This window comes from Terrapene carolina, unplaced genomic scaffold, assembly GCF_002925995.2.
Source record: "Terrapene carolina triunguis isolate 2854851 unplaced genomic scaffold, T_m_triunguis-2.0 Scaffold93, whole genome shotgun sequence".
Lineage (NCBI taxonomy): Eukaryota > Metazoa > Chordata > Testudines > Emydidae > Terrapene > Terrapene triunguis.
In genome coordinates this window covers 14,969,202-15,076,717 of record NW_020664444.1, presented here as the reverse complement: position 1 = coordinate 15,076,717, position 107,516 = coordinate 14,969,202, and the positions used below count along the sequence as shown (strand labels likewise).

The following is a 107,516-nucleotide window of genomic DNA, read 5'->3' as shown; positions in this document are numbered from 1 at the left end:
GGTTTTGGCTGCTTGGGGCGGCCAAAACCCTGGAGCCGGCCCTGCCTAAGGATTAATCTGCTTGTCTGTATAAATATATATTTCTTATAAATTTGAGTATTTGGTGTAATAGGCTTATAGATTTATATTAAAAGTAAGTTTGGTTGTAATGCAAGAGACCTACAGGCCAAAACCCTGTATGTGAAGCTAAGGCAAAGGTAGCACATTTTGGGACCCTTACCCAGAAAAGTAATAATAGACAAAACACCCACACAGATGTCTAGAGACCTTTTGCCTAAACCAATGAATAATGGAAGATGGCAAAGGGGATTTTTCAAAGTGGTATGACAAATGTAACAAGTACACCACAAATGCGTACTTACCTGTCATCCATACACACATACATACTAGTCTATGGGGTAAGTGTACCCTAACATTTCTGTGGGGGAAGGATGAAATTTGGGCATAAGAGGAAGGATTTCCAACTAATGCCCTATAAAAAGGCGAGGCAGCTTGCCATTAGGCAGGCAATCTACCCACCTATCTGCTCCTGTCTACTCTTCATTGCCTCCACCTTCAATTACGTATCGATGCTACCCATCTACGACGGCTATTAACTATTAATAGGCCGTACTTTATTTCTTTTCAGACTGTAAGTTTAAGGTAACTAGACTAAGCTTGCATTTATTTCAGTTCAAACTTAATAGGTTAAGCCAGAGAATAAACAGCTCTGCATTTAGCTTCTGCTGCCAGAGGTGTGAAAATGTCCAAGGCGTTGCCGCTGTATCTGCCAACACCAGGTTATTAAAACAGTGTGAGTATTAACCCCGTTTGAGCTCATAAATATTGTATTATCATATGTATCTTTAGAATAACATTAATACAAGTGTAACTCTGTAATTCTAACAGTTTTACTATTTGCTTACTATTTCATTGATTTTAATAAAAGGTCTTTATGACTATATCTGTCTCAGTGTAAGCTTCCTGTCAGACCCCCGAAGTTCCTTTTATAAACTCTGTGAAGCCTGATTCAGGACGAACTTTATCTTCTGATCAAACAAATTGGCGAGCCAAAACCCATACTAATTAATACCCATAATAATAATTATTAATATTATCAATTAATTAAATAAAATTAAATTAAGTGGATAAATTAAATCAACACTACTAACACACCCCAAATCAGGCTACAGTTGGCTAGCCCCAGGCCTTCCACTCCTTAATTGGTGAGCATGTGCAATAGCAGTAAATACAAAAACTTTTTTCACTTCTGGTATCATGTGAAGAGCTGTGTAATCCAGGAGCTATTTGTTATGCATAACATCAATAACTTTATTGGTCCTACTAATTTATGAACAAGGTTATATATTTTTATGTGCCAGTATATTGAGCCTTTTATATTATCTACTTGTGTTCACATATCTACAGCTATATCTTTTATACATAACTCATGTAATATAGGGTCAGTAAATAAGTGTATAAGTTAGGTATGCAATAATATACCTAACCTATTTCAAATGCTGATCCTCATTTCTATGTTTGAGTTAGCGTCTAGGCTGTTCGGGACATGGACTATGTCTTCCCCTATACTTGTACAACACTGAACACTTTCAAGATGCTCACTATTCTTTCTACCCCACATTCTGGCTTATCTTGCACTCCTATGTACTGGGAGGAGGATGGGAGAAGGAATGGGGGAAGCTGTGATTAAAAGGAGCAAATGTTCAGAACCATGACCCTTTGGGGACATGTTCCAGATCTCAGAGGTGGACAAAACCATGAGTCAGAAGGGAGTGGAGTGGTAAATAGAACAGAAAAAGGACATGGTTACAGGAAATGTGGGTATGACATGCCCATTGGCCAGAGCTTTGCATGATGAGCACTCAAAATGTCAGAATTCCTACATGCTCATCACTCATCACTTATTCCAGCCACAAGCAGGAGTGTGCAGTTTATCTGGGCCCTCTGTGCAGCCTCCACCCCAGCTAGCCTGTGGAAATGGGAAACATGGAACCAGTCTTTGGCTGAAGCAGCTCAGGGCTCTGTGGCAGCCTTTGGCAGGAGTCACTAGGGTACAGACAGTGACTCCTGTCATAGGCGCCGACTTTTACTTTTCCCCGGTGGTGCTCTACCCCCGCTCTGCCCCAAGGCCACGCCCCCCACTCCGCCCCTTCCCCCAAGGCCCCGCCTTTGCTTTGCCTCTTCCTGCCCCTGCTCCACCCCCTCTGCCAAGGCCCCACTCTCACTTCACTTCTTCCCACCCCCAAGCCACCTATCAGCTGTTTGGTGGCATCCCCAATCAACTGTTTGGTGGCACCCAGATTAGCTGATCAGGTGTGCTGCCAAACAGCTGTGGCTGGTGGGTGCTGAGTACCCACTATTTTTTTTCCATGGGTGCTTCAGCCCCAGAGTACCCATGGAGTTGACGCCTATGCCTCCTGCCCTTGGCATTCATCTGTGATGTTCTGGAGGGCTCCCTATGTTATCATGGCCTCTGCCTCAGAATCCTCATCTGCTGTGGTGAGGGATCAAGTAACTGAATGAGGGCTGGGACCCTTATTGTGGCTGTCAGGGCCGGCTCTAAATTTTTTGCCACCCCAAGCAAAAAAAAAAAACAACAACAAAAAACAAGCACCACCCCGCCGTAACAACCCCCCCGAGCGCCGCCCCTCCAAAACAACCCCCCCGAGCGCCGCCCCGCCGAAACAAAAACAAAACCCCCTGAGCGCCACCCCGCCGAACCAAAACAAAAACAAAAACAAACCCGAGCGCCGCCCCACCAAAACAAAACAAAACAAAAAAACCCGAGCGCTGCCCCACCACTCCAATATTGGCCGCCCCTTAGGAGGTTCCGCCCCAAGCACGTGCTTGTTCGGCTGGTGCCTGGAGCCGGCCCTGGTGGCTGTTTCCTCCTCAGAGGATCTGCCTATCCAAGGAATCTTGGCTGGAGTGCAGAATAGGTCAGAATGCAGGCTCTTTATTGCCAAGTCTGTGTTTATCAGCTGGAGCAAAGCACTTTGAACAGAGAACATCTGTATAAACCCACCCCCTGTTATGGGACCAGCTACTGTTGAGCACTGTTGACAGGGAGGGCAGCTCTAGCAACTATTCTCACAGTTACAGCTGCAACATCTACATTCAAATGCCAGGCAGAGGGAACTCAAAACAAGATTCACTGCTGGCCTTGCTTGTGCACAGAGGTCAATGGGGGAGATCGGTGAAGGCCGCGAGGCTAACAGCTACATGGGAATTTAACATGAAGTGAAGTGTTAATTTCCTTGGCATAAATAACATTTTCTGTTAATGTACGTTCAATGATTCAGCATTTCCAAGACACATCACTGACTAAAATAAAGTGTGTGGAGGTTTGTGAGGGATGGAGACTATATTTGGATCTAAAATAAAAGGCAGCCATCAATGTGTGGGATGGCTAAGACGTACGATTCTACTAAGCAGAGGGGACAGGTGTTAGCCCTGCTTCTAAAATATCAGCTCAGCAGTAAACTGGGCAGCAGAAGCCAGCCATGTTTAATCCATACATCGGTGGCCATTAGGAAATGGGAATGTTAATTGCCATTCTCTCTCTGTGCCAGAACCAAGTACCTGGATTTCTAATTGAGAGCAATGGCTGAAAAGGCTGATCCGGCACAATTGAGCACCTTGGTTACCTTAAAATGAGAATGTCTTTCTTTACGAACTGCTTCTTGTAACCAGGGCCGGCTCCAGGGTTTTGGCCGCCCCAAGCAGCCAAACAAAAAACAAAACAAAAAAGCCGCGATTGCGATCTGCGGCGGCAATTCGGCGGGAGGTCCTTCGCTCCGAGCAGGAGTGCGGGACCATCCGCCGAATTGCTGCCGAACAGCTGGACGTGCCGCCCCTTTCCGAAGTGGCCGCCCCAAGCACCTGCTTGGTAAGCTGGTGCCTGGAGCCGGCCCTGCCTGTAACATCACACTATAGATTGCACTTGTGATATAGCTTTATAAACTGTTAAGATAACCACGCCCCTCTTTACACAAGGTTGATTTAGAAGTTGTCATTTTGTTGGGCAGCTTTCGAGCCACCTGCTGAAGGCATGTATACATATCACAAGCAAAAAATCATATCATATTTTGATATGACTTTATCACAAGGGTTTAATAGACTGAAAACAGCTTTTAATGGTGACACTCTTAATCCACCTCTGCTTTATTTAGCCTAAAGGGAAGTTTCAAGAGGAAGTGTTTTTACCCTTTCCGATACAACTTCTTGGCATATATAGGTCATCTTTCTCCAGTTACAGGGAATCCTTAAATGCAAAAAATGTTTGGATGTACAAAATCACTTGTATCTGTTCACGTGCACTCGGCAGGGAATGAATATTTCAGCAAAGTTACTTTATTGTTCATCCAGTATAATCGCTTGTGATAATTTGTAGTCAGTTTAGAAGGATTGTCATGTGGAATATATTGCATAGGCGCCCACTTCCCCTCTTTTCCATGAGTGCTCGACCCCCCCCCCCCGCTGCCCCCAGCCCCGCCCCCACTCCACCCCTTCCATGAGGCCCCACCCCTGCCCCACCTCATCCCACCCCTTCCCTGCCTCCATTCCAACCCCTTCCCCAAAGTCCCTGCCCCAACTCTGCCCCCTCCCTGCCCCTATTCCAACTCCTTCCCCAAATCCCCCCCTGACCCCGCCTCTTCCCCGCCTCCTCCCCTGAGCACTCCACGTTCCTGCTCCTCCCCCCCCTCCGGAGTGTGCAAACAGCTGTTTGGCAGCGGCCAGGAGGGAAGTGCTGGGAGGTAGGCGGAAGAGCGGGGACGCGGCGTGCTCAGGGGAGGGGGAAGAGGAGGTGGGGCGGGGGGGTTAGGGGAGCTTGGCTGCTGGTGGTGCAGAGGGGGGGAGGAGCGAGGACACAGCTCACTTGGGGAAAGGGGCAGGAAGAGGCGGGGCAGAGGTGGGGGTGGGGACTTGGGGAAAGGGATGGAGTGGGGGGCAAGGCCTGGGACAGAGTCAGGGGTCCAGCATCCCCTGGCCAGCACCAGTGTCTCCTTGAATAAAGCACACGGTGACTAGCTGGTGTGGAAATTTTTAATCAAAATTTTTCTTACACCATCTAACAATGGAAGGCAAGTGCCAACAGAAAAGAAAATACACAGATGAAAATCGAGGCTTCCAACAGGAGTGGGAGAATAAGTACTTCTTCGTTGAACGTAATGGTAAGGCCATGTGTCTTCTTTGCCAGATGTGTATCTCTCAGTTCAAATCTTCAAACTTGCAGCGTCATTTCGCTTCTAGCCATGCACATATGGATCAAGAATTCCCACAAGGTTCTGAACTCCACGCTTTAAAACTGAAAACTTTGAAAAAACAAACAGGTGTAGAAGCCCAGTTCTTCACCAGATTTGCCAACCGATCGCAGACTGTAACATTAGCTTCCTATTATGTGGCCTGGCACATAGCCCATGCGAAAAAGCCCTACTCTGAAGGAGAGCTTATAACCATGTGCCTCACGGATGTGATTTCAGTCCTGTCACCAGAGAATGAGAATCTACAGAAGAAAATGTCTGGCCTGCAGCTTTCACGCCACACAATAGAACGCAGAATCTCCAACCTGAACAGTGACATCGAATCGCAACTGCACACGCAACTTCAGCAGTGTGAGTATTTGCGCATCACTTTGGATGGGTTGTGCCATGCACAGGATAAACCTTATTATTGGTATTTGGTCACACTGTATCTGACAACTGTGTTGTAAGGGAAGAACTCATCGATATCGTGTCACTAAAGGACAGAATTCATGGACCAGATCTAAAGGAGGCGTTGATGTTGGTAGTTGCGAAAAGCCACTTGCCTTTACAGAAGCTCACTGCCATTGCAATGGACGGGGCTCCGTCCATGTGGGGATCTGCAAATGGATTAATAGGGCTTTGTAAGTCTGACGCGAGCGTTCCCGAATTTTGGACATTTCACTGTATTATTTATCGGGAGCAACTGGTATCTAAAAATCTCAAATTTGATCATGTCATGAAACCTGTCTTGCACATTGTGAATTTCATTCTCTCAAATGCACTCAAAGACAATTTCAAAATCTAATTGAAGAAGTTGCCCACCACTGGTTTAAAGGCTCTTACCTTCAGGGCCGGCTTCAGGTTTTTTGCGGCCCCAAGCAAAAAAAAAAAAAAAAAAGTGCAGCCCCCAAAGAGCCGGAATGCCGCCCCTTGAAAAGGGCCGCCCCAAGCACATGCTTGTAACGCTGGTGCCTAGAGCCGGCCCTGCTTACCTTTAACACATAAGGCCCACATAACAGTCCCCGAACAAGTCTTGATCTTCCAGGAGCTGCTTCTTCTGCTGTAAAGCCTCAGGCTTCTCAGCTGTCTGGAGAGCTCTGGAGTCTTTCTCCTGTTTGTTCAGGGTCTCTCTGAGTGCACCTGTGCAGTGAGCAGTAGCAAGTCTCATAGCCTGGGTTAACAGAGTCAGGCTCGCACCATGGCACTGAAAATAGCTGTGTAAACGTTGCAGCTTGGGTTGGAGCTCAGCTCTCAGCTCCAGGCTGAACCAGGTCTACACAGCTATTTTTAGCACCATACCACAAGCCTGAGTCTGCAGACCCAGGCTCTGAGACTCGCCACTGCTCACTGTGTAGAGCCACCCTGCCACATCTCCCTACCTGGAGAGCTTTTTGCAATCTTTCTCCTGCTTATTCAGAGTCTCGCCCAGGCTTCCCCACCTGGAAAACTTTTGCCTAGTTCAGCTCACTAAGGCTATGTCTACACTGGAGACCTTACAGTGGCACAGCTGTATCGGTGGAGTTGCGCTGCTGTAAGATCTCTCACGTAGCCACTCTGTGCTGACAGGAGAGATCGCTCCCATCAACATAATTAAATCACCTCCTACGAACAGCGGTAGCTATGTCAGCGGGAGAAGCTCTCCCACCCACATAGCACTGTGCACATTCGCACTTATGCCAGTGAAACTTATATCGCTCAGGGGTGTGGTTTTTTTACATCCCTGAGTGACATAAGTGGTAATATAGACATGGCTTAAAAGCTTCCTTTCTTCTCTAGAGCTGTTCTTTTCTCCTCAGGGGCTTTTTCTTTTTTTCAACTGAGCTCTCCTAAGCCTTTTATTAGGCCCAGGTGCTCCTTCTTTAATTACCTGTCTTCCAGCTACTTAAGCAGTTCACTGTTTCCTGGTGGACCTGGGTTGGCTCATTCCCTTCAAGTAGGTTGGGCATCTGACTCCTTTAAAGGGCCAGCCCTGTGACAGGTATATGTGGGCATGCAAATACCATTGCAGTTCTGTTGTGGCAGGAAAAAAAATTGCAGTGTGGTTGTGCTGAACTGCGTTAGCTCTAAATGTCAGGTGTGTGTGTGTCAGCACCCACTTGCACAAACATAGTTCTGTCTTCAGTGTTCATGATCTTTCTTTCTCATCACCATGGTATCAGAGCACCTTAATCTATAAGAGTCTTCAAACAGTTTGATTGCTCTGCGAACTGTTTCTGCCCCATTCAGAGAGTTAATTATTATAACTAAAAAGGACATGAAGAGGTTATACATGAACAGAGGGCTTTTGATCCTGGATGATCTTTAGACTCTGAAGGCTGCTGTGGTGATGAAAAGGAACCATTGTTTGTTTTGGATTTTTTTTTAAAGTAACTAGTTAAAATTAATAAATAAACCTTTAAAATAAGACATTTTCTATCATTGTCAAGCTGCCTTTTAAAGGAGTCAGCAGCTTGTCTCTAGAGAGTTGTTTTTTGTGTAGGGCATTAGACTTTGCTCCTTGTTTTTTATGTCTATACTAACAAATCCCCGAGACTTTTTTATTCTGCTTTAATTTTCTGCCATCATTTGAGATATTACAGTGCCCTATTGATACCTTAGATAGATACATCTGTGTTATGCATTGATATTTAAAGAATTCAGAGATGAACCCAAACAAGAATCCTGAATCCAAATGCTTTCACATCTTTGAGGTTTTAAAAATCTGGGTCCTGATCTGAATCTTGTGGCTTAAACTCACGCTATTAAAAAAACAAAATAAAACAAGCCTCCAGCCCCCAAAGGTATACACTCCCGGATATGCACTCCTTGGACATATCAGCTTGTAGTCTGCTGTCCTCTTCATTCTGAGGTCACCTTCCTGCCACTTCCATGTAGGGTGACCAGACAGCAAGTAAGAAAAATCGGGACGGGGGTGGGGGGTAATAGGAGCCTATATAAGAAAAAGCCCCAAATATTGGGACTGTCCCTATAAAATCAGGACATCTGGTCACACTACTTCCATGTAACTCCACAGTTGGCAAATTTCCTTCTGGTCCTGCATAGTTTGCCTTTGTCTTGATTCACCTCTGCTTCATACTCTTGGCTAGTTGGCAATGCAGGAATTTGAATGCTATGGAGAGCAACATTCAGGGGTGGGAAAAGGATAAACAAGATCCAAAGTCACCAGTAACTCAAGGCTTCACCCATCTCCCACAACACTTTTCCTCCCAAGTGCATTCCTTCCACTCTTGAATCCCAAGTGTGGCAGCTAAGCTCAGATAGCTTGTGGGCAGCAATCATCTGTGTTGCTGCAACTCAGCCTGCTGCTCTCAACTTCTGACTCACTGTTCCCTCTGGGTCTCCTCTGAATTTGAGACCATTTTCCATGTGAAAGCACAGTATATGCAATGGGTGTAAGCCTGAATCCTTTATTCATACTAAACTCTCATTGAAATTTGAGGGATAGAAGGATAGTCTTATGGTTAAGGCACTGGACTGGAACTCAGGTGATTTGGGCTCAATTTCTGGCTCAGCCTTGGGCAAGTCCCTTAGTGTCTTTGTGCTTCAGATTCCTCACCTGTAAAATGAAGATAATAATACTGTTATGAAACTTAATGTTTATAAAGCATGTTGAGGTCAGTGGACTGAAGGTGATATATAGAAATGGAAAATAGTTAGTCAGTGGGAGTTTCGATTAAGAAAGTACTGCTGGATAGGGCCCAGGTGCAGCAATCTTTTTGTAAGAGACTTCTTACTTCTTACTGTTGCTCTCTTTCAAACAGCCAAGACATTCGGGTTATGATCTGTGTGTTTATTATCGACTTATATCAAGAGGGGCATTAGTTTGTTAGAATATCTGCAAATCATATTATACCCTCTTTTCAAAGTTTGCCTTCCTCTGTTGATTGGATTTGTGAACTCTGTGATCAAGAGACCCATGTCTCAGGCACTGCTGCACTCACATGGACCTCCTTGCAGGATCACAGCTTGAGAGACTGTCTTTGCTGGAAGCTCACTTGGATACTTGCTTACACCAACAAGGTGTTAATTTATATAAAATTGGTTCCACTAACATTTAACATTACAATCCACCCATGGTAATTTACAGATAGATCTTTCTTTTTCCTGGAATGGGTTAATTCTGCAATCTGTTGAGGATTCTGCTGAGTCTAGGGTTGCCGCCTGTCCACTTTTCACCTGGACAGTCCGGTTTTCAGCTTGTGTGTCTGGGTGCCATTTGACAATCCTTGATGTCCAGTTTTTTTTATCTAGAGGGGAAGAGGTGGAGCAGGGGCTGGGCCTTGGGAGAAAGAGGCGGAGAATGGGTCGGGGCCTCAAGGGAAGAGGTGGAGCGAGGCGTGGCCTTGGAGGGAAGAGGCAGAGCAGGGGGAGGAACTTCGGGGGTCCAGTTACCAGCCATTAGAAAGGTGGAAACCCTAGCTGAGTCTGTGTACTCAAATAAAAATTCATAGGGCCTGATGCGGTCATGCTTATTCGGTTGAGTAGACCCAGTGGTCCAGTTCCTGAAAGGTACTGAGCACATGCTACAACCATTGCCTTCAGTGAGAGTATTGCTTGGGTAAGAACTGAATAAAAACTTCATTGTCTGATCCATTGACTTTACTGGTTCTATTAGTTTGAGTTAGGTCTCAGGATCTGGCCTACAACGTGGCAATAGTTTCTTTGCGTTCTTTTTAAAGCATTATTTGGTCTATATTAGGGCTGTCAAACAATTAAAAAAATTAATCGCGATTAATCGCACGATTATTTGTGCTGTTAAACAATAATAGAATACCATTTATTTAAATATTTTTGGATGTTTTCTACATTTTCAAATATACTGATTTCAGTTACAACACAAAATACGTGTACAGTGCTCACTTTATATTTATAACTGCATTCAAAAATAAAACAATGTAAAACTTTAGAGCCTACAAGTCTACTCAGTCCTACTTCAACCAATCACTCAGACAAACAAGTTTGGTTGCAATTTACAGGAGATAATGCTGCCTGCTTTTTGTTTACAATGTCACCTGAAAGTGAGAACAGGAGTTCGCATGGCACAGTTGTAGCCGGCGTCACAAGATATTTACGTGCCAGAGGCGCTAAAGATTCATATGTCCCTTCATGCTTCAACCACCCTGGTGACGGATTCTGCTTGATAACGATACAAAGCAGAGCAGACCGACGCATGTTCATTTTCATCATCTGAGTCAGATGCCACCAGCAGAAGGTTGATTTTCTTTTTTGATGGTTCGGGTTCTGTAGTTTCCATATCTGAGTATTGCTCTTTAAAGACTTCTGAAAGCATGCTCCACACCTCATCCCTCTCAGATTTTGGACGGCACTTCATATTCTTAAACCTTGGGTCGAGTGCTGTACCTATTTTTAGAAATCTCACATTGGTACTTTTTTGGTTTTGTCAAATCTGCTGTGAAAGTGTTCTTAAAATGAATATGTGCTGGGTCATCATCTGAGACTGCTATAACATGAAATATTTGGCAGAATGCGGGTAAAACTGAACAGGAGACATACAATTCTCCCCCAAGGAGTTCAGTCACAAATTTAATTAACGCTTTATTTTTTTAATGAGGATCATCGGCATGGAATCATGTCCTCTGGAATGGTGGTTGAAGCATGAAGGGCATACAAATGTTTAGCATATCTGGCGCGTAAATACCTCGCAACGCCGGCTACAAAAGTGCCATGCGGACACCTTTTCTCACTTTCAGGTGACATTGTAAATAAGAAGCAGGCAGCAGTATCTCCCGTAAATGTAAAAAACTTGTTTGTCTTAGTGATTGGCTGAACAAAAAGTAGGACTGAGTGGACTTGTAGGCTCTAAAGTTTTACATTGTTTTGTTTTTGAGTGCAGTTATGTAACAAAAAAAATCTACATTTGTAAGTTACACTTTCACGATAAAGAGATTGCACTACAGTACTTGTATGAGGTGAATTGAAAAGTACCATTTCTTTTATCATTTTTATAGTGCAAATATTTGTAATCAAAATTGATAATATAAAGTGAGCACTATACACTTTGTATTCTGTGTTGTAACAGAAATCAATATAACTGAAAATGTAGAAAAACATCCAAAATATTTAATAAATTTCAATTGATATTCTATTGTTTAACAGTGTGATTAATTGTGATTAATTTTTTTGAGTTAATCGCATGAATTAACTGCGATTAATCGACAGCCCTAGTCTATATACATGTCTATTTAAACAAATATTGCAATAGATACTCATTTGATTAACTAGTCTCTTACTATATTTACGCTCCTGCCATACTGTGTCTGGACTAGAATTTTCTAACTTTGCACAGAGTTCAAGTATAACATTTACTAAAAACAAATGGAAGGGGGAAACAAAAACCTTATAATACAGTATAGACATGAAAGTTAAGCAACAGAGAACAAAGACCAAGCCTCTGCGATTGTGTTGAATAAACACCTCCTGCAAGGTCATGAGTGCCCTTGGTTAAGTCAGTGGGAGTTGATGATAGTACCTTGTCATATTGAGGCGATAGGGATATAATATTTTATCTGGTCCAGTAGAGATGTGTTATATTAATTTTTACAGGCATTTCAGAAACGGATACAAATACAGATCAGAAACTGCATTAGTCAAGAAGATAATAAATACTTAAAGAAATATGCCAGTGGCTTCAGGACTATTATTTAACTTATTTTAAAATTACTGGGCACTTCTAGATTCTGCAGACTCAATTTTCAACCAACATCCAAAAATGTGTGTGCATAATTTTCGGGAGCACCTGTTTGTGTAACTATAGGGAGATATCTCTTTAAGAGACCCATTGGGAGGAGGTAGGAGTGAGTTGTGTCTGGGTCATTGTTGCTAGGCAGATTAAGCACTCCACATCCAGAAGCTTCTGGAATTGGGTGTGGTAGTTTTGGGTATGCTCCAATAGGTTCCCTGTTGTTAGGGTCAGACTCCATGAGGCAAGCAGTCAGGGCAGCTGCTTTGCAGAAGGCCATGTGTCCTGTGTGAGTTGGGAGAAGCTGAGCCCAGGAGCAGAAAGCAGGCTGTTGTCCCTAACTCTGAAGCATTTTGCAGCAGCCCCTCTAACAGGGAAGCCTGGGCAAGGGGAAATTGTGAAGGAAAAATAACTTCTATTTTAATTGTATGCTTTGAATGTTGTTTTGATTTTAGCCAAACTGTTCTAGTTAAATTATCTCAACTAGTCTGATTCACCAGCTTTTCTTTAAATGTAGTAATGGGGAAAGAGTTGTTTATATTTTGCTATTCTCAGTTTTGTATTTTCTTGTAACAGGGTTTCTGTACACATAACTGAGTGGTTAATCAGTTAGCTGACTGGCTAGCAGTGATTTCAGCAGAGGAAGAGTCTGCGTAGATTCCAATGGAAGATTCCTACAAGCAAGTGGAGGGAAGATGTTGTTTTAGACTCAGCAGACTGTGTAGATTTGGTGATCAAAGACTCTGAGATTTAGGTGAACAAAACCTAAGCTTTTAGGAACTCTCAGTTTCTTCTCACTGTATTTCTGTGGGGACTGAACTGTTCAGATTTTAATTTGTTTTCTTTATGTTTATGTGTAACTGTGACGGTAATGTCTGTGGATTATAAAATAGCCATGTCATGCTGTAAAAATTAGATTATTATTTGTTTCTTTATCATAAGATTTTATAAAGTTATTTAATTAAATTCATTTTTTTTAGTTTCTTTTGGGACTTGAATGTGAGGAGGTTGACCCTGTACAATTCTTGCTGAAAATCCTTAGAGACTGAACTCTGGGTCTCCAGCTACTTTCTATGGGAGTTGGGGTTTTTTTTCTTAAGGTACTGGAGACAGGAAATGAAGTGAACTCTAGCCCACCCAAAGGTTACATTTGCATGTGCAAAACTAGGCATTTGTGTGCTCACACAAATCAGACAGTTCAGCTCCAAAGCCAGTTTAGTGTGAGGGGGCATGCCTTTGAAGGATGGCTGAACATTAGGCCTTAAATACCAAGATTTTCTTTTGTTAGTTTTGAAGCTACTCTTCCATAGCCAATTTTTTGGGGGGGATCCATAAAACCACATTTTGTATTCTCATGCTGGCTCTGCATAGCAGTTAACTATGAAACCCTATCCCCAGAGCTGTAAAAACACCATAAAGCTACTCTAAAGCCAAAGAAATAAAAGTTGTTGTTAAACAAAGTCAGCCATGTTAACTTCAGCTCCATTTAAAATAGATGGGAAAACAATCAGTTTGTTACATTAGAAAAGACAAAAATGAGTGGAAAAAATATGTTGTTTGCAAACTTCTAAGGACGTGTTACAAACAATAGAGAGAAAAAACCCTACACTGGAGACTATTTTTATGGGGGGAAATTCCCAACATCATTCAAGCTGATGCAATATGAATGAAAAGTCTAAAAGTTAAAACAGTGATCTGGGAATAAGGAGATCCAGGGGCCACTCCCAGTTATGCCACTGATTCTCTATGTTCTGCAATTACTAATCTTTCTGGGCCTGATTCTCAGTTACTCTATGTCTCCTACCTAGCTGGAGCAGAGCTAACCCTTCTTCCAGCCCAGCTTCTCCAATTTATACCAGGGTCTAAAAAAGCCCTTGCATAGCCACTCCATCCTGCCTCATGTATAGGACTGGAGCAACTGAGAATCAGGCTCTCTCTGTCTGTTGCCTCAGCTGTAAAGTTGGAATAATAATACTTATGTACATGTCAGTGGGGTCATGAGGCTTAATTAGCAAATGTTTGTAAAGCGTTCTGAGATCCTCAGATGGAGGGTATTGGAGAAGTGGAAAATGTTTACTCAAGTAAAATAAAATATATTAAATCAATAATAAATAATGCTTTGCACTTCTATAGCAAGGTGTAATGCAAATATCTCAGATTGCTTCAGAGATATTAATTAATTTAGTCTCACAATACCCCTGTGGTGCAAGGAAGTATTATGCCCATTTTACAGATGGAGAAAGTGAGGCACAGAGCGCTCAAGGAGAGCTGGTAAAATAACCCGGCACTCATGACTCCCAGTTCTCTGCTCTAGCTGGTAGACAACACTCCTTCCAAACCAATAACATTATCAGAAGCATTTAAGAAAATCTGCCAGAAATAAAACACTACATATCCCTCAATTAATCCAATTATCTCTCTCTAAAAAAAGGTTTTTAACACCTCCCACACACAACAGCAAATTGGTGATGTTAACAGTGCATAATCAAGAAACAGGAGGCTGTGCTATTGAGTACTGTATATCCCATTCTGTGGATGAGATTTTTGTTTCATTTTAATAAACATAAATGTTTGGAAATGTTTAATTTTTAAGTGTGTTCTGGACTATTTGTCATAATACTACTCATTGTATTAGCCTAATATAGTTGCTACAAATGTCTCACTGCAGAAACATCTGTAGGTAGATTGTACAATTCCTGGTGATAGTAGGTAAGAGGGTAGATTTTTGCATCTTTGTCACTCTGATAGTTATTTTTCTGAAGGCAAAGAGCAACATGGGCAAGTGGTTAAAGCATGGGACTGGGAGTTAGATTTCCTTTATTCTACTCGTGGCTTTACTGACTCACTGTGTACTTTATTCTGACTCACAGTACCTTATTGTATCACAATTAGAAAATGGCACTGGGAAATTTTGCACTCTGACTAGTACCTCTGATGATATCCTAACATAACACCCAGGATATTGTTGTAACTTGGCATCTTACTGGTTTAAAGGCCCGATGTTCAGTTATGATAGGTGGATTGTGAAATAAATGTAACTGCTGTATCTAAGGAACACTAACTGCTTGTTGTCTCACTGCTGAAATGAGAACACCCTTATATTGTAAATTTATGAAATGGCTACAGATGTATCTATAATCCTATTGTATGTAGGCACCTAGATACTATGGCGATTGGCACATTAGACATGCCTACACCAATATGTAGTAGATGTGGTCTTTTATCACATCTGCAATGATAGTGCTATAGTCTGGATAATAATGAAAATAGAAATAGATAATAATAGAAAATGTGGACCCAACGTAAGATAGAAGGAGACAGAAGGGGCCCAATCCAGATGTCCTTGTGACACAAGAACCCCCTCCGTGCTGCTAAAGGGGTACAAGAATATCCTGATTCTGGTATGTACATTCTGGTTACCAAAGAATGTCATGCGAGGTCATAAATGAAAGCCAGGGTCACTCTGGTCAGTAACATCATTGTCAAATGTATGTACAGATACTATGTAGGAAGTTACATATCTATACTGAAAATGTTTTAAAGTCTGTGTGAAGGCAGGGTTGACAAACAGTTTTTCAGTCAGACAAAAGATGTTAATTTACATGCTGCCAAATAGACAGTTGAATAAAGCATTGTAAACCAACACAATGGATGGACATTCACATTCGAAATCAACAGGGAAGAGCACATAGATAAAACAAGCAATGGTGGGGTTATATTGTCTGTGAGTACATACAATTAACTTTGGAGATATAAGGAGAAGGCAAAAAGGATACTCCCTTATCCTGCACCTAGGAAGTAAACTGGCAGTGTGTTTATATTCATGACAATGGAATCACAATCAGCTTTGGCTGAAGATGCTGCAAAAGGCTTTGGGTGAGCTAAACTTCTTTAGACAGGAGGTTAACTTGTTAAGTTTAGTCTCTAGAAAGTGTGTTATGATTTTGTTTTATATGTAATCTTTTGTTTACATTATCCTTACACACTATTTCTTGAATCTTTGGTAATAAACTTATCCTTGTTTTCACTGTAAATATATCTAAGTGCTGTGATATTAAGCAAAGTACTGATCCTGAGTTGAATCATACAAGCTGGTGTGTACACTGTTTCCTTGGGGACAGCAGACCTGCTATTTCTGTGAGTGTTCCGTGGATATGAGGCTGGACACTACAGGGGAACACTTAAAAGGCACTTGGGGAGTAAGAGAAAAATCAGGCCCAGATATTTTAGGGTGAAAGGAACTGCTTATCCACCTAGTTCCTCTACTTCCTAAGGGTAAGAATGACTGACTAGTTTTCAACAGTTATGTCTGTGTTGTACGTAGCCTTGTAACTATTATGATTTTGTTTTCTGTGTACTGCACTGTGATTGGTCCCACTTACTGAGGGTGTTACCCACTGCAAACTTCCTCCTCAGGGATTACAGTGGTAAACTAATAATGCAAAAATCAGGTGTTCTGGTGCATCACACCTCAACCCTCTGGAACATGCCTTCTACATTACTGTCCTTTGGACATTCTCTTGTTCCTCCCTCAAGTCATGTCTCTGGGCAGAGTTCCTCTAGGCCATGTCTACTGGCTCCCTGGACGCCTTTGAGGAGCAGTGGGCGCTCTCTGCTCAGTGTCCCCCTCTGGATCCTTGATTTTTATTTGTTGCCTCCCAAAATTATATGATGCCTGGGTCTGGTGGCTCCTCCCCTTCAGATGAAGTGTGGGGGGGACTCCTGCATATCCCCAGTGCTTCAGTAGGTGCACTCTGATGGGGTGTCTACTGCACACAAGGCCTGACTAGGTTAAAAAAAAGGCCAATTAACTCGGTGACAGGCTGCATCTGGAGGAGAGTCAGGGCTGATAAGGCCTAATGGCTGATGAAACCCAGCTGGGGGAGGACCTGGGCAGCGGGAGGGATGGGACTCTACACCCACTCTTTAGAGAGGAGAGGTGTTGGTGAGAGACAAGGAGGAGTCCTAGGGGAACAGACCCTGGGATCCTGCCTGGGAATACAGACTTTGGCAAGAACATGAGAGAATGTGATGTAGCCACAGGGAGCAGAGGAGGCTCCAGTCGTAGCCTGGGGTAGGGTGGACAGGTATCTGGTTTTTTACTGTAAAGTCTGGTCAAAAAGGGGACCTGACAGTGTCCAGTTAGATCTATTGACTGGACACCCAAAGTCAGTTACTGTAGGTGGGGGAGGGGGGGAGGCACTTGGTCATCACCTGCACCATTCCCTACTCAGATTGGGCTGTCTCTTACCTGCATTGGGTGGTTGCATCTCCCAGCCCCGGCTGTGCAAGTGAGTTCCTCCTGACTGTGGGGGGAGGGAAGCAGCAAACAATGAGGGGCAGAGGGTGAAAAGAAGCAAGTGGGGGGTGGGGCCTTGGGGTGGGAGGGATGTCTTTGGGGATGTCTTTGGGGTGTGACATTCTGTACCTCCAAGCAGCACTCTGGAACCCCCATATTCACCACTGTCATATAATTATATGTTTTGTATAAAATATGCCTTGTGAGTAGGATGACCAGATAGCAAGTGTGAAAAATCATGACTGGGGATTGGGGGTAATAGGTACCTATATAAGAAAAAGCCCCAAATATCAGGACTGTCCCTATAAAATCGGGACATCTGATCACCTACCTACTTGTGAGGTATCATTTTAAAAGTCTTGATCTGTTGAACATACGTGCTATCGTTGATTATGAAGTTTTACTATGTATGTGTTATTGAAATCAGGGCCGGCTCCAGGCACCAGCCTGGCAAGCAGGTGCTTGGGGCGGCCGCTCTGGAGAGGGGCGGCACGTCCAGCTATTCGGCGGCAATTTGGCGGACGGTCCCTCACTCCCGCTCGGAGCGAAGGACCTTACGCCGAATTGCCGCCGCAGATCGTGATCGCGGCTTTTTTTTTGTCTGCTTGGGGCGGCCAAAACCCTGGAGCCGGCCCTGATTGAAATTGTGTGTGTTCCCAAAATCACAACATACCAGCCTTTCAGGTACAACAATGGAGTAGCCAGAGGCGCTGATGGTCCATTAAAGGGAAGCCACACTCCCAACAACTATCCCAGGAACTGTATACAATGGAGACTTCACAGAGAGAGTATATATAAAATGCAGGCTGCTTGATCCACGTCATAGCAAAAGATCTTTCCAGCAAGCTGGAAGAAACTATAAAAGAAGGGGAGTCACATCATGACTTGGCCTCACTCCCCCCCACAACTCAACACCTGGAAATAGGTCTGGGGGACAACGATTTTGAACTGGGGAGGTGGTCCTGGAATGGAGGAGAGTTCCAGCCTGTGTATTGAAGATCTGTGACTTGTTTGTACTATCTATCAGGGTGAGACACTGCTTGACCCAAATCCTGTTTAATTTATAAAGCTAAGACTATGAATCTGTTTTATTTCTTAGGCAATCAACTTTGATCTCTACGCTCACTACTTATAATCACTTAAAATCTATCTTTCTTAGTTAATAAATCTGTTTGATATTTTACCTAACACAGTCTGTTTAAATGGCAGGCCTGGGGAATCCGGTCCTGTCTGGTGTTCTGGCTCTGCGTACGCCGTACCGTACTGTCTTACTTTCACCTCTGGGGGTGTCTAGCTACCAGATGGGACATGTTGGTGGCACAAGCTAGGGAGCTGAGGCCCGAGCAGACAGTGGGTCCCGGCAGCCCATGCTACAGTGAGGGGTCAGGGAGCTGGGGTTCCCCAGAGGGTACTGCTCACCCCCTCCCTCCAGGGGCGCTGCTCTCACTGCCCCTTCCAGGGGGCGCTACAATCCCGCCTCCTCCCACCAATCTTCTTTGCGCACCCTCATCCTTTTAGTCCCACCTCCTAAATCTGCGGTGCTGTAGTCTTGAGTTAGCTCCGCCCCTTTGTAACGCACTAGCCAAATCCGAATCGCACACTGATTGGCGGAGCTGCTTGTCAATCCCGCGTTCGCCCCTCCTCACTTCCCTGCTCGGCGCGGGTTGGACTGCCAAACACGGATTAACACCGTCCTTTACCCTACTCCCGCCTCCGGAGCGTGAGGCTCAGGCGGATTGGTGCATAGGAATGTCAATCGTCGATTAGCTCCACCCCTCCCGGTCAGGTAGCCCGGAAGATGGCGGCGGCTGCGGGGGCCGGTTGGGTTCTGTGAGGGGAAGGGGGATTGCGGGGTCCGATGCCGGAGACCGCCGGGCCGTGGCGGAGGGGGGAAGCGGCCGCTGGGGGCGCTCGCCAGAGACCCTGAGAGCCAAGTCCCCGTGTCCGGCGTTGAACGTTGGGGCCTGGAGCGGGCGAGATGCGGTGGCGGCTCTGGGGGCGCTGCGGGGGGAGCGGGCAGCGGCGGGGGTCGCTCCTGCCCCTCGGACCCGGGCTCGGACTCAGGCTTTTGTTCCTCTTGCTGCTGCTGCTGGGAGGTGGCGAGGCGGCTCCACTTCCGCAAACAGGTGCAGGTGAGAAAGGGGTCGGAAGCGCCTCGCGTAAGGGGGTCGGGGGCCAGGGGAGCAGGGCGCGGTGGGATGAGGGGCGAGACCGGCGGGGGAGGGGGGGAGACCTACTGTGCGGGGGGGTTGGTGTGCGAGGAGAGACCTGCTGCGCGCGGGGGCTGGGGTGGTGGGAAGCAGAGACCTGCTCTGTGTGTGTGTGTGGGGGGGGAGGTGTTACGAGGGGGGAGAGACTTGGTCTGCAAGGGGGTTATAGGGGTTACGGGGAGGCGGAGAGACCTGCTGCGCGCGGGGGCTGGGGGGACTGTGGGGGAGGAGAGACCTGTTGTGTGATGGGGTTACCGGAGCGGGGAGGAGAGAGACTTGCTGTGTGAGGGGGCTGTGGTGTGTAGTGGTTCGAGGGGGCTGGCTGGGAGGGATGAGGCAGATCTGGAGGGGAGTAAGCTGGGAGGAGCAGTGAGTGGGGGTGAGACACACACCGTGGTCCTTGCTGAGGGTATTCATTGTGATTTGGGGTTGGACAGTAAGGCTGCAGTCTTGGGGGCTAGGTGATCCATGGTGGAGGTGGGAAAGCAGGATCAAGTGTATCCAGTAAATTCTCCCAATATAATTTTGGTAACATTTGTGCTATTTGGAGTCAGGGAGGAGCTGCTCTCCTTCCTTGTTCCACCTACAGGGTGTCACATTTAGCTAGGTATGTTGTTATGGTATGTGTTAAGGGTTTTATCTTCTCTGAAGCATCAGGTACTGGCTATTGACTGAGTCAGAATCCTAGATTAGATGGTCCAGTGTTCTGGTCCAGTTGGGCAAATCCTGTGCTTGTATTATTATTGAACGTTGTCTTACTTTATTTATCTAAGTCTCTGGAGCTGTTGAATTTTGTGGCTTATTCCATCTATTTCCACAGTTTTAAGTTCTTTGTGTGGCTTCTACCCCTGTGGCCCACAGCTATGAGACCTTTGCATGATTCTCTCTTTTTCTAATTTTGGGAATGAATCACTGAGACTAACATGCAGAGGGTGGAGGCGCCCTTATACAGATTTTGCCTACCCTGTTTCTGGCCAGATTAGTGTAATTTTTTACTTGCTGCTTGTAGTTTACCTTTGCCTGTCACTTTTGTTTGCTGGCTCTCAGCCTCCATTGGGTTTTCCTTCTATTTTTCTGTACACCAATTAAAAATATGGATTTGGAAAAAAACTTCTTTGTGTTGGTAGTATAATTTGGGTTTTAACATCTTGCTAGTGGTGATGGGAATGATGTAGTTTGTTTATATTATATTATATTATATATTATATTATATTATATTATGGGCTAGAAGCCCTAACTGAGCCCGGGACCCCATTATGCTTCTGTACGGTGCCTAGCACAGTAAAAATGGTCCCTGCCCCAAAGAGCTTTCAGTTGAAATAGACAATATGGTCAAAAGATGGGAGAAAGGAGTACAGCATGCAAGCAGAGATTGGGATCTGATGAACAGAGATTAAATGATTTGTCCAAGGTGCCACAAGAAGTCTGTAGCAAAGCTGGGGATTGAACTCAGTTCTCCTCTATTTTAGGCCAGAGCCATAACCACAAAACCACCCTTTCTCCTGAATTTTCATCTGAGTAAGCAATTCTAAATTGTTTATAACCATTTTTTTAGTTCTCCTCTTCAAATATTCATCTTTACATAGAAATTGGTAAATCAAATGTATATGCTTGTTAAGAATGGAATGGCAGTTTTCACACCTGTGAATTTTTTGAAGATTATCCAAATAAGATACATTCGTCAACAGGCTGTATGACTTCTACATGGCAAATTCAGTTTTGTGATTTTTCCTTCCTTAACTGGAATGCAGGGTTTGTTTTTCTAGAGTGATCTCAAAAGCAGAGGACTTTTCCTGATTACATTGGACTCATTCTCAAAGTATCTCTGCTTTGTTTTTTTGTTTAAGTTCCTCTTTACTATCAGTATTATGCAGTATATCTTACAAAGCTCGAGACTGAAAACATTAGTTTTTAGTGTTAATAACAAGCTTCATCCTCAGTCTGGAAGATTGGGACCAAAACTGAATAGATGCTATATGAGATATAGTAATAAAGATGTATTAATAATAACCTAAATATGATGTGCCATGTGCAGTGCAGGTAAAGAGATACTAATGTATAGAGCCCTTTGCTTGAGAAAAGAAGTTATTACTGAATGGAGTATTGTAACTCTGCATGAATTCAGTGTTAGACCAAAAGGTGTTGAATACTTACTAGACCAGTTGAACTCAACCTTTTTCGTACTGGGAATGCCAGGTGTCAGTAGGTCACAACCACCACTTCCCATTTTGTGACCCCCAAGTTGAGTGTTCATGTTCTGTCTCTAGAGGTAAGCATTCAAAGCAAGCCAGTGCTGATCAGTGTAGTATTCTGCAAGAGTAGAGGAATGTTCAACATGGAAAATTCTTGGCTCTTCTCTGAGCTTAACCAAATGATTGATTTTTTGCCATGAGAAAGTCAGTGAACTTTGGTGTGGAAAGGGGAGCTGCTGATGTTGCCATTTCTTTGCATAAAATAGTGGAGGTGTGCATTGGGCTTAACTCTTAATAAAGGTCAAAACTGTTAGTCTCATAGTACCTTTGTCAGTTCCACTGGCATCCTCTTTACTTCCAAAGCTTCTCAGTGTATTCACTGAACAAAGTGTTCAAATGGTTTGGTGAGTAAGAGACTGGCTTCTAGTCCCAAGGCTTCTATGAGAGTTCCTGTCATAGCTCAGGCACCGTCAGTACAGCAATACCAATCCAGCAGCAAGAGCCAATTGTTAGAAAGCTTCTCTTTTTTTTTCCTCCTGTAGCATAACCTGTCAGTGGACCAAAAAAACTGGCAGTCCTCATGTATGAGCCCTTTTCACTTGCACCGAACAAATGCTAAAAGTTGGGTAGAAGACCCATCTGTATTTTGATCCTGTTGTATTGAGAAGCTCTGTTCCCAAACATCTGCAGCCATGTCACAAATTCATCAGGTGACTGCATCATGAAGAGAAAGTGTTTTGACTGACTGACAGCAGTAGATTCCAAGACAACATTTAATGACATTTGAAACACAGTCTGCAGTGTTTCCCATGTTATGAAGATAGCAGCTTTCATTATTTGCAATGACAAAGTATGATGCTCAGGGGGCAGTCATGCTTACAAAATTGCTGCTGTTAAGTCATATAGGTTTGTAAATCTGTAACTTTTGCTTGAATAATTCAGTTGGTTTCTTTCATAAAGATGGATGATTGGTCTCCAAAGAGCTCAGTTGTCCCTCTTTTTAACCTCTGTATGCATGCCTCAGAATCCTTTGCCGGCTATTGTGACTGCTCCTTTGAAGAATTTTGGTAGCTAACAAGCATTCTGGGGTGTGTGTGTGCATGCGTGCGCTGAGCCCATGAGAGGTAAGTGAGGAAGGGGTGGGAAAAACTGCTCTGTTGCCAGACTCTCTTGAACAGTGTAGGGAACAGGCACTGTAATCAAGTTAACTTCCCTTTGAAGCTGAAGAGAAGTTGCAGATCCAAGCAAGACAGATAGACAAAAAGATTACATTGGACACGTGGCTAGAAAAAGTTGAATTCCATATTAAAAAAATGCTCCATTTTGTGGCATCATGGAAACATGCTAGATTCCATGACCACAGAACTGTAGAGTCGCCATGGCCTTGATTGAGATGAATGAGGCAGTTCATACCTCTTGGAGTTATTGTTTTTCAGGCTGTTTGGAGACTCAGACAGCCATTCCTGCATCAATTTACACTTGGCTCAGATTTTTGAGGTTATCTTCCCAGCCATAAGGGTTAAAAATACACTTTTTTTTAAACAAACCAACCAACAAAAAATGGGGAGGAAAGGGAGAAAAAAGAAGGATGGTTGTGATCCCCTGGTGATTGCAGCCCAGAGATTGAGAGCCACTGTGGTACACACAAGAAAAAGTTACATGGGAAGGGAAAGAGTGGCTGAAGAAAGCACCAGCTAAAAGTAGATTGACCAAGATCAACTTAGTTGATGCTGTGAATGTAAAAACTAAGGTAAAAATCTGGATGGTAATATGTATAATAATTGAGAGCTGGAGTGAAGGCTTAATCTTGGGTCAGGGAAAAGTAGATCTCTGATGCTTACGGATTTATCCAGTATCCCTTCAGCATAGAGAAGTCCATAGAATGAAGCATAATTGTTAGCTATACTTGGAGCATCAGTGGTTTTAAACCTGAACGCCTTAGGATGAGAGGCCTGTCTTGTAAAGGTTTTATATTTTGTGTGGCACAGAGCTAAAGGGGTTGGGGGAGAATACACTTCTGTAAAGATCTGTGTTTGCAAACAAATCTACTGCACCACCATCTGACACTTCTGCGTTAGCACCTGCTTGACTTAAGTCCAAAGTCAGACCCCTTTCCAATGTTGCCAGCTTCTACCCTCATATCTGACCTTATACTCTTAAAACTTGACTCAATCCCCTCCCCCAAAAATGAAAATAATTGAAATTAACAGGATTATGTACCTCCCATCAAACAAAATGTCTGTCGTGATTATAATGCCAGAGTCCCTGTCAAGGAATGAAAAGAAGGAACAGCAGTTCCAAAAATTAATTCTTCTCTGCTGTAAAACTTGAATAGGTGGTAGAATTTTTTCTGAGAGTGGGTGTGTCTGACTTTATATGTATGAAGAGTTATTTTGAAAATGCTAAATAAAAGAAATGTTTTGCATTTAATTCCATATGCTGTGAAGTTGACTGTCATGTTGCTTTTGCAGGAATAGGTTCCATTGTCTGGATCTGGCTCCCATGAAACTTCTGTTGGTGCTTACGAGTCCGTCTCAGTTGCCAGGTTTGCAGTTCCAGTGGAATGTAGCTGTTAAGGGTGGTCATGGTCAATAACTGGGAGATGATCTGTTATCTAGCTTAGGCCACTTTTGGAGAGGGTTTTGAATATTAGGGTGGACACATGGAAATAGATTGCATATTCAATGGAGAGTCAATGTTAAGAGCAGAGCATTGGGTGTGGTGTGTTCGTAACCACCTACATGGGACTGTTGCATTTTGTACTAGTTGGAGCTCTTTCAGGGTGTGGCTTCATTTCTAGTTAGAACTTGCAGTAATCTAGTTTGGTGATCACTGTGGCCAGATGTATGCCTCATAGGGTGAGGTATAATCTTCTAGACATCTGCAAGTGGAAGTGAGACTCTCTCTCAGTCATGGGCAGTTAGGAAGTTGAGAAGGATCATGGGGACAACTTTACAATCAGTTGACTGGTGCCCTTGATAATAATATATGTTATGGAGGAGGCAAGTCCTTAAAAGCATTTCCTTCTTAGAACTAGTGTCAGCTATGTCTTGGTTCATCTTAAGCTAGCTGCTTTTGAAGTAGGTGCTATTCAAAGGTCTTGGAAGAGCTGGGAGCCGATGGTGTTGAAATCTGCCCTTAAGAGATGTGAACTGTGTATTGGTAGAATTTCAACTTGTGTTGTCTACCCAGCTTTCTTGTAGTTGAGGAATTCTAGTTGAATCTCTTTTCTACCTCTGATGGTTGTCACTGTTATATCTAATTTAAATGGTGAAGCACTTGGAGTTAATTTCTGAGAGTCACATGCCAAATCTACCCCACTATACAAGTAACAAAATAGGATATTTAGTAATATTCAGCTAGGTGCTATAGAATTTGTATATTCTTGGAACTAAGCTGTTTAGGTGGTTAAACAGGCTTTTTGTAGCCTTTGCAGGGAAAACGAAAGAATTAGAGCCACCACTATCAAATTAGATAAGATTATACATCCTGTCATATTATGTGCTAACACATGCTTCTGTTCTTGAATGTCTTAGGGTTCACTCAACTAGGGAGGTGGTAATTTCAAGGGCATGTGTCTGCAAAATGTACTTAATCTGTGAACTGTGTGTGAAGTTTAATTCACAGCTTTATGGATCACTATTCTCATAACAACGTAGCAACAGCAGATGCTGGTTTCCAGAGGCCAGTGTTTCAATCCTTGCTCAACTGCAGCAGGATCCACATGGCCAATTAGTGAATGACAGGCGAGGGTGCTGTAGATATACACTCTGGTTTGCTGTGCAGTAAATTGTGATATAGTCAAGCCCTTTAACATCTGAGTTTCCTTTGAACTGTGGCAGATTTAAAAAGCCTGTGTGAGAGGTTCAGGTGTAACCTAATAAAAACCCCTGTATGCTGTTATATCTTTCTGCTGTTTTATGGGCACATTGAAATGAGTGAACATGTTTAGTCTCCACTTGAAATAGTTTCAGTGGTCTGAAATACATTATTTTTTCAAAATACTAACATTGTTACCACATCAGCAGAAGTCAGATAAATTGATAGTGTATTTTCTTACTGAGTACCAGTTGCTAATAGATGTTTGCAGTACAATACAAGACAAACAAGAGCTACCTGAAGCTGTATGAAGAGCGTGTTTTAATTTTCTTTACTTCCTTTTAAAAGAGATTGAACTTCAGGTTACATTCCTTCACCAGTTCCCATTAACCTGTGCTTGTTGCTTGATTGCAGTGTCTCAGAAGATGATGAATGGTGCTTTCTGAGTAGCAGACCCTAGTGTAAAACATATAAATGCTGTAATTTTAAGGACTGTTTGATTTTATTATGCAATGATATATTTTATTGTACCACTGCAGAAAAGGCAAAAAGCTGTTAAAGGCATTAACCTGAAAAAATTATTTTTGACTCAGAGTTGCTCCAGGAGAGAAAATGCAGGATGACAGGAATGGGGCGAGCAATGGAATGCGCTCCAGAGTCTGTCATTCTGAATCTAGGAAAGGCCACTGGTGGTACTGTTTTATTTTAACCTACAAATCGGGCCTTATCAAGAATATGTATTGTGACATAGTTTTAAACAGGCTAACTGGTTTAAGGTCCTAGCCTGTCATCTATATGCATTCAAAACTCATGGACTTAAGTAAGAAAATACTAGGAATGGCACCATCATGTTTCCATGTCTATGCATGCTATGGCCCTGTAGATGTTTAGGTAGCTCTTAAAATGTATTTTGTAGATTTTGTAGAGCCAATAAAGGTCTGATATGGTCCTTCTCCTGAACTGCTAACAATCTAAGAATCAAAGACTTGTGAAGAAGTCAGGTAGAATTTCCAGAATATTTCTCCATTTGAAAACAATTGCTAACATGGAAGAAAAGTCGAAGCCACTGTAGTTTCTCACCAGTATGTCTCCTGTTTGGATTTACACTTTACCCCAGAGCCATTGACATTTGCAAAACCATATAATCAATTTTACAGATACACATGAGATTGCACACTTCAAACATGTGCTCTCAGTAATACCTTGGTAAGACAGGCCCTCAAATAATACATTGTCCAGAAAGAGAGAGGCCTGATACTTATAAGTATGAAGCAATGAACTGGAAAACCAGAGAATGGCCATAGAACTACCAGGGACACCTAACTAGCATAAATATTTCAGAATAATAGAGACTACTCTGGGTCTGACTCAATATCAAAAAAAAAAAAAAAAAAAAAGCTGTTGTCCACTATCACATTAGTATTGTGATGTTAACTCTCAGTAGTAATATTGCTCACTCCCTTCATGATCCCCCCCCCCCAATTCACCTTGCTTATGGATTCTATTTGTGTTCTCCGTTGGGCCCCCCCAAGCTCCCGTTGTCCTAGTTTAATGCTAAATGTGTAGATGCATATGTGAAATAAGTGTTCCCTTCAGGTTTTTACCTTGCTCAGTGCATGTTCAGTTGATACTCTTATATTATATGACAACTTCAGGTGTAGTAGCTCCATAGTTTTGCATGGAGTGCCAGGGAACTCTGGACAGTTTTGACAGCATCAGCTAGAGCGCTACCATAATAGTGCTGTGCTGGAAGTAGATACAGCTACAAGCATAGAACCACCAGGTAAGTAGCTACTCCCAAAAGAGGGATATTAAGTCATGCAATGGGACTGCAACATAGCAAATACTAGGAAACTGCTGAAAACTTAAAATCAGATACTGCTATGAAGCCCATCCCATTTCCTAACAATTCTTTAATTCTATACCGGGGTAGGCAACCTATGGCACGTGTGCCAAAGGTGACACGTAAGCTGATTTTCAGTGGCACTCACACTGCCCAGGTCCTGGCCACCGGTCCGGGGGGCTCTGCATTTTAATTTAATTTTAAATGAAGCTTCTTAAACGTTTTAAAAACCTTATTAACTTTACAAACAACAATAGTTTAGTTATATATTATAGACTTATAGAAAGAGACCTTCTCAAAACGGTAAAATGTATTACGGCAAGCAAAACCTTAAATTAGAGTGAATAAATGAAGACTCGGCACACCACTTCTGAAAGGTTGCTGACCCCTGTTCTATATAGACACCGATAAAATCATCACCGTATTATCTGAGTGCCTTCCAGTGGTCCATTAAGTGACATGACTGACATCTGTCATGTGTGCCTTGTTCTTTCTCTTATCTTCGCCGCAATTGGAGAATTATTCAGTGTAGTGTTTTCTTTTGGTAGGGTTTTGTTGTTGTTCTTGGTCTGTTATAATTACTGTTTGTTAGAGTAAGCAGTGTTGAGCGTGCTTAGAAGACACTTGCATTGCTGTTGAAAGCCAATACTTGATATGCTGTAAAGAGAATACACTTTTGTGTGCGTAGGTGCTAAAATTGACAGATTATCTCATGCATGGAGTAGTTCATTTACTGACTACAAGACAAATATAAGGAGAGCTGGGGACCTAAGCCCATATAAATCATTTTTGAAAGGCACTGTGCACCAAAGTAACTTTCCATGCATTGAGAGTACTAAAACACAGATTGAGGCTTAGAAGAAAATAGTTTAAGTGAAGCATATGTATTTCACCTTTATGCATATTTTACACTCCAAATTATTTAATGTTGGGAATTACAGAGCTCTTCCTTCCCCCTCTCTCTGGAATTTCTGTGCTCAGCTCTCTATTCTGAGGTTGTCATCTACCACTTTTTTTCCTTCACTAGCTTCCCCAATTGATTGCTGTGGCTTCACATTCTTCCTGTGGCTTGGAAAGTATAAGTATAAGTAGTCTCTCTTTTAAGGCTGTTGTTTTGATGCTCCTTCCTAAACCAAGCAACAGAAGCAAAATGTTCAAATTCTCTATATTTATCCCAATGCATTTTCAAGGGATTATGTAAAGAGGAGACCGATATTGCCAAAGGGCTTTTGAAAAAATCTGATTTGTATATAAACATTTTTTCAAGCTTTTAGACTCAAATGCTGTTAAGATTTTCTTCTGAAAGCTACTTTGCACATTTTAAAGCCGGCATTCATAGTCTTAATGAGCCACTTTTTAATGTAAGTTGCATGGACAATGAACTTAGTATGTTAATTCAGTAGTAAACAAAGCTCATAAACATGACTTCCTTCACTCCCTGTATCCAATTCTAAAATGTGGTAAGCACAACAATAAAAGAGTAGACAGAACGTTTGGATTCACAGACATGAAGAATTAAGTTATGAGGATTTGGAAACAAGTAGCTCAGAAAACTTTATAAGTGGGTATACAGGTTTTAGCAGTTCTAGCCACCTATAACTTTTACTAATCCTGTTTCCATTGTTAAAGGGGTACTATATCCTGAGTATACTTCTTTTGCTATTAACTGCAAACTGATTGTTCAATAGACATCTATGTTTTCATTATGCACTTTCATCAGACGAATATATTTTGGTATAATCCAAGGAAAATCTATTCTAAATGTGTAAATTTTCAAATATCCCAATATCTGATGCAGTCTGAGATTGTTTCATGCCATTATTTTATTTTTCAGTGTCATAGGCCTGGTCTACACTGGGTGTGGGGGGGTGTCGATGTAAGATACGCAACTTCAGCTACAGGAATAACGTAGCTGAAGTCGACGTATCTTATTCCAACTTACCTCCCGTCCTCACGGCGCGGGATCGATGGCCGCAGCTCCCCCGTCGACTCCGCTACCGCCGCTCGCTCTGGAGGAGTTCCGGAGTCGATGGGGAGCGCGTTCGGGGATCGATATATCGATCCCCGATAAATCGATTGCTACCCGCCGATACGGCGGGTAGTCTTGTTGTAGCCATAGATGGAACCGCTGTGTTTCGTGACTTAGTACATGTCTGTCTTTAGAAGTAAATAGGAAATTCCAAAAGTCTAGGTTTGTCTCTCTTCTCCCCTCTCCCGCATTCTGTGACAGGACAGACCGTATGGTGATAGCCAGTTTGTAGTGTTGCAAGTAGTTTCCCTATGTGGTGAAAGGAGATGGTAACATTTCACATGGAAACACATTTTGGACTGTACAACCAGCCTACCTATTGAAGAAAAACCTTTCAAAGATTTGCTTGAAATAGCTGAGTGTTGCTTCCTTCACAAGGAGCATTTTAGTTGCAGTCAATCTCCAGTAAAAATCAACCTAGATTATACAGTATTGCCAAATCAAATTTTTCTGAATAGACATGTCTTTCCTAATGGTCCTACATTTTATGATTTGGTTTAAATTAGAAGGTCAAAGTAAATTTCTTCAGCTCTCCAACTAAGGTTATCTCAAATTGATTGCAGCACCTGAGAAACCACAGTAATCTTACTACTTATATCTCAGATTCAACAGAATATGAAGTAAACAATTTTCCGTGCTCTACCTAAGGTTACTGATGACAGAGTACTGGCTAACTGATTTTACAAATGAGCTGTTGAGTAACAGCCTCACCTTTTCTCTAATTATATTAACAGTACTTGTCTAACACAGATTAAAGTCTGCTTCTTAACAGTCCAGTTTGATTGCTTGAGAAATAATTTTTCAAAATTAGCAAGAGCAAAAATTCCAAACTTCATGAAAAGAATGTGTCTGATCTCCAAGAGTAAATGAATTTAATTTGTGTGTTTAGTGAATAACTGAAAAATAAAGTAGGAGTAGTAGTTTTAAATCAGCTAAATTTCTCAATTTCTTTCCACATTTAACAACTCTTTTGGAGGACTACTTTTCTTATTTATGTTTCAGATAGGCTGTTTTCCTTGATTAAAGTACTGAGATACTGTTTTTGTACCTCATTCAATATAGCTAGAATAATGTTTTCAAAATTTAACATGTTAGTTTGAACTAGGATTCATATTCTTTAAAATGTAATGAGTTATTGTTATGTGGCCTGTTTAAAAACTTCCCTCAGTTAATTTTCCTAAGGACAGAGATTTTTTTCCTTTAAAAACTTAGAATTTCTCAGCCTCATGTTAAGATACAGATGAGGATTTTAGAGTTGTCTTTTGTCTAAGGCAGTTTTGCATTAGAGAACTCCTTTTTCATGGAATTTAATATCACATGACTCTGGTGAACACCCCACCTGTATTATACAAAAAAATTTCCTGCTAAATTATAAACACTGTTTTTTTAAAAATGCCACTACAAGTAGGGTATCTTACTGGAATTTTATAGAACTGCTTTAGGCAAAAAAACAAAGTATTAAGGACCTGAGCAGGTATGTAACTTTACTCAAACAAATAGTCCCATTGAGGGCAGGGGATTTCTCATGTACTTAAAATTAAGCATGTGTATGAGTGTTTGTACAGCAAGGACTAAAATTTTATTTTCATTAAGAATGTCTTATTGGCTGGCATCAAACCTGTCACTTCAAAACAATATTGCATTTGTGTTAACAGTGCAAAGTTTTATTTAGATTTTTAGTATATTAAAAAAGTTCACAATAACTTTGTTATGCAGACAGGCCAAAATTGTACTAAAGGGTGGAATTTTTAAAAGCACCTATGTGATTTAGGTACAAGTCCCATTGAGTTTAGACTGCAAACCCTGACAGAATATAGCCTGGTCAAAGCGTTTCTTTCTTGACTTGTGGAAGTTGAATTCGTTTGGGGGAAGTGGTGTTTGCAAATAAAGCATGGACTATTTGCTTAACTATCTTGTGTTTGGGTTTGTGGTGTTTCAATGGTAAGCGTGTTAATGAGACCTGGGTTTGTCCTTTTCAGCAGATGAACATTTTAAGTGTGGAACCTCTTAGTAGTTTTTAAAAAAAAAGTCTCTGTAAAATCTGAAATTCTACTATTAAGAAACTAAAGAAACAAGTACAGAGTACATTTTTTTAAAACCTTGTTTTAGCATTAACTTTCTCTCCTTGTAAAACTATTGCCTTAGACAACAGTTGTTGACCTCAGTCACAGAAAAATATGTACTAATTAATTTTTATAAACTGTACATATTTTTGAAATAGGCTTCTCATAAATCAAAATGTCATGATTGTAATATTTGATGTCTTTTGATCAGATAGTAGGAATAAATAAAGAAATAAACTTATTACCATTAGAAAGGGTGGGATTCCAGGCCAGTCACAAGAGATAGAAACTTAAAACTGTCACTGGTTTTTGACTGAATATAGAGGATCTGATTCATTCATATGCATAATGCTGTTCTGGTGATTCAAAGAAGAGTGCCTGTTACACCGGCGCTACATCTACTTTTCGTTGCCAGAGCTGTGAAGAGCACCCTGATTGTGCTGGTAAATATAGCCCACAAAGTGTAATTTTCAGTCAGTGCTTTTGCCTGAAACACAGCTAGGTAGGAAAGAAGGAAAGTTTTGTGCAACTTCTTTTTATTAAAAGGCAGTTACTTCTAAGCGTCAAGTCGCTTTCAACCATCCTAGAGGAAATGGATTTGTGGGGAGAGAGGTCTAAGGTACACAGTAACCTACAAACAAGTATACTGATTCATCAAAGTCATTGTCAAAATTTCTTGTTTTAAACATCTGTAAACTTTACATTTTCAGTGTTATAGGTACTGTTGCTTTCAGAATTCAGAAAATTTGGTTTATGGTTGTGTGTGTGTGTAACGTCATATACTCTACCCAGCCTTATTAATTGAGGAAACTTGATTCAGAGATGTGGAATAGATTATGTGACAAATTGCTGCCATTTCTAAATTATTACAAATGAAAAATATACAGGCATTATGTAGAAGACTTTATTTGAATGCATATAATTTGTTTTGCCAACAGAGCTCTTCGCGTGCCTGGCTACATAATTCTAACCTCAAAGGCAATAGTTGAGTAACCCTAAGGTGTACTAAGATGTCTGATGTGTTCAAATAAATAGTCAATATTTACAATAGCAGTGTGCGTGTAATCTAATTAGATTAGCATGCTTAGAGCCATTTTGAGGGAATAAATCAAAGCACCAACTGCAGTTGAAGTCTCTTAACTTCTGAACTTGTTATAATTTCTGCATTAATAATATTTCATACTCTTTTATTGTCTGACTAAAAATGTTTAAACATCCTAAAATACACCAATATGATCTTTGTAAGCCATATTTTGATTAATTATGTCAACTGAATTAATTTTAAAATGTGTACAGAATAAGTGAGGGTTTTTTTTCTGTTTTAACTCACATGCTGAAGACCAAGGCAAAAATCTGTTTTACAATGAATCTGTTAAAGTTTCAACACAAACCCTGGAAAGAATATTGAAAAGGTAGAAACAGACATTTATAAGTGTTTTCTCTGTAACAAATAGTTGACCTTCAATAAGTAAAGTAATTGTGTCAGAAATAAATTCCTTTGATTGTAGCCCTACACTATTGTTTTTGTTCAGATCACTTGAACATTGTCCACAGTAATTGAAGGTTACCTTTAGGGACAATTAGTTGACTACTTTTTTCCTTTTAAGTTCTGACCCTATATCAAGATGTCATTTTGGGTGGATGTTCTTAGTCATGAAAGTGTTTCAGAGTGCATTTTGTTTCAAGGTGTAGCTTTTGATGTTAGTAAAATTTTATGGAAACGAGAGTTTTTGTGTACTTTAATTAGTACATATTTTTAAAAGACTATAGTCTTGGTTACTAGTCGACTAGGGTGGTTTTATAGATGTGAGTTTTGATCTAAATGGTATAATATAATGTTCTTAGTCTGAGGTATTCCAGCTGTCCCTCCCCAGCCCATTCCAGTATTTTTGTGTATTACAATGGTTACTTAGTATTAAAAGTGAATGGGAAGTTAATTTAGCAGTCAGTCAAGACTTCCAAATAAACATTAATATTTTCTAATTGAAAATGTGTTGTCCTGACCAAATCAGGTATTCCCTTGCTGCATATGCAAGGTCAGAACAGTCATAGAATCATTATGTATTGACGTGTTGGAGCAGAAAGGGAACGTTTACAGGGAGGCAACAAAAGGAAATGTTGAATCACTTTGTGTCGTGGAGTACTGACATTCTGCTGCAAAACACTGGCAGAACTGGTGAGTCTGCAACTGAGAAGATCCACTGGCTTTAAACCCCTTTGTTTAGGGTGACCAGACAGCAAGTGTGAAAAATCGGGACGGGGTGGGGGGTAATAGGAGTATATATAAGAAAAAGCCCCAAATATCAGGACTGTCCCTATAAAATCGGGACATCTGGTCACCCTACCTTTGTTTGGAGAAACACAGCGGGCATTGACATACTGGCTTTCTGCACTCTCCTGTTTGAGATTAATTGACAGCTCTACTTCCTATACTCCCCTAAACAACCCTTCCTCACATTTTATAAGGGTTTTCATTATGTGTACTTTGGTGCACATGCAAAGTCCTTGCCTTGCTCTGATAATTGGCCATTCATCTGCAACCTGAAAGACTATATACCTTGACATTTTGGATTGTAAAAACTTCCAGATTTATCCTTCAGATTTATGGTCAATTATGCCAACTCTCATGCTCATGTTTGTATTTCCTTAACCTTTTAAAAATGTTTTGAATAACTTGTGTTCATGAACGTGAGACAAATGACAAGGGGTAGCATTCTTGTTTGCAGTGTTGTAGCTGTGTTGGTCCATATCGTGTGAGGAAACCTGCACAGTGCTTTAAAAAGCTTAAAAGCATAACTTTGCTGGACACTAAAAATCATGGACTCAATAAAAAGACATTGGATTTATGGCTCAGTAGAACAATATGTAACTCACTAATTCTCCTTTGTCTTACGACTGTGAGGTATTAACTGCCCACTTCACCTTTAATGGTCTCTTGCAACATGTGTTAACTCATTTGCTTAACGGTCTGTTCCACCTTGTATATAGCTGTGACACTCTGAGTACCTTTCCAAGATTTTAAGAAGAGCTCTGTGTAAGCTCAAAAGCTTGTCTGTTTTACCAACAGAAGTTGGTCCAATAAAAGATTGCATCACCCACCTTATCTCTCATAAGGGCTAGCATTGGGAATAGAAAAGCAGTGTTCTGTACCAGCTTTCCCACATAACTGTCATCTTCCAGCTATAGATATTTCCTGAGCTGGTTCATTCATGATATAATTTGTGACAACTGAGAACTAATTTAAGACTTCTAAGCAAGTTTGACCTAAATTGAAATAACTTTTGCAGACCTGAATTCTATCTACTGTACACGTCCACTAACCTGGTTTTTGTATTGCCCTTCTGTTCCCCATTTGGCTCTCTCCTTTTCACTCTTGCTCTGTTTCGCAGCACCATTGGCTCCTAGCAGTCTACCATAGTCATCTCTATCATGTCTATGCTCATGATTTCCAAATCTTATGGTGTCCTATGTGCGCTTAAGACTCATCTGATATTTACTGGATGCCAGCTCAAGCTGTGTCAAAAACTGAATTAATCGTTCTCTCTTATTTTATCATTTTCAATATTTTTATTAGTCTCTCTTTCCACATGTCAGCAAGTTTGGTGTTATATTTGGCTCCTTTCTCTTGTTCCCTCTTATAAACATAACTAAATTCTGTCCCTGACGTTTAAGATGCTCTCATTCCTCTGTTCGCACTATAAACAGGGGCGGCTCCAGGCACCAGTGCAGCAAGCGCGTGCCTGGGGCGGTAAGCCGCGGGGGGCAGCCTGGCGGTCGCCGTGAGGGCGGCAGTCAGGCTGCCTTCAGTGGCATGCCTGCGGGAGGTCCGCCAGTCCCGCGGCTTCGGCGGCGGGTACGCCGAAGGCACGGGACCGGCGGACCTCCCACAGGCATGCCGCCGAATCCACGTTACCAGCAGACCTCCTGCAGGCATGCCGCCGAAGGCTGCCTGACTGCCGTGCTTGGGGCGGCAAAATACATAGAGCCGCCCCTGACTGTAAAAATCTTGTTCAGTTCTATATCTTCCACTTCATCTCTTTTTGGCCTTCCTAACACTTGAATCACCTTCAGCTTCACTACAAAATGATTGAGTGTGATTGTAATATCATGTAATGCCCAGTGGCTGAAGCAGGTTGGAGCAGTCCAGAGCACACCTTCAGGAAGTGGTGAAGTTGATGTTCAAAGGTTACTGGGTTGATTTGCCTGTGGATCTGGTAGGGTCCTAGGTGCTCGTGATCCAGCTTATGTGCAGTCTACTCATTTTGAGTTATTTGTCCGTTAGCCATACCTTCAGCCCTACTGCAAATGTAGGGCTCTCCTGCCGGCAATGGTGAGCATGGTGTTTGTATAGTGCCTTGACTGCATCTGTTTTCTTTCAGCTCTTCCTGTGTTTGGTGAATATGATGACCCAGATCTAAGGCAGTAGGAACTATGAGTGCTATGGGTAGTGTGGGCTGGGAACGGAGGTGGAAGCCATAAGTGGCAAAAAGTGGGCTCATCTTGGTCAAGGCATGGTCTGCATTGTTGTACAAGAATTGTGCATATGAAAGCAGTAAAGCCCAGTAATTTTGGTGGTAATTTGTGAAGCATTGCGGGTATTGGTCCAATACCTGGTTCAGTCTTTCTGATTGACTGTTTATTTGTGGATGGTAGGCAGTTGATGAATAGACATGCACCTCTAGTAGGTGGTATGCCTCCTGCCAAACCCAAGATATGAACGAGGGCCCCTGGTCTGAAGTGATGTAGTTTGGAAGGCCGTAGAGCAAGGGTGGGGAACCTCTTTTCTATCACGGGCCATTGACCCACAGAAAAAAATCAATCACAGGCCACACCCTAGTAAAAGCAACTTATTTTATTTTATTTTTTTAGAGAGAGAGATATAAAACGTTCAGCTCACCTGCTTTTTTAGTGTGATGACTGAGGTTGCAAATTCAGTCAGATAGCAATTTTTCACACTACAACCCTTGCAACCTGAACACCACTGTAGGCATGCGTGGGCTTGGGGACACTACTGGCTGCTCCACACTAGAGCGCTGGAAGCATGCGAGGGCTGAGGGCAAGGTATGTGCTGCCGGGCTCCAGCACCGGCCCTTGTGGGGTCATAACACAGTAGAGTGGCTGGAGGCTCCACCTTGCCCCAGCGTTGCTGTTACAGCCACTATCTTCAGCTTATCTCCTTCCTCGTCCCTGCCACTGTCTCCACCCCCCATAGCTTAATTTCATAGGTCTATTTGTTTAGAAATACTTGCTGCAGGCCGGATGAAATTAAGCAATGGGCTGGATCCGGCCCGCGGGTCGTAGGTTCCCATCCCTGCCGTAGAGGGAGAACATGTGCAATGAGGAGACTAGCAGTATCCTCAGCTGTGGGAAGATGTGCCCCATTAACAAAAGGCACTGCTTTTGTCTGATCCATTACTATCAATATGGTTTGGTGTCTCTCAGGTTCTGTTAGCTTGATGATGAAGTCCGTTGTAATACTGGCCAAAGGCCTTGAGGGGGTCTTGACAGGTATTAATACCAGAGTTTTATTCAGGTCACTTTGGTACAGCTGCAGGCATCACAAGACCTGATGGAGACCTGAACGTCAGATTGGAGCTTTGGCCACCAGAACGACCGATGTGCCATGCAAGTAGTCTTTGCTTGGTTGAAGTCTCTGGGCCAAGGGACATTGTCACAAATGCACTGTGACAAATGGGGGCTTTACTCAGGGACATAAATACACGAATGAACAAGGAGCACTTCCTCCTTTTGTGTGAGCTTATCCTGAGGTTTGGTGAGTCTCCAAGGAAATGGTGTGGTTTCAGGATGCCGGGAGGCTCCTCATAGGATCTTTTAGGATCATTGGCATGTTCCCTGTTGTGGGGCAGAGTGTCTGCCTTCCTGTTGTGGGAGCAGGGCAGTAGGTGATAGTGAAATCAAATCTTGAAAAAAGATCCAAGCATAGCTGTTGTTGGATTAGGGCTTTAGCAGCACACAAATATTCTAGATTTTTGTAATCAGTGAACATGTTAACTGTCCATCTGGCTTCTTCTAGGTCAGGGTTTCTCAGCCTGTGGGTGGGGACTCAACATTGGGTTGCCAGAATGTTTCAAAGGGTCACCTGACAGCTCCTGTGGTACATGTCCCACGTGGTTGGCTGGGGCTCACCTCCCTGCTCTATGCACTGCAACCTCTGGGGTCCCAGTGCAACTCAGGTTTGGCCCAGTAGTCATGATGACGGCAATCCGGTAGGCCAAACTTGAGTGAGTGGCCCTGCAACCCCATGAGCCGGGTCACAATTCCACTCTGACAAATTTGGTCCAGTCAGGGGAGTGGGGTCAAAACTGAGTGGCACTGCAACCCTGGAGGTTACAAGGCCTGAAGCGGAGAGCCAAGCCAAACCCAGCCAGCCGCACAGCACAGGAGCTGCCAGTGTGGGGTAAGTGCCAGGCAGGATCTCCCACCCCCCTTGGGCCAGGACCCGACCGAAACCACCCATGAGCCTCTACCCCCAGATGAGTCGTGACAGGCCACAAACATTTACAAATGGGTCCTGAACCCAGGAAGGTTGAGAACCACTGTTCTAGGTTAGTGATTCTCAATCAGGCGTACAGGTACCCCTAGGGGTACACAGAGGCCTTCCAGGGGGTACATCAACTCATCTAGATATTTGCCTAGTTTTACAATGGGCTACATAAAAAGCACTAGCGAAGTCAGTACAAACTAAAATTTCATACAATGACTTGTTTATACTGCTCTATATACTATACACTGAAATATAAGTACAGTATTTATATTCCAATTGATTTATTTTATAATTATATGGTAAAAATGAGAAAGTAAGCCATTTTTCAGTAATAGTGCCCTGTGACGCTTTTGTATTTTGATGTCTGATTTTGTAAGCAAGTAGTTTTTAAGTGAGGTGTAACGTGGGGTACGTGAGACAAATCAGACTCCTGGGAAGGGGTACATAGTCTGGAAAGGTTGTGAGCCACTGTTCTAGGTAATGCCTCCAGGTCTCGAAAGCTGCTTTGATGGCAAGTAGCTCCATGTCTGAAATCTGATAATTATGTTTAGGATGGGAGAGCACAAGGCTGAACTTTTGTCGAGGCCCTGTTTCTGTGACAGCGCTGCCTGATGATGACATTAGAGTTACCAATTTCCAGGATGAATGGCTGGCTTGGGTCAGGGTGTGTGAGGCTGGGCATGGGGATAAATGCAGTCTTCAAATGTTTGAAGCCTCTTTGGGCTTCTAGTTTCCAAGCAAACTTGGCGAGGTTCCACAGCAAAGATCTTGTAGGGGCCAGGATTCAGGAATAGTCCCGAATAAAATGTCTATAGAAATTTGCAAATCCATTGAAATGTTGAATTTCTCAAATGCTTCGTGGTGTTGCCCAATCACAGTGCTTCCACCTTTCTGATCTCCATGTGAACTCCCTTGGCAGACAGAATGTAGCCTAAGAATTTGATGGTGGGCTGATCGAAGATGTATTTCTCCGGTTTAGCATGGAGCCCATGTTGGCAAAGTTTTTCTAGAATGTTGTGCACGTGCTGGTTTTGCATAGACTGGTCTTCAGAGTAAATTGGGATGTCATCTAAGTAGGTGTTGTCACGGAGTCCCCGGGTGATGCTCTGGAACTGCTCCCCACAAAGCCAGTCAGGACTTTGGGGAGCCTCCTCTCCCATGGAGCAGACTGTCTTCAGGGCAAGAAGCTCACATGGCTTCACCTCCTGGGTCTGCCCTTGGAGCATTCAGCGTATGCCCCTCCGTGCGCTTCCCACAGCGAGTCTGCCCTGGCGGGGTCCTGGGGAAGCCAGAGGGTCCTGCACGCACCCCCAACTTTGCAGTCAGACGTGACTCTCAGCCAGCCAGTAAAACAGAGGTTTATTAGATGACAGGAACACTGTCTAAAACAGAGCTTGTAGATCCAGAGAACCGGATCCCTCAGCCGGGTCCATTCTGGGGTCCCGCGAGCCAGACACCCCAGTCTGCCCTGACTCCTAGTCCCCAGCAAGCTCCAAACTGAAACCCCCTCCAGCCCCTCCTTCTCTGCTGAGTTCCTTTCCCGGGCCAGGAGGTCACCTGACCTCTTTGTTCTCCCACACCTTTAGCATCCCCTTGCAGGGGGGAAGGGCCTGGCTGTTAGTTGCTAGGCGACAGAGGGTCGGCCAGAAACTGAGGCACCCACACAGTATTCAGAGGAAACATTAAGAACAGTCCCACTTCGTCACAGGTGTCCACACAGCAGTCTAGCATATCCCATAAGACATCATTTATTAGATGCTGAAAGGTTGTGGGTGCATTAGTAACTCTGAAAGGCATCAATAGATATTCATAATGGCCATTCTGAGTTCAAAAGTCAGTTTTCCAATGATTCCTGGACTGGATTGTAACTAGGTTGTAAGCCCCTCTGATGTCTAACTTGGTCAATACTCCAGGTGTTCTTACTTGATCCAGGAGCTCTGGGATCTGGGGTGTAGCAGGTATCACTTTCGCACTGTGATTTTTATTTAGGGCATTGTAGTCCATACATAGTCTTGGGGAGCCGTCTTTCTTTTTCAGAGAACAGAGGCCCTGGCTGGGAAGGTGGAATGCCACATAAAAATAGTCCTAATGGCAGTTAATTCAGGCTCTGACATGGGGTACATTCGCCCGAATAGAGTCTTGGTTCCAGGTTGTAAGTTAATTAGGAAGTTGTATTCCTGCTGAGGGGGTAGTGTCTGTGTTTTGTTTTTTGAATGCATCTGAAAATTCTTGGTACTTTGTGGGGAAAGTGATGGCTGACCCTAGCAGCAGAGAAGCCCACTCTGTTGCTTGAGCATCTCTCCCTGTTTTTGGAGTCTGGGCAAAGTATCCAATCTGAGGTTCTGGGGAGCCAAATTTGGAAGGTGAGAGGCAGTTGTCCTAGCAAAACTCAGAGTTAAATGTCATGATGTGCTGTTGCCAGGAGATATGCGGGTCATGTTTCACCAATTCGGGGATTCAGAGAATCAAAGGCAAATGTAGGGACTGGATCAGGCTGAATTGGAAGAGCTCATGGTGCTCCCCAACCATCACCTCCGAAACTGTAGTTTCTTGATTGACGGGACCAGAGCCGAGCAGCGAACAGTCAACTGTTTTGACTAAATCAGTGGTGGCATTTGACTGTTTGGGTAGTTGAGCCACAATAGCATCCATGAAATTGACTCTGAGGCAGGTGATAATCAGGACCTTCTAGGGGAGAAGTATCTGTTGGGAATCCTAAAGCCAGAGTTGCAAATGGAGCTGTAAGTATAGGGACAACTTCTACGTGTTGGGTGGAATGCGTGGTATGGGTTGCTGGAGGGGGTTTCCTGGGGCTTTCCTGGTATTGCCCAGGCTCAACCTCTTTATTGTGGCTTGGAGTGGTCTTTTCCCCAGGGCCATGTGGTTCAGGGACTTGGCAGATAGTTGCCACCACAGTAAAAGCACAAGTTTTCTTGCCATCGGTGTTCCCACTTGGGCTTGTGCTGAGTTCACTTGTATGGGCTTAGGTGACTGGACCTTTGCAGGGGTTGGATGTGGGGTGGAATCCCTCTTCTCTTGAGTTGCTGCTCACTATATCTTGTGTTGATTCAGATCAAAGCTCAATAAATGCATCTAGACCCACTGGAGACTCTGTGTGCAAGCTCATCTTTTATTTCCTTGCTGAGACCAAGATAGAATTGGTGTAGCTGGGCTGACTCATTCCAACCGTGTCTGCTGCTAGACATTGGAAATGAGCTGCATACATTGCAGCTGACCCTGAGGTTTGATGGAGTCTCTGTAAGGCTGCCTCTTCCGAGTGAGCCCAGTGAGGGTCAAAGAAAATTGCCATAAAGGTCCTGAGGAGGGTGTCCCAGCTAGCCAGTATGGGAAGATCTAGCTCTAGCAGAGAGGACACATACTCCAGGACCTTGCCTATTAAAAGGCTGATGATCAGTCCCACCTTTGCCTGGTCTGTCCTGTACATGTTGGGCCGTAGCAGGAAATGGATCCTGCAGTGCTTCACAAACCCTCAAAACTTGCTACAGGTCCTGTCATGGCACTCCGGTAAAGATGCCATGGGTTCAGGTTCAGAAGGCGACACTGGCCTGGGAAAGGCATGCCTGCTTGTAATTCTGTGATCTGTTCCTGAAGAGCATGGTTTTCTGCTCAAAGCTGGTCCATAGTGTCCTGTAAGATTTGGTTTTCCTGCCTGTAGGTGGGTGATCTGCTCCTGGGGGCTCAGCATCCCCTCGGGATCCTTTGATGCCATACCTATTGGGTCCATACCATTTTGGAGTAAGACGAGCTTAGGAGGAGACTGAGCAGTGTGAGCAAACTCATGCCCAGTGCCTGAAGTGGGTTAGGGGCAGTCCAGAGCTGTGCTCAAGTGGTGCATGGGTGGTCTGGTATTCAGGAGGTCAACTGCTATTAGAGGCAGTACAGAGCTATGGTCGGAGTTCTTGCGGGGGGGGGTTGTAGCTGGGAGATCTAGTTCAAAGGGCTGGGTTGGCAGGATAGGTAGGCAAGATCAGATGAGGCAGCAGGGCAACAAGGCCAGGTGGTCTAGGCAGCAACCAGCGGGCAAGAACATGTTGCTCAGCCAGCTTCCTCTTCCTGTTGGGGTCTTTATATAGTCCAGGTATCCAATGGGAATGCTGCCTGTCCAGCCAATCAGGGGTTTGGAGTATGATTCCTTTGGAACTGTAGACCCTTAGCGCTAAGGCTGCTGGTTGGGGCAGTGGCTCAGCATTACTGCCATGGCACAGAGGCTGGGGGATGTGGTTTAGATACTCAGCAGGCCTGAGTTCAAATACCAGGGTCCTGTCACAGCAGGCATCCTCTCTGAAAATCTCTTCACTGGCTTTCTGGCCTCCCAAATAAAATTCAGACTCCTTGTTCTTGCTTTGAAAGTAACCCTCAACTTAAATCTAATTACTTCCCTGATTTATTTTTATTATTGTTTACTTAGCCCCACTAGTTTCCCCTTCACACAATCCAAGCCATCTGTCTTTGTATGTCTACCTTTTTTGCCTTCTTTCATATGTGGAACTCACTCATCTAGTCAAACATGCTTCCCTTTTAAAGTCTTGTAAACTAGTTTGTTATATATGTATATAATAGCTTCATATTTCTTTTAAAAATAAATACTCTCATTCTGAAGATGTATATCTTGGCATCCTCCCAGTTAACTATATGAACATGTCTGTCTTTTCCCTGGTTCTCACGCCTTGTCCCTCCCTGTGTTATCTTAATGCAGCTCTTCTGCTTTGTTTGGTAAAATGCCATGCAAATCTGTGACTATGTACATGATAACCCAACTTCTCTATAGGCAGTATTTTTGGACATTTTTCATAGCGTCTCTACTACAAAGCAGTTGATCCTAATCAATTATACATATGCAATGCTGCAAAGGAAGGTGAAAAAACTTCTAGGTATTTGCTAATATGTCATATTTCTCCACAAGCCAAGCTTAATTCTGTGGATGTGAGCAGGAATTATCATAAGCACTTAGGGTATATCTACACTGCAATTGAATACTTGTGGCTGGCCCACGTCAACTGACCTGGGCACTAGGGGGTATAAAATTACAGTATAGGTGTTTGGGCTTAGGCCGAACCTCGGAAACCCCACAAGGGGGGTGGGTCCTGGAGCCTGGGCTCCAGCCCAGGCCCAAATGTCTATATTGCAGTTTTACAGCCCCACAAGCTCAAGTCAGCTGATGGGTTGGTAAGAGGTGTTTAACTTCAGCATGGACATATACTCTAAAATTCATTTGTATCTTACACTGCCAATCACTATTTATTGTGCATGTTTTAAAAAGTTTTAAACTTTAAGACTTAAATACATTTGTTTAAAACTGCATGTGTGTTTATTTCTAGGGGAAATAGCTGCAGCTGAAGTTTCTTCCTCTTTTGTGGCTTTGGCTGCATGTAGTTTAGTAGTCCTGGTAATACTGCTTGTGAACTGTGTTTCCTGCTGTAAAGATCCAGAGATAGACTTTAAGGTAAGCATTGAAGTTAAAAATGATACAAAAGTAATCTGGGATGGATAATGATATAACTAACGTACAAATGATTCAGAATATCACTGTACAGTGGATGTGATTTAAACATTTTTCCTCTCCTGAAATGGCCAAATTCTGCACTTGCTTACATGCTGTGCAACACCATTGAACACAAATAAGTGCAGAACTTGGCCCAGAGTGCATACTATAGCAAGTTACTTGTAATTTACTACAGTAAAAAGTTATCATAAGTGTATATATTTGCTAATAATTTTACTAGTAGTTTAATACTTTGCAAGACTGTGCTAAAGATCAGTTCTTCCTATATTGTCCTTGTTTTGTTTGTCTAATTGCCATTTTTACTTGTTGACAGGATTACAGAACTTCTGTTAAGTAAGTGATTAGAAAGTACAACCTAGCAATACCTAAACTCTGCCTAGTGGAAAAATTCTGATTAGTATTCAAATACAGCTATCTTGGTGACCTCTGTGAATTTGGAATTACTTTGAATTATTGGAAGTGAAGCTTAGGGCTCAGCTGCTTTGAGATAATGTAGATGTTTGATCAAGTTATTTACATCATCTAGGGCAACATCTTTTGAAATCTTTCTGTAATTTTTAGCATATCAGACTAGCAATGCTTCTACCTTATAACATTGTGATTAAATGAAAAAAGAATAAAGTAATTGCTACTGATGATTGTTTTTGGAAATGCAGGACCTCGGGGGAATCTTGTTTTCAAACAAAGTCCTTTTTTAAAATGGAAGTGGTTTGTTGAAAAGAATAAATTTGCTCAACTACTAGAGAACTTCAAAAGAAATTAGATCTGAATTATTTTTTTTTTAAACAAAACCACTTAAATATATTATAACACACATTGCAATTGTCTCTGGATGGGGCGTTTGTCACCCCGGAGCTAATAATTCTGATATAATCAAGTTTTCATGTTCAAATCGGATGAACTGTGAAAGAATATATTAGTCTTCCAGTTTGAAGGCAGTAAGATTCCTTGTATCGTGGTTTCCTAAAATCTTTGCTCTTGCAGGAATTTGAAGATAATTTTGATGATGAAATAGATTTTACACCACCAGCAGAAGATACCCCATCTGTTCAGTCTCCAGCAGAAGTGTTTACTCTTTCAGTTCCGACCATTGCTTTACCAGCTCCATCCCAGTTTCAGCCTCCTGCAGGTGATGTGAACCTTTTCTTACTATGAAACTGAAGATGATCCAGTGATAGTCATCTAGAATTCTAGTATCTGAAATACAGTATTCATATGTGCATCTTGTTTATACTGTATATATTACACAGATCTATTGTTTATTTACTAAAGGGTTTACTGACTGAGTCTAGGCAAATGTTTATTTGTAAATTATTTTTATTGTAGCATAAGAACTTTATGAAATCAAGAAAAAATTGTTTTTCTGTTAGATACAAAATAAAATTTATTCATATTTCTTCTCTTCAGAAATCAGCTATAAAATAGTTTTCAGAATCTAAATTTTCAAAAATTAGAGTGCATAGTAAATAGATGACTTTTTCCACTCTTAAACTAATATTAAAAAAAAAAAAAGGACTAGATGGAGATACTTAGTTTGGCCATGTATAATTTTTGCCTCTTAATAGTCCTGGTTCATGGACCAGGGTCTGTTCCCAATGAAGCTAGTAGAATTTTAGCCACTGACTTAAGTGGGAGCAAGATTGAGCTTCATTTTAGCAGATTTGGGGGGGGATCTGAAACTTGTACCTGTAACCCTGCTTGTCACACCATTAGCTTATTTTTACTGTGAACATCCTTTGCTTCAAATCTGTGAGGATGATGCTGAAAAATGGAATCAGATTAATTTTTCCCCTGTGATTAAAAAGGTTTCATGTATACTTTCCAAAAAAAAAAAAAAAAAAAAAAAAAAAAAAAAAAACACAGTAACCATATAGAAAACTGTAGTTACCTTTCATTTAATTGCAGCATCTCCAATATTATGCACAAATTACTATTTAATATAAAATATGGAATTATTATTTCCAGATGCACTTAACACTTCTGATTAATACAAAGAAATCTCTCTGGCAATATATCCATGGCCAGCTGCAAGTGTTTAGAGAGGAAACCCAAAGGAGACTTAAGTAACTATCCAGAGTTTTAAAAAGAAAACCATTAACTAAATGACTTCTAACATTTTTGCTTAAGAAATACAGTATCTTATATTTCAGCAGTATGCATGCTGAATTTTCTATATATCTGCTACCTATTAATGTGGTCTTTCCAGGTTACCAATGATTCCATGAGAATGTCTAACTTTGCCACAAGAATTTTCTCTAGGCAAATGCATGAACTGGATTGCACCTTTAAAATGCTTGGAAGCTTTGAAGTTAATAGTGAGAATTGTAAACCATAGTGATTTCAGGTGCCTTTTTACTCTCTTATCAGAAGATATCTATTTTTTTACACAACGTTTTAAAGGCCATTGATCCAGACTGTAAAGTAGACTAATACCTTTGGAGCATTTTGTATGCGGTAGGAATGGTTTAGAAATGTCTAGGAATTGTCATGCCCACTATGTATGAGCAATGATCAGTGTAATTTAAAGGTATTTGAGCCCATGTGTTAAGTCTGTAAGTACTGCAGGTACATTTGCATGATGTGCTGTGAAATGATACGCTTTTATTGTGGTTCACAAATCAGTGAACTATACATTCTATACAATAGAATATAACAGCTCCACCGGAACTGTCCTAGTCTGTCATGTCTAGAATTCACATGCTGAAGAAGGCTTAAAGATCCCTCCAAACTACAGATCAATGGTGACTGTTCTCAATTGATCAATGTCCAATTATAAGATTTCTGGGAGTTCTAGCAGTCAACCTCCCTCATCTGTGTATGTAAACCCATGCTTAAAAAATGAACTCAACTACTGCTCGCTTGAGCACTAAGCCTACTGCCATCCCCACAAGTTTACACCACCTTCAACTTTAAAAGGAAAAAGCATTTGTATACTATGTATAAAAAATCTTCCTGTTTATGCTTTTAAAAATATTACTACTAAGTCTGGCCAAAAAGTAGAAAAAAAATTAATCCTGTTCGGTGCAATTCAGTAAATATCTTTGTTAGATAGTGTTCAATCAGGCCTATTTACTGTCACTATTGCATTTGTTTTTCCTCTTTTCCCCTCCTGACTTCACTCTACTTTTTCTTTTTCTTATATTAGATCATGGGGTATTTCTTTCTGAGTTGTTTTAAGCATGTTCCTGCCATTCTCACCACCCTTCTCTTTCTCAAAGTTGTGCTGTTTGTCTGTTCCCTTATATTTTCTCACAAAACTTTTGTGCATCATATATTCCTGTTTATCTTTATTTTATCACTTACACAGTCTCATGCCCTACTGGCAGATGTCTGGCAGAAATTTCTAAGCCTTAATAGCCAAAAGACTAAACTTACTAGACACAGGCTAATACAAAAGGTGGGATTTGGGAGGGTTTATGTCCAGAGACAATAGCAGGTGAAAAGTCAGCTACTGTGAAAATCGAAAGGTGCTGGGATTTGATATTAGGGTTCTCTTTGGACCCTACTTGTGAGTCCAATCTTTATCTTTCTCCAGGTAGTAAGATTTTATACTTAAAGATGCCCTTCAATCTCCTGTGCCTTCTCCCAGTTTCCTTTTACAAGGGTGAAGAAACACTATTTGTTCCTCCTGTTACAATGAGAGGAGTCTCTGCTACTCAACGCATCTCCCAGGCTCCATTAAAAAATAATAATAAAAAATAATAAAAAAAAATCTTTCTGGTGAACAGGTCTACTGCTTTCCTTTGCTGTTGCTCTTAGTTTTCCCCAACACCAGCAGAATGAAAATAACTATCAGTTTTACTGTTTCTCATGAGATTCTGAAAATCAGCAGTGAAACCTGACAAGGCTAGTTAACTTTCATTCTTCTGCTGGTTGCAGAAGAATATGAGCGGCAATATATGCTCTGAATCTGTCTGTAGAAGAAGACAGCATTGTATCAGTTTGCCTTCCTAATATGGACTGAGTATGTCTTTGCAACCTTAAGGGCTTGAAAAATGTTTTTGTTTTGGTAAAGCTTAGCTTTAGCAGAAGCTGATGGCACTCACCTAAGCATTTTTGAGGGAACTTTTAAACCTTGTGTGGGACAACTTACTGCAGACACTCAATTCTCTCCCCCCCCCCAAAACAACAACAACAACAACAACAACAAAAACCCCAAAAATCTTAGACCTGTGAGGTTAAAGATCTAAAAAGCAGGCAGGGCCGCCCAGAGGATTCAGGAGGCCTGGGGGCAAAGCAACTTCGGGGGCCCCTTCCATAAAAAAAGTTGCAATATTATAGAATACTATATTCTCATGGGGGCCCGCCTGGGGCAAATTGCCCCACTTGCCCCCACCCCGGGGCGGCCCTGAAAGCAGGAGACTTTCTGAAAGAGGCCTGTTTTCCCTTTCTTGCCCTCATTCGTATGCCTATTTGCTGATATTTGCGTTTCCCCCTCTTTTTGTGCTTTTTGTGTTTTTTGGTCCTTGTGTCCTGGGTGTGTTTTTTTTTTTTTGTCCTGCTTATTTTTAAAAACAAAGAGTTGAGAGCTGTAAAGGAAAACTGATTAGGATTAATCAGCTGCTTCTTTAAGCTCTGCAGAGCTGACTCTTAAGCAAAACTGACTAGGATCACAAAATCTCAGCATTTGATTTAACACTCTTCTCCCCCCGCCCTTTACTTTCCCAAAAGGGGAGACTGTCTTGTCACCTCAGCAGATTGCTGCCTCTCCCCCAAGATTGTTTCCATGGCAAGGTCTACACTACAAACTGTTACTGTCATTGCTGTATTGGTTAGAATTGTGATGACGTATGTTCCCTGACTGACATAGTTGTGCTGACAAAAGCCCTTAGTTTAGACCAGTATACTGGCAAAACTGTTCATTTTCAGATATAGCATGTTTTGCTTTGGGGGTGGGGAAGGAGGGCCTGAAATAAGCTATACTGGTAAAGTGCTCCCAGTATAGACCTGGCCTACAGTGGTAAAAATGGGAGCTACCACTAGAGCAACTCATGGTAGCAGTGACAAAAGCTGTATTGTACTGTCGACAGGGCTTAGATATCTTTAACAATTCTAACTGGTAAGGAACACAGTGGTAAACACATCTGAGCCTTGTCTACCCTGCAACTTCCTGTTACCACCAGTGGTGCTGCACTGGCAGTGAATTATGGGTATATTTTTGCCAGTGTAGATAAAAGCTAAGGATTTCAGATTTCCCAGCAGTTGGCCAAGGGGGCTTTTCGTGTGAAGTACAATTTTTAAAAAAGAAAATTTCCCCTCACATAGGTAGAGGCTGCAATTAGAGCAGCTGGGTCGGTGTGTAAAGAACTGGAGCTCTGCTGGTAAGGTGGCTAATCAGGGCTTGTAAAAGCCGTGAGTATTCCATGATCTGCTGTGGGCTTGTGTTCTGCCATTTATGTGGGACTCCTGTAAACAGTGATTTAATAGATTCCATGACCATCTAATGCAGATATATTTACAGAGCTAAATGCAAACTCAGCTGTTTTGACTTTCTTGCTTTTGTTGGTTTGCAGTATATCTGGATGTGTTGAAAGCTAAAGTTTACATGTCATTCTTAACTTGCATTATTGTGCAAAGGTATTTCATTGGTCTTGGATCAGTTTCTAGTTGAATCTGTTTAAAAGCCTAAACAAGTTGAGAAGTGTCAGCTTTGGCTTTCGTTTCTGTCCTTAGGTTAGCCTTGTTTTAATACTTTGTCATTGTATATGTTTAACAATATTTTCTGCTGCTTAGCTTAATATGTGCATTGTATTGTAGTGTACTGTAATTAGTAGTGTAAGAACTAAATTTTTTTTAGCGTTTTAGGATCATGCATTATTTCATCAACAGTAGCATAGATAATTTTGGCCATTTTGAGTGGTTTGATTTGTGTCTATTTTTTGTTTTCTATAACAGAAGGATCAAAGTCTCAAGTTGCACGTCAGAGTCTAAACTATATTCAAGAAATTGGAAATGGCTGGTTTGGAAAGGTGAAAAATCCTCCTTTAATATTGTAGTTCTGCAGTTGAGATTTTATTCCAAAGTAGAGACCTATATTACCATTTAAAATATTTATCCAAAGTAATAACACGACAAGAAAATTGTCTTTAGAACTTAATTTGTACTGCTGTTTGCATGCACTTTGTTTTCCATCTCATTGCTATCTCTTTAATTCAGATGCAGTGCTGCTTAACAAAACATTACTTAAAATAGTCAGAAATTCCACTTCAGTAGACTGAGCATGTAAATCGTTGTTTTAATTTTAGCAGCTTTTTTAGAAAAAGCACTTTAACTCCAATTTTTATTTTAAAAAATATACATACATTTTTTAAAATGCAGAGGATTAATATCGCTTGTCAGAATAATTTCTTAAGTGTGGTAGCTTAATTATCAAAGCTTTGGATGTGTTAGCAAAAAAGCCAGAAAATACCCGTAGCCCCATGTTTCTCATGACTTAGTTTTTTCTTTGTGTTGTAATTGAGGTATAACAGGAAACCAGATACTTCCTCTTTAAATGTGACTGAAACTATGTAATGCAGAATTGTTTGTTTTTCAGGTCCTACTTGGGGAGATCTACTCAGGTACTAGTGTAGCGAGAGTAATAGTGAAGGAATTAAAGGCAAATGCAGGTCCCAAAGAACAAGAACAGTTTTTGAGAAATGGAGAACCTTACTAGTAAGTAGCCTCTCATACCTTGGATAACTTGAAGATAGTCCATGCTACTAATATATACGTAAACCATGGAAAGCTGTCTTGTTCAATATTATGCTTCTTTTATATGATACTCACCTCTGTTCTCCCTTTTCAGTCTGTTAATATAAAGTATATGTTGGTAGTTTAAGAAAGGAAAAATACACATTCAATATTGTCAACACTAAATTATCAAAAATTGAGTCAGACATATCCCCCTAGATCATGAGATTTTTAAATAGTGCAGTTTTGTGTTTTTATTGCCTTCCAATTTTTGAGCCTTTAAGAGTCAGGGCCGCCCAGAGGATTCAGGGGGCCTGGGGTCTTTGGCGGCAGGGGGCCCCTGCCGCCGAATTGCCGCCGAAGACCCGGCTCTTCGGCGGCGGGTTCCCCCCCCCCCACACCGTGGGTCTTCAGGGCACTTTGGCGGTGGGTCCCACAGTGGAAGGACCCGCCGCCGCCGATCTGCCACCGAAGACCTGGAGCGGAAGAAGTCCCGGGGGCCCGGGCCCCGCAAGAGTTTTCCGGGCCCCGGGCCCCGCAAGAGTTTTCCGGGGCTCCCGGAGCGAGTGAAGGACCCCGCTCCAGGGGCCCCGAAAAACTCTCGTGGGGGCCCCTGCAGGCCCTGGGGCCTGGGGCAAATTGCCCCACTTGCCCTTCCCCCCCTCCCCCCTGGGCGGCCCTGTTAAGAGTACACTTGGTTTGCATTCTTGGGCTTTTCTCTGCAGGCATGAAGGCTAGAGATTTTTTTAAATTGATGCTGAGATTTTCATGTAGTCACTTGCCTCCAGGAGCTTGAACTTTGAGAGAAAAAACAAAGATAATGAAACTTGTGATAAAATCACAAGAGTTGGCAAGGCTTTACGTACTTTATTTTTTTAACAAAACTTATTTTTAAGCAGCATCTTATCTGTTTTTAAACATTAAACAAATGTTCAATCCAATCAAAGAAGTGATTAGGTTATACAAATAGCTTTTTATCATTGTGTTTGGGTCACTTGCAATTTAACTTGGTGGTGGGAAAAAAACTAACGTGCAGTGGACATGAAGAAGCACTTGAAAAAGAAAAAACTGTTACTAACCTTACCACAACTGTTGTTCTTCAAGATGTTGCTCATGTCCATTCCACGACCTATCCTCCTGCCCCTCTTCAGAGTTAGCTGGCAAGAAGGAATGGAGAGGGTGTGGGGTCGTCGGGGTCCCTTCGACTGGTACATGAACATGGGGCATCAGAGTGTGCTAGAGCCGGCCTGATGGATACCACTGCGGGAAAAATCTCCAGGGATGGTGTGTGCGGCACACACATACCTAATCTGGAATGGACATGAGCAACACATCTTGAAGAACAAGTTACGGAAAGGTTAGTAACCATTTTTTGACATCAGCTCGGATGGTGAAGGCTTGGGATAAACAGCTCCTGGTGCTCCCATCCACTTCTAGAGTTGATGCAGTACTGATAGCAACCCAGCCCTGGAGGGAGCTGACCACGGTGAGCAGGGAAGCTCTGGTTCTGATGACTTTGCCCTGAGGTATAAGGAGAGTCTATTTGCTATCGGAGACCTACGTCTCCCTGGAGGACATGTTTGCTCTTCACTATCCACGTTCACCCCTCCTATTAGGACTATCTCTATTCTGGCACATTAATACACCAGAAGAAGAGACCATCTTGATAAGGCAGTTGTATCCATCCCACCTGCCAGCCTTGAGGCACAGCCATCGGTATTGTTGGTTCTGCTGGAGATGAGGGATCTGGCTTTCTCTTCAGATGAGTCTAAGGCCCTGCAACTGGGGTGGTTCTGTGCCAGTTGATCCATCCTACTGCTAATATTGGAGACTGTGGGAGCCTTAGGCTAGATACCCAGGATCAGTTCAGGAGTCCTATTTGCCATCACCTGGACTCTTGCAACTGGCCCTGTTGGAATACTTGGAAGGGGTAGGTGAGCTGGATTCGCTGTTTCTGGAAGCAATTTCATTGTCTTCGCTGGATGAGGTGGTTACTCCAGCTACTCCCTCTCTGCCAGATGACTTCAAACAGTATCAAAAGCTCATGTACAGGTACAGATTCAGCTTGAGAAAGTACAGGAGCCTCAGGTTAATTTACCATACACTGGGGTATAGGACAAGACTGCGTTCTCAGCTGTTTTACCACCAGTGTACTCAGGAGGCACCATGCAAGAGACAGGGTTTTATAGACCCAGGTACCCAGCTTCTGCAACATCCAATGCCACATCATATTTTAATCCTCAATCGAAGAGTTTCTGTTGATGGGACTGTTAAGACCCGTGTTCCTTTATTGATGCTGCTTTGTTTCCCTCCTCTGATATTCGGAGGCCGCCTTACCCAATTTGCTGAAAACTGGAGGGCTCTAAATACAGATGAATGAGTATCAGAGATTATTCATGGCAGCTATCTAATTGAGTTTTCTGGTACCTTCTACCCACAAACCCCCTTCCCAGTTCCTTTTCAGGGACCACTCTCATGAGGAGATTCTATTACATTAGGTGAACTTCCTTCTTCTCAGGGAAGCCATAGAAAGGGTTTTACCTCAGCATCAAGGGAAGAGGTTCTGTTCCCTTTACTTCTTGATCCCCAAGAAGAATGGGAAATGGAGCCCAATTCTTGATCTGAGACAGCTGAACAGAAGGACACATTATTTGCAGCTCTTGACATGAAGGATGCATATTTTCACATAGACATCCACCCAGCGCACGGGAGGTTCTTTGATTCCTCTTTGATTGAGAGCATTTTCAATTCAGAGGCCTCTCCTTTGGTCTAGCTACTTGCACCCAGGGTCTTTACAATGTTTTTTTTTTTTTTTCCAGTTGTGCCAGCTTGGGTGAGAAGAGAGGGATTTACAGTCTTTCCTTACCTAGACAACTGGCTTCAGATGGGCAGTTCTTACAAGGTAGTCCAGCAGGCAGCCAGTGTTCTGCTCAACCTTCTGCCTTCCCTGGGTGTCTGTATCAATCATGAAAAATGCATGTTGACCCCCATGAGTTGCATGAGTTTTATAGGGAAGACATTGGACTCGACTATAGCAAAACCATGTCTACCCCTGGAGATGTTTCTCATACATCAGGTCACTATCAAATCCAGGACATCAATCAGAACTTGCCTTTCCTTGCTTGGCCTCATGTACACATGTGATGCTGTTAGGGAGGCTTCATCCTTGCTGACTACAAGCTTGGCTTCTCTCCATGTACTCACCAGAGAAATGCAACATAAACAGCAAGGGAACAGTTCTGCTTAGAGTTTTAGACTCTCTCGTCTGGTGGACAAAACCAGAGAAGATTTGGATGGGGATCCCTTTCCTCACACAATTACTGATGCCTCCCTCTTGAGTTGGGATGCTCATGTGGGCAATCATATGGCACAAGGCATCTGGACCATATGGGAGTCCAGAATGCATGTCACATCACTAGAACTCCGGGCGGTCCACTGAGCCCGCGTTGCCTTTCTCCCACTCATCCAATCCAGACATGTCCAAATAATATCGGACAACATAAGGGTATTTTATGTAAACAAGCGGAGGGAGATCTCTTCCTCTGTGCATAAAGGCAGTCATCCTCTGGAATTGGTGCATCAGCCATCGCATAACACTATCAGCAGCATATTTACCAGGGGTGCAAAACTCCCTAGCAGAGTGCCTGAGCAGACATTTTTCCACAAATCAGAGATTCACAATTTGGTTCTTGACAATGTCTTTGCCCATTTGGGGAATGCTGACCTGGAACCTTTTTGCCTCATGGGAGAACAGGAAACTTTCTCAGTACTTCTCCAGAGCAGCCCTGGGGCAAGGGCTCCAAGGCAGATGCCCTACTGGTGTCATGGCAGGGTTGCCTGGGGTATACCTTTCCTCCCAGGCCATTGATACAAGTTCTGTGGAAGATCCACCAAGACAGAGCTTGAGTCATCCTGATTGCACCCAACTGGCCGAGACAATTTTGGTTTACGCATCTGCTTATGCTGTCAGTTCACCCACCCATGAACACCCACACACCGCTGGACCTTCTAACACAGTATAAGGGCAGGTTCAAGCTCATGGCCAGGTATTTGGATGGGCATCAGAAGTAGAGTGCTCATGTTCTAAAAGGGTGAAGTCCATCCTTAACCAAAGGCAGAAAACACTCTATGAGAAGCTGTTATTCCACAGATGGAAGCATTTCTCCTCTGTGGCTCACCAGTGTACCTTGTTTATGGAATCTGCTGGGATTCCTGCTATCTTAGAGTATCTGCTTACACTTAAGTCTTTGGGTCTTGTGCTCAGTTCTGAGTGTGCATTTAGCAGTGATCAGCGCTTTCTATCCTCTGATGGATAACCATACATATTCACTCATCCTGTCAACTAGATTTCTCAGATCCTTTCAGTTGTAGGAGCACCAGTGTTCTGTATGCTATGTGTAACCTGTATGCTCAAAAGGTCCGTTACACTTCCTCTCCCTCTCTAAATACCTGTGAAGTGGCTTTCCCCCTCCCCCTTCCCCTCCCTCCTGGAATGCTTGTAAAATGAATGGTCTGCTTGAACAGCTGGATGATCAGAAGAGCTCCCAGGTAGACAAGGTGTCTGGGACTCTCCCATGAAGGCCCTTCGCCAGGACAGCCTGGCCAGTGGTTCGCCGTTGCATTCCATCGTGCTTAGGGAAGACTTACCTTCATCGCGACGTCCATTGCTGCGCTGGGGGACACTTACCTTGAAAAATCCTGACATCTCCAGTGCCGTGCCTGTCCTGGGAGCGTGAGTATGCAAGTGTGAGTGTGACCTCCCAGCACTTCTTTTGAGCTTAGCTCTCAGTATAATAAAAGTGCTGCTTTCTGCCAAACTCTGGTGGGTCATTAGTCCTCCCTAAGCTTACTAGCTGGCCCAATTTCAGGTAACACTTTCCACCATTGAAATTCGCACCTCAGTGCGACCTCAGTTTTGTTTTATATTTGCTCACTAAGCCCCCCATTGAGTCTCTAGCCATGTGCTCTATGGCCCGTCTGTCCATGAAGTTGGCCTTTCTAATAGCCATAATGTCAGTCAGAAGACATTGGATAGGTCATTGATGTACTGCAACCACTTGAAAAAGACAGCAGTCAAAGTTAGCATTCAGAACACCTTGCTCAGAAAACTGGCCAGCTCAATCTGGGGTGCTTGTGCCCAGGTGCTTAGAACATCAGCCCTTGCCCTCTGCGACTCAAGAGCAGGGTATTGTGCTCCTGTCTGGTGTCACTTGTCTCACATGAGGCTGGTCGATGTAGAGCTTAAAAAAGCTATGTGTATTGTTACCGGGACTTTAAGTGCAACTCCATTGCCACGGCTGCCAATATTTATAACATAGCACCGCCCCATATTCGCCGTGAGGCGGCCTCTATCTTGCACCAGGTCAAGATCCGTGAGAACAGCGACTTGCCTCTGTATTCAGACCTCATCAACCACCTGCCAGTTCGCCTCTCTTATAGACTTCCTTTATGGTCACTTATGCCTCCACAGGACATGACGATGGAATCCGCTTGGCGTAATGAGTGGTCAGCAACGACAGTCGTTAATCACTCTCTCATCACTGACCCAACTAACTGCCTGTCAGGTTTTGACTTGCCAACGTACCTGTGGTCGTCCCTGAACTGGTTTCGGACAGAGCAAGGCAATGGTGCGGCCAGCATTTTCAAGTGGGGTTTCATCCCATGATGTAAATGTGGTCAACTTCAGACTATGTTGCACATCCTTGACAAGTGCCTGCTGACTTACTTTGACAGTGGACTATTGGCTCTTCACTGGCTGATGACAATGCAGTCAAATGGCTGGGCACGCTGCGCATATGCTGAGAGAGTCAGAACAGTCAGTGAGCTGGGAGCACTCATGGCAGACTCACCATATATTATCTTCTATAAAGAAAAGATCTCTTTACGACCCCACCCTAGATTCATTCCTAAAGTAGTTTCTGAGTTTCATGAGTCAAGTAATCCACTTACCGGAATTTTTTTCCAAAAGCCACCTCTCAAGTGAAGAGAGATGGCTGCATTCTCTAGATGTCCAAAGGACTTTGGCCTTTTATCTGCAAAGAACAAAGGATGTTAGATAGCTAAACTATTTGTTTACATAACAGAGTGATCAAGGGGTTAAGCTAAATTGACACAGAGACTTTCAAACTAGATCTCAGGTTGTATTACTGTTTGTTACAACTAGCTCATAGTCCCCCTCCAGAGGGGTGAGGGCTCATTCCATTAGAGGGCTAACTACCCTGGCTGCATTGCTGAGAGACATACTCCTCCGAAAGATGTGTAGGAGAGCTACTTGTAGGAATTTGCATACCTTCCTGAGATATTACGCACTGGTCCAGTCATTAACTGCAAATACAGCTGTGGGGACAGCAGTATTACAGTCGACTATCGAATCTGCATCCTCGCACCCATGCCATCTGACTGTTGGCTTATTAATTTCCCATATGTGGAATACACATAGGGACTATCGCTCAAAGAAGAAATTGAGGTTACTTACCTGTAACTGGAGGTTCTTCAAGATGTGTGGTCCCTATCTGTATTCCACTACCCCCCCCCAGCCTCATCCCTGCAGATTATTCTGAACTGCAGTAAGAATGGGAAACAGGAGTGGCGTTGGCATGCACCACCTTTATACCCTTGATTCTGAGCACAACGGGAACTACAATGGAGGTGTAGGCCAACTGACAGTGCTGGCAAAAAAATTCCTGACTCAGGTGCATAGTGCGCATACATATCCCACTTGTGGAATACAGACAGGAATCACATATCTCGAAGAACCTCCAGTTACAGATGAGTAAACTCCATTTGTTTGGTCTCCTGTTTTGGAGTCCAAGGATACTCAAGAGAATTGGCTGGAAACTAAAAGCTGAATCTTCATGTGCTTTTCAGGGAGTGGGCAAAAGTGGCTGTCCTGTTTCCACTGCCAGTTCTGGGGGCAGAGGGGGCACTGAGTAACTGGCTGCTTTAAACTACAATGGTTGTACAGTCCCACGGGGGGTACTGGAGCACAGTATGCCCCTGGTATGCCCTTGCATGCTCCCAACACATACACCATGGGGGAGAGGGGAAACAGGATGTAGCAGCATTGTCTCTTTACACCACTTGAGGTTCCCCATGCCAGGAGAATTCTCAGCTGTCCACTTAAGGCATCTTGAAGATTTCCTTGCACTGCTAGAGTATATCAAAGGGGATTTATTGAGTCTGAAGATCTGCCTCTTACACTGTTTCTATGTGGATTTAAATCTGACTTTCAAAAGAGAAAACTGAGATGCATAGTGGATAGTAGTATTCAATCATGTTAGAGCTATTAATGTGTATTGCTGTCTTTCTGACTTAAAATAATCTGTTTGTATTTTATTATAGCATTCTTCAACATCCAAATATTCTGCAGTGTATTGGGCAGTGTGTGGAAGCCATCCCGTATCTTCTGGTGTTTGAGTTGTGTGACTTAGTAAGTAAACTTAATAGTGAAAATAGTAAATTTAATAGTTTATAGTTAGAAAATACTGTTTTCTTTAGAGTACGTTTTAAGGGGCTTTTGTGAACCTCATTATTGAAACCACCTGTTCATTTTGAAAAATTCCTTGAAGAGTCAAATGAAGGTATCTTAAAAGGTAAATAACATTTATTTACTTTTTTTCATTTGCGGACCACAAAAGCAATATTTGTTTATACTTAGCTCTCTAAGTTCAGGATTTAACCTCTAGTTTTATTGTGGGACTTTCTAAAGAGGAAAATAATTGTACAGAAAGTAAGCTTTGCCACTTTGTTCTTCCTGGACAACAGAATTGTTAGTATAGCCCATTTTGAAAAAAAACCCTGTTAATTCTATGCATGAATGAGGCAGAAGTCCTGTGGGGGTGAAAGGAGGAAAGGGAAGTGCGGAGTACAGGATCATCTAACTAAAGACTGGTATCGTAATGCATAAGCCCAAGGGAACCAAATAAAGGTTGCATGGGTAACCTTAATTCATACATTTCCTAACTTTTGAGAATTTGATTTTTAGTGTTAACATTCTTTTAATGTCATTTATTAATGTAACTTCTTAAATTAAGAACTTAAAAATTGAAAAAAAAAAACCAAAAAAACAAATTCAATTAGGTGGAATTCTGTTAATACTTCATATGGATTTTCATCAGGGTTTGGGATCTTTAGATCCACAGCATAGTTCTCAGGCTTCTAACTGATAGCATAGAAGGCTGTTATCTTTCTCTTGGATTTGCCACTAGAGGGACATGGTGATGAGATTTCCCAGTGGGTTTCACAGCAATTTGTTAGACAGTAAAAGAATGTTGAGACTCGGGAATAATAGGTTCAATTTCAGGTTCTGTCGCGAAGGGTTCTCTTATGGTTAACCAGACCCTTCTGTCCCTGCCCCTCAATCTCTCCCTGTCCTTTTACTCCTATTTTTCCTGGTTTCGGCCCCTCTTGTTCCTGTGCAGTCGGCTTTCCCCTCTGTTCCTGATTTTATCCTCCCTGCCTCCAACACTCTCTCTGCCCCCTTGCCCCTCTACATTAAAGTCAGGCAGCTTCCTCTTTCTCCAGGCTGCAAGGGTGGCAGCAGGTGGAGCATTGAGAGCATAGGAAAGACAGTCTCCTTTTCAGTTCCAGTTTTTACTGCCACAGCAGCCATTGGCAGTGGGAAGAGCAGTTGCAGAAAAGGTTCTGCTTAGTCCCTGTAACCCTGGGTTGGAATATGTTCGGTCTCTGTGGGTATTGTGCGTGCAGAGTCTGGTTGAAATGTAGATGCTGTTAGGAAATGGAGCATACAAAGTGAAAAACAGAATCTTTGGAGAATCTAGCTACTTAACTCTAGCTAGCCTCTTCTGAGCATGTGGAAACTGAGATTTCAGAGGCTTATAAACTGGCCAAATGTAAGCATATTTTTATTGGCACATCCCTAATGCCAGTGTGACCTCTTTGTCAAACTTCAGTTCCCTGCTCCAAAACATGGAAAGTTAGAGCTTCTCAGATGCTTTTTTTACTCAATTTTTTTAATATGGGCAAAGCAACTTATTTTCCCCTAAATTTATTTTTGGAAATGTTTGAACCATTTTACCATAAATTTCCCAGAAAAATTCAGCCTGAGGCATATACCAGGTTGAAATTTTCTATGCCCAAATGGCTAATTTGGCAAAGTTGCAAACAACTGAAAACAACTGTGTAATGGACAAGGAGCTGCTATGTAATAATCGAAGAATACTGAGATGTAACAATTTTATGAACACTCTGTGACCTTGTCAGTGAAGTCAAGTTGTTGTATATTGGGTTCTAAGACTTTCCTGTGTGAATTTATTGATTTAGTTTAAGAGACTGGGGAAGAACAAACAGGAAGGCAACACAGTAGCTGCCTGTTTAAGCAACCTCTGACAAAACACTTCCGGGGTTGGGGCCAATTACAGAACAATGCTATATTTCTAGGCCCCTGGCCAAAGTGACACAGCTGTTCTATCAGTATTCTGAATGAAGAGACCAAAAGAACAGTAAACTGTTAAAAAGCCCTTCTGAGGAAATGGGGAGGTGGTGGTGGTGGAGGGGAGTCCGTTGTCAGCAGCTGTCAGGGGGACAGGTTGATACAGAGAGGCTCTGTAGAAGAGTCTGAAAGAGTTGGATTTTTTCCCCCAGCTTCCAGGGAATGGTAAGCCTTGCAGACAGATGGACAGGCAAACATAGGGATTGGCTTACTGGTTTTTGAGATCTATTTTTTTCTGAAATGCTTTTGTTTTAAATAAATACTTTGCTTTAAGAAAGCTGTGTTGTCACTGGTTACTACTGTCATTCTTTCTAGAGAAAAGAAAACAGCAGGTGCTGAACATAAGTCAGACCTGCTGAGGAATTACAATTAATCACTGGGGACTGCAGCCAGTGGGAGAATCATGCAATTCCACCTCAAGATAGAGGTGACTGCTTGAGGCCTAGTACCTCAGTGGTACACTTCAGACCAGAAGGGGTCAGAGGTGTAGTTACTTGGGAATTGTGACATACAGTACTTATAAAAATAAAACAAAAAACCCAACTATGTTTGGATGAGTTTAAAGACTAGCTATAGAACCAACTCTTTTTAAAGGATTGTGGTTTCAAAGAATTCTTAAAGCAGGATTTCATTGCAAAATGTGTGAAGACAGAAATAGACTCAAAGGACATACTGACTGTTACACTTGCATTTTGCTGCCATCTAGAGCTAGCTAGGCAGTTCAGTTCAATGCTTTTTTAACGTAATTTGAAACTGAATTGTATAAGTGAGGATGTGATTTGCTTAGTGAACTAAATTTTAGATTCTGTGTGTGTTCACTGGCAAGGTAAGTAAACCAGATGCATATGTCCATATATACACTCTCTTTGGGATATAATCCACATATCAAATTAAAACAATTGTCTAATCATAAATTTAATGCAAGCGTTACAAAAAAATTACTGTTCTAAAAGACTAATTCTATAGCACGATGAAAATATCAAATATTTCAAACTTTATGAAATTAGCAATTGAAAACAGGGCAGAAGAAGAGATTATAATGAAGGACCCGGTGTACCCATAATAGAAATGCTACATGATTGCTTTAATTGTAAGTAGTTATACTGATTTAAAACAAAGGATTTATACTACACTTCTTGTAAAAGCAGATGTGGATAGAATAGTAACTTGTACTGTAGACCTAATTTTGATGTCCAGATTATTTAAAGTAATTTGTTTTAAACAGGAATGGCGGCGGTTTTTTTTTTTTTTTTTTTTTTACAATCCTTATTTAGTAAGTTCTCCATTGCCACATCATTCATCATGCAGTATTAGATGAAAATAACATGTTAGTAACCCTTTTCATAACCTATATGTCCATGACACCATGCATGAATGCCTAGGAAGGAGTACTATAGAAAGGGATCTGGGGGTCACAGTGGATCACAAGCTAAATATGAGTGAACAGAGTAACACTGTTGCAAAAAGAGCAAACGTTCTGGGATGTATTAGCGGGAGTGTTGTAAGCAAGACACGAGAAGTACCGTAATTTTTCCGCTGTACAGCACAGGTTAGGTCTCTACTGGAGTATTGCGTTCAGTTCTGGGCGCCACATTTCAGGAAAGATGTGGACAAATGGGAGAAAGTCCAGAGAAGAGCAACAAAAATGATTAAAGGTCTAGAAAACCTGACCTATGATAGAAGATTGAAAAATTAGGTTTGTTTTAGTTTGGAGAAGAAAAGACTGAGAGGGGACCATAACAGTTTTCAAGTACATAAAAGGTTGTTACAAGGAGGAGGGAGAAGAATTGTTCTTGTTAACCTCTGAGGATCGGACAGGAAGCAATGGGCTTAAACTGCAGCAAGGAAGGTGGTTTAGGTTGGACATTAGGAAAAACTTCCTAACTCTCAGGGTGGGTTAAGCATGGAATAAATTGCCTAGAGTGGTTGTGGAATCTCCATCATTGGGAGATTTTTAAGAGCAGGTTAGATGAACACCTGTTAGGGATGGTCTAGATAATACTTAGTCCTGCCATGAGTGCTGGGGCTAGACTAGATGACCTCTCGAGGTCCCTTCCAGTCCTACGATTCTTAACGTGTGCATTCATATAACGTACAACCAGTTAAGATCTTTAAGTAAACTAATTCTAATGACATTTCAACCTAAGTATGAATATAAGTGTATGCTGCATTCCTGGCTGTGTTCCAAATGAGTCATTATGTAGGAGTATCTTACCTTCTGCAGGACTGGAGCAGTGTGCACACCCAGCATTGTTGTAGGATATGCCTATAAAAGACTACAAAGACTATAGCACCATAGTTACATCAGCATATCTATGCTGGCATAGCCCCATAGTGTAGATGCAGTCTACACTGACAGAATGTGTTTTTCTGTTGGTGTATGAATACCACTTCCCTGGAAATTAACTGTTGATGGATTCCCTCTTCTGTTGGCATAGCTACAGTTACACTGCGGGTTATGTTGCCATAGCTACGTTGGCCAGGGGTCGGTTTTGTTTCACACCCTTGACCAATATAGCTATGCTGATATAACTTTTCAGTGTAGACCAGGCCCTAGATACCTTACAAGCTCATCTTGAATTCAGTTAAAACAGCTGTTTCTGCATAAGCCATTGGCATTTGTACTTTAATCTAGTCCTTCCCAACAGAATTCCGATAACTGACATTTATTTCCACAATATACAAAAATAAACTTACTAAATAGTAAATTGAGCTTCATTTTCTTTTACTACTAAGTCATATTGTTTGCCCAAACCCTTACTGAAAATGAATCACTAAAATGTTTTGAGTTGATAAGGTATTGTTTGGCTTGGTATTGTTTTCTGTGTACCTTTTATTATCACCTGCCTATTGACAATGTTAGTTGATGCTGAGACCTTTTCTTTGCTTAGCATAAATCTCTAATCAAGAGTTTATAGATATCATTTGCACTGACTTTCGTTTTTTGGAAATGAACCAGATTGATATATATGAAGTTTAGAGGACTGCAAGTACCAGTGTTTTGAAAGACGAAACTTGATCATGCACAGTCTTTAAAGATCAGCAGCTGCGAAGGGCTTAGTTTTGTTTACCATCTCTTTTCCTGGAAGATATGTTTGTGATTAGTCCTAAAATGATAAATACCAGTCACATATTTGGATTTAATAACAATTTTATTGCAGCTTAGTGTTGAAGTTGCGACTTCATATCTTTATAAACAAGACAAATGTATTTTTGTGCTAGAAATGAAACTTCAAATGGTCACCTTAAAATGTAGGTGATACTGGCTCAGTGGATTACAGAACTGTAGTTGGGTTAGTATTCTATATTGCTATGAAGGACACAGTTTCCCCTTTATACCAGCTCTTCATCCAATCTGCATTCCCCCTTCCCAGCTCAGCAGGCTCCTTGCCCACCCTTCCATATCCCATCTCATCTCCCTTCCTCCGCAGCTCCCAGTCTGTCTTTGTAGGCTCCTTGTCTCAGTATACTCCCTTCACTCTCCCTGGTCTATTTTTTTGCTCCCTTTGTATTGAAATCAGGCTGGTTTGTCCTCCATGCTGCCTGAGGTCCAGCTGGAGAGAGTCATTGAGAGTAAAGGAGAAGCAGTGCCCATCCCAGAGTGGCCATTACAGGGAAAGACCCTGCTTGGTTCTAGAGTCCTGCAACCTAACTCAAATCTGATTGCAAGTGTTGAGTCAGGTGGGAAAACAAGTAGACCCCATCTGGTTCGTACGGTGGTGGCTGCATGCCCTGCTGGCTGCTGACATCTTGCTATGTTGTGTGCACTGCAGAGTGAGTGTGCTGAGGAGTCTCAGCACCTCTCTCTCTCTCTCTCTCTCTCTGCAGTACACACAGTGCAGCAGGGGATGGTGGATGGGGAGGAACAGGGCATGCAGCCACCACTGGGACAACCCCATGGGCAGGAGATGACAATGGCACTGACTTAGGTTCATGGGGAAGAGTTGAGTCATGTGGGCTTGGGTCTGGGCTGGGCTTAAAACTTAGTCCCCAGCAGAGCTCTACTTTGCTCCTGTAGCATGCTCAGTCGTTATGTAATGGTGCATGTGCAGTCTGGTCAATGCTAGAAGCTGAGAGAGGCTCAAATATGATCAGCGCAAATGGAATCTTATAGAAGTGTAGGGCTAGAAGGGACCTTGAGAGGTCATCTAGTCCACACACACCCATGTTAAGGCAGGACTGAGTATACCTAAACCATCTGTGGCAGGAGTTTGTCTAAACTTTTTAAATTCTTGGTAACCTATTACAATACTTAACTTTGCTTATAGTTAGAAATTTTTTCCTAATCTCTTCCCTAAATCTCCCTTGCTGCAATTAAAGCCAATTACTTCTTGTCCTACCTTTAGTGAACATAGAGAACAATGGATCACAGTCCTTAACACATTTGGAGACTGTTATCAGGTTCTCCCTGCAGTCTTCTTTTTTCCAAGATAAAACGTATTCATTTTTTTAAACCTTTCCTCATAGATCATGTTTTCTATACCTTTAATCATTTTTGTTGCTCTCCTCGTTCCTACATTTTTATTTCATCTTTCTCTTGCTCCTATTGTATTTCTAGAACCTATTGCCTTTTATGTCCCTTGCTAGTTGTAATTCATTTAATGCTTTAGCCTTTCTGATTTTTGTCCCTACATGCTCGTGCAATTCTTTTGTACTTGTCTTTAGTAATTTCTCCATGTTGCCACTTTTTGTAGGATTCTTTTTTTATTTTCAGGTCATTAGAGCTCCTGACGCAGCCATGTAAGCCTCTTACTGTTCTTCATATTTTTCCTTCACATTGTGATAGTTTGCTGTTGTGCCTTATATATTGTCACTTTGAGAATCTGCTGGCTCTCCTGAGCTTCTTTTTCCCTTAGATTTTGTTCCCATGGAACCCTACCTTACCAGTCCTCGGAATTTGTTAGTTTGGTTTTTTGAAGTGCTTTGAAGATTTTAGCTGCGAAAATCAAAGAAGTCTCTACTTATCACGTGAATTGCAGTTTTTCAAAGTCTTGTAACTTGGCCAAATTTAGGCACATTTTCAATGGGTGGCAAAGTCACATACCTGACACGTAAGCTACACCCTGCCAAATTTCAAGTCACTGATCCAAAGCATATGGTACAGAGCTGTTTTAAAAAAAATGGTCCCCAGAATTTAAGATGGACAAAACATATTTTTACCTGCGCTTCCTTCTTGGAAACAACTGAGCCATTTTGGCTGAAATTATTTGGAAAACTTCAGCCAGAGGCAGACACCTGGGCATCTAAAATTTCAGCCCAAGTCGTTGGTCTGGCAAAGTTATAAATAACTGAAACAGGATCTTGTAATGGGAAGAATTGGGCAGGCTTAGTAGGTGGTGCTGCCAGCCCCACCTGAAATGAATTACTCTCTGTGCTTTTTACCTGTTTGTTGAATTGAATCTTATTGTGGTATACCAAAAACTAGCACTGCGAAGTCTGGTGCTGGTAACTCTCTAAATCCAAACATAGGAGCTATAGTGTCATTTTGGAGAGATTTAGAATTTCACCTTTATTACTGGATACAATTAATGTATTCTTGCTTCTAGAGACTTTTGATAAACTGGTTAATTTTGTTTGAATGTTTAAGAACACGTTAATTATTGTAAACTGTCTTCTCAATTGCAAAATGACTCTGTTTCTAGCAGAGTTTATGGCAAGGACTTTACCATTTTTATATGATTTCCTTTATTACATCTGGTCCAAACTCAAAAACCAAATCAGATGGAGCCCTCCTATGGACTTATTCACCTGTGTACCATTTATTCACAGTATCACCTAGGTTCCATCCACATGCTGCCCTCCTGTGGTACCTGAATTCTCAGACTAGGAAGGTGGCAAATAAGGCATGCAATTGACACTGAAAGACCTGTCCAATTGGGGATCACTTGTCTTTCCCCACTTCCAAGGTCAGCTCTGCTGGTTTGCTGAATGTTGTCTTTAGATGGTTTCACACCAATCTTTGTGTGAAAATCAAGCCATATTTTTCATTTTAAGTATTATTGCTGTACATTATATACATATGAAAAAGTGATCTAGAGTGTTAACTACTGAATGACTTGAAATGAAATACCCTTAAAAGAAAAGTATCATATGCCTTAGATGCCTTCTGTAAGAATACCTATAGACACTTGAAACTTGATGAGGAGACTCTTTATTAAGCACGCACTTATTTTTAAATACTAATAATAACCTCGTTGACTAATGAGGACCAAGTAATGTCTTGTTGCTTCTTCATTAAGTATCTGGGTGCAACCAGTGTAAGAGACAGTTGATAAGAATTTCCATCTTGTTTTACAGGGTGACCTGAAAACCTATCTCTGCAATGAGCAGGAGCATATTAATGGAGATTCACAAATAATGCTGCTACAGAGAATGGCGTGTGAGATCGCTGCTGGACTTGCCATAATGCATAAACATAATTTTGTGCATAGGTATGCTTTCCAAATAAATAAGAATGTTTGTTATGCTGCACTCTAAAACTCATGCAAACTTTTCTTTAAGTGTCGTGATTGAAATAAAAGCAATATGTATCAAAGTAAGAAGAGATTTTATAAGGTATGATTCTGAATCAGTTAGAAGATATTTTCCTTCATTAAGAAGAGTTGATTTGTATTAATTGAGTTGGAAACTAAATTGTAGTATTTAAATCCTATAACTCATAACTGATGAAATGCTGCAGAACTAGACGCCAAGTGGCGAAGTAGATGGGTATGTCTTCACTACCCGCCGTATCGGCGGGTAGCAATCGATTTATCCGGGATCGATATATTGCGTCTCGTTAAGACGCGATATATCGATCCCCGAATGCGCTCACCGTCGACTCCGGAACTCCACCAGTGCGAACGGCGGTAGCGCAGTCGACGGGGGAGCCGCGGCCGTCGATCCCGCGCCGTCTGGACCCCAGGTAATTTGATCCAAGATACTTCGACTTCAGCTACGCTATTCGCGTAGCTGAAGTTGCGTATCTTGGCTCGATCCCCCCCCAGTGTAGACCAGCCCGATGTCTCTGCTACCAGGTGGAAGAACTAGTTGTACAAACAACTTGCAAAAAAATTGAGTTTGAGGTGGTCTCTGGACATTCCTCCATCACCTGGTTGAGCTCCGGTGCATTGCTGTGATATATGAAGAAAGTATGTAATGGTTGTATTCTGCAGATGATCCCTGTATCCACTTTATGGGTCAACAATTGCTGAAGTTGACTGTCTGAGCAAGAATTTCAGAATCATTTTGTCTTAATGAATTTCCCCAAGATTTAGCATCTATTTAAATGGTATTGTCAATGAAGCTTATTAAATCTCATGATTCCAGACACTGCATACTGTCAAATCTTACTACATACTTCAAATCTTAACCCTAAAAATGCCAGTTTATAGTGCAATAGAAAATATATATGTCCCAAAACAGCATGGCCCAACTAGAGAATAATTGGAAGTAACTTCAAGGTAATTGCTTTCATGTCATTTCAAAAATTGCTGTCACTTTTTTAAAATCACAGGTTAAGTGCAAGACTTAGCTATAGAGCTGTATACTTTATTATGAAAGCTCTTAAAACTTAGAGCTTTAACTTGAATGCAATCATTAATCAGTTTCATTACTAAAATGGATTAAACTGGTTAAGATTGCATTGCAAGATGAAAGGTTTGCATTGGATCCAATTCTTTTTGCCATTTTTTTTTGTTTGTAGGGTGAGGAGGTGAGGTTAATTGGTCTTTGAGCCAAATTCAGCTTCAGTTTAAGCAGGTGCAATTCCACTTAATTTACAACAGACTTTTATATTTTCTTCAAATTACATTTTTACTCAGTTATCAGAGTTGAATAGCTAGAGTTTCAAAAGATTATATGAAGTAATCTGTGAAAGTGATCTATTTTGATTTTTTTTTAATTTTGGAAAAAGTAATATGGAATTTTTCCTTTCCTTGCTGGCTGAACTGCATCTAGTGCAGGAAATAGTGTTTGAAAGTGGAACAGTGGAGGTGTCAAACTGAAGAAACCTTCATCCATGTATGATGAAACTAAATACAAGGGAACATCTTAAGAAACAAGATTAATTGAGGAGAGACTTGCTCCTGTGTTTATTAGTCGTACATTCTGAAATAGCAAATCTGGCAGTCTTCAAGTCCTGTCTATGATTCTGTAGCTGTAGTTCTAACATAACACACCATTCCCAGCCTTCATTGGCCAGAAGCCTGGGACTTTCTGTTCCTTAGATTCAAGATTTCCCATGCAACATGTTGCTTAAATGCCACTGGACCAATTCAACCCTGAATTTGAGGTGCTTCCATTGGTGTATTGGCAGTGTTATAAACAGCATGTGTAGCTCAAACATGTATCTTAAAATAAAGACAAACCTAGAAAATAGAAACCACTTTTTCTCTCAGTGAGTAAAGTAAGCCTAAATGTAAAGATGGCTGTGAATGTAAATCTGTTCCTCTGCTTATCTGATCTTTTCTATATGCTGAGAAAAGTAGGGGTTATTGAATTACACAACTCAAATAAATGGATGGGTGTCACAACTGTTACAGGAATATGATGAATATGCATTTTAAAGTTAGGGGTCATTTGATACTTGATTTTTTTTTTCCTCGTCTGTACCTGTGTGTCAGAATTAGTGAGGCATAGATAATTTGTAAGTTCATTCATACTACCAATGATATTACATAGTTGATGCCAACTGCTAACTTGATTTATAGAAGTACATCATTTGTAAAAGGTCAGGTTTGTCTTAAGTACTTTCCCATTCCTATCTTATGACCTACAGGAAGTCTGTCTGTTTTAAATTATACATTGTACCTGGCTTGTGTGTCTGTGTTTTTTGCTTACATTGAAATACATTGTCTAATGAAACATTTGAAATAATGGGATTTCTTTTCATTTTAACCCTTTTTGGTTTTATTGCTCTTTGATCTCCTCAGGTCAGGGATCATCTTTTTTACTTTAAGTGTTAAACACATTGTGAGTGGTCCTGGAAAAAATAATAAAATACTTAAAGTAAATAATAGATGACAATTTTTAAAATAATTTCAACGTTGTATTTAATGTACAGGCCCATACTGATTATCTTTATTTAAACTGCTTTGTGCATATATGTTTGTTAGTTTTACCAATATAGAATGTTACTCTTATCACCCAGGCAGATACATCAATTTATGAACAGACTTTCTTTTTCCCTGCTATCTGTACATCTAACATCTCTTGGCTTCAGAACAGAGCACTAGATACCAAATCTACTTGAAAGTGTTAACTATGGCTTAATCTTTTTCCAATGGAAAGAAAACTGTAAACAAGCTGGTTGTCTGAAAAGCAGCCCTGTGTTAACTATTGCTTTGATGTGGAGATATTGGAATGGGAATTACCTTGCAGTTGACATTTTTGGATATGAGGAAACTATTAAACTGGTTGAACAGGAACTACTGAGGGCCAACTGGAGTGACTTCAGGAGGGAGATGAATGAAGGGAGTAGTAAATATGAAAGGTGGTGTGGTTTAATTTGTACTCAGTGTCTCCTCCTTTTACTAATTGGGATTTTGATCATATAAAAATAGATCTAATTCATTTTTATTAACATTTGTAGAGAACCTCTTTATTAATGGTAATAGGTCTGTGGACAAGATTATGGCAAGAGGTTTGATTTAGGTGGAGTAATGTAACACTTGAATTGGTGCTCCTGAAGATAGGCTCGTAGTTCAGGCAGAGTTCAGGCAAGTGCTGTGCAAGTTCCCCACAAAGCTTTACCAGTACATCTCCGTCCTGACCTGAAATTCCCTTGCTATTCCAGTCCTGTGTTCTTTTTGATCAGACTGTCAGTGTGCCAAATTATGTGGTGATTCTATGTGTGTAAATGTTCACTAAAGACAGATCTGAAATGACCAAATTTATTTTGTTTGTGACCTAAGAAAGTACTATGCCTTGTTCTCCAGAAGTGGCATATGTCTTGAGGATGCCTTTTGCACATACATGAGCATGTTACGTTTCTGGTTGTTTGAGAGAGCAAAAGACCCTAAATGTACCAAAGCAAAAGCCTTGCTCCCCTTTCCCAAAAAAAGATGTGGCATGCTTCTTGAGCTCTAACCACAGACTGTGATTACTAAGAGTTAAAAATAGAACACAAGGCATCCATTTTTCAGATAAGGTAGTCAGGTGCCAAAGGCATGTGTATATTTGGATACTTTAACAGAGCTTTTGGTTCAGTCTCTTCAGCATCCCAAGTAGTGCTTAAACTGTGGATTTTCATGACTGGGATGGTGGGAGAGCACACAATGAATTTAGTATTTGCATGTTAATACTTTATTTTAGTTTGGTAGTACCAGTGGTAGATCCAAAAAGTATAATGTTCCCAAAACCTTTCTGGGAGATATTACTGATCCTCAGCCTGAGCTGACTCACAGTATTCTTTGCTTGCAAGAACTTAAAAAAATTAAGGGCCATGATTGCTTCAGTTTAGAGGGTGCGGGGGAAATAACTTGGCACCAGAATATTTTGAAGATGTGTATATGCAGCAAAATACCATATTTTTCTGGTTAGTTCCAAAACTGGAATACTTCTAATAATAGGAATTTCCATTTATTCTAATGTTTGTTCCCAGGGTTTGCACTGTAGTCCTGGTAGTTGTGAGAAGAATATGCATATGTTCATGCATTTTGTTTGGATAACTGGTCAAGGTTATCACAGTTGCTTCAAGGTCATAAGAACCTTGAGCAAATTGATTCTTCACTATCAAGTGAAGAAAAACACTATTTTTAGTGCTCTCCCAATTTCTTGCCATCTTCTGGATCCAGTTCAGTAACCAGCTGGTATAGTAATACAAACATTGGAAAAGATAACTAGGATCAGAGGCAGTGACAATGCACTGCCAGTCATAAGTGGTGCAAGGCTTAGATCAGGATGCATCCTGTCAAGGCCTAGTAACTTAGGTTAAGCCAAACACCTGCCCTGTATTTAATAAACAGCATCCTGTCCTAATAGGACTAATGTAGAAACTAAGTGGCAGGTGGGCATTGTGCTTAGAATTCTTATCTGAACAAGCAAGGACAGAAATCAAGAACTTAAATGATGTTAAGCTGGCCATCACCACCATCTCTTATCTATTCAAATCTGTCCACCTTGCACAATCTCAACAAGACAGCCAGTTGATTGAGACAAACGGTCCTCCCAGATGAATGGTAATTTAGCTGGTAGGTCTTTTAACAGATTTGCATCATCTGGAGATCTCTGTCACTAGACCTGTTCTTAACCTGGGTACAAGATTGTCCAGAGGTGTTTTTTTTGCAGTAGTTGCTGCAAGCCATTGATGGTTAACAATAGTTTATCTAGTAAGGTTTCAGTCTGAGATATTTTTCCCTTTCCCAGCTGCACTTATTCTGTTGGTTCCCAAAAAGATCGATAATATCAGTGGAATTCCATTTTCAGATTGTAGCCCTGGTTATGAAGTATTCTTGCAACATAACTGCATGTCTAAGTGCAAAAGAAAGACAGTCCAACTTTCCTTGTTTTCTTACATAATCTTTCTGGTGGGAAAAGTTGTTATGATGACCATTTCAAAGGTATAATGTATGAAGTAGGGCCAGGAACAAAATGCTGGCATTCCAATTTATTTATTCAATGAAATACTCTGTTGCCACTCCAAGACTTCCTACTAGCTCTGAATAAAGGACTAGCTGTTGAAGATTTTTTCTATAGTGATCAGTAGCAACGCTGATAGGACTAATTTTCTCAGGGTTACCTTTAGCCATTGGAGCTGTAGTGGCCGCACTGTTGTGTGGAGATGAAATATGCTCATTGGGATCCTGGAGCTCTTAATATATGATGCATGGACTCAAGATGCTTGCAAAATACTCAAACCCATTTTATAATAAAGCAAACACTATAAAACACAATGAGAGGAGAATGTCAGAAGCTAATCAGACCGTATTTAACAGAGTTTGGTTCTTTCAACTAGGTACCTTCACTTCTAAATACTTCCTTTGTCACAGCTTCTATCAGACTGAGGCTGTGTCTATACTATAAGCTAGAAGTGTTATTTCCCCAGCTTGTGTTCACATACTCACTCTAGCTCTCATCAAGCTAACACAAGGATAAATAGCATAGGTGGTGGCAGCAGTCACAGCTGAATCATGACACACACGAACCTATTTGAAAGTGGTAGGTATGTACTTGGCATAGCCTAGCCAGGCTTCTGCTGCCGCTTCCTGTGCTACTGGGGCTGTGCTACTATTTATACTTGAGTTAGCTGGATGAGATCTAGCACACGTTTGTGTATACAATCACACCCCTAGCTCGCAGTATAGAGGTAGCCTGAGAGTCCTCTGGTAACAGTTCTATGAAGTATTTGCCACTATGCACCAGTTTTAAAGGGGTGTACTCTTTCCCAGATAGTGCAAAACACAGAAAAAGGAGAAAATATAAGAGTAGAATTATGTTGGCAAGTGCCTTGATAGGCAAAGAAAATAGAGAATTAGAATTTTGGGTTACTACTGTCAGAGAAAACTGTAGAGGGATATTGCCCAATCCCACAATCCTTATACTGCAAGAATGCAACTAGTTAGCTTGAGACAGATAATATGATGCATTATATTATAGAAATGTAGGGCTGGAAGGAACCTCAAGACTCATCTATCCCATCCCCCCCTGCAATGTGGCTAACCTGTTCTTAAAAACGCCCATGGGCAGGGATTCCACAATCTCCCTTGGCAGTATTTACTAAGTATTTAACTAAGATACTAGGAAAAACTTTCTAATTATAAGCAAACTTAAATCTCCCTTTCTGCAGTTTGAGCAGATCATTTCTTGTCTTACCTTCAGTGGACATGAAAAACAATTGCTCACTGTTCTCTCTGTAATAGTCCTTAACATATTTGAAGACTGTTGTCAGATCCCCCCCCATAGTCTTCTTTCCTCAAGACTAAACATGCCTCGTTTCACTTTTCTGCATAGGTCAGGTTTTCTAAACCTTGTATCATTTTTGTTGCTCTCCTCAGCACCCTCTAATTTGTGCATACCTTTCCTGAAGTGTGGTGCCCAGAATTGGACACACCACTCAAACTGAGTAAAGGGAATAATTATGTCCCATGTCTTGCATATGACACTCCAGTTAAAACACCCCAGAATATTAGCTTTTTTCACAACTGCATTTTATTAGCTCATATTCAATTTGTGATCCACTATAACCCCCAGATTCTTTTCAGCAATGCTGCTGCCTAGTTAGTTATTCCCCATTTTGTATTTTATGCATTTAATCTTTGCCTTCCTAAGTGTAGTACTTTGCACTTGTCTTTATTTAATTTCATCTTATTGATTTCAGACTAATTTTCCAATTTGTCAAGGTGTTTTGAATTCTAATCCTGCCCTCCAAAGAGCTTGTGACTGTTCCCAGCTTGGTGTCATCCACAAATTTTATCTATTATCCAAGCCATTAATGAAAATATTGAATAATACCAGACCCAGGATAGACCCCTGTGGGACCCCACTAGAAATGTCTTCCCAGTTTGACAGTGAACTGTTGATAACTGTTCAGTATGGTCTTTCAACCACTGGTGCACCCACCTTGTAGTAATTTCATCTAGACCATATTTCACTAGTTTGCTTATGAGAATCTCATGCAGGACTGACAAAAGCCTTACTAAAATCAAGATATATCACCTCACAGCTTCCACCCTCCATTAAGCCCGTAACCCTGTCAAAGAAGGAAATAGGTTGGTTTGGCATAATTTGTTCTTGATAAATCCATGCTCTTTATTCTTTATAACTCTATTATACCCTAGGCGCATACAAATTGATTGTTTAATGTTATGTTCCAGTATCTTTCCAGGTATCAAAGTTAGGCTGACTAGTCTGTAATTTCTTCGGTCCTCTTTGTTCCCCTTTTTAAAGATAGGTACTATGTTTGCCTTTCTCCAGTATGCTGGGACTTTCACCTATCCTCCATGAGTTCTTGAAGATAATTGCTAACAGTTCTGAGATTGCTTCCGTTACTGCATTCAGTATCCTAGGATGACTTTCATCATGCCCTGCTGACTTGAATACATATCTTATCTATTCTTAACCTGTTCTTTCACAGTTCTAGCTTGTGTTCCTTCCCCCTTGTTGTTAATAGTGAGTTGAGTATCTGTTCACAATTAACTTTTTTAATGAAGATTGAAGCAAAGGCATGCATCTCATCCCAATTTGATGGTGATGTGTCCAAGATGCCCCAGCAATGGGGACAACTGACTTGACCTACTGTATGAAGTTGCAGGAGAATTACGTTTGACTTCTGGGCTCAATATTTCTGTCCTTGGAACTGGGAGTATCATTGAGCATTAGCCTGCTAAACCCAGGGTTGTGAGTTTAACCCTTGAGGGGGCCATTTAGGGATCTGGGCCAAAAATCTGTCTGGGGATTGGTCCTGCTTTGAGCAGGGGGTTGGACTAGATGACCTCCTGAGGTCCCTTCCAACCCTGATATTCTATGATTTCTATGTCACTGCTACAATTCCTCCAGCAGGTTAGGAATAGTATTGATGAGCTCCAAAACGCATCCCTTCCCTCAGCCAAGGAAAGTAGTGGATAAGAGAGGTTTTGTTTTAGAGCAGGGGCTGGAATATAAAAACTAGAGTCCTCAACTGAGGATGAGTAGATGATGGCTCTTACATCCTCTAAGATTACCTGACAAGTAGAAAGCTTTTATTTTAATCTGTATTTAACAGTTTTGAATAATGATTTATAATAGTACCACCAGTCTTAACTGCCAATATGAGCAATGGTGCTGTAACACAAGAAACAATGGTTTGCAATTATTAAATGAACAATATTTTTTTGCAAAATGTAGCTAAGTTTGGTAGATAACTGCCTGTGGACCTGCAAGACTGTCATTGCAAATGTTTATTTCTGGCAACACTATCCTGATGCTGTTAGAGTATGTGGTAAAGCTCCAGCATCAGTGATTTTGTTGTTAGTGGTAAATTCAAGCAGCTAGAATTGTATTATATTAATATTTTCTTCCAGGGTTATTTTCCAGCTATAGTTCCCTGAAATTAGATGGGAATTTCTTGTTTTATGGGTGTAAATATAAATGCTTAAAATGCATTGACAAGTTGTCTGTCAAGTGATGACATTTGCTAAAGATATTGTCAAAGGGGAACAAGTTCCCCCAGCTTAAAGGTGAAAAATGAAATGCTAATATTTTTATGTGGAGTCTTTTTCTTCAACTGCTACTTACTTACTATCATTAGCTGGAGCAGCTATAGCTACCTTACTGATCGTGTGTATCTGTGATGAATTTATAATTGAAACTGGATATGAGTAGTGTTGCTGTTTCTCTAAGCTTTTGAGTTTGTTTCTTGTGAGACAACTTCTATGCACCTCTACTTTTTTTCCTTGATAAATTGCCTTTTTATGGATATTTTAAATTCAATTTACATGAACAGGAGTTTAAGTGCAACTTAATCATTATGCAGAACATTGATTAGTTCCTTATTTGTATAACAAATTTGTGCTTCTATTGAAAACCATTTCAAATGTTTATATCTAGTATCTAAAACCTAAATTATTTGTATCTTCAGTTTTGACAGGAACTGTTACTATGGCAGAAATGAAATGTTAGGTGTGTAAGTAAGAGGGTTCTTTTAGATAGGGTAGAAGAACTGAGGACTCATATGATGCACAACTTGTCAGTGGCATAAAATGATTGAACATACATTATTACAAACAGCTTTGTGTAGGGTGAGCGTTTTTTTAAGAGCATGCATAATTACAGCGGACCGCAAGGGGGTAGTAACTGCTGCATTTTGAACTTTGTTTATAATGCTCAACAAAGTGAGTTCATTACTTTTTATTGTCCGGCTATACTGAAAGAAAGACAGGAGACGTTTGATATGTTTTTTAATCAGGCCGCAACTTTATTATTAGATGTCTGGGACTATCCGGCAGATAAAAGTGTGCACCGTGGGTAACACCATGTTTATTCCATAACTTCCCTCGGGGGGGAGGGTGCTGCCAGGCGCCCTTCATCCCACCCCTTTTTCCATCCAGGTGCCCTAGCCAATCCATTGCTGGGACCTTACCATCCACTCCCCTCATAGGAGGGTTAAGGTGGGCAATAAGAAAGGGGAGTTGGCTCCCTGATGTACCAATCATAGGAGCCCCAACTGCCCCTTCCCCTTGGTTCCATTCCTTTAATCAACACCACCTTTTTAAGTCCTTTACCAAGCCATTTCTCTGGTCACTGTATACCTTCCCTATGGAGTACCTGCACTGAACATCCACCCCACTTATATAATGAGTTGTGACACATCGCCTAACTCCCTTCATGGCACATGTCAGCAAAGCCCTTACCAAACTCACTGTGGGGAAGGTGAAAAACCCCCCAATCCACCTAGGCCAATCTAGTGGTAAGGGGAAAATTCCTTCCCGGCCCCTCCAGAAAGGGGCAGCTACTGCAATGCCCACAGCAGGCCTAGACCAAACCTGGTATTTCAGCACCTAAAGGGGAAGGAGCATGGGTGCTGCCTCAGCCTGCTCTGTGTAAAAGGGGGCTTCACTGCATGGGCTGCCCCTTTTAAACTCTTCCGCCCATCTGGATTCCAGGGGATGAGTCAGTGTTGTCCCTTGTCCTCTTTTGCAGCAGTTTGACTTCTTGTCCCGCACCCCAGCCTTAAAGCACTGTTCCTTTCATTCCACCAGCCAAATTCCCTGTCTCCCTGCTTAAAGGAGTGGAGCGGTCATTTTCAGCAACACATGTCAGAAAGTTATCATACTATTAGATTATTTAACCACACTGATTATTCATTATTGGAAATCCTGGCATTTATTTTTAGTTTGGCACAGTGTGCTGTCACTTTCCAATATTCTGAGATTTAAATGACCTTGCGTTTTTTCCTCTAGATTTGTCAATTCAAATGTGTTTAGATAATTCTGATACCTAAAATATGCTGTGAAGGGCTATCATTTAAGAGCATGCTTTAAAATGACCCACATCTGTGATTTAATAGATTCCCCCCTCCCCCCCCAAAACAGTAACTGTGGGAACCTTTAAAGTAGCCATGTGGCTGGTAGATTTAAAAAAAAATTTTTTTGGTAGAATGGCTTTAAAATTTCTTGGAGGAAAAAAAATATTCATCTTTTGGAATTACAGAAACAAGAAAATAAATTCATCTCAGGATTGCTCAGACTTCTAATACCTTAACTTCACGCACAGGGCATAACGACAAATTCCGGTTGTGGCAGCACAATTCAACCACAACCTCCCCTGTGTATAAGGTACATAGTGGGCTAGTTCCTGGTCAGTGACAGATTATAGAATGCTCTGATTGAGAGTATCCCCTCTGCAGCCTCCTCCATTGGGAGGAGTCCTTAGCAGGCACTAGCATTGCTTTCACTGGGGGATATCACCATCTGCCTTTTCTTTGGTGAATGCTCTGGGAGGTATAGTGAGGTGGGCTGGCATAAGGAGGAGTCATTTGTAGCTCCATGTACCATAAAAGTATATCTGGTCCAATAAGTCTATTAATAACTACTCATTATAAAGAGAGATGGATAGCTTCTTAGTACATCAGTTGTTAAACTTACACCTCTAGAAGAATGATTGACAGAAACATAAATGATCTCCACTGTTCCAGTGCAACATAATGTGATCTTTTGTTGGCTTGTGTGGCTTCTGAAATGCATTGAAAATGTAAACAAGAATAGTACTGAAAAAGGGCATGTAAATATACTTAATTACTTTTTGTGATTGCATTTTCTGTAGATTTGTGCATTTAACATCATAATTGGTCTTTAAGCTCTGGTGTATTCTGATGCCAAATTTAATTTCATTACCTTAGTCAAGTTATTGATTTTTCTCTCAAACTTGTATTGAATATCCTTTTGTCTAGTTTGTTCTCATTACTGTACTCTTTGTTTTCCAGTGATTTAGCCTTAAGGAATTGCTTTCTTACATCTGATTTAAATGTAAAAGTAGGAGATTATGGAATAGGATTCAGTAGATACAAGGTAAGTCAATGTATCTGTTTTCTTTGCCTAAATCAATTTTAAAGAGATTCAGAGCAGCTTAAAATTTAAATATATCAAATGTATTTGGACTAAACACATTAAGGTTACAAACCAGTATTTTATGGGATGACTGCTTTTATGGGGTTATGATTTTGATCAGTTGCTTTACAAATTAGATAGTTGGCTTTCATATAAGTACAGGATGTATAAAACTTAACTGAATGTTAACACAATGACATCACTTATTAGAGAACTGATGAGTGGATAAAGAGTTCTTAACATGAAGAAACTGATTGTGAAATGCACAGGAAGATGAGGCTACAAAACCAAAAAAAAACAGTAATAATGGGGGATTTCCGCTAACCCCATATTGACTGGGTACGTGTCACCTCAGGACAGGATGTAGAGAGAAAATTTCTAGACACCGTTAATGACTGCTTCTTAAAGCAGTTAGTCTTGGAACCCACAAGGGGAGAGGCAAGTCTTAATTTAGTCCTAAGTGGAGCACAGGATCTGGTCCAAAGGTAAATATAGCTGAACCACTTGGTAATAATGACCACAATGTAATCAAATGTAACATCCTTGAAGGGGGGGGGAAAAGACCAAAGAAGCATTTCACTAGCGTCCTCATTTTTGTGTAGTTCCCCTTGAAGTTAAATGTAACTAAAAGGAGCAGTCGTGAGTGAAATGCCTGCAAACTGCATGAAAACTATTTAAAACACCATAATAGAGGCACAGACTAAATGTATACCCCAATTACAAAGAAAAAAAAAACCAGTAAGAAGACCAGAAAAATGCCACCATGGCTAAAAAGCAGAGTAAAAGAGGTGGTTAGAGGCAAAAATGCATCCTTTAAAAATTGGAAGTCAAATCCTACTGAGGAAAATGGAAAGGAACATAAACTCTGGCAAGTCAAGTGTAAATGTATAGATAGGCAGGCCAAAAAAAAGAATGTGAAAAGCAACCAGTAAAAGACATGAACTAACAGCAAAAAAATTAAGTACATAAGAAGCAGGAAGACTGCCAAACAATCGGTGGGGGTTGCTGGCTGACTTAGGTACTAATGAGCACTCAAGAAAGACCTGGCCATTGCAGAGAAGCTAAATGAATTCTTTGCATTGGTCTTCACTGCAGAGGATGTGAGGAAGATTCCTATGCCTAAGCCATTCTTTTTAGGTGAGAAATCTGAGGAACTGTCCCAGATTGAGGTGTCAGCAGAGGAGGCTTTGGAACAAATTGATAAGTTAAACAGTAATAAGTCACCAGGACCAAATGGTATTCATCCAAGAGTTCTGAAGAAACTCAGATATGAAATTGCAGAACTAACTGTGGTATGTAACCTATTGCTTAAATCAGCTCTGTACCAGATGACTGGAAGAACGTGTGACAAAGTTCCTCCTCTGCCTTTGTGAGTCCTGCACTTATTGGCGGATTTGCTCCCCTCAGAGATTCACAGCAGACCTCAGTTTGGCCACTTTTGCTAGTGGCTCAAACCTGCTGTTCACTCAGCTAACCTCATCACTGGCCAGCATGGGGAAAAGAAAGGAGAACAATCCCCACAGTCTCTGCTCATCCACCTAATGAGTCGGGGGACAGACCAGGGAACTTCCCCTCTGGTGGGACCCACACTCCAGGTCAACTCCTCTATATCCAATATGGGGGACGGGGGGAACCCAGGCCCATCCTCTACTTCGGGTTCCAGCCCAGAGCCCTGTGGATCACAGCTGTCTACAGTGTTTCGTGTGACAGCTGTGTGACAGCTACAACTCCCTGGGCTACTTCCCCATGGCCGCCTCCCCCTTCTTTATCCTCCCCACAGGACCTTCTTCCTGATGCCAGATAGCATTTGTACTCCTCAGTCCTCCAGCAGCATGCCCTCTCACTTCCCACTCCTTGGGCTGCCTCACTGACTGAAATGAGGTCCTTTTTAAACCAGGTGCCCTGATTAGCCTGTCTGTCTTAATTGATTCTAGCAGCTTCTTAATTGGCTCCAGGTGTCCTAATTAGCCTGCCTGCCTTAATTGCTTCCAGCAAGTTCCTGATTGTTCTGGAACTGCCCCTGTTACCTTACCCAGGGAAAAGGGACCTGCTTAATCTGGGGCTAATATACCTGCCTTCTATCACTTTCCTAGCCATCTGGCCCGACCCTGTCACAAAAGCTAATGTAGCACTAATTTTTAAAAAAGACTCCTGAGGTGATCTTTACAATTACAGGCCTGATTTCAGTAGCAGGTAAATTGTTTGAAATTATAGTAAAGAACAGAATGATCAGACACCTAGATGAACACGATATGTTGGGGAAGAGTCAACAAGGCTTGTATGCCCCATCCTACAAGAGTCCTAAAATAAAAGAATGCAGGGGATGATGTAGAAGTTAAACTTTTATTAAACAAGATATGCATTAAACTCAAGGTAAAACATGATCAATTTTTAAAAATATTGTTTGAAATGTAAGTGTTCATAATATTTCATATTAATTCAAACTGTTATACTCAACAAATTGGGTAGAGGGGGGAGAAGGGAATGTCAATTGAAATTCATTTTCTTAATCAATTTTCAAAGTATTTTAGCTACCAAACTATTTCTAAATGTTTTTAATATGTTGAGAACTGTTCTCTCAATACAAATTGATTGAACTTTGATATACACTTGTGGAAGATATTCTTGTTCAACAGGGACCTCTATGCTGCATAGAAAATTACCTTAATTTTTTACGGTGAGAAGGATGCTGAGATCACTTATTCTCTGTGTAATCATTTTATAGAAAGATTTAAGGACCTTCAGATAATATTTACTTGCCCTTCTGCTGAAAGAAAATATTGAGAAGAAAGGAAGAGGCTACAAACCTCTTTTAATGAGAGAAATCCGGGATATAAACAAATTAAAAAACAAACTTTGAAGCCCCTAGAAAGCATAAACCTTGGATTAGCTTTTATTTTGGTTTTCTTTTTGTCATCACTAGGAGGATTATGTTGAGACAGATGAGAAGAAGTTTGTTCCTCTTCGATGGATTGCACCTGAGCTAGTAACAAGCTTTCAAGACAGATTGTTAGCAGCAGAGCAAACCAAGTATAGTAACATATGGTATGTAGTAGACTTTTAATATTTGACAGAATTGGAGTTCATACATTTTTCAGTATAAAATACACAATTATTAATCAATGTATTTTCATTGTAAAGAATGCACTGAATGGACTGACTGTTGGCTTGATTTGCTGGATTTAATATTCTGCTATCATTCATTTTGTAGGAATTTTTCAGATTAATCTTTATTGGCTTGAAATTGTACATAACATTCTAAATTTGCTGTTAAGTGGTTATAACATCAAAATAAAATTATGGAAATATATTTAGCAGAACAGGTTTTTACATTTCAGTTGTAAAAGAAATACTTGCTGTATACAAGGCAAACATTTGCCAGCAGTTAATAAGAAGTGAAACAGCAAATTATTCAGCCATTAAGGTAACTGTCGTTGATAATGTAAAAGTTTTGATAGTGGTGGCCAAAATATTATCCATGGGTCACATGTGGTCTTGGCACAATACACTACAGTACAGCTTTAACATTTGTGTTCCACACTATACCATTCATCTCAGAGAAGTGAAGTTAAATACATTCACTTGCTCCCATTTGCATTGGTTGTTGCCATGGGTTAATAAGCATGGTCTGCAAAGAATCTAGGCTATGGGTAAAATTTTCAAAATCACCTAAGTTCTATCTTCAAAGTCTCATTTCTTTCAGTGATATTTAGGCTTCTGAATTACTTTGAAAAAGGGACATTGGCTCCTGAGTCACTTAAGTGCTCTTCAAGATTTTACCCAAAATCCTAATTTCCTATTGTACCTGGACTGTAGAATAAAATGCATTGAATAGTAGAATAAGTTGATTTCCTGCTTATTGCACTAGTCAGAAAGCAGGTGGCCTGTGACAGTAGTGGCTCCAAGCCTCGGTTTGTAATATCTGTTCATCTTACATGCCAGATCCTCAGATAAGACATTGTGCTATTATGAGCCCATGCAGTTAAACTTTAAGCATCCCAAGTGAAACTCTGGTGGCTATTCTATGCATCATACATGGTAGATACTTCAGGGTGGTGGTTTTTGTTTTTTATAGGTAAGCATCAGATCTTAATATTACTGGTATTTTAACGTTTCTGGTTTTTTTTGCAGAGATAGGGCAAGGTTGGCCAGGGTGGTAGTTCCTCATATTTTAAGGGATAAGTTGCTCTGAATAGACATTTTAGATAGGATGAGGGTTAAGGTGTCGCTGTATGTGTTTCTGCCATAACTCATTGTGACGTTGTTTATAACATTTATTTTACACAGCTGAGCAAGAAATGCTGCACTTTGCACTTAAAACAAATTTGTTCAATGCAATGCAATGGGATAGGCTGACCCTCACCAGGACAGAAATTAAATAAAAAATAATTCGTATAGTAGAACTCTCTTAAGGTTCTTATGTTCCATAGGCTAAGGATTTTGATTTTTTTTGCGTTAGCAACAGGCTGAATTGGAGCTGTCATATATACACACCTGTTTTATGCTTCTTGAGTAGAGGAGGGTTTGCCAAAAGCTGGCATCTGTAGGGTTGTCTAGGTGCTCTGATGTGCATCATTTAAAACAAAACATGTCTTGATTTTAATCTTTTATGGGCATGTGTGTATCACATCTAGCACAAGAGAGGGGCTACTATATAGTATGTCAATACAAATAATAAAAAATTGTTTAATAGAAAACTGTCACTTCTCTTTTTCAGGTCACTGGGTATAACATTGTGGGAGCTTTTTGACAATGCTGCTCAGCCTTATTCACACTTTTCTGACAGAGAAGTTCTAATCCAGGTCATAAAAGAGAAACTCGTTAAACTCTCTAAGCCACATCTGGAACAGCCATATTCTGATAGATGGTAATTTTCTTTTTAGACTCTTTCTATTTTAAAAAAAACTCTGAACTGTTCGAGGTTTCTCAAACATTGTAATTTTTATACTGTCAAAAATAAGTCAGAAGAGCTGCATATTCATATATTTTGGGAAAAGTGATTCTAGCTAATAAGCAAAAGGAATTGCAACAGATAAGGGAAGCATTTTTGCAAAATATACTAATACAAAAGGAAACATCTTGAGTTTAATTGCTTGATGTAAAATAATGAACTGAAAAGTGTAGCCTGTCCATGCAGTGAATGGAAGGGGAATGCAGTTATTTTTGTATATTGTAACTGTTGAAAATATCCTTTTCTTCTTCACAGGTATGAAGTTCTACAGTTCTGCTGGCTACCTCCAGATAAGAGACCAACAGCAGAGGAAGTACACAGACTTTTAACATATCTCCGCATGCAAAGCCAAAGGGACTCTCAGATAGATTTTGAACAGCAGTGGAATGCTCTTAAGCCAAACACTTCCAATAGAGAATCAAATAACTCTGCATTTCCAATCCTAGATCATTTCACAGGAGATCGACTTGGCCAGGAAATGGAAGAAGTCCTCACTGTAACTGAAACAAGTCAGGGACTCAGCTTTGAATATATCTGGGAGGCAGCTAAACATGATCATTTTGATGAATGCGGTCAGGTGAATCCTGATGAAGCAATGCCATATACAAACATTTTCTTTCCAGTTGAGGTTTTTGAAAGGTCACTTTCAGAGCAACGGTCTGGAGCACAGGATGAAAGTGGTCAGGAAGCATCTCTTAATGTACCTGGGGTGCTTCCTGTTTTTGATGCTCACAAACGTTCTCTTGGAAGTGATTACTATATTCAGTTAGAAGAAAAAGACGGGGGCAGTAGCATGAATTTTGATAATCAGTCAGCTGTACTAACAACAGAAGTTGATCATCAAGAAATTGTACAGGACAAAAATTCTCTTTTCATGGTTCCCAGGGATCTTGATGCTGAAGAATCCAGCACAGATGGGGAGTTTTTCCACTATAACAGAGATCCTAAAGATGAGGCTTTGCATGTTACTAATGGTCCTGAAAGCCCTTTCCAGAATATATTTAGTGATATTGACAGAGCAGAGGAATTGACAAATAACAGAAATATATTTGACTTAACTGAACTAAATGATATTCATGTAGAATTTAAGCCAACAGTTTTAAGTTCAAGTCTAGAGGTATCAAAAGCAATCAGTTATCTTGATAAGGAGAGTTCTAGTCATGTTTCTGAAAATGAGGCTGTTTCCTTATATGAAAATATGAGAGAGTCTGATTTTAGCGTGCTATCTGTAGAAGAACTCTCTGATAACTTTCTGTTTCTTCAAGAGAAGAATTTATTAAAGGGGATATTAACCAACAAAGATAGCAGTGATGATATCAGGCCAAAATCAGAAAAAACAGATTTTAAAAATATATTCGAAACATCAAATAGGAACTCTCTGGACATCGAGCTAAAACTGGCTAAAAATACACCAGACTTTTCTTTATTGCATGATGATTTAAAAACGGGGAACAAAGAAGATCATGTCCATGTGCCTGCAGATGAAGATGTGAGTGTTCTGCTTCAGTCTCTTGCAGAAACGCAGGTTCCTTCTGCTTCACTTGTAACAGATGAGAAGTCACAAGATAAATATCAGAACCTCCCCATACTGAAAGGCGGTGATAAATTTTCATATGTAGGAGTGGATAAAAACTCATCCCACAGTATTAATGATAGTCTCTGTCAAGGAAAGGAACAAGGCATTGAAGATGCCTCCATTGAAATACTATCCAGTAATGCCAAAAATCAAAGTTTTGGAAATGATTCATGTTATGGTGTCACACTTGAAATTGAAGAGCCTGAGGGACAAATAAAAAATGAAACACTTGTTAATTATGATGAAATTACTTTTGGGAGAAACCTTGGTGTAGAGAAAGGAAATACTAATAAGGAATCTATGAACTATGATTTACAGAAGACTTGTTCTGCATTAGAACAGGATGATGGGGGTTTACTGGAGAACAACAATGAAACTTCAAATCATCTTCAAAAATATAGCGACACTCCTAAAGAAGTGACTTTAATATCTGGCATTTCATCAGACCATGCAAGTCAAGATCATCTGTTGGAAGACAGCTCATCATCTCCCTCACAGACTATGGAACAGTCCATAAAAACACCAGACTCTATGGATTCATTAGATGTGAATGAGGTATTAGAGTCTTTAGGGGCCCAAAGTCCCCAGAAACTTTTGCCACCTGATAAACCTGCTGATAGTGGCTATGAAACTGAAAATCTGGAGTCTCCAGAATGGTCTTCACATCTTACTGTTGATGATATGTCTAACACAGACACTACACCATGTGTTGTTGGTGATAGGCAAGCTAGTGATTTGCCAGCCAATCCAGTAATCATTGTTTCTGCAGAAACAGCTTGCTCAGATTCAATAAATAGCAATAGTAACTTTGAAATAACCACAAAGAATTTTGCTAATGGAAATCAGAACTCTTACAGGGACTCTGCCTATTTTTCTGATAATGATTCTGAGCCAGACAAAAAAACAGAAGAGACTGTAAACAAATCAGCAGAACCAACAGTACTAACAGTAGATACTTGTAGAACCTCTTCCAGCATAGAAGAGAATAAAACTGAAGACTATTATTGTTTTGAAGATATACAATCAAAGCACAGTCAAATAGAGAATTACCAGGACCCCAGTAATTTAGACACACAGTTAGCATTAAATAACAAGTTGGGGATACAGAAAACAGATGTAATGATGCAGGTGTGTCCTGACAAATGGAGTAAAGAAACTCCGATATTTGCAGTGAATTCTGAACAAAACTATAGGGGTGAAATTAAACTACATGAGGAATCTCGCAGAAATGTCTCTTGTGTTGGCACTAATACTTCAGAATTTCTTCCATGCAGAGACTTAAAGTCTATTAATAACATACACAGTCCTTCAGGTTCAACTGATACTGAAAAATCCTTGTGCCACATTGAAGGACCTAAACTGAAAGAGCCAGATATTGAAGGAAAATACCTTGGTAAACTTGATGTTTCTGGAATGCTTGATTCATCAGAGGATGGAGATGATGCAGATGAAGAAGATGAAAACAGTGATGATTCTGAGGATGATATGAGAACTTTCCATTTGCGTAGTCTTAGCTCTGACAGTGAAGATGAAACTGTGCATCAGGTGCCTGTGATACTTTCTGATAAAGATGATGGAAAACATCTGAGAAGCCTGCTGAAACTTCCAGAATCTCTTAAACATGACAGGCCCTCTGAGTACTGGAAAAGTGAGAAAAAGGCAGTAACATTCTTTGATGATGTCACAGTCTATCTGTTTGATCAGGTATCTTGACCTCTTAATTACTAAGCATTGATTTTAGAATTTTGATTTTTTTTTTTTTTAAAAAGGACATGATCAAACTTTTAAAGCCCAGATTCAAGATGATATACCAGCAGATTTTTTTATTGTTGTCAAGTCTCTTGTCAAGTCTTTACAAACTTAGCCACTCATCTAATTAAAAACTAATAAACATTTATGCACATTAGGCAAGGACCTTTTGAGATTCTTTCCGAGGTTCAGTGCAGTGCATTGGTGCAAGTTAGTATTTATAAAGTGAAATATAGTTTGCTTTACATGAAAAGTATGAGAGAGCTTGAATAACCACACCTGTGCTGGATAGAAGAATACGGTCTTCAAGACTGTCATTTTGACATCTTTTACAAGCACTTCATTTGTCTGGGCTATTTTTTAATGTATATCACAAATATTTTTATAGGTCAGGACTGTTCTTACACTGATGGTAGAAATATTGCCATTTTTATATTTAACTGGTTTAAGGATTTGAATTCTAATATACTTCCAATTCAAGTATCTTCATTTACTATTTCAGACTAGCTGTTCCCTGCATTTCAGCTATCCAGGGTGGTGATATACATGTATCTAATGAGCCTAAACTAAATGATTACATGTGGTCACAGTAGAGTAGTTCAGTATTTGAATTGAATATTATTTTCTTCTTTTTCTTAATCTGATACATGTGATTCTTCAAGTTAATCCAGTACAAATACAATATAAATGCTTGACCTACTTAATAAAACCAAGGTTACATTTGTTTCCTTATTCACTTCATACAATAACAAGCTGTGTTTTTTTAATCTTATGGCAACCCAGAGTAGCGTGGTAATTTTAAATGAATAGAGACCTACTGTCAAGCCTTGGAAATGTTGCTTGTGAAGAAGTGGATAAAAAATATTAAAAGGGCTATTGCATATTGGAGTAAAAAAATAGAGGTGACTCTTTTTTGCTCTGTGGCCTCTGCCATAAAAGAAATAGCAATCCTTTTGTTAGAGGAAAAACACCTGCTACCTTAGAACTATATCTCTACCAATATTTGGTCTCTTATTTCTCAGTTTCACTAACTGATTACATGTTAGTAGCTTTTTCATATACCATGCCTACTAAACTTCTAATTACTTTCCTTACCCTGAAGTATTATTAAAGGATAGAACTGGAATGGTGGTGGGTGGAACTGAAAGATGGATTTTGAAAATGAAAAATAGTTAACTAAATGGTTTCATGCAGAGAAGACAACAATGGTCAGTCTAGAAGTCTTACACTTCATTGCTATATGCCTTTTTTAAGGACCCTCTCTAAGTAGAGGACAGTAGGGGGGAGGGACAGTTTAAAAATTCACACTTCCTGCACACATTGTAGTGTTCATCCGTGCAACTTTACTATGGATTACGATGTATAATATTTCAATTCAAATACATATATAAAATATAAATGGGATTTTGGCTGTGATCTTGGTTGAAGAGCGACTGTACAGTCTAAGTGGGTTTGGGAAATAACGACATGATTTTGGAACCCCTGACATCTGGGTATATTTGTATATATATTTATCACATGTACAGTAATGGAATTGAACTAAATTTTTTTTTTGGTTGTCTTAGGAAACACCAACCAAAGAGCTGGGAAACCGTGCAACAGAATCAAACAACCAAGGCTCTGCTAGCACTCCTGTCCTATCTTCAGGTCTCAGTTACTTGAATAGATTTACAAATTCAGAAAGCTCTACTGATGAAGAAGGTACTTCTGGTTAACAAAACAGTATATTTTAAACAAAACCTAGTTCTGGGTCCTTTGGTAGCAATGTAAATGGGTTTTTACGGAATATAATAAATCTTCATAAATATGCCATACAACACTGCCTTCAGTGTCTCAATTTTATAAGATACTCTTTAGCAGGGCTCAAACATTTTACGCTGACACATACTAGGGCCTTGAAAACTTTACTGGCCCTGCAGAGTATTCCTGTTCCTGTTGACCTGTTGTAGCTGTTTAAAACCATAAATGTCATCCAGTTGATTAACTTTCCAACTATTCTTTCCTTGTAAATTTGTAAACCTTCATGCTTCCTTAAAAATTAAAAATGTGTCTTCACAGTGGCTCCCTCTCCTGGTGAAGCCAGAGAAGCTGTTTGAAGGGAGTTCCTGCTGCCATACCAAAGGAGTTTCAATGGCCTGATGAAGCAAGAGGAGAAAATAAAACTTTGTCTTTTTTTCTTAAGTAATATTTTCTCCACTTAATTTCACTGGGCGGTTGTAGCTCCTCTTGGCCATGGAAACAAACTTTTCATGATGATAGCATGGGAGTCTGTTGCTTCACTATGATAGAGAGACCTGGAGATATCAAAAAACATAATTTTGGAAACTTCTGAATAGGTCCACAAGATTTACCATAGAGAACATAACATAATTAATGATTTTTAATAAAGAATAATCTTTAAAAATCAGAATTCCTACCTTGCGTTCCCATTCCATTTAATTTTCCTCAATAATATTGGCATATATCTCAAAGCCATGAGTTAGCAATTTAATGCTTTATTACTTTGAAAATGAGTTCCCCTAGCTTCTCTCAGATAGCAAGCAATATTTTCCTATAGCAATTCTCAGTAACTTTCACTAACATACGATTGGAATTGACATGGTAGAAAGAAAATGTTGGGATTTTAAGGCCCCTTATTCTGTGACCTGTACATTCTACCACCAGAAAGCTAGTAACTTCAGATTTCCTTCAGCATTCATTTGTAGCCCCAATGATTCCCTAAGATCTAGAACTTTTAAATGAAATCGTATTTTCTAACTAGCGGTTGTTTTTATGGAGCTGAAATGTGATATACCAAGTTGTACTCCTCAAATCCAATACATTTTTTCATTGCTTGCTTTTTAAACTGATTACTTTACACTATCTTAAATTATGTATATCCTTATCAATTATGATTGTTTATTGTAGGTGGAGGTTTTGAATGGGATGATGATTTCTCTTCTCCAGAACCCTCTTTTATAGCTAAGTCAGCGAATAACCTCATTAGTTCTAAGCCAGCTCTTCAGACTTCAAAGTACTTTTCTCCACCTCCACCTTCCCGGAGTCTTGAACAAAACTGGTCACATTCATCACCTTATTCCAGGTTCTCTATCTCTCCTGCAAACATTGCAAGTTTTTCTCTCACACATGTTACAGATTCAGATATTGAGCAAGGAGGTAAGTAGATTTAGGTTTCTTTCAAGTAAACAGTGTACATTATGATGACTTTTGTAATATTTTGGCTTTTAAGTAAGACCTATTCTTAATAGCCTGTTAAACAAGTGTTACATTAAAATACAATGCAGAGATGTAAATAATGCAAATACTGTCAGTGAACTGAATATAAATCTTGGGGTTGGGGCCTGTATTTGTGTGTTTACTGTATTGGTAAATCCAAATAACTTCTTCCTTGCTAATAAGATCTTAAATGATTTTCCTGTTTAAACAAGTCATTTATTAATAGTTCTCATACTGGGCTCAAAACATTTTAGATCAAAATAATTTTGTTTTTATTGCTAAATGGTCTCCAGAAAAACCTGTGCACAAGCACTGCCAAAATTCTGGGTTTGTTCCCAAAGCACAGTACTAAGTTATCCCTTCTAGGAAAAACAATAAGATTTCTACCTTGGCGGCCACTCTATGGAGCTTTGGAAGAAACCATGCTCCCCCATAAAGAGCAAAAACGTATAGCTTCTAAAGTATTTGAGAATCTTTCTACGATGGCCCCATCACTGGCCATAATTTGATTTTTGTTTTTATTTCACTAGTTAAGAACCTTTAAGAGCAGTATTAGACTATTGTAGTACCGACATCTGTTTTATAATCTAGTTTCTTGTAGGAAGTATATCCCTGAGACTCTGCTAGGGATTGCAACATGTTTTTAGAGCTTGATCTGTTGTGGGTAGGGGATTTCCTTCTTAAAGGAGGGTTTAGCAGTAGACCCATATACAGTAATGTTAAGGTACTGATGATATTTCTGTACTGAGCAGTTTCCTTTATATTCCTGCCTCTACTAAAGTGCTCCTCTGTACATTTTAGTACCAAAATGCCTCAGAAAAAACGATAGAATAAGAATAGGGACAGACTCGGAAATAATTTCAAAGTATCATTATAAATACAATATTTTATCAAGAGATTAAAAATAAATATTAGCCACTGAGGTTCCCTGGTTCTCAGTTTTTATAAAAAATAAATCAATATTAATTGTATTTGCATTGTATTATATTTGCTGCTTAGTCATTTATTGATAAGAGATGTTTGAGATCATACATCACTTTCTCATGTGACCTAAACAGTGACATTGAACTGTGTGATTTAAGCAGATGTCCCTATGTATGTGTGTGCCACATGTTTAACATTGGAGTAGCTGAAAGTTTAAAAAAAAAAGGGAAATTTTAACCAGTACTTTAGAAAGTGAACCAGAATATCACGTTCTAGGAAAAGTCTAGCTAAGAATTAAGGGAAGACTTGTACAGAAATCCTTAGTATATTTTTAAATAATAAAGAAAATGTGCAAGTATCTTACCTATGTCTTCTGACTTTTCCTCTCCTAATAGGAAGCAGTGAAGATGGAGAAAAAGATTAGATGAGTTAAAGTTTCCTCACTGGAATTACACATGTGGTACGTACCCACTCTGGACTAATGTCTGATAAACTCTGTCTAAAACTTATGTGGATCTGCTGGAGTGAAATACAGGTAATCAAGAAATACTAAGATTTAAAATAAACACTGAAAGCAATGTTAAATCAGGACATTAATTTGAATGTGTATTTAACTTTGTAATGTATTGTTTTTAAATCAATGCAATTTGCTTTTCATTGAATGATGATTCTGCCGCTGTTTTCAAGTACTTGAAGTATTCAGATAATTATTTGTAACGAACATGTAAAGCAGTTACACTACATTCTGGTTTATGTATGGGATTGTATCATATTCTTTTTATATTTTTCCATGTAGTTCGTTATCTATTTGAACATACTACCTGTTGTAGAATTGTGTATAATTGTCCTGTGCAACAGCTGGCTGTGTTGTTGAAACTGTATGAATGATAGTTGATCAGTAGTGAGCCATATTTATTCTGAAAGATATCACTTACTACATATTACTTTGCTTACTGCAATTGCACTATGGATTTTTCTTCCCATATTCCCCAACATTGTATAGAATCAAAATCTTAATTTTTTTCAAGGAAATTAAGACAAATTGAATTGGCCCAGTTAACCAGTTCATTTTGTACTGTTATAGTCTTTGCTATGCACTGCACTTGTAAAACATACAAAATTTCTGAGTGTTATGTTAGAATTGCTGGAATCTTACATGCAGTACCATTTAAAGTGGTAGCTACTACAAATGTGAGTGCCGGTATTTCATAGGAAATTTGGGGAGGGATGTCTGAAATATCTTTGGGATCCATTTTGGATTAAGTGAATATCTTATTTTCACTCCTGAAAGTAATCATAGTCTTTTAAATTATAGTAACACCTTCCTATGTAGTCATATTTGATGGCCTTTCTGCATTCCATTAAAACTGCCTACTTTTGGAGGGAGGGAGGTATATATGCTGGCCCTGAAAACTTGCATTGAAACTGGGTATCTTGTAGAAAGATTAATTTTAATAAAAATGGACCCATCAGGCCTACCTGGCTGCTCACTTGTTCATCCTATGGATTCTGAAGCCCAAATTATTTTCTTTTGACTATGGATTGGGCCTTCCATGCCTCCTTCCCGTTCAGAAACCTGTATATCCCCCTATCTCAATTACTGCAAAAACTATTTAGTATTAGGATTAACAACTGGGGATTTAAGCATGCTAATAGTCTGCTTCTAAACTAGTAGAAAACTGGCATTCATATTTTGTCACCCAGAGAACTGTCCAGGCCTGTATTAAGACATAGTCAGGGCTCCATGGTGCTGCTTGAAATGTGCACTGACCCAAAGATGTAAGATAGTAAAGCTTGCCATTAAGCTGTCCAAGTGAAGTGAATGTGGAGAGAGAAAACTATCACAAATCCAGCTAGTTTTAATTAATCCTTTAAATAAGTTGTCTAACAAGTTCCCTCATTGTCTCACTAAATACAGTTGGGCAGTAATTCCTTCGCCTGTGAAATGCATTATGCAGCCGCAAATGTGGGACTAGATTGGAAAAAGCTGAAAAATGCTGGCATTTAGTGCTTTGTGGTCAACCCTTCTATCTGGCTGTACAGCATACTGCAGCTTAGTGGCATAAATATTTTTTACTCTGCTTTAGTATAGGACTAGTCTTTCTGCTGAATAAGTCTGGGTACAGAAAGCTAAGAATTGTAATCATCTGCAGCATAAAGAACTACATGTTTTTAGCTGTTAAGCTCTGTTTGATGTTACAATTTTATTTTATACACAGTTTGGTTTAAAACAGGGCATTGGTTTTAAGTGACACAAATACAAAAAAGTAGAAAAGTGGGTTTTTTTTTTTTTTTTTTTATATAAACAGTTATTTGGCCCTTACAGCTAGAATGGCTTTCATACCCCTCAAGGGAAAGAGATTAATTCTAAAATAAAATGCTTTAAAGTTGTCAGTGTATTGCTGAGGTACTGAGTTGTCCTACTGAGGAGCTCAGGTCCAGAGGGAACCTGAGAGTCACAGGGAGAGTTGTATTTCAGTGTGAGTAACATCATAGAAATTTGCCGTTGCACATGCACAGCAACAACTTTTCATAGAATTTTTCAACATATCTTTAAATGCAAAGCCAGTTCTAAATATACACTTACAGTATATACTGTAATGGGTTTAAAGGAGCTATTACGTGGTATGCTCTTTGTACATATTAAAATATAAACAATAGACCTTGGCACACTAAACATTATATCCTATTAGTTCTGGAATACAGACTTTTAAAATTCCTTAAACACACACCAGGTTAAGGTGTCTCATCAATCCTTGAATTTTTCTGTAACACTTTTATATTACCATAAATAAAAAAGCAGGGAAATCCAAAATTAAGAATGAAACTCCACATGCTGAGTCTCCAAAGAATGTATGGAATTGTCTACCTTAGATGTGCTGAAACACCTAAAGTATCACAGGGTTAGAGAAGGAGTTTCAGCCTTAATTCTGAATCTCTTGATTTTGAACATAGTTTCTGAGGTTAAATAAAAGCTAATATAGTTTGACTGGGATATTGAGATGCAGCTTCACTTTTGTTCCTGTTGTAACTTCAGAAATTTAGATTATGGAACAGATCTTGTGCAGCTGGGTAGTATTTAACCTTGTATTCAACACATCAGGATTCTCCTCAGTTGGTGGGGCGTTAGTCATTCTCTTTAGTAAGAGTACCATGTCTTAAAACCTTACGTAACAATGAAAGTTTGCTCCTGTGTCCAAGTGGACTGTTTGCTAATGAATTGCCAAACAGACATTTTTTGTTCAAAATGGGATTTGTGTGTGTGGGATGTTATACAAAGTAATGTGCTTCTTTAGCAATATTACAGAGAAAAATCATTGTTATATCTGTTCAATTATATCTGAATTGCCACACTTCCGTAATCTCAGTGGATATTAATTTCATTAATCCAGTTCACTAGATTAAAATTGTAATATTTTTTTTTTAAATATATGTCGTTAAATTTTATTACAAACTACTACCGTGTTCAAGTGGTAAACCATCTTCCAGAAATGAATTATGCAAGGAAGGCAAATTTGTGGAGTAGCTGAAATCAAGTTGAGGTGATTTGTCAAATAGGCCATACATTACATTCTGTAATCTCTTGCACTGCTTATCCAAGTGGTTTCAGTTTTAGAAATACTTATGTTTTTTCAATGGTTTATTATGAGGGTTGATTCCATTTTAGTTTCTTCCGTAATAGAAGATCTTGATTATTTATTTAAATGCTAAAAGGCATTATCTTAATATGGCTACTTAAATATCTTACAAAAAAGATCCCATCTACAGTCTAAAATGGAAGCTGATAACATGATTTTAAAAATTTCTTGGTGAGAAAATGTGACTAGGTCACACAGTGAGAGGCCAATAAAGTGAGAAGAAAGTCAATTTTTTTATTTGAAACACCTGTACCTTCCCAAGTCCCTAACTTTTCAGCTATATGTTGTAAACTGCCATTTCCATGGAAACGAACAGATTGAACACTTTTTCATATCCTTGGTGATGCACTAATGAAAGCCATTCAAGCCTCTTTCTTTTATCAGTATTTTAAGTAATACATTTATATGTAGTATTGAATCTTTTTTCATGAGGGGCTGGTTGGTAGGGAAATACTTGTGTTTTTTTTTAACTATTAAGCACTATGCTAAAATTTCAGTGGTAAGTCAGGTGTTAGTGACATGGCTATTTGTTGGATTTAGTGAAAGGTGGAATCAAAGTATATTAGCCTTATAAGAAATAGCCTTAAAATAAGAATGGAGTGTACAAAATTACTTCAGCTTTAAGTCATACAAAAATCTCCTTAAATATTAATAAGTTTTGGTTCAAGTCTTTGATATGAAAAAATCTAGAGAGTACAAGAGCATATAAATATATTGAAAATAAGTATTTGTGATACCAGCAGCCTGTTTTTCAGATAAACTTGAATATGACTTAAAATTATTAGTTTTATTAAATTGTTTGAACTTGCACAGTCATAGGTGTAATTTAATGATAAATGGTACTGATGTGTATATACAATGTTTAATTCAATTTGTAAATGAGAAGCTATGTAACAAAATCATAGGTATGAAGTTTTCCTATTGTAATTTAATACAGGTATGAGGTTTTTGGCAATACATCATAGTTAATGAAATTTCAGGTCAAATCGTCTTGCAATTGTGTACATTTTTAAATTGTAATATTTCTACTGTATATTGATTATCATGCATAGTGTGATTCAATAAATTGCTTGTAATTTAAAAACACTATTTAATATTCAAAAATAAAATACAGTTATATATTTATAACCTTCGTGTCTGTGTTCGTTTATTCTTAGCCCAACTCATTTCTGGTACTTGTTCAGCTCTTCGTTTCAGTGAAGTGAATGGGACTACTTTTGGGAGTGAAATCAATGTGCTCATAAGCGAGGAACTGGGCAGCATCTATTCTACCCCAGGTGCCTGAAGCCCCAGACCCTTCAACCTACACAACACAACAAAACCTATGTGAGAGGGTGTATTTTAGATCCCTGAGCTCTTCTGCTAGTATGTGTCACCATCATTTGAACATCACATCGCATAACACATACCCTCTACAGAGAAGCACTGTTTAAAAAGTACAGTATAGATTTAATTTGTAGTAATATCTTTCAAATGAAAATTTGTTGAAATGTGTTAGCATCTGAAATCATCAGTGGGTTTTGCCATAATTATGTGAGGTTTAATAGACACTACACATGAATGTGAATGTCTTTATATAAACAAAACGAACCCTGCTATTGTCATGTAGTAGGCATGGATTCCTGCTCTTTGGCATAAGGAGGTCTCAGTAGAACTGGCATACTTGCTGTCTCGTTGTGAAGAGGTTGCATATCATTCCTCCCTTTACAGACAATTAACTGGGTAAGTGGCATTGGTATAAACCTCTGAGCTCCTGTTTTCCTGGTTTAGATGATGATGGAAAATATTTTAAAATGAAAAAAATAATGTAAATGAAGTGCTCAAAAATCCTTCAGTAATAAGACAATTTCTTTATGCCTGGGCCTAAAAACATGCAAGAAACTAACACTGAAAAATAGAAACAGTGCAAGAAACTTGTGAACATATTGAACAGGTGAACATATTTAAAAACAGGTGACGTAATTAGCTACTAACAAGAAATCCATTATTATAACATTTGTACTTTTAAAAAATGCAACTGAAATGGAATTTTAGTGAGGATGAATTTGGCACAAAATTATAAAATTTCAGAATTTGTAGCATATATTTAGTGAACAGCAGTATAGATTTTGTAGAGTTAAGATGATAAACGGTTGCTGTGCTATTAATTCCACTACTTGTGTTCCTGTCTTAAGTTTAGGAAGTGACAAAACTACCCCCAAGTGCACAATAAATAGAAATAATTCTGTTTTCATTAGGGTGACCAGATGTCCCATTTTTATAGGGACAGTCCTGTTTTGGGGGACTTTTTCTTATATAGGTGCCTATTACCCTCCACTCCCTGTCCTGTTTTTTCACAGTTGCTATCTGGTCACCCTAGTTTTCACCTTTTGCATTGTCATGATCCTAAAATGCATTTAAAGATTTAAAAATAAATGCTTTCAATTCTAGCCTTCAGAAAACAAAAAACTTTGGTTACACTATACAATGGAATATATTAATCTTTTGGTATCTGCTTTTAAGAAATGGAAAAAAACTGCACAGTTACAACTTAAATTTCCTTCCATGGATTTTAACAAACAGATGCTTCAACTTAAATCACAGTAGGAACTTTAAATAGGCAAAATATAATCGCTCAAGTTGAAATTTGACTAGGACATGGGAGCTTTTTCCACAGCTCTTAAAGATCCCATGGCACTTTTATCACTTTCATATCTCATGGTCCCTGTCACCATAGTGTCTGAACACCTCACAGTCTTGTCTACAACACTACAACCTCACAGTCTACAACACTATTGTGAAATAGGGAAGTGCTATTCGCTGCATTTTATAAATGGTAAATTGTAGCACAGAGAGCCTAGGTGACTTGCCCAAGTTGTTAGTTTGTAGTGGAATAGGGAATTGAACCCAGTTCTGTGAAGTCCCAGTAGTGCCCTATCACTCACCCATCCTTCCTCTCTAGGGCTGGGTATTTGACCAGTCAAATATTGTCAAATGTCAAAAATGGTCAAATATTTTAAAGCAGTAACTTCTTAGAACAGTAACAAAAAAAGAGTAAGACTTTATGGCCTTCAGTAGGCTTAGCCTTAGATTCTTATGCCTAATTATAAAAAAACAAGTTGGTTAACAGTTATTTTAATTCAGAAAAATGCAAAACAAATTGTCCTTAAAAAAATGATGGAATAGTACCATGATGCAATCAAAAAGATAGGCCACCACCTACATCAGGGAATTCTTATGGGAACACTGGACTATATTTAATCACGGACAAATAAGTTAATTGACATGATTAGAGTGGTCAAGTGACCAGCTTGCCAAGCCTGTTCCTCTTTAATGACAAGTAGCCATGATGACCTCATTATCTGTGCTCTGTCTGGAAGGCTCTATCAGCACAATGCCAACTACCATCGTGTTGGAGCATTGGTCCAGTACTGACTTTGAGGGAAGAGTTTCTGCCTGTTGAATCACCAGTCCCACGTGCAGCACCTTGGTATTGAACTGGAAGTCTCCCAGAATACTGACCCATCCAAAACCAGATGGCATTGCCGCACAAAGCCGAGCTCGTCTTTTAATAATAACAATTAAAAAAAAACCCTCCGAAATTTGGGAACATTGAGTTTGCAAGCTGAAGCTGTCCTCTGGTGAACTGACACACACTGTTTGCAGGCAGAGAGCCCCGTGCTGCACTGACGTGGGCAGCTTTCCCGGGCTCTTATTTTCATATGGCTTAACCTGTGTTGGAACAAGTTCTCCAACATCTTGCACACACTGGCTTTTATTCACTGGGGCGGGAGGGGAATCTCACGCTTAAATTGGGCCGCACAATGCCGCCCTTTGTGCTGCAGGAGCGGGCGGCACCGCCCGCGCGATAAGGACCCACGTTCTCACCGCGCTGCCCAGTGGAAACAACCACCTGCCCCGCGGCTCTACGGTGCCGGCTCTGCCCCCGTGCAGGTGCCGCGGAGCCGCTAGCAGGGGAACCTCGATCCGCCGCGACCCCCCAATTGCGGATTTGCATGGAAGCTCCCGCTGCGCCAGGCTCCGCCTCCCGCTGGCTCCGGCACTAAAGCGACGTGTCCCAGGCCCGCCGGGCGGGCAGGCTGCGGTCACACGCGCCTCAGCCACCTGCCGCGCTGCTCGCCCGGCGGCCCTTCTCCTGGGCACGGCGTCCCGCCCTCCACGCCGGCTCCCAGGTACGCGTGCCGGGCACCAGGCTCCCGGGGCGGTGGGCTAGGGAAGGGCTCCCGCTGTCTGAAATTGCACTGACCGCTCCAACCCCGCTGTGCCCACCGCCTGCCCCCTGGAGCCCTCCCCTGGGGCTCCAGTCCCTCCTGCGGGCTCCCTCACACGGCCCCCCTCCGCCCTCGGGAGGTCTTTCCTCCGCTCGCTCTCTCCTGTGCCTTCCCTCCAGGCTGTTTGCTCCTTCCCCCGCTGCCCCGAGTTCCTCCTCTCCCTGCCCGCTTGCTCCCTCGCTAGCCTTCGCCTCTCCTCCCGCTCTGCGAGCTCTGAATGCCACCCCCGGCCTCCCCTCCTCTACCGGCCTCCTACCCCCCAAGCCCCTTCTGCTCTAGCTGCCCCAGCCCCTTGCAGACCCCAAACTCCCGCCAGGACTCTCCCTCATCCCCACTGTCTCCCGACCCTGTCCAGTTACACTATAGGACTGTGGGCTATAGGATGGGGGAAGGGGGAGATTTTTGGGGGGTGGGTAGCAGATGAGTCTGGGGTGTGTAGCTGTATTTGAAAGCAACCTTCCCCCAAGCCACTTCACCTACCCTATTGTCACCTGCTGTCCTTAGTCTACTGGTTCTACCAGGCTCCGTGCTCCCCTTAATCTGCCAAATCCTCTTCTCCTAGGAGCTCCCCCCTTTCCTCTGCTGACTGCCACCCCCAGGCCAGGAAGGTGGATATCTGTCACGGAGCAGCTGGTTGCTTTCCCAGTGGCAGTGCCTTCTGCACGGGAGGCAGGGATTTGGCTGCTCTCCTTGGTGCTTGTTTGCACTGTTCCATGCTACTTCTGATTTGCCATCTCTCCTACAGAGAGAGAAGCTCCAAGGTTTCTCCTGGCCTGGCTTTGGTTTTTCTTTTCCCCGGTATCAGCCCTGTCTCCCAGCTGTTTTCCTTAGGCGCCCATGGCTCTCAGGCAGCATGGTGTGGGGCTCGTGGGTTAAACCTAAGCTGCAGTCCTGTCTTGCTCCCCGGCAGCCTTGGGCTGGAGGCCCCCTAATCAAACCATTTTGTGAGGTGAGCATAGGTCCTCTGCCGGGAAACCTGAGTACCCTGTGATGAGGTATGAACCCCAAGAATGGCCAGAGTAGCTGGCACAGTGCCGCTGGAATGCCGTGAACACGGAGAAGGGAGCAGCTGAGGATGTTCCTAGGTGGTGGCAGTGATGTCGGTTTTCCCAGCATCCTCAATCGGTTTTACCCTCTACTGCAAGAGGTGGTGATGTGGAGTGGTGGTGCACCTCTCCTGTCCTTCCAGGAGGAGAGTTAAGCTCTGTGGCTAGTCTCTAACAGCAGTCCGACTCTCCAGCCACTCGCATTTCAGTGCATCACCAGAAATATTTTCTAAGACTGGAACTAAGGGGAGTAAATGGACCCCCCCCCCATTAATACCAATCACCAGCACAAGGAGGGCTGCTGCCAGATGGCTGCCATTGTACCAAGCATTGGCACAGAGTGGAGGTAGGGGTGCTGCTGCATCACTCTCTTATGGCTTATCAGCCTGGAAGGAAGGGGCATTGCTGCACCTGTGCAGGTGCCCTGTCCCGTGGCACAGGAAGAATAGACTCTGCCATGCTGCCAGTGTTGGCTAGATTATTGACTTGGGAGGTGTAGAAATTGCTGTTCTGCTGGGTGTTGAAACTGTTGTACCCGTGCCATTAGCTGGTGAAAGAAGAACGGCTGCAACCCACTCCCCCTCCTGCACTGCTACTATCAGTGCAGGAGGAGTTACAGCTGCCAGCATGCCAGTCTTCACTGTGCAGCAGGAACTCTGCTGTTGCTGCACCATACTGTGGGTGCTGATAACAGCCAGCCTTCCTCCTCTAAATGCAACAGTCCATAATAGCAAGGTGGTGTCCCTGGAAGAGAGCTGGGAAGACCATTAATGAGGAGGAGCAGTCTGAGCCTTCCACCAGTTGTGGACAAAGCTGACACAGCTGGCATTTTAAAGGCGAGACTAAAAGCAAATGACAAATAGGAGGGCATTGGCTTGTGAATGAGAAATGAATAAAAATTTGAGTTAATGGCTCCTAAAAGTTGCCTGGATGGCACTGAGAGAAGGTGGGAGGCATATGGTGAAGTTGGGAGAGCTGTGAGATGAAGCAAGAGAGCAGCACTCAAAGGAATGGGGGAAAAGAGAAAGGGGGCATTCAGAGGACAGCATAATGTGTTGAAAGAACAGGAGTACTTGTGGCACCTTAGAGACTAACAAATTTATTAGAGCATAAGCTTTCGTGGGCTACAACCCACTTCTTCGGATGCATATAGAGTGAAACATATATTGAGAAGATATATATATACACACACATACAGAGAGCATGAACAGGTGGGAGTTGTCTTACCAACTCTGAGAGGCCAATTAAGTAAGAGAAAAAAAACTTTTGAAGTGATAATCATAATGTGTTGACTTTGCGATGTGAGTGTGTGATGCTGCCCACAAACAGGACCTCCTACTCTCACAAGTTTTTCTTTAGCTCCAGTGGAAGAGACTTGCCTTATTTGGAGCTGGATATCCAGGTTTCTAGTCCCAAACCGCTTCTGTGTGCGTGCGTGATGTTAACTGCACATGGATGTGATTCAGGTCATAAGGAATGGGTGCCAGGAGCTGGGAGGAAAGGGAGTTTATAACTAAGCCTTTACTGACAGTCATGCTCCTGTCGTGCTTCTCACTTTCTGGTTTGCTGACGCCAAAGACCTCTTTTCGCTGTTGAGATCTCTAAACTGGAAACGCTAAATCTCACTCCAGCCTTTAAATCCCTTCCTGTTTTCTGTCAGGACAGCTCTTGCTTAAAGGAACAGACTTGGCTCACCAATGTTTGCAGTCACTTTTTTTTTATATATTGTTCTGTTTCTAGTTGCTCATGACAGACCAAAATCTTCTCTCACTTAAACTAGTGATACCATTGTAGGCAAGAGGAGAACTTGGCCAAATGTTTCCACCGTCCATCTGCCTTGAAATGCCTTACACTGTGGTTATAAGCATTGTCACATTGTAATCATTTCAGTTGGCCTGTGGCATATGTGAAATGGAACTGGATTGAAAGCCACCAGGCTCTAGTGGACAGGAACCCACGTCAAACACTCATTTGGCTCCAGTTTTAGCATGCTCACTGGCATTCTCAGCAGAGAGGCCAAGGACTGAATGAACCCGGAGAGGATCTTGCCACAGAGAACTACAGTGGCTTCTCCTTCAGTTAGAGGGGAGGGGCCACAAACAGAGGCCAACTGAATCAGACAAATGAGACAACGAATGTTGCCAGTTGGAGACTGAAATCCAAAGCAAGTACATTATGAGCAGATGTAGTAACAGGCTCCCTCCCTCTTCCCCTCACCCCCCCAGTCCCACTAACATGCCTGAATCAAGATGCAAATACATCACCACTACCACCGCCCACGCGCTGTGGTTAAGAGGATCCTCTCCAGGGGCCCTGCTTCCATCCACAGAGCCCAGATGGGCTGACGTTAACAATCACTAAAACATATATTAATAAATAAAAGATCCAGCTGGTAGTTTCACAGTATTGTGCAGGTAGATGCTGGTACAAAGCGAAACAGCACAATGACTTTCCATTTGTTCTGTATGAAACGTAACGACAGCTGAAGATGTTGATGTTTATGTTTTTGCAGCATGTTGATGGCTAGTACCAGAAGATTAACTTAGTGGGAGAACAGGCTGGGTGACATTTCCCCATCATCTACTGAAACATGAAGACCAAAAGCAAAAGAACAAAGCACAGGCTTGCTGTTGACAAAGAAGCCTTTCCTGGGGAGACAACTTTGAGCAAAGAGGAACCGGTGAAATGTTTGCGACGCAAAGAAAGGAGAAATGGCGAAAACAATGAGAGTAGCAAGACTGGTACAGTCAAAGCCAAGCATGCTTGGAACAACAAAGACAGACACTTAAGGCGATTGGAAAGCAATGAACGGGAGAGGCAGAGAATGCACAAGCTCAATAATGCATTCCAGGCCTTGCGGGAGGTTATCCCTCATGTGAGAGCTGAGAATAAGCTTTCTAAAATTGAGACTCTCACGCTAGCCAAAAATTACATTAAATCACTGACTTCCACCATACTTCATATGTCCAGTGGGCACCTTCCATCTGTAGAAGGAACTGGGGCATCCAATGGCTCCAAACTGTACCAGCATTACCAACAGCAACACGGTGATGAGGAACACGATGAACAACTAAAAAAATACTCCACACAAATTCACAACTTCAGACAAGGCAGCTAAAGTTAGCTACTGGCCTCATTCTCTCATCTCCATACATTCCTGTATATTTCAGCATTTGGAGGATTAAGGGGTTATTTCCTCCCGGTGGCTTTCTTTTTTGTTTGTTTTGGGAAAGACAAATGTTTAGTGACTAGATCTCATAATTCTTGTTGAAATTATCCTAAATTGTAGGTCAGGCTTTTCAAAGAGATTAGTGATTTTGGTTGCCCGGTATGAAACACCTTCTCTGTTCTTATAGTTTTTTGTTTACCTGCTTTGTTTGTAATTTTCTTGAGGTCAGAATGTTCTTTTAATTTGTAATGAGAAATTGTTTGATTGTTCAACACCTAGATTGCTTTGCAGGGCGGGCTTTATAAACAAATTATTTTTCAGTGGGAGGAGGGTCTCTGCACTTTAGGAAAATTACTCTTTTTATAAGGTACCTTGAGTTGGGCACCCAACAGTGATGTCCTAAATCACTAGTCATTATTGAAAATACTGGCTGTAACTTCTATTCCTCCAGAAGTGGCACCATGTAATGGGGAATCTTGGTGCAGGAATAATGAAGTTTATGGCCCGGTACAGTACTTTGGAATGTATACAGCTACTGGAGGGACATATCTAACTGACCTGATATTTGGATAGCAGGACTAATTTCTTTAACCACAATTACCTGGATTTTTCCCCTTGAATTCTTAAATATGCTGCTACTAAGGGGAAGGAATAAATTTAATGACAATAGAAACGTATTTTGAGTAGCTTGATTAGTGTGATCGAACAGGTATGAACAGATATTAGATAATGTTTTCACAAATGGCCTTGGACCGGATCCTAAATGCCCTAAACCAGCGGTTCTCAAACTTCATTGCACCATGACCCCCTTCTGACAACAAAAATTACTACACGACCCCAGGAGCGGGGATCGAAGACTGAGCCCCGCTGCCCTGGGCAGGGAGGCCAAAGCTGAAGCCTAAGGGCTTCTGCCCTGGGCGAGGGAATGTAACCTTAGCCCTGGGGGGTGGGGCTCGGGTTTTGGCTTCAGCCCCTGGCGGTGGGGCTTAGGCTTAGGCTTCAGACTTGCTGGGGCCCAGGGCCAACACCAGCCTTGGCAACCCCATTAAAATGGGGTTGTGACCCACTGTGGGTTCCCCACCCACAGTTTGAGAACCCCTGCCCTGAACTCATTGAAGTAAATGGAAAGGTTCCAATTCACTTCAGTGGGCTTTGGGTCACATTCCTAAAATGTAGTCCTACAACTACACTTAAAATGCACAATAATTAATGTGATCCTTGTTGCATTATACATATATTTGAAAGTGCCTTTCAACAGAAACATTAAAAGAGATTTGTTAGATTGTAAGCTCTTCTAGACAGGAGCTTGTCTTTGGCTGTGTTTGTACAGCACCCAGTCCAATGGGACCCCAGTTCCATTTAGACCCTTTGGGTGCTATTGTAATATAAATATTTAACAGTTAATTCAGTTGTGATCTTTGCAAAAATGATGTGATTACAGAACAAATGTTTTGAATATTTACCAGTTGGACAATGATAATCTATGCATTTAAAATGAACTCTCCTAATAAAACCTGCATTGTAATCAATTAGGATTCATTCTGGGCTAGGTACTATTAAATACAATAAATGAAACAGGAGATCTTGAAACAAGAAAAGAAACTGTTTAAAAAAATGTTGGAATAAAAACTCGCATTTCTCCTAGCCCTGCTCTTCTTCGCCACGCGAACATTTCTTTGTTTGGAAATGCTGCATGTACAGCACATGTCACAACTGTCCCCACCCAGGGCCATAGAGTGCTGATGTTAGCAGGACAGTTGTGGTTATGCTGTAGAGGGGGCAAGGGCAGGATTTAGGTGCTCATGCTGGCACAGGATGTAGCTTCATGGGTCCTACCTTTGTCCCCACAGAGTAGGGTAGTGCAAGGGGGAAGCAGGCTGGTGGCTGAGTGAGGGAGAGATTGGTGGATCCTTTGCAGGGGGTGTTGAAGAGAACAGCTGCAGAGACCCCCTAGAACATAAGAACGGCCATTCTGGGTCAGACCAATGGTCCATCTAGCCCAATATCCTGTCTTCCGGCAGTGGCCAATGCCAGGTGCTTCAGAGGGAATGAACAGAACAGGAAATCATCAAGTGATCCATCCCCTGTTGTCCACTCCCAGCTTCTGGCAAAACAGAGGCTAGGGACACTCAAAGCATGGTGTTGCATCCCTGCCCATCCTGGCTAATAGCCACTGATGGACCTATCCTTCAGGAACTTCTCTAGTTCTTTCTTTGAACCCTGTTATAGTTTTGGCCTTCACAACAACCCCTGACAAAGAGTTCTACAGGTTGTGAGTTGTGTAAAGAACCCGTGCAACCCAAGGTGCTCTGTGTGCAACAGGAAGCCGTTCTGACCCTTATGGGTGTGTCTGCACTGCTATAAAAATTTGTGGCATGGCCACAGCTGGCCAGAGTCAGCTGACGTGGGCTCGTGAGGCTCGGGCTGCGGGGCTAAAAATAGCAGTGTAGCTGTTCGGGCTCGGGCTTGGGCTCTGAGACCCATCCCCCTCATGAGGTGTCAGAGCTGGGCTCCAGCTCGAGCCTGAACAGCTACACTGCTATTTTTAGCCCTGCAGCTGGAGCCACTCGAGCCAGAGTCAGCTGCCTGGCCTCAGCGTTGGTGCCATGGGATTTTTATTGCAATGTAGACACCCTATGAGTTCTCCCTGCTCTAATGCTTGGTGCAGTGTGGAGAGACTTTGGCCATTAATACCCTGTAACGTGATATTTATTCCACTGTGCCAGGACCGATAGCGTGATAATGTTTTTATCTGGAATATGTAAAGTGTTAGAGACAGGCTGTGAGAGAGACACATTTCCATCTTCTGCGGTAGCTATCTGCAGATACAACGGGGAACAATGAATGTTGCATTTCACACACTGTGCTCCTGTAGCTGCAGGGATTGGATTCTACCGCCTCAATTTGAGCTCTTCCCAGTGACTTTTTTCCCTCCCAAAAAAACCCCATTACTTAGTGAGAGGTGTTTTGAACTAATCTCTCCCTCACAGGGATTTGAATGGCAGATCACACCATTGAGCCATCTAGGCTACTATCTTCCATTGTGCAGTGCCCACAAGTGCCTATAATATCTCTAGTTTAGCCAGGGGTGAAAGTAATTTACAGGATTTACCGGTACTGCTGGAGTCCTGAGGGGGCGTGGCCTCATCCAGAAGAGGCGTGGCTTCAACCGGAAGAGGCAGGGCCTCTCAAGATTCAAAGGGCTCTGGGCTCCCCGCTGCGGTGGGGAGCTCTGAGCCCTTTAAACCCAGCCCTAGCCTGGCTGCCGGAGCTGCGGGCAGGATTTAAAGGGCTCTGGGCTCCCCGCAGCTGTGGGAGCTCTGAGCCCTTTAAATCCTGGCCCCAGCCTGGCTGCCGGAGCTGTGGGCGGGATTTAAAGGGCGCGGGGCTCCCTGCAGTGGCGGGGAGCCCAGAGCCCTTTAAATCCCTGCCGCGGAAGCCGGTGCGGTCCAGCACGGTGTACTGGCTCTTGCCGGTACGCCGTACCGTACCATACCGGCTTACTTTCACCTCTGAGTTTAGCTTACTACTGCGCTCTAGTGGGGAGGGGCGAGATGGATAACAGCTGATCAAGGTGTTTTCTGTCACTTGTGAATGGGAAGAGATGATTTATTAAGATTTAACTGCTCACTTCTCTTATCTACTGCAAAGCAGGCTTTAGTGAACAAAACCCCCTCCTCTCTATAGCAGAAGCAGATTGTTAAAAGGAGGAAATCTGCTCGGTGCTGAGGGGCTTTCATGGGCTTTTTTGCTTGATGAAGCAGAAGGAAAAGAGCCAGCACTACAGCTGATAAGCATGTGGAAGTGGGGCAGCCTGTAGCCTCGAGGGCAAACTGTAGACTTTAAATCTGAGACCAGCTGAGGTCACCTCTTGTGCGTGGGCAGCCTCCATAGGGGAGGCCTCCTTGCAGTGATTCAGACTCTTCTAAGGCAGACCTACTAATATTCATTTTTGATAGAGGATTTGCCCAGCGAGATCAGCTGCTTAAAACTATTTTCCCCAAATAACAAGTGACTTTCCAAACGCACCCTGCATTTATGCATCCCTACCCCTTGTGAAGCAGGGGTGAAATCCTGGCCCCACTGACATCAGTGGCAAAACTCCCATTGATTTCAGTGGTGTCAGGATATCACCCCAGAGGCCGTAGGGTTGCCAGTTTTGGTTGGATGTTTTCCTGGAGGTTTCATCACATGACATAATCTTTAATTAAAGATTAATCTTTAATGCCTGGAGACTCGAGGACAATCCTGGCCAAGAGGGGGCATTTCAGACTTGATGGTTCAGTGGTCTGGTATGGCAAATCATGTGTACCTCTCCGAGCAACAGACTTGGGTAGTAAAGCCCAGAACTGCTGAACTTGCATAAGCACAAGTGTGATGGGGTATCCACCCACACCAGCCCTGAAAGGGTGAAGGAAGAGCCAGTTAGTGTGATCGGCCACACATGAGGGGATTAGGCCGTAGAAGCAACTCCTGAGCCAAAGCTGATGCTCAGCTGAGCAGGTGTGGGCTGGCAACGGCAATGGCTGCAGTGAGGAAGTCTGTCACCATCCTCGTCTGCATTAGAGAAGGCAGGAGGGCACCCAGGGAAAGAATAGAGCCCCTGGGAGCATGGCCCTCGTGAAGGGCATACCCAGGAGAGAGCAGGGTAGAGAAGAAAGTCTGTGGGAGGTAGAGTTGCCAATTTTGGTTGGACATATTCCTGGAGGTTTCATCACATGACATAGTCTTTAATTAAAGATTAAGCTTTAATTCCTGGAGACTCCAGGACAATCCTGAAGGGTTGGCAACCCAGGTGGGAGGTGGCGTAGACAGCAGGCAAGGGAGAGAGCAGCAAGGTTGGGGACTGAGCAGACCTTGGCTGGGTGTTTCAGGGTCCCTGGGCTGAATGTGGAGTAGGAGGTGGCCCTGGGTTCCCCTACCCGCCAGTGATGGAGTGGCGTAGCCTGGACTAGTGGTTCTCAACCTGCTGGTATGCAGAGTTCTTCCAGAGTGTACTCAACTCATCTAGAATGGGGTTTCTCAACCTGGGAGTTTCAGTGCCCAGGGAGGTCATGTGATGGGTTTAGGGGGATTGCAAGTGCAGAGCTGGCATTAGGGGGTGCCAAGCAGGGCAGTTGTCTGGGTCCCCACGCCACAGGGGGCCCCCGCAAAACTAAGTTACATGCTTCAGCTCCACCACCTGCGGCTCAGGCTTCAGACAAGGCTCACAAGTGAAAAACACGCTCAGGTATCACAGTGACATGGAAGTACAATATTTATATTCCAATTGATTTTATAATTATATGGTTAAAAAAAAAAGAGAAAGTAAGCAATTTTTCAGTAATCGGGTCCTGTGACACTTTTGTATTTTATGTCTGATTTTGTAAGCAAGTAGTTTTTAAGTGAGGTGAAACTTGGGGTACGTGAGACGAATCAGCC

The 107,516-nt window shown here is 41.4% G+C and overlaps 2 protein-coding genes across 2 annotated transcripts; both read left to right on the top strand.

The window, feature by feature from the left end:
* The first annotated feature begins 19,223 nt into the window (after positions 1-19,223).
* On the top strand, positions 19,224-94,671 carry LMTK2 (lemur tyrosine kinase 2). Its single transcript, XM_024208440.2, has 14 exons — positions 19,224-19,377; positions 43,246-43,370; positions 44,415-44,559; positions 49,326-49,399; positions 49,966-50,084; positions 57,444-57,531; positions 65,851-65,984; positions 77,432-77,516; positions 80,479-80,600; positions 82,273-82,422; positions 82,762-85,786; positions 87,397-87,532; positions 88,739-88,987; positions 90,367-94,671. Exons 1-14 carry the CDS (start codon positions 19,224-19,226, stop codon positions 90,393-90,395), a joined length of 4,635 nt encoding a protein of 1,544 aa, XP_024064208.1. The 3' UTR covers positions 90,396-94,671.
* Positions 94,672-97,687: 3,016 nt separating this feature from the next.
* Positions 97,688-102,839, top strand: BHLHA15 (basic helix-loop-helix family member a15). Its single transcript, XM_024208468.2, has 2 exons — positions 97,688-97,781; positions 101,439-102,839. The coding sequence occupies exon 2, from the start codon at positions 101,517-101,519 to the stop codon at positions 102,042-102,044; it is 528 nt and encodes a 175-aa protein (XP_024064236.1). The 5' UTR covers positions 97,688-97,781; positions 101,439-101,516; the 3' UTR covers positions 102,045-102,839.
* Positions 102,840-107,516: the final 4,677 nt, after the last annotated feature.

Coding starts and splice junctions, on each gene's coding strand:
- BHLHA15 (XM_024208468.2), top strand. CDS start 101,517: ATGAAGACCAAAAGCAAAAGAACAAAGCACAGGCTTGCTGTTGACAAA.
- LMTK2 (XM_024208440.2), top strand. CDS start 19,224: ATGCGGTGGCGGCTCTGGGGGCGCTGCGGGGGGAGCGGGCAGCGGCGG. Junction 82,423..82,761: donor CAGCCATATTCTGATAGATG/GTAATTTTCTTT, acceptor TCTTCTTCACAG/GTATGAAGTTCTACAGTTCT. Junction 88,988..90,366: donor TTCAGATATTGAGCAAGGAG/GTAAGTAGATTT, acceptor CTCTCCTAATAG/GAAGCAGTGAAGATGGAGAA.